Raw genomic sequence first — 144,179 nt, forward strand, 5'->3', positions numbered from 1 at the left:
GCGAAGCGAGGGGGGGTCGCTCCCCGCTTTCCCCCCCCCGTTTTCGAAGTGGCGTCGGGCTTTTCTCTGCCCGTTCTCCCGCCTCGCGCGATTTTCCCCGCCTTTTTTTTTTCCGCGAAGGGAGAGTGTCGAGGGTGACGAGGCTTTTTTTGCAGGCTGAGATTGAATTTTGCCGTCCGGCGATGCGACATCCCCTTGGAGGGATGTCGCTTAATGAAATTTGCAAATATGGTTGCCGAAGAACTCAAGCAAAATGTCTGGATCGGCTTTTTTTTTTTTTAATCTTTTGGAAACCCCCCCCCAAAAAAAATAAAATAAAATAAAAAGCAGGAAGGTTTTGTTTAGGAGCCAGCAGGTGCAACCCGAGCGAACAATGCCGAGCAAACGAGTTTTCAACATCCGCGGATGGTGACCGCAAGCGTCATTCCTGCGGACGTGCTAGGCGGGGGAGAGGCCCGCTCTAGATGGATTGACAAGACCTGGGGGAGCTTTTGGTGGCGCCGGGGGGGGGGGAGGGAGAGAAAGGGGAAGAGACGCGTTAACGAAGTTGTGGGGGGGGCGGCTTCGATCTCTGCAGCGGCGCAGGATTGCACCGAGCCTGCAAGGTTGCATGGGGGGCTGCTGCCTCCGTAGCTTTTGTGTGCTTCGCTGCGCTGATGTCAGTGCGGTGCTCGAGAGCCGGCGGCCCGTCCTCCCCTCACCCCTCCCGAGCTGCCATTGCGCCGTGGCTGCGGCACAAGACGAATAAGGAGCGGACGCTCGCCGGCTCCGCGGCTCCCGCCGCTGTTCAACCCCGTAGAGCAGGGGGTCTTCAAACTTGGCCCTTTGATGACTTGTGGACTTCAACTCCCAGAATTCCTCAGCCAGCTTTGCTGGCTGAGGAATTCTGGGAGTTGAAGTCCACAAGTCATCAAAGGGCCAAGTTTGAAGACCCCCTGCCGTAGAGCAAAGGTGGCGGAGACGCGACCGTGGCCGGCGCAATGGCGCCCCCTATTGCTTCAGGAGCGGAAGCCGCGCCTCCAGCGGCCGCTCGGGTCGAGGTGTCCGTAGTCCGCGACTTACGGCCACGCCCGAGGTCAGCGTTTCTGGTGCTAAGGGAAACGTTGTTAAGTGGAGTTGGGCCCCCATTTGGCGACTGGATGGAACGGATGGAAACTAGTCAAGGAGAGAAGCAACCTAGAACTAAGGAGAAACTTCCTGACAGTGAGAACAATTAACCAGTGGAACAACCTGCCTCCAGAGGCGGTGAATGCTCCAACACTGGAGGTTTTTCAGAAGAGACTGGACAGCCATTTGCCTGAAATGGTATAAGGTTTCCTGCCTGAGCAGGAAACTAGATGACCTCCAAGGTCATCTAGTTGGACTAGATGACCTCCAAGGTCCCTTCCAACTTTATATTATTATTATTATTATTATTATTATTATTATTATTATTATTATTATTATTATTATTATTATTATTATTTATTATTATTATTATTATTATTATTATTATTATTATTATTATTATTATTATTATTATTATTTGCTGCAGTTGTTAAGTGAATCACTGTGGTTGGTCAATTAGTAAAGTGAAGTGAAACTGGTTTCCCCATTGCAAAAGGGGGATTACCTGACCTTGGGATGTTGCAACCGTTTGATCATGTGACCATGGGAAATGCTGCAATGTGTGAAAAAAACGATCATCGGTCGCTTTTTTCCAGTGACATAATTTTGAATGCTCACTACACAGACTGCCTGTATTTCTCAAGGCCTCCCAACTGGGTACCAGAACTGCCTCTCATTGGCCTCCACAGCTTCCTTGCACGAGTTGGCGTTGCAAATAATTAATTTGAAGTTCTTAGGGCTTCCATGATTTGCATCAGCTTTTAAGTTACCAGTATACAGGGACAGGGTGGCTGGATCATTAACATAATAAGGAAAAAGCAGGATGGCCCGTTTTTCCTTTTCCAGCAAACAATAATCAATTGTGGGGTCTTTTTTTCAGTTAATGTAGAATGAAGAGCAGGGACGCGGTGGTTCAGTGGGTTAGGACGCTGAGCTTGTCGATCAGAAGGTCGGCAGTTTGGCGGGTCGAATCCCGAGTGCCGCGTAACAGAGTGAGCGCCTGTTACTCATCCCAGCTTCTGCCAACCTAGCAGTTCAAAAGCACGTAAAAATGCAAGTAGAAAAATAGGGACCACTACGGTGGGAAGGTAACAGCATTCCGTGCGCCTTTGGCGTCTAGTCATGCTGGCCACATGACCACAGAGACATCCTCGGACAAGCGCTGGCTCTTAGACTTTGAAACGGAGATGAGCACCGGCCCCTAGAGTCGGAAACGACTAGCACGCATGTGTGGGGGAACCTTCACCTTCACTGAATGAAGAGCAACAAAAAGGAATTCACTAACTTCTTGCAGTTCTCTCATGCCATAGTGCCCTGAAGACAATCTAGTTCTACCATCAAATGTATTGTTGCAAAGCTTCTTTACATGATGCATAATTACTTGGGTGAGTTTTATTTAGCTTCACTTCCTACACCACACTTCTCCGTTTAGCTTTCAGGAAAAAAAATGTTTTCGAGCAAGGACCATTGAAACACCAGAGAAAATGTACTTTTTCATTCCCCTTCCTAATTGTAGTAGGTTGAGTTCATACAACGCTAAGCTATGGTTTCACTCAACTAAAGTTTAATAAATTGCAGTATCTACATTAGCATATACTAAATTATAAACCATATTTAGAAACCCCAACGCAGAAGACTGCTTAAAAAACGTCAACCCCTTAAAAGAAAAATCAAGCAAACCTCAGTCTGACATCACGTGTCTGGAGCCACACAGACACTGATTATAATTTGGATCTCCACATGGCATCCCAGGGTGGCTGTATGCTTGGCAACAGTTCCTGGTACCCATCTGATTTTATTTAACTAAGTTCAATCCTTGGAGCTCAGGACTGAAGTGTGGAGTCCTTGGTGCTCTGAGATTTATTTTTGTAAATGTATTTATTTTAATTTGGTTGAAAGCTAGCATGCTCTGAAACAAAGTACAAACCTCATCCTTTCTAAGCTCAAAAATGCATTCTTAAAAATAATGGGGAATTAAAGTACAAAATATAAAAAATAAAAACAATAAAAATGGGTAACCTTGATATAATTATGTTATTACAATAATTGCTACTACGTTTTTGTAGCTAACTTGTTCATCTTAAATCGCTTTCAGAGGGGGTTAACAATCCTGCTGATGAGTTGTTTTTCATTAGTTTTGCCTTGTATTTTGGGCCAACATAGCTTGGCATGGTTTGTAGACTTAGCCAAGTATGACTTATTCCGCAAAACACAGTTAAAATCAATTTAAAGTTGACACAAATACCATAGGCATAAATTGCTTCTGAAACAATATTAGATTTGTCTCTTAGTTTAACTTCAAAGGTTTGCAAATAAAAATCTGGAGCTATTTTTAGAAGAAGTCCATGATCATAAGTTCCAGCAAGTTGCATTTAAATATATACAGTCATGGCTGAAATTGTTGGCACCCCAGAAATTTTTCCAGAAAATCAAGTATTTCTCACAGAAAAGTATTGCAGGAACACATGTTTTGCTATACACGGGTTTATTCCCTTTGTGTGTATTGGAACACAACAAAAAAGGGAGGAAAAAAAGCAAATTGGACATAATGTCAAACAAAACTCCAAAAATGGGCCGGACAAAATTATTGGCACCCTTAATATTTAGTTGCACATCCTTTGGAAAAAATAACTGAAATCAGTCGCTTCCTATAACCATCAATAAGCTTCTTACACCTCTCACCCAGAATTTTGGACCACTCTTCCTTTGCAAACTGCTCCAGGTCTCTCTTATTGGAAGGGCGCCTTTTCCCAACAGCAATTTTAAGATCTCTCCACAGGTGTTCAATGGGATTCAGATCTGGACTCATTGCTGGCCACTTCAGAACTCTCCAGCGCTTTCTTGCCATCCATTTCTGGGTGCTTTTTGACGTATGTTTGGGGTCATTGGCCTGCTGGAAGACCCAAGATCTTGGATGCAAACCCAGCTTTCTGACACTGGGCTCTACAGTGCGACCCAAAATCCTTTGGTAATCCTCAGATTTCATGATGCCTTGCACACATTCAAGGCACCCAGTGCCAGAGGCAGCAAAACAACCCCAAAACATCATTGAACCTCCACCATATTTCACTGTAGGTACTGTGTTCTTTTCTTTGTAGGTCTCATTTCGTTTTCAGTAAACAGTAAAATGATGTGCTTTACCAAAAAGCTCTATCTTGGTCTCATCTGTCCACAAGACGTTTTCCCAGAAGGATTTTGGCTTACTCAAGTACATTTTGGCAAACTGTAATCTTGCTTTTTTATGTCTCTGTGTCAGCAGTGGGGTCCTCCTGGGTCTCCTGCCATAGCGTTTCATGTCATTTAAATGTTGACGGATAGTTCGCACCGACACTGATGCTCCCTGAGCCTGCAGGACAGCTTGCATTCCTTTGGAACTTGTTTGGGGCTGCTTATCCACCATCCGGACTATCCTGCGTTGCAACCTTTCATCAATTTTTCTCTTCTGTCCACGACCAGGGAGATTCGCTACAGTGCCATGGGTTGCAAATTTCTTGATAATGTTGCGCACTGTGGACAAAGGCAAAGCTAGATCTCTGGAGATGGACTTGTAACCTTTAGATTGTTGATATTTGTCCACAATTTTGGTTCTCAAGTCCTCAGACAGTTCTCTTCTCCTCTTTCTGTTATCCATGCTTAGTGTGGCACACACAGACACACAATGGAAAGACTAAGTGAACCTCTGTCCTTTTTATCTGCTTTCAGGTGTGATTTTTATATTGCCCACACCTGTTACTTGCCCCAGGTGAGTTTAAAGGAGCATCACATGCTTGATACGATCTTGTTTACCCACAATTTTGAAAGGGTGCCAATAATTTTGTCCGGCCCATTTTTGGAGTTTTGTTTGACATTATGTCCAATTTGCTTTTTTTCCTCCCTTTTTTGTTGTGTTCCAATACACACAAAGGGAATAAACCTGTGTATAGCAAAACATGTGTTCCTGCAATACTTTTCTGTGAGAAAATACTTGATTTTCTGGAAAAATTTCTGGGGTGCCAACAATTTCGGCCATGACTGTATGTATCAAAAGAGAGACCATGTAGGGTAGTGGTTTTGGTATTGGATCTGCCAGGGCTTTTTTTTCCTCATAGAACGCTCAGAATGGAGTTCCGGCACCTTTTTTGGATGGAACCTTGTAGGGTAGGCAAGGCGGGTTGTCTGACATGTGTGAGTTCCGGCACCTTTTTCTTTTACAAAAAAAGCACTGGGATCTGCACTGGGGAAGATTCAGATTCAAATCCATCCTCTAAGTCCATTGAAGTTCAGTGGGTGCCTCTGGCCCATTCGCTATCAGCAAAACCTTCCTCACAGGAAAGAGGTGATGAAGAAAAATTGGAGACAATGCTGTTTGCTGCCTTGAACCCTTGACGGAAAAGTAAAACATAAATCATACAAATGTAAATCATGCAAAAGGAAAAAGAAATCCAGTTCTTATTGCTACATTGTGTGAAATTGCCATATCACCTATATTAATGGATGGAGAAGGCTTCATCTCCCTGCTTTTTAGAAACTATTTTATGCCCACATACTTGTGGTTTTTATAAGGCAATTTAGTTGTCTCTAGGGATGGATTGGTATGGTTCCATTTCCACTGTTTTCCAACATTCTCTTTATCTTCAAAAATTTCTCGTGAGGATTGTGCAATTGTTGGTTTATTGAGCTCATTGGTACCTGCTTTTAATTTAAAATGCTTCTGCATTTTCAAGGTTATTTCTTGTCAAGGAGACTCTAGAGACACATGAACTGCATAGTGAGAATTGAGCAAGAGTGGGAGGTGTTTGAAGAGAGAGAAAAGTGCAACTTTTTGCTATCTAAGGAGGTTTTACCTTTATATACATAGACACTATTTGTTTTTACATACACTTTAAACTAGAAGGAATAGATAAGGATATAGGCCTGGGGTAGGCAACCTTGGCTCTTTTATGACTCGTGGACTTCAACTCCCAGAATTCCTGAGCCAGCACGGCTGAGCTTGGAAACATCTCCCTTTCCCCTCAGCATGGCTGGCTCAGGAATTCTGGGAGTTGAATTCCACGAGTCATAAAAGAGCCAAGGTTCCCTGCCCCTGATATAGGCTAACAAGCTCTACTCCTATATTTCTGTCCATAAACATTTTCTAAATAGCAAAAATGTTTTGACAGCAGAACATTCAACAGTACTCCATGTTGATATTGTGAACTAGAGAAGGCAAGTACATACATTACCTATACATCAAATGTTATTGATTTCAGCTATAGGAAGCTTGTATTTTCAGTTCCTACACCAAATGTCAAAGTACTTGGTATCTCTCCAGTGATTGCTCCTTATGCTTTCTGAGGCTTGTACAGCAGGGCAATTTTTTGCATTTTCTATTAAAATCATGTATGAAGTGAACAATCTCCCAGTTTACATTTCAAATCAATCTTCGGTGAATGTCCATCAGCCCAAAGAAAATTGACAGTCTTTAAAAAATGATGATTAGCAAGAAATATATTCCAGTCTTATGACAAGCCATCTAGTTTTTCATTTGCTATTTGAAACATTCCTCAGTTCTTTCATCAAAAAACCAACTGCATTTTTTTAACATTCTAGATCCTCTTATTTCAGCTTAAATGTAACACTATCCAGAAGCTCAATCTATACTGAATGTTACCTGCAAACAGTGGAGCAAATATACCAGATGTGGCATAAAAATTATGACAAACAGTGCTGGGGGTGAAAAAGTGTTAAATTAACTTTGCTAGGTCTAAAATGGGCAATTAATATTCCCAACAGGCCATATAAGAAATTGGGACTGTTACGTGATGACCCAAATTAATAGGGGTGTGAAGGGTGCATAGGCACAAATGCTGCACATTAAGTAAATTGAAAAAAATACAGAAATCAACTTCAAAATAAAAGCAATATAGTTGTACTGCATGCATAGCGCAAACTTATTTACATTTGATTTCTGATTTCCAACTGACTTCATGCAGGCCAGATAGAGACAGTCAAAGAGCCAGATGTGGCCCAAGAGCCATAAAATATCCAGGTCTGGTCTAAAAGCTATCAGCCCAGGATTTTTTTACTTAACAGATTAACTTTTGCAACTTTTTACTATTTGAATAGTAACTTGTTTGGGGTGAAGAACAAAATTTAATTTGTATTTGCAATGTACAACCTAAATCTAAAATCCTGTAGAAGTGGAATGTTTGGGAATAATTAAAAAATATGTTTATATTGCAATTTGCAATATATTGCAATTTGCCTCTCAAATTAGATGAAATACAGTTCTGTAGGCCTGTTTGATTTGGTAACTGTTCTCTCTTATTTCCCCTATTATTGTTCAGAATGTAACAAGATAAATCATGCAGACCTGCTTTGTCTGATATCTTCATGGATAGGACCACTGGTATTTTGTTCACAAAACATCCAGTACTTATAGCTTAATATGTAGCATCTCACACACTTCTCTTCCATACCAAGTCTGTAAGTATTTCCAGCCATCTTTATAAAGATTATCTCCTTGATTTGACATATTTTTCAACTTTTTAACAATGATGTGAATCAGCAACATGCTGCTTTCCAAATGCGTTCAAGGGCATTTTGTTAAAAGCAGGGGAATCAAAATGCAGGTGGCCTACTTATAATATTACAGCTTCAGGTGACAGAGAAAGCAAGCACAGCTGAACAGTTAGGAAATACAGCATCTGGAACCATTTTATGCCTCATCTATCAATCTGCTTTATGGGACTAGAGAATTAACATTTCAAACCACACATCATTGCTTCATGACCGATAAATCCCAAAATTGTGGTTGTTACTTCACCCCAAAGCATTTCAGATGGACATCTGCAGAGGTCACATTGAATAACCACTTTCCAATGTCTTTACATTAAAAAGTTGTAATAAAATCTTCTATGTAATGAAGTTAGCAAAAACAGTAGGAGCTACTCCAGTATAAGCACCTATTATCAGGCCTCTGAAGTCTTTTAAATGCATTTTTCAGTGACAGCTCAGGTCGATGAGATGATAATGTGAAATGTGAAAGATAACTGCAGAAGAGGGTTGGTTGCTTTTGTTAGAGCATTTATATAAATCCACGGTGTTTTGTACCTTTTGTGCTTTTCAGTTAAAAAAAATTCAAAATTGCTAATGAAGTATCCCATAAATTCTTACCTTGTGATTCTGCAGTTAGCAGTTGAGAATTATTTGTCTAGGCACAGTGATCCAGTCAATACACAGTATCTTCACTGCTATTTAATGATAATTTTACACTAGGTGTTGGCATCTACATTTAATAAATAAATGCATTCTAGCAAACTTCATATTTCTCTGCCATACAGTATTTGGCTATTTAAGCTTTTAAAAAGGTATATGTATTAGCTAGTTTTGATGTCTATATGCTGCTCCCATGTGCTCTACATCATTATGTGTGCTGTCATCACAAGGACATTGTATTACCTATCTACAACTCATACAACCCTTGTCCTGTGTGGTTTCACAGATGTTTTTAAATCTCTCACATTATGTAATTTATGCCCTCAATTTAATTAACTATAATACAAAATGACTGTGTAAAAAAGTTCAATTTCGACATTAAAAATGGAATGGAATGAGGGGTGGAAAATGAAGAATGAAATTATAAGAAGGGATTCACTAGTTTTCAGCATTGCAATCTATTAGAGAGAAGTAAAAGTATGAATTGTTTCAATACGGTAAGAAATATTTGAATTACTCTTCTTAAAGTCTATTATATATGCACATCAGTACAGTTTTCAAATTTGGAAATTGTGCAAGTATGAGATTTGTAAAGTTATATGCTACCACATCCAATTCATTGAGAATCTGAAATTATTTCTGCAGTTAATGGCTACAAAAGTCTATAACATAAATCCCTGATCAAGAGGTAGTAGAAGTATGGAATTCTAAACAAAGAATTAGGTATCGAGTCAAGTTCAGATCTCAGTGGCATCATAGTCCAATGTTCGCTATTTTCCTAGCAACCAATGCTAAGGACATTCTTCTAATATCTAGTCCATCTACCATATCTGTGGCCTCTCCCTTCTACTTCCATTAACCTCGTCAAATATGTTTTCTAGTCTATCATTCTGGGTGCAGGCATAATTAATACCTTGTCTCCTAGCATTTAAATTGAAGAGTGAATGCAAGAAGCCAGATTCTGTTACTTATTTACAGTTTTTGTTACCCACTCACATCCATAGATTCTGGGTGGCATGAAATAGAAAAACAGTAATAAAAATATATAAAAAGACAAAAGCACATACACACACACACACACAGAGAGAGAGAGAGAGAGAGAGAGAGAGAGACCTGATCTGCTGATCCTCTGTTTAGTCTCACTACTTGCAGCTTGTAATTCCTTTGCTGGAAGGTAAACTCATTTTTTCCAATTGAAAAACACAGAGAGAATACAAGCCTCCAAATATGTCTTCCTCCCAAATGCAGGAACAACGTTTCTTAAGAGTAGCCAAGATTCTTGGCTGCCTGAACAAGCTGGTTCATCCAGTAGAGCAGCATCTTTATATCAGAAATTTGTGAAATGTGAAATGTTGGAAAGAAAATTCATCATTTACTTCCAAGAGTCCATGTATTCATGATATTATTCCTAAAAAAATGGTAATTTCTCCTCAAGCTTGCTAGATATCCTTGGATAACACATCAGCCTTGGTTTCCAATCTGAGTAAATAATAAAATGTATAAATGTTTTTCTTCCATTCAGTTGTGTCAGATTCTTGGAGACTGCATAGACAAGTCCCTCCATTTCCTTTACAAGGTTCTTCAGAAATGGTTTGCCACTGCCTCTTTCCTATGGCTAAGAGAAAGTAACTGGCCCAAGGTCAGCCAGCTGGCTTTGTGCTTAAGGGGGACTAGAACTCACAGTCTCCCAGTTTTTAGTCTGATGCCTTAACCACTATAACAAACCAGCTCCCAATATGCATATAATACTTGAGAATTTTGTGAGGACAGGCGTAATATCCTATGAGGAGTTCCAACATAGCTAGGAATAGATAATAGGATTACAAATCAAGAGTACTACTGAAGGTAAACATTGTGTAAAACTTAACATTTTTCCTGGAGTTGGCTTCTCCCTAGGTGTGCAGCACAAATTATTCATGTCTCATTGCAATGAAATCAAAGTCTCAGCTCGACATCAAACCTTTACTCCATTCTCTTCAAAATATTCTCAACTCTAACAAAGACTATTTTCCATTGTTTTGCCTCCTCTATGTATTTCTGCCATTGCTTTGCTTGTATTCTTAAGTTCACCATTCTTGAGCTTTTATTTGGATGCTGACCACGGAGCATACTCGGGCTGGATATCAATGTATTATATAACACATATTTAATAAACGGATTAAGAGACCTTTGGCCTCTTGTTTCCCCACCCTTACTCAAGCACAAGGTAACTTTATAAACCACAGTATCTGGAACACAGATAGCTCTCCACAACTTCTGAACGTAAGGTAAATTTGTCAAGTTTCTGAATTTCCGGTTCCCTAGAGCCGATCTAAAGGAAAACAGGATAGCAATGGTTGGTTAGACCAGACTGGGGAAGTTTATATCTAGCTCTATTGTGTGCAGGCTAAATTGGAGCCGTCCTGAGCTCAATATCTTAACTCTCAGAGGGCTCTTTCCGCAAGACGAAGAAAGCAAACGCTCGCTGCGAGACCCCCTCCCCCCCCACAACACCCGACCAGGGTTACGAGGAAAGCTTTCCCCCTTCCTCTTTAAGCGGAACCTTACGGTAGAGTCGCGGCGCCCGAGGGGAGGCCATTGAGCATCGGCCCAACCCCCGCGCGACGCCTGCCGGGAACAGCCGTTTCCTCCACTGGAGAATTTTCGCGCGCTGCTCCCCCTCCGGCGCACGCCTTTTACGCGCCTCGATCCTTTCCGTCGCCCCGGTGCGGAGAAGGCGGCGTCGTCCGAAGGACTGACACGGAAGGTCACCTCGTGGTTTTCTTTCGCTTTCCATTCAGTTCGGCGGCGGGGCTTTTCTGCAGAAGCGTTTGAGCCAGCCTGGGCTTTCCTGCTTCGCGCCCGCTGTTCACAGCCCTTGGGAGCAGCCCAGAAGCCCTGCAAGCTTTGGGGAAAAGCAAGGTGACTGCTCCGTTTCCCCTCGTGTTTTCGGGGCAGGGGGTGGGTGAAATAACGCTCTTTTCTTCCCCCGCCGTCTCTCCACGTGCCCCGCTTGGCTCTTGTTTTATTAAAGAGGGTTGCGCGGAGTCCCAGTTTTGCTGGTTAGTCGCCCTCCTAATCGTTAACTTGGTTTTTCCCGCCTACCCGTCCTGAAGTTGTCTGCAAAGACTGAATTAAAACTCTTAGTAGATTTTCTCTAAAGTCTAAGGCAGCGTTTCCCAACCTTAGGAACTTGAAGATGCGTGGACTTCAACTCCCAGAATTCCCCAGCCAGCATAGCTGGCTGGGGAATTCTGGGAGTTGAAGTCCACGCATCTTCAAGTTCCTAAGGTTGGGAAACGCTGGTCTAAGGTGCGCTGCGTTGTCTTACACCACACTTGTAACCCAGAAGCGAAGAGCCAGTCTTGACTCTTTCACTTTTTTCCAACAGCTCCCTCTTCGTGTTGATACTAGTTCCTCTGCAGCTGTAGCATTGAGGTCCGTTGCCAGACAAAATAGGCGCGATGCTCCTTTTCGGGTGCTTTATTCGTAAAATGGACAGGGTTTGCCCCCGTGAGTGAAAATGGAAACAATTCAGAGAAAGGAGAAGCAAATTAAGCCAACGTCTTTAGAAAATGGTTGGATAGCTGAGTAGAAGAGTTGCTTTCAGGAAATAAGAGAGATAACTTGACTTGATAGCATCACATGATAACGTTTTATGCAAGCACTTTAAGCTGACAATAGCACACGCCTACCTTTTTCAAGCTTCTAAGGAGAAAGTTGTGAAACAATAATGATGTATGGCAGATTGCATATGTTTGGCCTGCCAAACTTGCAGGATGTTAGAATGAGGTCTGCAGATAACTGGGTGAAGAATTTGCACTCTGAAGCAGGCTGAAAGAATAGTTAGATCATATGTCATAACATATAAATGAGATTATTATTATTATTATTATTATTATTATTATTATTATTATTATTATTATTATTATTATTTTATTACATTTATATACCGCCCTTTCCCGAAGGACTCATGGCGGTTTACAGGGTGATTAAAAAACCAAAATACAAAAGTGGTCTTTTGTATGGCAGTTTTGGTTAAAAAAATTAAGAACCTTCCCTTTAGCAAACATTGTGTATTTGATAGTTAACAGACAGACAGATTGATTTTCATTCATTCCGCCGGGACCTGAAGACCTGGCTCTTTGAGCTTTCCGGCCAGGACTTGATAATTTTTAATTTTTAACTTATTGTAATTGGGTTTTTAATCAGTTATAGGGGTTTTAGAATTTCAATCAAGGATAATTTAATCTATTTTAATTGTTATTAACTTTTGTATTGTAATATTGTTTTAATTGCCTTGTGAACCGCCCTGGGTCCTACGGGAGAAGGGCGGTATATAAGTTCAATAAATAAATAAATAAATAAATAAATAAATAAATAAATAAATAAATAATAAGGTGGTCCCACTCATAAATTGTGACTCTGGATAGTGCACATACAAAATAAAGACAAAATGGATAGAAAGAAGACCAAATAAACATATAGCTGAAACTGTATATGCTTTCACAACAGAACAGGTTCATCTAACCACTTAATCCTACGTATAACAAAAAGCCAGGTTTTTATGGCCCTGTGAAAGGTCAGGGACATTTACCTCAAAAGAAGCTTGTTCCAAACTTCATAACTCCTTCATACAGCCTTGGCCCATTGCTGATATGCTGCATACAGTGGAGGCCTTCCTTATAGTCTGCTGGTCATATTTGATAAACTGCTTCCCCGAATGTAGTTTTGAAACTCTTTTGAGGGAGAATAAGAAATTGGGAAACTAACTAAAATGATAAGAAATGGCACATTTTAGAGTACACATGGAAAGAAAAGGTATGCTTTTAATTGAAAATGCAACATACTGGACATTCTGTTATTTTGCATTCGCTGTAGTTTGGAAGAAATAAAACCAAAATGTTTTACTTGTTTTGGGATTGGCTGAAACTTGTTCCACAGTGCGACGAGTGATTTTATGGTGCAGAGTGAGGTTGGTGTACATCATACACAGCCAGATACCCATTTGACCTCTGTGCTAGTCTACTATGCCCCAAGCTTAGTTTTGATTTACTTAATTTGAATATGTGTGTACTACAGTGTTACAGAAATTCTAGGTAGTTTGCAATAGTAAGGATAAAATGCAATGAAAGTCAATGAATACAGATTAAAAAAGAACTTGTTCCAATATTTAGCCTGCTCCAAAAACCTTGTAAAACTGCCCATGTCTTGCTTTAGATCATCTCATACATGATAATGAAGCCCAGCATCTCATCAACCTTTTTCTCTGGTCCAACTTGTCAGATCAGCTAATAGCAATCTAATAGTATCTTCCTTCCTTCCCCCTGCCCCTCTGTATTCTTTACCCTTCAGCTGCAGGGGCCAGTGAATTGGCCTATGTGCCTATTCTAGGGGTCTTCAAACTCGGCCCTTTTATGACTCATGGACTTCAACTCCCAGAATTCCTCAGCCAGGCACACTGGCTGAGGAATTCTGGGAGTTGAAGTCCAAGAGTCATAAAAGGGCCGAGTTTGAAGACCCCTGGCCTATTCCTTAATACAGGTGTTTTAGCAATAAGGATTAGAGTTCCAGAGTGGCCAGTACCAATAGCCAATGTATTGCCCCAGTCTCCCATTGAAAAACCAGCTGTGCTGGAACATTCTGCACATTCATAGTATGTTTAAATCTAGTATTTTAAGTCAGATTGTAAAGCTGATCCTTACTGGTTTTGACTACTATCAAGTGAGTTGCTAATAACAAAGGCATGTATGATGCTTCCTCTGAATATTATTGTTTTTCCAGTTAATATGTTCCATTTAAAAAATGTTTCCCTTTTTGATTTGGTCATTGAGAAATATTGAGTGATAACAAATTATCCATTTCTTTATCTCTACAAGGAACGGAATTCACATCCATCTCGTGTACGAAATCTCTCATGTGTGAAGTCTCACTCTTCTTACATATGAAAAAAATCTTAACCATCTTGTGTATGAATTAGCAGCAGGTTGGTAATGTATCAAGTATACTAATATATACCATGTACCAAAAATTACAATACTTCAAAGCTTCCTTTCTAAGAATGCACATTGACTTTCCTCCATTATTAGGTATAGTGAAACGTGCACAATGGTACATGCTGAAACGTTTTCTCGTCCTCTAACTCGGAATGAAGTTGTTGGTTTAATTTTCCGCTTAACAATATTTGGTGCTGTGACCTATTTTACAATTAAATGGATGGTAGATGCAATTGATCCAACAAGGAAGCAAAAAGTAGAAGCTCAAAAACAGGTAATAAAATACTTTAAATATAAATGTTATATAAATAAGGAACAGAAAGCTAACATTATTATTGAGCCGCTGAGTTCAGAATGAGAAACCAATGGATTAAGTTTGCATTTCGAACAAGCCTATTCATTTATTTACTTGCCAGCTTGCTAACCTTGCTCAGTATCTTCACCTTATGACTCTGGGTGTTGTGCAACTGAATAAAAATAAATTTCACAAGGTATAAAAATAACCAAATAATTAATTAAAGATACAACAAATATATACATGCATAGAAGAAATTCGGTTCACACATTTTTAAAAAATTTGGCAAGTAGACGCTTGCCAAATAACGTAGTTCAAGTTCCAAGCCATGACTTTGTGAATAATGTATGGAAAATTTGGGCACCCAAAAATGCTTCTTAAAATCTCAACCCCTCAGCGCAGAAAATAGACACAATCACATGCATTTCTTTCAGCAAGAGTTAAATTACTGGGTTGCTGCTCTCTGCATTAGTCCTCAAGTTACTGCAGTGGGGGGGAATTAAATGTCATTCTTTAGCCCCTGAAAAGCTGTCCTTTCATGAAATAGAGAAATGTTATTGAACTCAGTGGTATTGACTTATGAGTAGACCTGTATAAAATTATGTTTTAAAGCAGGGGTGTCAAACTGCTGGCTCATGGGCCAGACGCATCATCCGGCAATGGCGGAAAAGCTCTGATACCGTTGCGCGACGTCACATGACGTTGCAAGTTTGACATGTCTGCTCTAAAGCTAACACAATCTTTTGTTCATAATTCATAGTTCTAAAATAATGGAACCAAGCTATTGTTTTAAACAGCATGTATGATCTACATTAGGGACGCAGTGGCTCAGTGGGTTAGGACGCTGAGCTTGTCGATCAGAAGGTTGGCAGTTTGGCGGGTCGAATCCCGAATGCCGCGTAACAGAGTGAGCGCCTGTTACTCATCCCAGCTTCTGCCAACCTAGCAGTTCGAAAGCACGTAAAAATGCAAGTAGAAAAATAGGGACCACTATGGTGGGAAGGTTCCATGCGCCTTTGGCGTCTAGTCATGCTGGCCACATGACCACGGAGACGTCCTCGGACAAGCACTGGCTCTTCAGCTTTGAAACAGAGATGAGCACTGGCCCCTAGAGTTGGAAACGACTAGCACACATGTGCGGGGGAACCTTTACCTTTATGATCTACATTAATAAACAAATTCAAAGACCATATGATCATTATATTGAGATAGGATGCCTTGAAAGACTATGACTACCTCTACTAGCTTTTTTTTTTTAAGGTATATGAAATTAATGGAGACGGGTCTGTTGTTTTACAAAGCCCACTTATAGAATGTTGCCTTTGTGGAAATGTTCTTTATTTGTTTTTTCATCACAGATTTTTATAGCTAAAGAATAATTTTCTCTTCCCCAGTAATGAGTATATCATTCTGAAAGTTGTTTGCGTATTTAGAAAGAATTTCTAAGATGCTGTCCACATGACTGCATCTCTTAGCAATGACAGCCCCCAATAACAACAACAAAGTGAAGACTTTACATTACAGTGCTTGCTGGCTTCTCTGTTGACTTTGCTTGTAGAAAGCCAGCAGGGAACATATGAAATCATGATTATGTGACATTAAGAATGTAAAGGACCAGAATGCTCATTCTGCACCACCATATCTTTGAACATTCGCTGAATGAACAAATGAAGGTAATCTAAGGACTACCCATAATGTTTATGAATTATTCTTCAAGTAGCTGTGCTCAAATGGAACATTGCTCTATTGTTGAAAAGGTATTAGGGCAAAGATTAAAATGCATTTGAATAACCTTTCATTATCCTGGAGAGACACCCTGAAGTATTGTTATTAACAACAGGCTGGCTTTATTTTCAGCAAAGAGATGGTACTTTCAGACAAATGAAAATGGGGACATTCTTTTTTCAGATTCCTAATTCACAATTAACAGAATATTCGCATTCCTTAATAGCAGCCTTCCCCTTTCTGATATTATTTGAAAAGATCAAATGAGGCCATATTGCTGAACTCTGGCATTTCTTTAACAGGCAGAAAAGTTGATGAAGCAAATAGGTGTGAAAAATGTTAAGCTTTCTGAATATGAGATGAGCATTGCTGCACATCTGGTGGATCCTCTTAGTATGCATGTAAGCGTTATTTGTCTTATTCTTATGTAAAAAAAATGTTATGTTTCAGGACAAAATGTTCACATGGATACACATGTATTCATAGTGGAACTGTATTTTAATTGAATTTTCTTACTTTCGGGAGTAGATGGACATTGTGGGACAGATGTGTTTCAGCTTTTTGTTCCAAGTAGTAAGTTATACAGGTCCAAACTTCCGGGACCGATTTCTTTTTTCCCATTCTCTCAATATAGACAGCATCTTAATAATTTAATGATAGTGCTAGTAATCCTACACACAATTCAAAAACCTGAAATATTTGATAGAATTAATATATAATGACTATTTTCAAATATTGGGTCAAAAAGAAAAACCTATGCATCTGCAGCTAAGCATGGTATGAGATAGGGAACAAAATTCTGTAATGTCTGTTTTTACATTCATTAAATATCAGAATTGATCATTCAGTTTTAACTTTTTCTTGACTAGTGTGCATGATTGTGGACTTTTTTAATGGGGTAACTTATTTATAACATTGCATCAAGAGTTTTACTTCAGTGAATTTATGCAGTTTTACATGAAGCTAAAAATTGGTGCTTGTTAAAAATAGTATTCAAAGTTCTCTTTGTACACTTAAAAGACTGAGTTATGGTAATTTCATCTTGTTCGTAGGTTAACTCATTGTATGTTGTATCATGCTATATCATGCTCATATAAGATTATTTCAAGCAGCGCTGGGTGTAAGCACCCAGCACTCAGGTATCTCCGGTCCTTTTGCCACGGCCTCAAAACACTCCTTTTCCATCAGGCTGACCTGGACTGACAGGGATTTTAATTATGTTTTTAATTGTTAACTTATTTTAATTTTAATTTTAATTTATTCTACAGGGGCCATTAATTTAATTTTCTTTTAACTTCTGTATTATTGTATTTTATTGTTAGCCGCCCTGAGTCCTTCGGGAGATAGGACGGCATATAAGTCCCAATAAATAAATAATAAATAAATAAATAAATAAATCTAAAAATTAGCACACTGAAAATATCAGTATGGTGTTTCTTTGGAGGAAAAAAAACACATATTGTTGTAATTAAGTATATTGCAAATTTATGTGCAATATAAATTTTTGTTTGTTTGTTTTTGCATGCCCATGTCAAGATTGAAATCTCATAGGCAAGATTGGAAAACAGCCATTCACTTAATATCTATCCAGTTTAACTCCAAGAATGCCTGGAGAGAGGAAGGGTCCACGATGCATTCTTTTTTTTTATTGAAAAGTTTTATAAAATACAATTTTCCTTTAAAAAAACCCCCCTTCCCCCTCCCTCCTCCCCTCCCTACCTCCCCCCTATCTCCCCCCCTCCCCCTCCTCCCTCCCCTACCTCCCCCCCTCCACTTCCCCTCCTCCCCCCTCCCCCCCCCGACTTCCCAGAGCAAAATACAAGGTATATATCTAAAAGGCAATCATAAACAATCATATACTAACAATTATAAACTCTAAAATCCATCACTCTCTAGCTTGTATATAGTAAACCAATCCTTAATAATACTAAATATATATAAAAAACTAAAATAAAAGAAAACTAGCATCATTCCCATCTATGTTCTTCCACAATTCACTATTACCTTAACATATTCTCATTTGCACATTAATAAATAGTTCTTACACAAATTAACCCACATTAACCCACAAAACTTTCTTCCTCTTCCTCTGTAGTAAGTTGTCCATTAATTCCAAATTAAGAAAAAAAAAAATCTATTACCATACATAGCATCCCAAAACTTTTTTTTTTAAAAAAAAACACAACTACCACTTAACTATAAATATTTTGTGGAAGTTCCATAGATTTCTACTGGTCTTATTTTTTTTTCTTTTTTGAGCGTTTTAAGGCAGCACGCGTCACCCTCTGTTCTCTAAGATCATCCAAAAGAGTTGCAGCTTGAACTCCTCCTGTACCCTTCTCGTCTATCTGTGCATCTTCATCCTCTTGATGTTCTCCTTCTCCAGATCCCTCTGCAGCTTCCAGAAGTGTTGATGGGGTTACTTTCAAAACATTATTATAAAAATCATGCGCTTGCTTCACATTACTCAAACAGTACCTTTTGCCATCATACATGAAGCTCAACCCAGCTGGGATCTCCCATCTGAACCTTATATCTCTTTGCTTGAGCTCTTGCACAAGAAATATAAAATCCTTCCTTCTCTTTAAAATCTTTGGAGGAATTTCTTTTAGAACCAAAACTTGTTGACCAGCAATCACAACTTTGGTATCGTAGGCAGCTTGTATAACTTCATCTCTAATTTCCCTTTTTACAAAATAAACCACCACATCTCTAGGCAACTTTCTCTGTTTAGCAATCCACGAATTCACACGAAACACTTTGTCCATACCTTGTTTTAATTCAGATGCTGGATGGTTCAATACTCCCTCAAAAGCCTCAGAAACCAGCTGCTTTAAATCTTCCTTAATATTCTCTTTTAGGCCTCTAATTCTCACAGCAAACTGCATCTGGTAAAATTGGGCCAAGCTCTGTTCACTGTCGATTTTGTCTTTTAAATCTTCAATTTCCAATACTTTTGCTTCTAATAAAGCATTCTTTTGAATCAAGTCTTGCACTTGATCATCCAGCACCTCCACACATTTAGCAACTTTTTGCACTGAGGACAAAATGTCTACCTTCATTTCTCTAAGTTTCTGTTCCATCCTTTCTTCCATTCTCTGCTCCAATTTCTCCTCCATCTGTAGAAATTTAACACCCATTGACTCCAAAATTAACTGGGTATGTTTTTCAAGATCCTTCGATGTCAATACATCAGGAGAATGCAACGTCTGCAGCAATGATTGTTGTTGCACCGGAGAATTTCCAGCACTCCGAAAAGTTCTAGGGGGAGGTTTAGCCGCCATCTTTTACTTACAATTGTGACGCACTTTCACTTTAAGTTTTAAGCAAAGTCCATCAAGCTTGAGAGTAAAATAAAATCTTCTTCATCTCTTCATCTTTCCCTCTTGTACTGCTCTGCCTGCTCTTTCCCTTTCATAGTCTCTCCTTCAAGCAGGGATGGTCGCAGACGCCTGGCTCTGCTCCATAAAGTCCGGAGCAGAGACGCTGGTCAGCTGGGAGCAGCCCAGGCTACGGGGGAGTTCAATCCTTCAGCCGCCCAAGCTCCAAGCTCAGGCGGCCCCGGAGAACTCAACCCCCACCTGGGGGCTCACCCCCTCCTCTTCTCCCGAGGAGGGGGCTTCAGATTCGCCCGAACAGCTGATCGGCGCTGTTTCGGGCGAAAAACACCAGCTGAGCCGCGGGCAGCCCGGGAAGGCTCCCTCCGTCGCCGCGGAGCCACCGGAAGTCCCGGTCCACGATGCATTCTTATGACCTGATCATTAGTGATCCCTCTACCAAACCACCTGGTTTTGACCTTCCTGGTTTTGTCTGGTCAAAATTGAATAGAATTAGGTGTGATATTGGAAGAAGTGGAAATGGAAAGATTCCCCTTGTTGCACCATAACTGACAGACAGACTGTAAAACATATTGTGCAAGTTATGAGGCCACTGCCATACCCCCATAGAAGTTTTCCTTATAATTACCTGGACTGTGTTTATGTTTACTTCCCTTCCGTCATGTTCTCGTATAAAGCATTTTACATTCTTGGATGTACTGTAGATATAGTATAAAAATGTCTCAAAGAGTTTTCATTTCTACGTGTAATACTTATCAATATTAAAAGAGCAGGTAGGATATTAAAACTAGGTTGTTTATTATTAATGGTAAATTTGTACTAGTAAGAAGACTTATTTATTAGTGCTCTCCTGCCATACTGGCATGGGTCCGGACTACCTACGGGAACACCTGCCAATGTCAACACCCCACCGCCCTGTGCGCTCCCACAGAGAGGGCCTCCTCAGGGTGCCACCGCTCAAGGAATGTCGGCTGGTGGCCCCCAGGGGGAGGGCATTCTCAGTGGGTGCGCCAGCCCTCTGGAACTGCTTACCAACTGAAATCCGGATGGCCCCCGACCTCCGCACCTTCCGGCGCGACTTGAAGACTTACCTATTCCAGCAGTCCGGCCTGGCCTGATAGCTCTAATTGGGGTCCCAGTTTGTTTTGTTTATTGTTTTTCAGTACTGTTTCATTATGTTTGCCTACCTTACTCTGTACACCGCCCCGAGTCCCTCGGGAGAAGGGCGGTTTATAAAAACAAACAAATAAATAAATAAATAAATACTGCTTAAGACCAACAATATCTCTATTTCTTAGATCAAGGATCAAAATACTTTTCAGAATCAGTAAAAAAGCAAAAATAATCACATGGTATACAGTGAGGGGGAAAATTATTTGATCCCCTGCTGATTTTGTACGTTTGCCCACTGACAAAGAAATGATCAGTCTATAATTTTAATGGTAGGTTTATTTTAACAGTGAGAGACGAATAATAACAAATGCATTTTTCTGGATATTTTTGTTGTTATTCTATCTCTCACTGTTAAAATTATAGACTAATCATTTCTTTGTCAGTTGGCAAATGTACAAAATCAGATATTTTCCCCCTCATTGTATTATATAAATGCATTCAGATCCTCTCAAGACTAGCCTAACTTAACCCAGCATCAAGAGAGTAAAGTCACATCCTCTGGGATATATTTTGTTTTATTTTTCTTGTTTGGTGAGATACATGGTTAATATACAAATAGCTTTAAGATTCAATATAACTTTCATCTTTATCCCTAATTTGAGATTATAGCTGTTTAACTGATGCCAGCTCAGTAATTTTTTTAATTTTATATTTGTGCCTTAGGTAACATGGAGTGATATCGCTGGCTTAGATGACGTTATTACAGACCTGAAGGACACAGTCATTTTGCCAATCAGAAAAAAACATCTATTTCAAAACTCAAGACTTTTGCAACCACCAAAAGGTAATATGAAGAAGTCCAAATTATCTTTTTAAAAGAAAACCTTACTGTAATAGAATTCAAGGACAAAAGCTCAAGTTGTGTTAAAAAAAATCCAGTTTTACAAAAAACTTAGAAAGATCATTGAACTTGTCCCATTTATAATAAACTTCCATGGAGAATTAATTTAGATGTGGAGAAAGTAGAGATTTTCTTCCAAATAATTCATTCCAGCTAAATTTATACATTTAAGTATATGTAATTTTGTAATGTTGCTTAATATTTCATTCTTCAATTTAGAATAAAATTTATAGGATGACTTAAAGGGCAGCAATATAAAATTAGCAAATGACGGTGCAGAACCTTAAAATAATTTCAGCATAAATAAAATATTTAATTTGGGTAAACAAGATCCTTCTCTGCGTATCCTTTGTCTTTATACAGGAGGAAATTCTACTAAGCTGTGCCTATCTCAAAATTCAGAATCGGTACATTTTCACCACATGAGTATTTTTGTGCCTATATAGCTTATTTCTGTCCCTCTGAGATTGTGCTCATTGTAATAAATTAGTGGGCAGATAAATGTCAGGATTTTATGGCATAGGAGAGCAGCTTGTAAACAATAATGCTGATGTGGAGACTTTGCAAAGAGTTTTATTAACCGCAGCATGTATAAAATACAGATACTATGTTTTCCCATGTAGAATGGCAATAAATTTATTAACAAATGAGTTTGGTTTTCAGGAGTGCTGCTATATGGCCCTCCAGGTTGTGGTAAAACCTTGATTGCGAAAGCTACAGCAAAGGAAGCTGGTTGCCGTTTTATTAATCTTCAGCCCTCAACATTGACAGATAAATGGTATGGCGAATCCCAGAAGCTGGCAGCGGCTGTTTTTTCTCTTGCTATAAAACTTCAACCCTCTATCATCTTTATTGACGAAATAGGTAAAGTGGAATTTTCTACGTGTTTGAAAATATTACCCTCACATTTTTTTTAAAACTTTGTATTCTTCTTTGTTAGTTTGCTCATGTGAGATCAATACTACTTAGAATTATCAATAGCAAAACAATAGGCATCTTTATAGGATTTGGAGGTGGGGTTAAGGGAGGCCGCCGTTTAATTTGAAACAGCAGTGTTATATTGCTATAATCATATAATGGGTAGAGCAGCATCATTTCTCATCCTGTCAGAATTAGCGTCTATCCAGTATGAAATTCAAAATCTTGGGTTAGATATATGGATATTTTTTTTTAAAAAAACCATAACATTCATTTCACCCCCTGTTTATTATTTTTATAAATAACTCAGGGCAGTGAACATACATGATGCTTCCCCCCTCCTATTTCCCACAACAACAACTGTGGGAGGTGGGTTGGGCTGAGAGAGTCTGGCCCAAAGTCACCCTGTGAGCTTTCATGCCTAAGATGGGGCTAGAATTCACGGACTCCTGGTTTCAAGGCTACCACCTTAACCACCACACCACACTGACTCTACATTTAGCATGGGACACGTTTAGTTCTTAGATAACATGTAAAGCTAGATGTGATACTTATTGCTTAAATCCCAGTAATATAATACTTAACCAAAAGGCATATCACTGGAAAAAGCCTAATTCTATAACAACAAAAAAAAAGAGAGAGAGGTTTCTTTCTCATTATAGTTAATATAAAACAACAGTCCCTAGCCTTTGCAGCTTGGCGGTCTGGGAGGGGGAGAGGACAACTGGGCTGTGGAGTGGCATGCAGGTGTGCATGAGTAGTGGGCCAGCGTGCACACACATGATTGCCCACTGGACCACCACTCGCGCAAGTTGAGCTTTGCGTGCACTCCGGCCAGCCATTCACGTGGCCCAGTTCCAAATAGGCCGTGGCTGTGCCCTAGAGGTTGGGGACCCCCGGTATAAAAAGTCTGTCCCCTTTCCTGTTACCTTTTAATTTTCCTCTTAAGTGTACATTAACAGCTAATATCTGTTCCTAGCTGGATTCTTTGGGTGAGTGATGAGATCAGATATAACCCAGTTGGAATACATGCATACATATCTTCAGATATGACAAATTGCTTCAATCAGACTGACTGTTCCTGGTCTTCACGAACACTAACAGGGATGGGGCCAGCCCTTACTTCAGGCTCAGGATGTCCCTGAGGAAGGAGACAAGAACTGCACCAAACCTTATCTTTTAGTTTTCATCAGATGAACAAATTCCACTTTGAGCGGACACTCCTGCATATACCCAATTTCTATGAAATAATATTGGATAGTGGTTTCAAAACAAGCCAGCTGTGAAGCTGTATTTTAAGGTGGACTTCCAGATGCTATGAACCCATCCTCTTTCATGTTATACCAATTTTACACAACTTTTGAGACTATACATTTGCATACTTTGTTTTAACAGTTAAAGGATTTTTATTGATTTATTTTTAATAAAAGAGATCAGCTATAACAAGGATATTATAATTTGAAAGGGGGGGGAAGTAGACATCATGCTCCTCAGTAGATATATGAAATTTATTACTTTAAATTGATCAGATTTTTATATTAAGGAAGATCTAAAAGCTGCAAATATTGTTATAAATCTTAAAAAAAACAATAACAGCAGTGCTCGGTGGGAATATTTTTGTGGCTTTGAATAGTTGTATTGGCCAATAATAGAATTAGTTATGTTACTATAGAGAGAGACTACAGCGTGCCCAATGTTTTAGACTTCTTGTCTAAATAATACCTATTAACAGATACCAAAAAAAATGTTTTTATCATAATGCCTCTAGTTGATTTGTGCTTTTTTAAATATATAAAACAGGTGGGGGTGTTAACCAATCCAATTAAGGTATTACTAATTTATGTCTAGGGATCTTGAATTGTACTGTTGTTTAAGAATTGAAATTACTTTATCCAAACCAGGTCTCCAAGTTCAGCATTTTTTTTATAAGACTCCTAGAAACTGATAGACAATAGACAACCAACTGAAAAAGGTGCATGGGGCATCCACCCTTCTTGGTTACATCATAATCTGATTCTAGAAATTTCTTTCCTTTACTAGAAGAGCCAAGAATTGTTGTTTCAGAAACTCAGCTAACCACATATGATGTTATCTTGCATATCTTCCTATGTGTCCCCTCTTTTCTCAGTTAATGCATGCACCTCAATTAATTCATTATGCAACACATACAGCTTCATACTTTAGAAATACAACTTCTACTCAATTTTTGTTGTTGTTAAATTCAGATTCTTTTCTACGAAGTCGTTCAAGTTCTGATCATGAGGCCACAGCTATGATGAAAGCCCAATTCATGAGTCTCTGGGATGGTCTAGACACTGATTTTAATTGCCAAGTAAGTAGCACATTATTATTTTTATTGATACATTCATGCAATGCTCATAAAAATGTACTTTTCATTGCTTCGATGCACAGTTGTGGGAATTTACTATCAAGCAGTGCAGCGAATAAAAAAATGTCAGCTTGAGAAATGGAAGCAGAAAAAAGATGGTTTATTCATTTATTCCTTTCCTTCAGGAAATCAATATACTGTACGTAGTATTTCTTCCTTTTTACTTTTTTCCACAAGAACAACCTTATGAAGTTAATGCTGAGAAGCCATGTTGTCCAAAATCACCCATGGCTAAGGGTTAGAACCTGGTCTCCTGAGATGCCAGCTTAACATTATAAGCCTACATCATACTGTGTAGCAGGAACTTGCAACTTTTTACAGGCTAGGCCAGGGCAAGGGTAGGCAGCCTTGGCTCTTTTATGACTCGTGGATTTCAACTCCCAGAATTCCTGAGCCAGCTATGCTGACACAGGAATTCTGGGAGTTGAAGTCCACGAGTCAAAAAGAGCCAAGGTTGCCTACCGCTGGGCTAGGGACTGCTGCCATATTTCATATTTTTAGTTTCATATTCTTGCTTGGATTAGTTGTGCCCATAAGAAAGTCTTGTCTCATTCTGGTTAAACCTAGCTGATTCAGTTGAGATCAATATTGCTGTAGTTGCTCCAGTTAAGCACCTTGGTCTAACCACAAAGCGGCGTAATTGGCTGAAAGTCACAGTGAAATGGAGAAAGAGACATCCAGCCAGCTTTTCAAAGATAAGACTGATTGCAAACTACTTTTTAAAAACTTTTTCCACCCAATCTAATCTAGTGATAGGAAGCCTTAAATGGCAGTATCTGTGTCAAAGTGAATTTATACATCTAGGACCCCTGTTTCTTTATTTCTAACCATTTCTTGAGAAGTGAAGGTGCACTAAATAATAATAAGTCCCTTTTCATTTGAGGAGGTTTTTTTCCATCCCTAGATGATGCCTCTGTATGTGCATACTCTCAAATAGCATGTAGAGCTGGGATGTCAAACTGCCGGCCTGCAAGCCGGTTGTATCATACGGAGGCTGCGCCCACCCCAGCTCCAACAATACAAAAAAGGTCACGATTCGTTATGACATGTCACGTGATGCGGCAAGTTTGACACCCGTGATGTAGAATAATATTAAGTAACATTTCTGGACTACTTTGAACATGATACATTTTATTTTATTTGTCCCATTTATTTTGTACATTGTCAATTACATACTGTACAGCAAACAAAATAAAGATGCCTTAAATGATGGTCAAAAACTGTAGAAAAATTTGAAAAAAATAGAATAAGAGTATTCTCTTTTTCTTGAATGAACAAGTTAACTTACATTTCAGTACTATGCAGATTTTGAATTGTCTTGGTTTGAGAAAGGAGTAGGATAATTTAAAAATAATAGTGACATTTTTAATATTAAGCAAAAGGAGGTCTTTATTTTGGTTTGGAACTGCTTTTGTATGTCTAAAACTCTTTAAATTTAATAATTTATTCTAATTGTTTGATGTTCAAACAAGCTTTAGGATGAATAAAAGTTCAATTTCTGTCACTATCAATTTGGAGGTGAAAATCTAGAGCTGTAAACAATTGATCAACAGTTTCTTTGATCAGTTTTATTTCCATATGAAGACAGTAGCAACATTACTAATTTTGTACTCCGACATATTTTATATGCAGTTGTAATCATGTACTTTGGAATCAGTATTTATAAACACAATTTTGTAATGCTTCTCAATTGAAAGTGGGCTTTTTTTGAGAAACTTAAAAATCCAGAGGTTTATTCAGATTCAGGTATATTATGTGCTGATTACATTAATGGGGGAAAAACATTCTTTAAAAACTAGGGCCACTTGTTTGTGAAATGTGATATGTCAACATTCATGTATTTCATCAAGAATAACTGTTCCTTGTCATACATTACATTTAGGTGATAGTGATGGGAGCTACCAATCGCCCTCAGGATCTTGACACTGCCATAATGAGAAGAATGCCTACAAGATTTCATATCAATCAACCTGTAAGTTGGTTAAAATGTTTGCCATTGCCTTCTTCCCAAAGCACAGGTTGGCAACCTGTGGCTCTGGAGCCGCATGCGGCTCTTTCAGCCTTCTCCTTAGGCTCACAGTCGTCCTCCGCCATTTTCAGAGAGAGAGACAGAGAGAACTACTTGCACTTCCCTTCTCTCCCTCCCTCCCTCCCTCCCTCCCTCCCTCCCTCCCTCTCTCTCTTTGTGTGTGTGTGTGTGTGTGTGTGTGTGTGTGTGTGTGTGTGAGAGTGAGTGAAAAAGAGAGTGGCCTTGTGCTGTGTTCTAAGAAGCTGACAAGCTTATTGGGCAGGGCTCCTGCCTTTGCTGCGTCTCCGCAGGAAGCAGCAGAAAGCAGGGCAGGAGAGCCAGCCCAATAAGAATAAGTGTCAGCTTGTTTGAGAACAGTGTGAAGCCAGCTTGCCAGGTGAGCAGAAGATCGGGGGGGGGGGAGAGAAAGAGAGAGAGAAGTCATGCATAGCAGCCTCTATTTCTTTTTAATTAAACTCTTCAGTCAAGCTCCCCTCCTAGCGGGCGGATGCGCGCAAGAATTTTATGGTTCCCAGTGTTGTTTTTTTCTCTGGGATATGGGTCCAAGTGGCTCTTGGAGTGTTTAAGGTTGCTGACTCCTGACCTAAAGAAAAAGTGACTGGCCCAAGATCATCCAACTTGTTTTGGTGCCTAAGAAAGGACTAGAACTCATGGTTTCCCAGTATCTTAATACTGTGTCATACTAAGTTTCCAAGGTAGTTTATCACAAAGAAAAACAAAACATTTAGCCAAATGCACAAACACAAGCTACTTACGATGAAATGCTGTTCCATGGAGAGAACAAACAGGATTTTTTGAAAATGGCATACCAAAATTTGGGCAATTTACCTAGAATGTTCCCCTCCTATTTCTGTGCTATCCATATTTTCTTAAGGTGATAAGAGGTATTGTGGGTTGTTCCTTGATGATTTCACAGGGAAGAGAGTAATAATCCTGCATCTGAGCTACGTGGGGGTTTAAAACTTAAGTCAATAAATTATGTTTTCCTTCAAAACCCACTATAGGTAGTCCTCGACTTACAACAGTTCATTTAGTGACCATGCAAAGCTACAACGACACTGAACAAAGTGACTTATGGTGGCTTTTCACACTTACGATCATTGCAGCATCCCCATGGTCATGTGATCAAAATTCAGATGCTTGGCAACTGATTCATATTTATGACGTTTGCAGCGTCCCGAGGTCATATAATCACCTTTTGTGACCTTTTGACAAAGTCAATGGGGAAGCCAGATTCACTTAACAATCGCGTTACTAACTTAACTGTATTGATTCACTTAACAATCGTAAAATGAGGCAAAACTCACTTAACAAATGTCTCAGCAACATAAACAGGCTCAATTAGGATCATAAGTCAAGGACTGCCTGTATTATGCAGTGAAGATTGGACCTAATAACTGCTATGTCTGAGATATGAATTCCTGTCACACCCATGGAGTTTTGCTTGAGTTGTAAGTTTCATGCACTTTCAAAAAACCATTTAGAGCAGCGGTCCTCAATCTATCTGGATCCACGAACCGGAAGTGGGAGGGGGGCATGCACAGCCTAGATTCTGAGCATGTGCAAATGAAGGTTTGCATGCCCGCTGCTTGTGCAGCCTGATTCCCAACAGGCTGAGGACTGATAACTGGTCCGCAGACTGGGGTTTGAGGACCCCTGTTTTAGAGGATGTGACGAGAAATCAGAAAGTTGTCATACCTGATTTCGCCAGAAAGCTGGAAGTGGAGTGTGTGTGTGTGGGAGGGGGGGATTTTCCAGATTGGATATATAAAAGGGAAATTTTGTAAAGCTTCAATTTTATTTTAGTAGCAGAACTTGTAACATTATTTACTGTATTTACCTCTTGATTAAATCAGTTTCTTGCTCATCAGAAATTCATCAGCCTTGTCCAAAATAAGTTTTAGGTTTTTTATTCAGTTTTCTGTTCTTTATAATCTGTATTAAAATTGCGTGGTGGTATCTTGCTGTTTATTTTAACTTTTCAATTTGTATTTTATTTGCCATTTATTTGAACTTAAGGAACTTCTGGAAAGATTGTGTCTGTGTATGCTGAGAAATTAGCTGTATTTGGTTGTGTTTTTCCGGAAGCAGTTCCTGCTGCTCCAGACTCAATTTCTGACTGACTTCTCCCAAATAACCTTCAACTATCTTCCATGAATCCCTGTTATCAAAGGATTTATTGTCTCACAAGTGCTTCTTTCAGAAGCAAGGAGGAGAGAATATAGATCCTGGGTGCTGTTGATGTGGGAGAATAATAACATTTGCTTGAGAAGCGCTTGCATTTGACGATTGAAACTACTTTTGATCATCAGCCCCTTCTCTGGAAGATCCAGTGGTACGCCAAGGAATCTATAGCAGAGTAGTATCAAGTTTTCAAAAGGCATCATAATAATTGTAAGATTATCACTTTAAAAAAGGTTGGATCATTATTATTATTTTATACCAATATGATATCACCTTTCTTTTCTTTTCATTTAAAGGCACTAAAACAGAGGGAAGCCATCTTGAAACTTATTTTGAAAAATGAAAATGTAAGTTGGTCATTTTTGCACTATGAAGTAAATTAATATGTATTCCTACAACATGGTTGTAGACAAGTAGTTTGTGCCAGCTCTCATATGGAGAATTTTGTCCTCTGTAATAACTCAGTTAAGATAAAATTCTGGCTCATAACTGTTTTACCCAAACCTGGATTTTAACAAAATTTCGCCAAATAATAATATATTTTAGAAACCTATTGCATATTGGTAAACTCCTAATTTATTCCAGTTTATTTTTTTTTATTGAAAAGTTTTAAAATACATTTTATCTTTAACAATCCCCCCTCCCCCCCTACCTATCCCTCCCTTCCCCTCCCCCCCCCTTTCCCCCCTCCCCCCCTGACTTCCCAGAGCTAAGTACAGGGTATAAAAACAAAGAACAATCATAAACATCCATATGCTACCAACAATAGATTCTTAAATCTATCACTCTCTAGCTCATATAAGATAACTACAAACAATACTAATATTACATATAAAGGAAAAAAAAGAAATAAAAAGGAAGACTTATTCAAATGCTAAATGAAACTTTTTAGTCCCATATTTGTTCTAGATATATTCAATCCATTTTCTCCACTCCATAATATAACGTTCTTGCGAATGATCTTTCAAATAAGCCGAGATCTTTGCCATCTCTGCCAGGTCAGAAACCTTTAAAGTCCATTCTTCTATAGTCGGCAATTCCTCCTTCTTCCAATAATGACCTATTAAAAGTCTTGCTGCTGTAATTAAATTCAACATCAACTTAGTGTCCACAACTGTAGCATCTGTAATTATACCCAACAAAAAGAGTTGCGGACAAAACTTTATCCTTTGCTTGAAAATCATCTGCATATTCCACCAAATTTTTATCCAAAAAGCCTTAACCTTTTTACAAGTCCACCATATGTGAAAATATGTTGCATCTTCGCCACCACACCTCCAGCATTTTGGCTGATAATTCGGATACATACTTGCAAGCTTTTTAGGATCTAAATGCCATCTATAAAACATTTTATAAAAGTTCTCTCTTAAGTTTTGAGCTTGTGTAAATTTTACGTTCCTCACCCAGATCTTTTCCCACGTGTCCATTGTAATAACTTCTTGGATGTTCTGGGCCCATTTTATCATACAATCTTTAACAAGTTCTGTTTCTGAGTCAATTTCTATCAATGCAAGATATATCCTTTTGATATTGTTGTGACTCAGGGCCAGCCTGTGGGTCCGACAGCCGGCTCCGATGTATCGGAGGACTCAGATGTGGGGGAGGAGGGAAACGAACCGGCTGATGATGATTTGGAGACTTTGCAGAGTCCTCAGCCGGGAACCTCTGCTCAGCTGTGTGAGCCCGAGAGTGCAGAGGATGATGACCCACAGCTGGCCCTGTTCAAGGACGCCCGACGCAGGAGGCAGTCGAGCAGGGACAAACAAAGAAAGGCTATGGGACTCCTCGGGAGGAGGCACAGGGAGACCACGCCCTGAGCTCTCTATAAAAGGAGTGTTTGGGGAGGGGCTGGTTGCTGAAAGCAACTCTTTTGCTTGAGAAGATAAGCTCTTGTGTGTTTACTATTAAATCTTGGCAGAAGCCTTTTAGCCTTGGACGCTTTCCAGTCTCTTCTTTTGAATTAGGGGTTGCGAGAAGAGGGCTGGTTCAGAACAGATATGTGCTGGACCCTGATTTCTAATTTGCTTTATCAAATTTTCATCAGTCATTGCAAAACCAGTTTTCTGATCTTCTTTCCACCTGGCCCGTAACTGAGTATATTGAAACCAAGTTTGAACAATCTTCTCATCTCGCAAGAGGTTATACGGCTTCAAACACCAGACATTTCTTTCCAAACTTAAAATCTCCTTATACGTAATCACATCATGTTTGAAACCAACATTTATGTTTTCTATTGCGTGTTTTGGAATTGCCCACAATGGCATCTTACAGTCTAACTTATGTCTATACTTCTTCCAAACTCTCAACAATGCCTGTCTTAAAATATGCACTTTAAACACATTATCTACCTTCTTATCATACAACAAATATGCATGCCAGCCAAATAACAAGTCGTGGCCCTCAAGATTTAATAATCTCTCTTGCGTCAAATTAATCCAATCACTTATTCCTGCTAACGCAGCAGCTTCATAATATAATTTAAGATTGGGCATTTTGAGACCACCTCTTTCACGAGTATCCTGCATAATCTTAAGTTTAACTCGTGGCCTTTTCCCTGCCCAAACAAATTTATTGATACCCCGCTGCCATTCTTCCAGATTAGAATCTTTCTTAAGAACCGGTATCATTTGAAATAAGAATAAAAATTTAGGCAGGACATTCATTTTCACTGCTGCGATTCTTCCCAACAAAGACAATTGCAATTTTTCCCAACTCTCCATTTCTTTTTGAATTTTTCCCCATAATTTTTCATAGTTATTTTTATATAACTTTGTATTAGAGGGTGACAAAAACACCCCCAAATATTTGACCCTTTTAGCAATCTCAAATCCAGTTAATCCTTCTAAAAGAGTCTTTTGCGATACTGTCATATTTTTGGCCAGAATTTTAGTTTTTTGTGCATTAACTTTAAATCCAGAAACCTTCCCATATTGCATTATTATCTCCATCAGGTCCACAACAGAGTTCTCCGGCTGGGTCACCGTAACAACCAGATCATCTGCGAACGCTCTCAATCTATAATCCTGATCTCTAATTTGTATACCCTTAATTCTTTCCGAATTCCGTATTTTTACCAGTAATATCTCCAATGTTAACACAAATAACAAAGGCGATAACGGACACCCCTGCCTTGTGCCCTTCTCAATATTACATGCTTCAGTCAAGCTATTGTTAACTATTATTCGGGCAGTTTGTTTTTGATATAATGCCCTAATTGGTTGCAAAAATTTATCCCCAAAATTCATTTTATCTAAAACTTTCATCAAAAATTGCCAGTTCAATTGATCAAAGGCTTTTTCAGCATCTAAAAAAATTAGCGCCGCAGGGATCTGGTTGTTCCTTTCCAAAAACTCTAACACATCAACTATATGCCTCACATTATTTTTCATTTGCCTACCACTAATAAACCCAGTTTGATCCCCATGAATCACCTGTTGCAGAACCCTCATCAATCTGTTAGCCAACACCTTAAGCAAATATCTTGTAATCTGTATTTAAAAGTGATATCGGTCTATAGTTTTTTACTTGAGTAGCATCTTGATCTTCCTTCGGAATCAAAGAGATAAAAGCAGTTCTCCAAGACGGAGGCACCTTTCCCCCTCTCTGAATTGTCTGGAACAGTTCCTTTAACGGTTTTATCAACTCTAATTGTAAATTTTTGTAGTAAGCTGCAGTCAAACCATCTGTACCTGGCGCTTTATCCACCTTCAATTCCTTAATTGCTATAAGAATTTCTTCTTCTGTTATCAATTGATTAATCTCCTCTTTTTGTGCTTGCGTAAGAACCGGGATGCTAGCGTTCTCCAAATATACATCAATGTCTTTTTCATTAATCTTCTTAGCATATAATTTAGAATAAAAGTCCACAAAGTCTTCCTTAATAAGATCCTGTTGAAACACAACCTTTCCCTTATGTTCAATTTTATCTATATTAGAAGCCCTTTGCTTTTTCCTTAGTCTGTAAGCTAGCCATCTACCTGGCTTATTAGCATTGCAAAAAGTATTATGCCTGGCAAACCGCAAATAGGTTGCCACTTGATCAGCCATCAATTTATCAAATTGTCCTCTTAATAGCTTAATAACCTCCTTAGTCTTCACATCCAATGGATTCAAAATTAAGGCCTTTTCTTTTGCCCTAATTTCATTCTCCAATTCTTTCCTACTGGCTTCCAAAATACGTCTGCATTTATTATTTATATATATCAACACTCCTCTCATGTAGGCCTTGCTAGCATCCCAAACCATATCCATAGAGGTATCCTTGTTCATATTAATTTCAAAAAAATCCTTCATCTGCTGTTTACATTCTTCCACATTTCTCTGATTTCTAAACAAATTCTCATTTACACGCCACGAGCGCCTATCCCTATTGTCCTTATTGATCTCTAACCAAACTGAACTATGGTCAGAAATAGTTCTTGCACAGATCTTTACCTTCTTAATCCTAGGAAAAAAATCATTAGTCAACAAAATAAAATCAATCCTGGAAAAAGTTTGATGTCTGTCAGAAAAAAAAGTATAATCCTTTTCATGTAAGTGTGGGTCACGCCAGATATCTCGCAGTTCCAAATCGTCCTTCATTTCAAAAAAAGATTTAGGCAATCTGGCATGACTCGGAACACGCTTAAAAGAACCAGCCTTATCCATCTGTACGTCCAAAACACCATTCCAGTCCCCCATAAAAATAAACGATTTATAATCCAATTGAGTAAGCTTTGTATGAAGTAAACTAAAAAAATCAGCTTGTTGATTAGGAGCATACAGTCCAACTAGAAGCGTTTTTTTACCTTCTAACAGCAAATCTATCATAACATATCTTCCTTGCTTATCTGCTTCAATTAATCCCGCTGTTAAAGTACTTTTAACGTAGACAACCACTCCATTTTTCTTATTCATCGCAGAGGCAACAAATTGCGTGCCCAACCTTGAATTCGATAAATACTTTTGGTCCATAACCCTAATATGCGTTTCTTGCAAGCATATAACATCAATCTTAAATTGTTTTAAATATTGAAAAACTTTCTTTCTCTTCTGTGGTGAATTTAATCCATTAACATTCCAAGTTAGAAATTTAGTCGCCGTGCTTGGCACCCCGAAGCTTTTGGAGCACATTCTCAATAGCCCCTGTATCTTCTTTGGGCCGTGCTCCTCCCACAGCTTCACTGTAAGTACGCTTTGAGAGTTCCATAAACTTCTGCTGGTCTTGCTCTTGTACTTGTCTTGCTCGTCTTAAAGCGGCACGTGTCAACCTCTGCTCTCCAGCAGCAGCCGATGAAGCTATAATTTGATCCCCTCCAGCACCATTCTCCTCTGTCTGTCCACCTTCAGCCTCTTGAGGTTTTCCCTCTCCAGATCCCTTTGCAGCTTCCAGGAGTGATAGAGGGGTTGCTTTTAAAACATTGCTATAGAAATCACGCGCCTGAGTCACAGTAACCAGACAATATCTTTTACCTTCGTGCATCACCACCAATCCGACTGGAATCTCCCATCTGAACTTAATATCACGTTGCTTAAGTTCCTGTACAAGAAGTGCAAAATCTTTCCTTCTCCTTAAAATCTTTGGAGGAATCTCTTTTAGAACCAGGACTTCTTGCTCAGCAACCACAACTTTAGTATCATAAGCAGCTTGAATAACTTCATCTCTAGTTGCTCTCTTTGTGAAATAGGCCACCACATCTCTAGGTAGCTTCCTCTGCCTTGCAATCCATGAATTTACACGAAAAATTTTATCCATACATCCCTCTATTTCAGATGCTGGCTGGCCCAATACTGCTTCCAAAGCCTCAGAAATCAGCTGCTTTAAGTCTTCTTTAGGATTCTCTTTTAAGCCCCTGATTCTAATAGCATACTGCATCTGATGGTACTGGACAAGACTCAATTCTCCGTCCATTTTATCCCTTAAATTTTCATTCTCCAGTACCTTTATTTCTAGTATAGAGTTCTTTTGACTAAGATCCTCCACTTTTTCATCCAAACGTTGCACACATTCAGCCACGCTTTCAACTGTAGACAAAATGTCTACCCTCATTGCACTAAACTTCTCTTCCATCCTCTCCTCCATTACATTAAACTTCTATTTCATCCTCTCCTCCAGTTTCTCCAGTTTCTCCTCCAGCTTTGCCATCTTATCATCCATCATTTCTGACATTACCTGGGATTGCTTTGCAAAGGCATCTTGTAAGTCCTTAAGCGTCAATGCCACAGGAGGTGCAGGAGGAAGCAAAGCTTGCAACGATGTCTGTTGCACCGGGGAATTTCCCGCACTCCGAAGAACTTTAGAGGAAGATTTAGCCGCCATCTTTCCCCACTTTCACTTGTTGCGTACTTTCACTTTAAAGCTATAAAGTCCATTGAGCTAGGGAGTAAAAATAAAAATCCACTCCACCTTGACCTCCTGTACCGCTCTGCCTGCTCCTTATTACTCCAAAGTCTTTCCTTCTGGCAGGGGTGGTCGCTAACGCCTGGCTCTGCTCCAAAAATCCCGGAGCAGAGACGCTGGGCAGCTCGGAGCAACCCAGGCTTCGGGGGGGCTCAATCCTTCAGCCGCCCAAGCTTTCAGCTCAGGCGGCCCCGGAGAGCTCAACCCCTACCTGGGGCCTCACCCCCTCCTCTTCTCCCGAGGAGGGGGCTTCAAATCCACCTAAACAGCTGATCGGCGCTGTTTTCGGTGGAAAAACGCAGCTGCGAAGCGGACAGCCCGAAACGGCTGTCTCCGGCGCCGCGCCGCCACCGGAAGTCCCATTTATTCCAGTTTATTGTGCATCCATAATACTTAACCATATTGCTAGACAACATTCAGAATTATCAGTAGAGACCTTTCAGGTTATCCACATATTATAGCAACTTTGATTCAGTTTTTTACGATTTGCTTACTGTAAATTTTTGTATGGAATTACTCATTTTATGTGGTCATCCATTCAACAAAGTGATTAACGATATGAAAAATAATACAGGTAGTTCCCCACCTTACGACTGTTCATTTAAGAATGGCTCAAAGTTACAATAGCCTTGGACAAAGAAACTTAAAACTTGCATTTGCTGTTACGGCCATTGTACCAATCCCCCAGTCAAAATTTGGGCAATTGGCAACCGCTAGCATTTACAACCATGGCAACCCCTAGCATTTACAACCAGTTGCAGCATCCTGCAGTCACATGATCACAAAAGCTCATGTGCTCCACAATTGTAAAGGTGAGCTGGTTGCCAAGTGCCTGAAATAATGGTCATGTGACCAGGGCAGGTGGGGGCATTGTACAGCCATTGAAACTCTGGAACTGCATTGTAAGTAGCTTTTGGAAAGGAGTCCGTCGTATTTTGGAACAATCACTAAGTTACCAATCATTAAGGATTACATGTATCATCTCTTGTAAATAAAAACAACTTGCAGAACAATTATGCAAAATATCTAGTTTATCGCCAGTTAGGACATAAAAATTTATCACAGCCATTTGACTCGTTATTAGTAATTGCCAAAATTATAAGATGCCCATCAATAACCAAAATGTCATGTTCGGATATAATATATGGAGATTTCTTGATTAATATAACCATTCTGGTCGTTTTTGAATTTCCATAAATAACTATCTGATAAATCAAATTCCAAACCAAAGTATTTTTTTAACAAAATTATTTGATTCTATTTCAGTCTATTATTGTTTCTAAGTTAATTATATGGCCCTTATATGTGCTTTTTTTTTCTTTGCTTACAGGTGGACAGGCGTGTGGATCTCCTTGAGGTTGCTAAAGAAACTGATGGGTTTTCAGGAAGTGACTTGAAAGAAATGTGCCGCGATGCTGCACTGCTGTGTGTCAGGGAATATGTAAATACCGCATGTGAAGACAGGTACTTCTTAATGCCCCAGAAGATTTGATATCTAGGAGCCAATTTTGCTGGTGTTTTTTTTGTTGTTTTGTTTTAACAGGAATGGATTCTCATAGCCTAAACATTGGCTGAACTGTTTGGAAGATTCGGGAGGGGATTCCTTCCTATTTTCTTAGTTTGCGTAGCAAGATGGATGTGCTCTTAATTCATGACTAATTTCTATGTCTTATTGCATCTGGAGAAGTGAAACTTAAATTAATGCCACATAAGATGTTGCAGAGAATTTTAAATATGCAAATAACCGCTTTAAATTATTTTTAAATACCTCAAAACAATTCTGAAAACAGGGCCGCAGTGGCACTGCGAGTGGGGGGAAAATGCACTGACCAAGTCCCGGGCTGCGGACCACAGGTTGGGGACCTCTGCTCTAGATTATTCCCAAATAGTGCATGATACATAGTACTCTTGTCTCTTATTTTATTAACTCTGCTTTTTCGCTTTTTCCTGTTCTTCTCTCCCAGCAACGACGATGATGAAATTCGCCCAGTGCAACAAAGGGATTTGTATCGAGCAATCGAGAAAATGAGGAAATCAAAAGATGTAACGAATCAAAATGTTCTGATGCATGTTAGTTTAGATTAATGTTATCCATAGCTTCTTTTAGTGACTGGTAATTTAAATAGTAGAAGTCAATTGAAAACAAAAGAAAACAAATCCTTTTAATGATTATTTCTGGAATTGCTTTTATATGCTGATACCTAAGTTATTGAAACCTAGTAATTTTGCAGAATTGGATTCAGTCGGTGTGACAGATCATGACATGGAGGTATATGGTCTTGCTTAAACCAATGTCCTTGTTGCAGCCTTAAATATTTGTTGGTAGGTTTTCGCATGGCACATGGTTGCTCTGAGAAGGAGAGCGGAGCCTGTGTATATGTATATGAAACGATGTGTGTGTGTATATGATATGTATGTATATCAACAGGTTTTTACATAAGAGACATAATACGTAGAAAACTTGAATGTGAAATCCGTTCATTCTTTTTCTTTTTACTTACTATCTGGATTGAATTAGACCATGGGGTTAAAATAATAATTGCACAATTCCCTAATGCACACGCATTTTGCTTTTTTGGAGAGTCGGGAGGGGTGTATTTGTAACGTAGGGAAAGTCTCATTTCTCCTTTGCATCATAACTGACAGTATGCGCTGGTGCCAATAACCTAAACATAAAAAGTGCTCAAATCTCATGAATCTTCATTTTGTATGATCCTACAAATTGTATTTTTAATACCTTTTTGTATAATTGAAATCTACCATTGTAGGCAGAACACTGGAAACGACAGGTTGTTAATGTTTTCTTTTATTTCTGAATTGTGAATAATGTCCTTTATTTAATTACTGGCCATAAATGTTGCCATTGCTCAATTTCCTTCTTTGCTGTTCTAAACGTTCTAGGTCATACATGTCAAACTCGTGATGTCATGTGACGTTGCGCAACGTATCGCAGCTTTTTCACCATTGCTGGCAATGGGGCGGGGGTGGTTTCCCGGTGATGCGTCTGGCCTGTGGGCCAGCAGTTTGACACCCCTGTTCTAAGTGGAAATAACAAAAATGATAACATAAGAGTGGCTTTCAATTTTAGTTAAATTTCTTTCTGTGAGACAGGGATCTTGCAAAGAGTGGGAAATAATAATCATAACTGGGAAGATTGGAATAATAAGATTTATTTTCTTAAATTCATGTACTGTTGTTTTTTTTCCTCCCTGAATTCATATCCTAATTCTAGATGTACTCATAAGTTTAGTTTCTTTGGGTATAGAATCAAAATGTCTTTTACAGATTATATGCTAACTAGAATGGTTTAGGGTTCAGTTACTCTTACATAAAGCAGTTTTTGTCAAATGAAATAATTCTTTTAAAAATCCAACCAAGTCAGCCCATCTTAGAATTTTAGTCCCATTTAAATGGCTGATCAGAATTTGGGATTAAGAACTGAGTGGGTAAATGTATATGTGATGATCAAATGCTTTTACATTATGGACAACTTTAAATCATAATGGGGATGGGGTGTCATTCCCCAATTAATTTTCCTTTTATTGCTAAATTAGTCCTATCGAAACCCCTTGTACATATCAGAGGTATGTACATATCTGAGGTATATATCTGAAAAGAAGAAAAATACTTAAAAAATATGCTTCCGGATACGCTGCTCTCATCTTCAGCCATTCATATACAGCTTGAGATACCAGTAAGTTGACCTTTTAAAGTCATTTACACACATCTCTTTTGCAATATTAAATCCTAGGACAAATTCCTTTGGTAGATTGTAATAAAATATTTGATTTAATTCTTCAATTAAGCCTTTCATATTAATGACCTTTATTGTATTCTGATAGTAATTCTTTGGTCACGTCTCAAATTTTATTCTACTTAATTTCAGCCAAACCTCAAAAGTGTAAAATTAATAATTTTATCTTATCACTTCATAAAACTGTATCTTTCCAGTGTTTTCTATGGCCTATAAATAAATATCACACAGTGAGTCTCTGTTATACCTCATGTTCTAAACCTTTATGAGTGGCGATGAATAATCTTTTGCCACATCAGCAAAGCTGGATATTGGCTCTTGTGACCAAAATATATTCATTTTAAGATGTATCATTTCACTTCATAATTTTCATAGCTCAGAATAACCCCATTTAAATTTATAGTAGCATAAATCATACTTCATTTCTCTCTGAGTGAAACAGTTTTATCTTTTTTTCCATTCCTTTAAGTGCTTTGGTTTATTTGCAAGAGGGAAAATTGAATGTTGCTGATTCCAGGTTTATTTTAAGGACAATGGTTAGGATCCAGAGATCGTAGCAGCTCAGGAAATTTCAGCAGATGCTGTTTATGTATGAGTTCTCTCAAGAGTTTTTAAACCTTGGTCAATACTTCTGATGTCCTTTGCCATTGTATTTAAAACATGACTTAAAATCTTAAGCTTGTTTGCCTTCTGATCCCCTCATTCCAGCAGTATTATTTTAATAGGCATAATTTAAACATAGGAAGTAAGAAGCACTTGAAAATGTTGAATTAATTTTGCCTCAACTTGTTTAAGAGAAAATAAATGTGAACAATCTATTTAATTTCTAGAACTATTCTTTAGGTATTTATTCCACCGGATCTATTGCTATATAGTAGTAACACTTAGATTTTTATCTCTCTCCTTGGTCACTAAGCTCTATTAGCTTAGAACATAGCTATATAATTTTATAATAAAATATTTATCAGCATTTTACAGACTAAAGAGCAGTTTTTCCAATATCCAGAGGTCCTAATTATCAAGAATGGAAATTATCTTTCTATTCTTGATAGTTATGGTCGGATTGTGGTGATGGGAATTCCCACTGAAAGTTCCTTCAAAGGAACAATTTTATTTATGATTTCAGGAGAAATAGCTTTGTTAGTCTGTAGCACCAAAAATAGCAGTCTTTTGGCATCTTCATAGTTCCGTGACATAAATTTGCATATTCAACAGCCCAGCATTTGCCTTATAAAATTGATTTCCAGATGAAAATATTGGTATATTATTTTTGAAAAAAAGGGGGGGCTTGTTTATAGGATAAAATTCATGGAAAGTTTCTTGTCTCCTTTGCTCCACCTACAAAATTTCTCCAAGGGTTGAGGATGTTTCTAAAGTAAGATCGAATGGATGCAGAAGGTTTTTGGAAGAATTGTACCAAATAAAACAGAAGGTTCCCAGTATTGACTTACTTCCTTTTTTTTAAAGAGCTGTGATTTCAGCAGAGCGCCTTACTTTATAATGGAGCCATGTTAATGCCTTTATGGTACTTTCTTTGTAATTATTCATTATACTTTTAGTTCTTCTGACATTCAGATAAGCATTTACTGAATGTCAATTCTTTGCGCAGTCAAGATGGCTCTTGAATAGTTACAAACAATTCATAATATACCGTTGAGATTGTCTTTCCTGTTGTGTACTATTCTAAAATTAAATTCAAGTCTCATCATTGGCTTGACCAGCACTCTTTTCCTATTGTGAAAGAAGAGTTGCCTACCATTTTCCTCCTTCCATCTTGCAATTAATACGCTATGTTAGAGCTGCACGTGAAGGCCCAATGCGTGCCACTACTTTGAAAGATGGAGATAATTGATCTGCTAATATTAAGCATACAGTACATGATCTCTCTGTGGGGGCTCCAGTTTCTTGTGATTTTGGAGTGGGAATGGGCTGTTCCCTGTTCTGTCATGGGCACAAGGTCTGTCATGGGCACAAGATCTGTAGTTGTGGTCTGTACAGTGTTATGGTTGTGTCAGGTTTATATGTCATCCTTTTTTACTCATGAAAGTAAAATAGTCCACCAAGAGTTTTGAGACTGAAATCTAAGCCACAAGCTTTGTCATTAGGTATGCTTGTTCTTTATTGTCATTACCAGAATCCGGAGCTCCACTAACATAAAAGAGCACAACTGCTGTGTAAAATAATACAGGAATGGGCATAGGGATATATAAGTTTCTTTCTTAAACTTGAAAACCCATTGACAAGGCTGAGCTTGATTAACTTAGGGAATGAAGCAATAAATGTGACACGATCACGGCAAATCATTTCAAACATGTTTTTTTCTGTTTTTCCATATGGTTTTAATAAGGATCAAGTATATACATGTATTCTCACTGCAGTGGCTAAATGTAAATGAATAAAAAAATTACCCTATTTATGATTCACTTTCGGTGTTCCTTTATTTTCTGAGAAGATGCTTTGCTGAAGACAGTATGTTTGTTTTTTTTCTTCTATCTAGGAGAGAAATAAGGATGCTGCTGGCTTTCAGGTACTGGATTTCAACTCCAGTCCTCTCATTTTAGCTACCCTGGCTAAGATTAGAATTAGTTTAATTCAAGATTATGAGAGCTAAATTGTTCTAAGACATCTTTCCCTAACTTGGTATCTCCTAGACCAGGGGTAGGCAACCTTGGCTCTTTTATGCTGGCTCAGGAATTCTGGGAGTTAAAGTCTAAGAGTCATAATAGAGCCAAAGTTGCCTACCCCTGTACCTAGACTTTTAACACCCACAATAACTAGATCACAGACACACACACTCCGTCCCTTTCCTAATGACTACTTGGACAAGTCCCTGCAGTTCTGGAAGTGGTTTGCCCTTGCAAAACGAGCTGAGAGTGAGTGACTGGTCCAAGGTGCCCTCTGCTGGCCTTGTCCCACAGGCAGGTCTAGAGCAGGGGTAGGCAGCCTTGGCTCTTTTATGACTCGTGGACTTCAACTCCCAGTATTCCTGAGCCACCATGGCTCAGCTTGGAAACCTCTCCCTTTTCCCTCAGTGTGGCTGGCTCAGGAATTCTGGGAGTTGAAGTCCACGAGTCTTAATAAAGAGCCAAGGTTGCTTACCCCTGGAGATTATGGTCTCCTGGTTACTGGCCCAATACCTTTAACCACTAAATCAAACTGGCTCTCAAGTTCCGGCATTCCTAGGCTTAACGACCACAACTGAGGGCAAAATGTATGTTGCTACGTGAGTTTTGCCTTATTTTACGGCCTTTCTCATCGCAGTTAAGTGAATCGTTGCAGTGGTTAAATTATTGTTACGTGAGTCTGTCTTCGTTGACTTTGCTGGTCAGAAGGTTGCAAAAGCTGATCATGTGACCCCAGGAAACTGCGACTGTCATAAATATGAACCAGTTGCTGAGAGTCCGTATTTTGGTTGCGTGACAGTGGGGAATGCTGCAATGGTTGTGTGGGAAATGGGCCCAATTCACTTTTTCCAGAGCCGTTGTAACTTTGGTCACTAAGTGAACTGTTGTAGGTTGAGGACTACCTGTACATATTTGCTCAATTTGTAAAGAATCACAGTTTTTTTCTCCTGCTTTTCTAGCAAAAGCATCTGAATCTCTTGCTCTTTATACAAAGTGACTATTCATTTTCCTGATAGACATACTGGCGACATTTTTTTGGATAAAACTTTACTAAATGTATGTAGAACTATTGCAGACTTTTCTGTAGCATCATAGCACTTGCAATTTGAGGACATTATTACAGATGACAAGCAGATGTCAGTTTTGGGCTTTACCACATGCACACAAGTGAAAGGCAGAAACATTCAAACAGCGAAATATTTATTGTCACCAAAATGAATTTTAGTAATAGAAGGCCAAAGTGAGAAGATATTTTTATCAAGAGATGCAACAGTTAAGGCACATGTCGGTTTTGGGGTTTGTAATAAATATGCTATAAAATATAGGCTGTATTTTTGTAGAAAGAGGTAAAGGCACATACAACATATTTATTTGGACTCTATAGTTCTATAAGGTTAAAAACTTGGAAAAATATTGGCACTATAAACATTTAGATTACAATGGCAAGAAAACATTTACCTTCAAGCTCCCTTCCAAAACTTCAGTTTAGAAGGTCTTGTGGCTAATGTAGATTAGCCAGCAATGCTGGAACCTTCTATCATTGATACTGGCTATCTGTCTTCTGTTCAATGCAATTTGCAAGATGGTTACTGCTTACCTACTGCATTCAACTGACAGAAGAATAAAAATAAAGGAAACCCGTTTTATTCTCTTGGTCCCAAAGATTCAAAAAGCATTAAAAGCATTAAAAGCATTTTCAAATATTTGTATTTGGACTATGAAAATGACTTTGTTGCATAATTGCACCATGAAAATGAGAAAAGCAACTTAGCTATTCCTGGACACGAATAGTGAAAAATCCAAATCATAAAAGAAAAAAAAACTTAGCATACCTATAGCTAATATAAATGCCCAAATGATGACCACAATCCATTTTAGGCTCTATAATCCATGATTGGAATCAGTTTTTCATCTTGTGGGGGTCACGATAGGAAGAAATTGTAACGATATGAATAGTTATACCCAAAAGAAGGATGGATGAACAGGCAGATAAAAGTTTCAGAGTATTTGGATTTCCAATTAACATATTTTAAATTCCATCATTTTTTTCTCTGGTTCTATGTTTGGCCTGATGTTGTACTGATTTGAAATTTTAGAGTGCCTTGAATTGTGTTTTCAAATAAAGATGTCCTTTATAAAACTTACAAAAATAAATAATACACTGAAGACATTTAATGCAACAATTCTCCAGTTGTGAAAGTACAGGTAGCAGCTGGACTTGCCTGGTATATCATACAGAGCAGAGGGCAGCTGTTTTATGCTAAGTTTTAAATAAGCCTTGATTTTGGATGTGGATTTCAGAACCAAACTTCTGTTTAAACATAGCAGCAGCTAACTGTGTGTCCAATGGTAGAACAGCACTAGGCGTATGCTCAAAAGCACGGCCATCTCAGACTAAGGTGATGGGAAAATAATAGTGTATGTAAAGCTCCTGAGACCGTCTCTTCTCAGTGATTTTCATGATGGAGCTATTCTGATTTGTACAGTATTCACTCTCCTTGCCAGTGAACAGCACACTAAGTATTGCAGCACAATAGCAAAAGGAGCTGGTATTTTTTTTTAAAAAAAGCAATAAAATATCAGAAGGGTATACTGTGTTAAACTGCATTTAGCATCCATGACTGAAGTATTAAGATGCAAAAGGAATGTACCAGTTAATTCTGACTGAACCAATTATATGGGGTGGGAGGGTGGGGAATACAACTAAAACATGTTTTCTACTCCTATGAGTAGATTCTGGAACAGAGCCCCATAATTTGGGATTCATCAACCATGATAATGTTTGTGCTTATTTGCTCCTTACCAAGAAGGAAAGAATTAAAAATACAGGAATCGTGATGATTCAATATATAAAATTCAAAAACCTTTCCTAAGGGAAAAGGGGTTGTGTCCTGCACATGCATTCACCTTTCCCTTCAGTATTTACTCCAAGATTCAAGTTGCCTTATGGTGACCCTGGAATTTTTTCCCTAGTTTTAAATGCCTCTTTTAGATGATGATAAGACAGGATGTTACAAAAACATGCAAAACTATCAGCTACTGTGTACATGAATCAGTCCTTGAAACCAGTTGTTAACAATTTCTTTCTCTAAGACACCTTCACGGGATCTGCTCAACTAAGAGAATTCAGAGTTTATCGTTGGATAAATGGAATCAGTAAAAAGGGGGTGGGACAGCATTGTAGCTGTCATGAGTTTTTTGACACCCCTTCCTACACACACCCTATAAGATGGTTAGGAATGAGTCCATGTCTCTCAGAAAATCTCCAACGTCAGCTGTTCCATTGGATAAGCTAAGGCGATCATGGTGGATGCCGATTTGGGCAACTGTAGTGTGCAAAGGAAATGGCCTTGGCGGAGAGATGGAGAAGCCACTACCAAGGCAATATAGTCAAATAAAAGAACTGGGCTGAAATGTAACCTGAAAAAAATTTCAGGCAAGACCCTCTCTGGTTCTCCCAAGGATAAAGAGAGGGAGGGAGGAAATGTATTCAGACTTGTAAGATTCTATTACTATATCTTTAAAATAAAGTAGTAGTGGCCTACATGACTTTGGTTTCCTAGTCTGGTCTACCTTGGAAGGTATGACCAGAGCTGTGAAAAGGCAATCAATTTAGCCTGTAATGATGTTATTAGCACCCAGTTGAGGGGGAAATGCTTGCAAATGTCCTCTATGAAAGAATTTGGTTAAGGCTAAAAAGAAAATCGATGTCAAGGGTGAGAAAGGTGCATTTCTTGGTTCAAGTTGACCAAAAGGCAATTTGTAAAGAATTTTTCGGAACCAGCACAGCTTTGTGACCTATTATCAAGAGAAAACTGCCATGGAATTCTCTGTTAGGAAGCGCTGATTATACCAACTCCTTTTCATCTTCATTATCATCACCATCTAAAAAATGTCATGCCATGAAATCCTCCCTCTTCATCCCAACAGTATATGAAGGGTTTTGGTGGAAGCCAAAAAAGCCTCAGTGGGAAAGTACTAGTTTATCCCCTGCTTCTTTCTAGGGGGTCAATTTATAACATTAAGAAAGACTCGCATGCTCTAATGTGATAATTTGCAAAGTTGCATAGTGTCAATATATTTTTTTGGCAAAGGCTGTCACAGCTGGATCCCAATGGCTTTGAACTCATTTTGATCTTACTTGTTGATGTGTACGGTAAAAATATGTTTGATGGCATTCCTTGGAAATTAAGAAGAAATTACCTATTTAAGCTCTAAAAATGACAAAAGCTGGTCCAGAACCATTGTATGGCCCAGAAAGAAAATGCCCAGCAACCAAAAGATTAGAAACTAGATCGGGGGTAGGCTCTTTTATGACTCATGGACTTCAACTCCCAGAATTCCTGAGCCAGCTGGCTCAGGAATTCTGGGAGTTGAAGTCCCATGAGTCATAAAAGAGCCAAGGTTGCCTACCCCTGAACTAGATGAATCATCATAGCATATTCATCAATTAACAGAGCTCGTATTTAAAATAAAGGCACTTTGACAGAGACAGCGTAATTAATTGTTTTTTCCCATCGATGTGTAGTATTCCGTCAACACCTTCCATGCTTTCGGCGCCATGAATCCATCAGGGGGATTTTCACCTTCACGAGCCAACTTCCTCATGCGGGTGCCAGAAATGAAGTCAAATTCACTGTGCCTGGTGAAGAATAGAATAGAATAGAATAGAATAGAATAGAATAGAATAGAATAGAATAGAATAGAATAGAATAGAATAGAATAGAATAGAATAGAATAGAATAGAATAGAATAGAATAGAATAGAATAACAGAATGTTAACCATCAGTTATAGACTTCTAAAGCAGGGGTCCTCAACCTTAGCAGCTTTGCTGGCTGAGGAATTCTGGGAGTTGAAGTCCACAAGTTTTAAAGTTGCCAAGGTTGAGGACCCCTGATCTACAGAATAGAAGGCAAGGACTGAATCTTAGCATTCATAGTGTGTTTTTCTGAGTCCTTTATTTGTTTCAGGAAAAAAGGCAACAAAAGAAACAGGGAGGGGCAGAGATACTCTTGGGAGTATTACAAGCATCCTTTTACATCCCTATGCTGTAGATCTTGACTTGCCTTAAAATTAACGTTCAACCTCTCAACCTACTACATTCAATGCCAGACAAAAGATACGGTGCTTTCACTGTAATTTAATGTAATAGATTTCATGACGTCTGCTTCTGTAGATATAAATGTGATGATGTCTTCTAGTATAGAGGTCCCCTGTTGTGATCCCTCACCAGCCAGTGGATCCGGCAGCTGAGCCTGAGGACTCAGATGAGGAGGAGGAGCCTGGAGTGACATTGGAGTCAGAGGAAGACTGAGGAGCACCAAGGCTCACAGTCAGACGAGGAGCCCCGCCCCTCTACTCACGCTTGGGTGGAGATACAGCAGTTTTGGGAGCCCGAGTTGGGTGACGATGTGGAACAGCTGGGGCCAATTGCGGATGTGCAGAGAGGAGAGGCGAGCAAGACAGAGGAAAACAATGGGGCGGCTCCAGAGGCAAAAGAAATGTCATTAGGAAGCCACGCCCTGGCTGGACTATAAAGGGGAGAGGTGTGGGAGGTGCTGGTTGCCGAAGGCAACTGTTCACACTGAGGACTTGTGTTTTTGTTGATTGTGTTGCTTGCCTCTGAAGTCTTGGACATTGAGTCAGGGGTTTGTTTTTCTTGCAGGTCCTGCCTGGTTCCATGAAGAGGGGTTTCTCCTCATGAGTAAAGTGGTTAAGTAAGTACTCTCGTAGGCTGGGACAGAACATCCCCAATCCCCAGGCCGCAACCCATTATTATGTTCAGAGCCAAGCCATGCAATCAGCGGGTGAGTGCACATAGCTCCACTTGAACAAGTGGCAGGTGCTTGCACTTGCACGAGAAGGTCCAGTCACACAAATGCAGCTGTACACGCTCACGTACCTGTTACTCACACAAAACCATCCCCTTTCCCCACCACACACCCTCAGGCCAGGCCACCAAGCCAGAAATATAGGGGGCCGCTGTTCTAGTAGTATTTTGTACCTTAAGTGCAACTCCCTTTTTCACCCTTAGAGTTCTCTATGATTTGAAAGTGCTCTGGATTCACCATACTGCCTCATGCAAAATACACCTAGTTATGCTAGCCTACGGGTGCCTGAAAAATTGATCCCATCTGTCTCTTGAGAGGGTGGGAATGGTCAAGAACAACCCTGGTGTCCCTCAAACAAATATGAACACATAGGAAGCATGAAGGTAGGGCAAGCATATTGCAAGAGTGAAAACAGTACCCAGAACGCTGCATTTTTCTAATCCTAGTTCACTTTCTGTACATTCAAATTGATCTGACACAGATGCTATTTTTTACATATTACTGAAGAGTAATCATTCACAGGTACAAATAGCAATTCATGTTGGTGCTTCGTCTGAACAACACCTAACATTTCACTGCTCTGCAATGATCATCCCAGAGATCAAATTTTCAAAGACTATTCAGAAGCAAATGTCTATGGAGGTTCTCAATCATCCAGGTTATGGCTGACCCAAATGTGTTTTTTTCCGCCCCCCAAAAAGGAACTGGACTCTCGGTATTTTCTTTGAAAATGTTTTGCTTCTCATCCAAGAAGCTTCTTCAGTTCTTCAACTTCTTGTTTAAGAAGTGAAACATTTTCAAAGAAAACACCAAAAAAGTCCAGTTCCTTTTTGGAAAAGAACACATTTGGAATATTCAGAAGCAAAAAAGGCATCCCAAGTCAGTATATTGCATTTGCCACATTTTTCTGTATAACAGAAGTGGGATACTTATCCTTCAGATGTTGTAAAATACAATCTCTGGAGAGTCACAGGTTCCTGTGCTTGTCTAGTCACATTTCATATATATCATCTCATATCTTTTTCTTTTTAAAAAATAAAATAAAATTCATTTTCTAATTTTCCAAATTGAATCCTAAATAGGACGTTGAATATGTACACTGTGAACCACAGTTCAAATTAGGATTAAGTCAAGATAGGAAAGCAACTTTCACCATTATTGTCATGCATTAAGATGACAGTCTTGATTAATTTCCTATTTTCCCCCATTTGATCAGAGGAAAAAATCTGGAAACTTTTAATTAAACCTGGTTTAGTGCCTCATGTATAGGGACACACAAGAATTAATGCAAACTTTGAACAATTTGATGACGACGATGATATTGGTTCAGTCAAGTCCAATTCTTGGTGATTCTATGGGCCAGGTGGCTCCGTATCTATTTCTTTGAGTTTTTCTATGCTCTGGTTGGTGTCAGCTTTGATAGTATCCAGTCATTGTATTCTTTGAAGGCCTGGTTTCTTTTACCCCTAATTCTTCCAAACATAATTGCTTTCTCCAGTGAATTCCCCCATATGACATGGCCAAAGTACGTGAGATGAATAATTTTAATGAAGCCAATGTCGAACTACAGTTTTTAAAAATTGTGCATTTAGTTAATATTGGGTCCCTGTTCACTTCACACAAGAAACAGTGGTCCATTAAAAGTAGATACACCTAAAATTGGCCCTAATTCTCCCGTACTGTAATGTCTATTGTGTCCATCATGATCTGGGAATGTGGCCAATATGAAATGACTCTTTGTATTCAGCAAATAGCAAGTAGAACACAATAAATTATGATGTTCACAATTATAATTCTTGTTATTCCCATGCTGGAGATAATAGGAGTTGAAATAGAAAACATCTGGAAGGCACCAGTTTATTCCTGACTGTCGTAATGTAAAGAATTTTATTTGCCTAAGAAAGTTGTTAAATATCCACCAAGAAAATTTACCCAATGGAAAAATATTGTGCTGGGTGTACATTCTTGAGTTGGCAGATAGCTATATGAGATGGCTAAATTTCTGCCCTTATTCCTATGTATTGCATCTGGTCTCAGTCACTCACCATATCTCTTTGACCACTTTTTTGAAGTAAAGGATAATAAAGCTTAACAAATTTTACATATCTCGAAGTTGCTCTAGTCTGAGTATTGAGGACAATACTAGTTTAAAACTAAGGATACTGAAGCCAGTCCTATGCTGGGGATGAAATGAAGTCAAATTAATGTAAACACAGAAGAAAAAAAGAGAGAGGATATAATGGCATCTTGAATCCAATGGTTAGACACCAATGAGGACATAGCTAATATGAGAAAATGCTAACTGTGGAGTTGTAATTGACTATTATTACTTACCTCTCTGGATCATAGAAAACCATCGCTTTTTGTACTTTGTTGTATGCAGCTACTCGGAAGGGAATTATTTCCACTGAGGTTAGTCCTGGAGCCATACTAAGCACCTTTCCACCTTGTGTGGGTTCATACAGATCTTTCTTGGTCTCTGGATGAGGCATACCTGCGGGATCTCGACCCACAATGTAGAAATTGGCACCAGCAATCATTCTAGACCTACAATGCCACTGGACCTGCCACAAGAATGAACATCAGAATGCTATGAAAACGTGGGTAGCTTGGTGTTTCAAGGTATCAGGCTACAGTTTTATACTTGGAGGCCTCAACAAACATAATGAGATTTACTCTCAAGCAGACTCATTCACATTCATACTATTTTCATGTATTAAAAACATTTCAACACTGTAATAAGAGAGGGAGATCCGATATCAGAAATCCCCCTTTTTAATCTCTTTAGAAGCCTCCATCATGTCATCAAACTCAAGATATTAGAAAGGAATGTACCAAGATGGGGTGGCACAGCCCTGGCTTTCTGTTATTTCCCCAACAATGTCTGTTCTGAAGTTGTCATAAATCAGGGGTCTTCAAACTTGGCCCTTTTATGACTTGTGGACTTCAACTCCCAGAATTCCTCAGCCAGGCACGCTGGCTGAGGAATTCTGGGAGTTGAAGTCCACAAGTCATAAAAGGGCCAAGTTTGAAGACCCCTGTCATAGATTAATGACTCCTAATTGATAGTCTGAAATGAAAGAAAATTCCTATAACTACATTTAAAAATATTAACTGGGAAAGAGAATAAAATGTGACTGTGGTTTCTCCCTTATTTCCTTCCCACTTGGGTGGCTCTTTTCATTCTTTTTCTACTACTTCTGTTAAAAAAAAACAACCAGAAGAATATTTAAAAAAAAATAATGTTCAGGGAACTAAACTCCATACCTCTGTTGGACCAGCATACAACATGGGAGAAGGGAAAATTGCAACAACAGTGGATTTGGGATCCAAGATGTTTTCTTCTAGCACTGCAGCATGCTGCTTCATGCGCCAGTCCAAGGGCACATCATCATCCTTGGTCCATCCACCAAGAGGATGCAGGAGTAACACTGGATGCTTATAGCCCCTTTCCAGCAGCCGTCGTTTAGTATCCTGCATTAGCAGAGCATGTCCGTTGTGCACTGGATTACGTAGTTGGAAAGCAAAAACTGCATCTGAAATATAAGAAATGTGGCACTGGGAGAATCAGGAACACATTAACTGGAAACGGCTGTGTCAAGCAAAGCTTTACTTATACAACGAATTACCTGCATTCATCTCTCTAAACTTCTCCCTCAGCTCCAATGGAGTCAAGCGATATTGGTCTAGTCCATCATTCCATTTTATTCTCTCTAGTACAAGGAGATCACCACCAGCAAGCCAGTCTCCACTCTCCATCACCATCTATCAAAAGATATTACCAGGAATTAGGAAGAACTGATATTCAAATATAATAATTCAGCCTCTGTGTAAAGCCTATAACATTCCAGCGGTTACAGGACTTCAGTTCCCATAATTGTATCCCAGGCTATGTTAATTTGGAAGTAGAAGATAGGATCATACAACATCTGGATTCCCCTAGATTCCTCTACCTCAGATCTAAAGTAAGGAGAAATAACCATTTTGTAGATATTACTATTTAAAATGCCTAAAAAAAGAAAGTGATCAAACCATGGTTAAGATTCTACATGCTGCTACTGTAGATAAAGTATGCGAGCTGACAGACCACTTTCATCAATACAGACATAGCTGATTTCATAGACATAGCACACAAAACATCCCATTCTGCCAGAGAGAAATTCCCTGAGGATGAGCTCCAGCACAAATCTAAAAGCTCGGAAGACTAAACCTCAGATTGGATCCTGCAATATAGAGATGGATGATTTCTGAAACCATCTTTGTATGTGTCCCAAAAACTGAAGGGAGCTATTCTGGGATTGCATACAAAATTTTGTCCTTTTCCATGGTGGAGTTTATTGTTTGTGAATGCTCTCTTTGAATTTGTGAGGCACCTATTATTACAACTTTTAGTAGCAGTTGAAAACTTTTGTCTTTATCTAAGCACTCCTTGTAGAAATACTGCATGAATGGATCTATGGTATTTGTTTTCTCCCACACATCTTTTAAATGAATATCCTTTTATACGGTTGTAATATATTGTTTACATTATTGCATATTAATTTTTGTAAACCTTGTGAAGGTCCATTGGCACAGGAAATGAAATAATATACTAACAACAAGTAATCAGAGGTAGCCAATTGGCAAATAAAAATATAAGGTCACAAGGTATACAAATACTGGTTTTCCCTCTTTTTTAGCTGTAACAAGTTGGGTAAGTGGAAAATCTGTACTTAAAGTTAATAAATCAAATTGAGCGACAGGTGATAGGATGAAAAACATCAGAAATGTGCACAAATAAAGGTAGTCCTTGACTTACAATCATTTGAGTAGTGATGGTTGGAAGTTTTGACACTGAAAAAAGTGACATGACATTTTTCACACACATGACCATTGAAGCATCCCCAGAATTTGAACACTTGGCAACTGGATCATATTTATGACAGTTGTAGTGCCCCGGGGTCATGTGATCCCCTTTTGCGACCTTCTTACAAGCAAAGGGGAAGTGAGATTCACTTAACAACCGTGTTGCTAACTTAACAACTGCAGTGATTCACTTAACAACTATGGAAAGAAAATTCATAAAATGAGGCAAAATTCACGCAACTGTCTTGCTTAGCAACAGAAATTTTGGGGTTGTGGTCATACAGCGAGGACTACCTGTGTAGGAGAAGGATTTAGTATGAATCATAGTTCTTGATGATATTAAATATTCTACACATTCTTAGATTGGAAACTGAAGCTAACAACAGCTTGCTGTTATCTACTAGAACAGGGGTCTTCAAACTTGGCCCTTTTACAACTTGTGGACTTCAACTCCCAGAATTCCTCAGCCAGCGTGGGGAAGGGATGGGCCTTCAATCAGATGGTTGAGGCTGCCATCTTGATCCAGTCCCAGATGCCTCTGAATGAGATAATTTATTCATATTTCTGGAGGCAAAAATAGAATTGATTTGTGCTTACTTTTACATGTGGATGCTTCGCGCAGGTGGTTCCCCAAACACGAGCACAACGCTCCTCCTTCCTGTGTTCAAAAAACTCTGGATTTTTAAGGATTGCCACTCTCCGCCCATTGTACTCCAGGGTGAATGCACTGCACCCTTCCAGACGTTTCTTGTCTTCAGTAGAGATTGGAAGTACAATCGGTATGCTCAGGTTAATAACACCATCTGTGTGGAAAAAAATTAAATTCAATAAATTATTTTAAAATTAATTTTAAAAATGGAGGAAAATTGGCTGTATTTCATTTGAGATCCCTAGAAAAGGAGATTTTCAACAGTAGGCTCTCTGAACAGTTAAACACTTGATTTTTGTGCTTATCTCCTTATTTTCTCACAACATAATTACAAACTGCCTGTAGTATTCTTAGAATTTAGTAGCATATATTTTTCTCTTTTCTATGAGAAATTAAGGATCTCAAGATGTATGTAAGACAAACTAGAGCAAAACTTCAAACTAGAAAATGTATCTTCCTCTTTCACAAACTATCCTTTGTTTAAATACTTTGAATGAAGACCATTCAATTTTAATACAATAATTTCACTTGAAGGGCATTATTCACTCAGTACTCCTTGTAAAGTTAAATATCTAGTAGTTATGAGTCTCAGACTGAAGATCACATCATTCAGATTTCGTTTTAATAGTTGGCTATTCTCATTTAATTTTATATATTATATTTCTTTCTGACCTGCTTGTCTTTAATACTAGGAATTGCTCTTTCTTCTCCTTTTTGAACAGTCCTCTGTTGAATCATTTCCTTAATTTTAGTTGGCTGTAACGGTCAATTCTCAATACAATATTTTTCTTCTAAATCACTGTTTGAATCAAACAATTAATGTCCTACAGTCCAATTCATGAACTTCCCTAGGAGAGCCTACAATATAAATCTAATAAAATGGACAAAACCAAATGTGTACAGGAATGCTGACTCAGTTATAAAGAGAGGGCAAAAGCATTTCCACAGTTCTTACTTAGAGCTCCAACAAGTCACTCATTTTTGATATCAGAGTCCTAATGTTTGTTGCTACTTTCTTCACCCTTTCCACGGCTCTCATTTAATACTATATAGCACAAAATCCTTCTAGGCTTAGGGCTTCACAAGCTCATTTCTTCCAGAATACCGCAGATTACTCCTCCTCAGACATAAATTACTAACACAGTTGTGCAACAACAGGTTGTGCAATAATGTCTTGACATCATTTCTTGTCCTTTGTGGCTTATCCTGTCTATTTTTTTGCATCAGAATATCAGCAATTGCTGATATACTTTTTATATACTTTTCAACTGCTTTGTTGAAATTATATCTAGGGCATCCCACATCTGGTTCTATTGAAATAACCTTTTTTGAAGTCCAAATTACACATTCAGCTTCAGCTTCACTTACAATCAAGAACTTTGCCATTACATGAATGCTATTTAAAGGGGTGGGTGGGGGGTGGAAGGGGAGAAGGCCCTTTGAATTACAAATATAATTCACTGCATTTCAAGTTCTCAGTTCATGAAACAGAATCAATTAACAAATTAGAAGTGAAATTTGTTTAGCCATTGAGTTTGATTTCAAAGTTAATGGATGCTGTGACCATTCTCACTATTCTTACCTTCTGTGAAATAATTCTGATTATCCTGAGCATGGGTTGGATCCAAAGATGTGCAAGTGAATTGCTTTTACCTCTCCGTGTTGTCCTCCCAAGCTTAGGGTTACATGTGACAAAGCAAGCATTAAAGACTAAAACGGCATCGTTGTGGGCAAAATAATTTTTCATTTATGTCGTGCCCATGGGGTGGGTGGGTGTATATTTCCATACGGAAAAACATGGTCCAAAATAATTGGAACAGAAAAAAAAATCCAGGTAGACCTTGACTTACAATAGTTTACTTAGTGACTTATGATTGCTATAGCATCCCTGCGATCATGTGATCAAAACACAGATGCTTGGCAACTGACTCATCTTTATGACACTCACAGTGTCCCAGAGTCATGTGATCCTCTTTGCCAACCTTCTGACAAGCAAAGTCAATAGGAAAGCCAAATTCACTTAACAACCATGTTACTAACTTAACAACTGCAGTGATTCATGTAACAGCTGTGGCAAGAAAGGTCATCACACGGGGCACAATTCACTTAACAACTGTCTCACTTAGCAACATAAATGTTGGGCTCAATTGTGGTCGTAAGCCGAAGACTACCTGTATTGAAACCTCTCCCTTGCAGCTTTTCAATCTCAGCTTCAAACAGGAGCTGGCAATGTGAAACCAGGCCCCTGTGATGCCACTAGGTGGCATCCACAGAACACTATTCCCCAATTCAATTTTTTTTAAAAAGACCACTTACATAGGATGATGTGAGACTTTTGTCTTCTCTCACGATGTCTTGAAGTATCATACTACATGTGGGACGCTTTTTAAAATGGAGAAGGCCTCCACACATGGGATCATTCAGTGGTGCAAAGTGACTGAAATATTGCTCTTTACAGGCCAGTGCAAAAAGAAAAAAATAACGTTGTGAGCTTTGAAATGTAAATAGGGCTTCTGAAACTAGTAAACTGCAAGCGTTCGCTGCTGGGAAGCTCTCCATTCTAGTAGAGGGCTCCCAATTAATTCAGATGCAGCTTGGATGCTTTGTAAAATGGGCTTGCTCTGCACATGTACAAGGGAAATTAAAATAGTTAACACCCAGAACAAAAAAATCATAAATGGAAGAATGTCCCTGGATGATGGCTTAATTTTCTTGTTTCTGAAAAACAATGGAAAAATTCCATGAACAGAAGCGACTTTCTGCTTCATGAAGGACACCTTTGAATCCAAACCACTACTCGGTGGCCCTTGGGTTAAATTTCACAACTACCAAATCTACAGATCATACTGCATCCATGCACAATCAGACACTTTTCAGAAGTGGTTATATATATATTTATACTATGATTCAACCAGATGCACTTTTCTTTGCTTAACTTAATGGCATACTCTTATAAATTTACAAGCAAACTTTGGAGAGAAATTCACAAAGACTGTGTCACCAGGTTTTAAAAGATGAGTAATATATTTATAATTAATAATTTACTAAGTTATCTTACTGTTGTCAGATGTGATATTCAGCAAGTCTTTCAAATGTGTAACCCTCAGGCCTAATACACCCTTCTGAGTCAGCTATGGCAGTTTTTTGAGACTACCCATTCTTGCTATCGCTCTAGTAATCCTCTCCTAATAACTGTTCCCCTAGAACAGGGGTGTCAAACTGCCGGCCCACGGGCCGGACGTGTCATCAGGAAACCGCGCCCACCCCATTGCCGGCAATGGAGAAAAAGCTCCAATATGTTGCGTGACGTCGCGAGTTTGACGTGTCTGCCCTAGAATATCACAATGGGCAACACTGTGTTAGGATGAAAAATTCTAGAAAAGATGGTGATGATCACAAGATGCTATGGAATGGAATGGAAATAACAGTAATAGAAACAGAAATAGAAATAGACTAGACTAGACTACACTAGACTAAAATATTCTTTATTGGCCAAGTGTGATTGAACACTCAGGCTATAGCTGGTAAGCTCCTTTGGGTCAGTGGTTGATAAGTTGTGTGTACCCAATCTGTTGAAGAAGAGGGAAAGAAGCAGGAGAAGAAAGAGAATGCATAATATTGAACGTACACCCAGATCCATCAAAGTTAAGAAGCATTTTGCCATGATCTCCAATCAGGTATGAAACCAATTAAGAGTTGCCCTTTCCAAATCAATTAAATGTTGGGAAAGCACAGTGTAACTGGTTGGATCATAAGAATACTCATTATGATTCTGGATTTCTATATCAAAATTTCATTTCAGAAAGATGCACAATCTGCCAATTAATCTTTTCAAATTATTTTCGTAACATAGCAAAAACAACTGAATACATACCAAGTTTGAATATATGAATTTTACACATTCCTGGCAAAATATAAAGATAATTAATAACCATATTTTAACTGTTTTCCTTCTCAATCATAAATAGCTTCCAAAATATCAAGATGACACTTAAATGGTTTTCCACCATGATTGCATGATGAGGACCAATCTAGAAAGATGGATCTACAGGCAGATCGGCTCATGGGTATCAACGTTGTCTCATGCATATGAGAATATGGGCTGCATATTCTACACTTGAATGAGGCCTCTGGGATTTTTCATTTAATTTCCCTAAGAACCATCAAAAGACAAGTAAAGTTGAAACATTATGCATCTTCTCGGCTGAATAAAATTGGATCTTACCTACATCCTACCAAAACTAGGATGTAGTCAAGATCTGACTTAGAGCAGATGCAAGTTTTCACAGAATTAAAGATGGTATAAATAAGAAATCTCTGGTCCTTATATTGGCACATCATTCCATTTTCACCTATGGTAGACAGGAGAAACATGATAGTGGGAAACAAAGTTCCAGCAATGTGCTTGCTCAGTAAAATATTTCACATGCCTATTAAACTGTTTTCAACGCTCTGCTTAAAACTATTTTTACTGCTTTATTAGTTTCTGACAACTGTTGATTATGCAAACTAAGCAGTCCACGATCATTCAAGGAGATTCACACAAAAGGAGTAATCTGAATCTAAATAGCCTTGCAGCCAACAAAATTACTCTGTGGTCTTTAGGACCAGAGTGAATCCAGGATTTATTGACTTTGGCGTGCTCATGATCTAGGATTTGACTTGAGCTGATCTGGCAATTTACCTGTCTAAGATCAGCATATTTCTCTATTTACTATGATTACAGGAAGTCCTCGACTTATAACAGTTCATTTAGTGACCATTCAAAATTACAAAGGCAGTGGAAAAAAGTGACATTTTTCACATGACCTCTGTAGCAGCCCCATGGTCATGTGACCAAAATTCAGATACTTATGACCATTGCTGTATCCCAAGGTCATGTGATCACCTTTTGCGACCTTTCAACAAGCAAAATAAACGAGGAAGCCAGATTCATTTAACAACCGTTACTAACTTTTCAACTCGTGATCACTTAACAACTGTGCCAAGAAAGATCGTAAACTGAGGCAAAATTCACTTAACAAATGTCTCACTTAACAACATAAATTCTGGGCTCAAGTGTGGTCATTAAGTCGAGGACTACCTGTACTGGCCTCAAAAGAAAAAAAGGTACTAATTTCATTACACACTAATCAAAGATTAATGAGAATTTGGTTCTTTCAGATAATTTTCCAAAAAGAATGTCTAACACATATGAATTAGTATATCATACCATCAAGCAAAGTGCCAAAATGGATAACTTGCAAATATTCTTTCTCCCGCATAAACCCTTTCAGTGGAGTGGCCCAACCTTCACTTAGGACTTGAACCCACTGTAGATCCAACTGGAAAATAAAGAGAGTATAGCATATGGCATCTGCACATAAAAATAAGGAGTACCTGTTTTCAGCATTTCAGTACAACAGTTTGAAAATAATTTTCTAGTTTAGCTATCAGAGTATTCCCAATTAGGGTCACTTAGATCGGGAGTCCCCAACCCTCAGGCCATGGACCCACACCAGGCAGCGGCATGCCAGAAACCAGGCCACGCAAACAAGCAAAGCCCCATCTGCAGAATGCAGGCAGCACACAAAACCAAGACCCCACAGGTCCTGGGGAAAAACCTCTCTCCACGGAACCAGTCCTGATGCCCAAAAGGTTGGGGGCCGCTGACTTAGATAAAATCAACAGTATTTCTTCCCAAAAAGAGCATGGATATAATGTACCTACCACTTCTGAAAGTTATTCCTTATTCACAAGAAAATATTTGAAGACTCAGTCTTAATGTATTGGGGCATTACTGTACTGGTTCAGTTGCTGAAATCCTTATTGGGTTAGCCTAGAAAACAAGCTAGCCTAGAAACCAGGAAATTATGAGTTCTAAGGTAAAGGTAAAGGTTCCCCCGCACATGCGTGCTAGTCGTTTCCAACTCTAGGGGTCGGGGCTCATCTCCGTTTCAAAGCCGAAGAGCCAGCGCTTGTCCGAGGACGTCTCTGTGGTCATGTGGCCGGCATGACTAGACGCCTAAGGTGCATGGAGCGCTGTTACCTTCCCACCGTAGTGGTCCCTATTTTTCTACTTGCATTTTTACGTGCTTTCGAACTGCTAGGTTGGCAGAAGCTGGGACGAGTAACAGGCACTCACTCTGCTATGCAGCCCTCGGGATTCGACCCGCCAAACTGCCGACCTTCTGATTGACAAGCTTAGCGTCCTAACCCACTGAGCCACCACATGCCATAATCATGAAAGCTACCCAAGTAACCTTGGGGCAGTCACTCTCTCTCAGTCCAACTCACCTGACAGGGTAATTGTTGTGAGAAAAGTAGGAGGAAGAAGTATTATATATCTTTGCCACCTCAAGTAATTTATAATAATAATAAAGGCAGGATGTAAATAAGTAAACATTCTTCTGCTTTTAATCTCAGTAACACAGTGAGAATTTTGCTTAGAAAAATTCATTCTCTTTGTTTGAAGCAGCTGTCAAGAGCCTGACAAAGGTTATAAAAGAATTCTGCAAAACCTTGGCATTTTATTTCCAGTAGATCCATAGTGATTTGAAGGCCAGCAGGACCAAAGAATATCTTTCTCTTAAATATACTATGTATATGTGTATAGATATTTCTCACTTACAGACAAAAAGATACATTTCGCTTTTAAGTTGTGCACGGGGAAACAAACCTTGTATATTTATTTTCTTCTAACCATGTCTTTTATCCTCATATTACATTGCTTTGACCCAAAAATCAACCGTCAGCCCTTCCTTCCATCATTCAGACCATTTTATCTGAATTTTTAAAACAGAAAAAGTTTTCTCAAAAAAATGAAATTTGAAACAGAAAGCTGATTCCCCACTAGAAACGGCCAACAAAACAGTAGTTTTTTTCTTATTCTGCTCATCCTTAGTACTTTGAAGGTGGCAAATATGGCAAACGGGTTGGCTTAAATCTAAGAACACCCAGGACAAGGTTTTTCTCACCTTTTAGACAGTTAAGCAGATGGTTTACCTATATCAGGATCACACCGTACTTTTTTCTTACCTTGGTAATGTTTATAGATGGCAAAGTACCAGCTTTAGCCCAGGTTTGTTCCACTTTATTTTCAGGTACAAACAGCTCAAGCACATCTTTAATTGCAGTGGAAGGAACAATGCTCTAGTAGAGGAATAAAAAGATAAAAGTCCTCTTGAAAAACATGGATTGGTTAGCACAAACCTGGAAAAAGTGAAGATGCTAGATTAGGGTTTGTTATTGAAAACCCTCACATGATGATACCTGTTCTTGCAAGAGCTCCACAATAGCCTGGATGCATTCAGTCACTGAAAAAATGTTGGTTTTCAGCACAAGTTCAGGGATTTCTGGTTTATCATACTCCGAATCAATTCCAGTGAATCCTAGAATAGTTGGATATTCATATATGTAAGACAATAAGATTATGTTCAGACTTCAAATCAAAGATCAAATAGGACATCCATAAGAGCAGTGGCTTTTGTGTCTTCTGTATTGACTGCTTTCAAAATCTCATCAGGTACTTCGCCATAATTTTTTTCCCTAGCTCAGGGGCAGGCAACCTTGGCTCTTTTAAGACTTGTGGACTTCAACTCCCAGATTCCTGAGTCAGCCCTGCTGACTCAGGAATTCTGGGAGTTGAAGTCCACAAGTCACAAAAGAGCTAAGGTTGCCTGCCCCTGCCCTAGCTAATATGGCTTTACAGCTACCTGTTGGAGCCTCACTTGCCAGCCGAATCACAAACTTGTTCAGCTTCATAGCTATTACCCAACCGTGTCATTCAAGTCAAATGACACGACAAATGCAAGAGTTCACCGAGTTTTGATGCCCTAAGACAGGGGTAGGCAACCTCGGCTCTTTTCTGACTCATGGACTTCAACTCCCAGAATTCCTGAGCCTGCTTGGCTGGCTCAGGAATTCTGGGAGTTGAAGTCCATGAGTCATAAAAGAGCCGAGGTTGCCTACCCCTGCCCTAGGATATTTGCAGATAAAAGCTAGTATCTAGGAGGAGGAATGTAAAGAAGGGAGATTATGTAGACAGTACATCCTGCAGCCAGGGTAAAATGATCAAACCTTTGATTTCTCCAGCTCGTGCTTTTTTGTACAGGCCTTTCACATCCCTACTTTCACAGATATTGAGAGGTGCATCCACAAAAACCTCAAAGAAAGGAAGTCCGGCTGTCTCGTGAATCTTCCGTGCATTCTCACGGTCCTGTAAAAAGGAGCAAAGTAACAATCAGTAATGTAAGTATCTTGCTATTCTCCTCCTCCTTTCTTCCATCTATTGCGCAGACATGAAGATATCTAAACAAACAGAGAAAGAAATATGTAACAGGACTGCTCAAGATGTTCTGGTTTTCCTCTCTCTCTCTCTCTGACAGATATACAGTTTTACCCATGTTTATTGGCCAAATAGATAAAAGGTTGGGTTACAGGGCCTGGAGTCTTCTTTTCACACGAACCTTCCAATTTTACTAATGCATTTTTTTTAAAAAAAAAACCTGGCTTGAGCCAGAGAGAAAGAAATGCCGGTACTGAGCAGAAGGACAGTAAAACGGCATCAAATTCCCACAAGTAAAATTTTGATTTATTGACTAGTGTCAAGCTAAATGAAACAGATGAAGTCCAGTGTTTCGGGAAAGTTTCCTGCTGGAGAAAGCTGGATTGGAAGATATTAGAAAGAAGTACGCGTAAGGATGTTACATTCCCAAAGAGAAAAATTTGTACGAGGAGACGGAATAAAAAAAGTATTTTTTTTAAAAGGACAGAATAACTTTCCAGACAGAGTTACCTTTGCAAAAGGAGAAATGAAACTAGTAATGCAAACTAAGCCAGCATCTGCAAATAGTTTGGCAACTTCAGCAATACGGCGGATATTTTCTTCTCGGTCATCAGCAGAGAAACCTAGATTCTTGTTGAGACCATGACGAATGTTGTCACCATCAAGAGAGTAGCAAGGGATGCCATGTACCACAAGGTATTCCTCAAGGGCAAACCCAATAGTTGTCTTACCAGCACCAGAAAGACCTGTTAATCATAGGTAAAATTAAAAAAATAAAAATAAAAATAAAAGCCGTGGTGGTCACTAGACCTATTAAAGCAGGGGTGTCAAACTGCCGGCCTGAAAGCCACGCCCATCCCATTGCCGGCAATTGCAAAACCGTCCCGATACGTTGCAGGACGTCACATGACGTCGCGAGTTTGACATGTTTGTTTCTTTAATGTAATGCAATAGAAATAAAAGCTTTTCTTGGATGGTAATTTCCTGAGCTAGGAGGGAACACAATACCTGTGAGCCATACTGTGCAGCCACGAAATCCACCTTTTGTGCCCAGAACTTGTCCTCTCTTGTTTCTGCTAACATGATGGGCTTGGTACACCACATTGGTAGACCTTTGGAGGTTCTGTGTATATAAACAACATAAAAAAATGTTGGCTTAGATTGTAAGCCGCCCTGAGTCTTTGGAGAAGGGCGGGATATAAATGGAATTAAAATAAAAAATAAATAAATAAAATAAAAATGCAGTAAAAGAGTGAACTCCAGTATTACGTTACAAAGCAGCACCCCAGGAAAAGTACATTATTCAAGCCTCAGAGAAAGGTACACCTGCATTCTAATATGCATACATGCATCTGCCTGTTCCTCATGTCTTTGTCTTCAAAAGTGTTGGCCTAAGGAAACTTTTCTTTAGGGTAAGGATTTCACTTGTCCTGAGTTAGTAATAAAGGGACAGAGGAACAAAACATTTCATAGAAGACTCTGAAGCTCATTATCACAATTTGGCCCATTAGCTTTAAGTGTAGTTTACAGTTCTCCATGCCCGCAATGTCAACAATCGGGGGGGGGGGGGAGGATTTAGCCAATTACTCGTCCCAGCTTCTGCCAACCTAGCAGTTCGAAAACACGTAAAAATGCAAGTAGAAAAACAGGGACCACTATGGTGGGAAGGTAACAGCGTTCCATGCGCCTTTGGCATCCAGTCATGCCGGCCACATGACCACGGAGACATCCTTGGACAAGCGCTGGCTCTTCGGCTTTGAAACGGAGATGAGCACCGGCCCCTAGAGTTGGAAACGACTAGCATGCATGTGTGGGGGAACCTTTACCTTTTTAAGGACATTGAACAGGTTGCAGATATGTAGCAATGGAAGGAAGTATCTTTTAAAAAAAAAGCCAAAAGTAGCTGGTGGAAACAGAAAAGTTTCTCATTCTTACTGCAGAGGTCCCCAACCTTTCTGGCTCAATGGACCCCTGGCAGGGCTGGCAGTGGGAGGGGGGCCGCAATGGTTTCATGCACACAGTCTAGATCCCATGCATGGGCAAATGAAACTTTGCACACTCACCCACCGCTTGTGCGGCCTGGTTCCCAACAGGCCATTGACTGATACTGGTCCAGGACTGGGAAATGGGGACCCCTGTCCTTATTAATTTAATTTTTAAAATTTTTTAATCCCATTTATATCCCGCCCTTCTCCGAAGACTCAGGGCGGCTTACAATCTAAGCACAAATCAAATGTGCTTAACAATAGCCTTCATTCTATGTATATGCCTGCTTATTAGGGCTTTTGCCCCGCCCCGCCCCAAGCGGCATTATTACAAAGTCAGCTTAATTGCCCCCAACAATCTGGGTCCTCATTTTACCTCCCTCGGAAGGATGGAAGGCTGAGTCAACCTTGAGCCTGGTGGGACTCGAACCTGCACTAATTGCAGGCAGCTGGTGTTACTTAAGGAGGCATTAGCCCACTGCTCCACCAAGGCTCTTATTGTATTTACACTTTGACTTCAAGCTTTTAAAACACTTGGATAGAACATTAAGATCGTTCTTTTTCTCACAGGATAGCAAACCATACTTGATATAGTTGAACTGACATTGATCTAATTTTGCATAGGATTATACTGTCAAATGCATCATTCTTACTAAATAAAAAAATCCGGGACTTAACAACTGTCGATAAAAAAGACAAAAAAGTCTGGATAGAGGATGTTACAGAACCTGTAGGCATCAGCACAGAAGAAGAAAAAAATGGAGAAAATTACAAAGTACAAAGAGCTGCAAATAGAAATAGAATGACTGTGGCGGAAGAAAGCAAAGGTGGTAACAATAGTGCCCTTTCTTAACTTCTCTTTTTATTAGTTTATAGTATAAAACATAAAAACAAATAATAGGAAAAATAGGGGAGGAAAAAGGGAAAGGAGAGTGTAGAAAAGAAGAGAAAAAAGAAAGAAAAGGCATTGACTTGCGACTCCCTTTGGTGCAATAAAATAAAATAGTAACATCAAACCACAACTTTTTACTTTTACATAATAGTATAAACTAGCCATATATCAACAAATCTAATTGGTAAAACCCAAAATCAAAGTTCCATTTTTTGTCCACCTGAAGCACAAACTCCAAGAAGAAACAAAAGTAGTTATGTTTTTTTCTTTCTTTCATCAAAGCAGTCAATTTAGCCATCTCCGCTAACTCCATCGACTTTTGCAGCCATTTGTCTATTGTGGGGATCAAAGTCCTTCCATTTTTGTGCACAAAGTAATCTTAAATCAAATTCTTAAAGTGACTATAAAAATAAAACCTGAAAATTTTCTTTTTGGTTTAATGGAAAAAGACTTGGAAAAGATTTGGAACTTTAATGGTAGTAGCAATAGTAATTTTTGCATGCAATCCCAAAACATCTGAAGCACCATATGAACACCACTGCATCGACAAAATAACTGTCATTCAATTGCAAAGGGCAGCTTTACCGTATTTTCCGGCGTATAAGATGACTTTTTAACCCATGAAAATCTTCTCAAAAGTTGGGGGGTCGTCTTATACGCCCAGTTGTCTTATACGCCGGAAAATAGTACATAAATCAATCGAGCGTCCCCGTTCTTGCAAAGCAACTTCAAGCCTCCTTAGTCCAGTCCCCCCTCCCTGATTCTCCCTTCCCACCCCCAAGACCCTCTAAGCCCCTTCCCCTCCCCCTTGCAAACACCAGACCCTGGGAGCGGCAGGAAGCCCCTCCTCCTCACCCAAGCGGCATCTGAGCATAAGCAGAGCGTGCCCTGCTACCCGCTATCTCTCCCGGCAGTCTGGACAGCGGTACTTGGCAGCCTGGCACCCCTCTTGCCCGCAGACCACGCAGTGGCCCTCGCCAGCCGGCCTCAGCATGGCTGCCCCAAGCCCGGCTCTCCAGCGCGTCTTCCGGGCCTGCCTGGCTGACCGCCTCCTGGGCGGAGCTTGGCTCCAGACGCACGGCTGCTCCGTCTGCAAATGTGCTCTCAAAGCCAGATTGCACTCAGCTGTGCAGGCTGCCGAAAGGCGGGGACTCGGAGTTCCTGCAGTGGTTGCGGCTTCTGGCGTGCCGTTTGCAGAGTCTGGCCTGGAAGAGCATGTCATGTGAACACAGCTCTTGCGTTTATTCCAAAGGGTGGGTGGAAGGAAAATCCCCTTTGGGCTTCAAAAGGGAGGCTTTGCACCATCTGCATCAGACGGGGCTGAATCGGGCTTGTGTCGGACACTTGGCAACTGGCATGTAAGTATTTTCCGGCGTATAAGACGAAAAATCTTGAAAATCTTTTCAAAAGTCGGGGGTCGACTTATACGCCGAGTCGTCTTATACGCCGGAAAATACGGTACTTGGAACAGCTAAAATCTTGCAACAATACCTTTAAAACCATCAAACAACATCTGCTTGTCCCAGGCCCCTGCAAAGGACCCAAAAGGGGTAAAAACATCAAATCCAGTCTAAACATCTCCCTGACTTTGCAACCAACTTAAATAAATATTATTCTAAATACAATCCTCATTAACTCCTACAGCTATGCTAGAAAGTAGGTCAATATTTTGATTCCCATACTGAAGGGTGCAAAGAGAAAATATGGCTTTTCTAGATGACCTAAAGAGATTTATCCGGGAAGAAAAAAACTGAACAGAGGTTTTCCACCTCACATGTTCTGCTTCCCCAGTACCACAAATCTTCTTGGTTTGGAACCCAAATCCAGTTCTTATCCTCTTCCAATTGCTCAAGCAGTTTGCCCAGGAGATTGCAGTATTGCTCAAGATAGGAGTGGACTCTGTATGTTATTGGAACCCCTTGGCTTGCAGAAATTCCATCTGAGTCCAGAATCCCTTTTTGACCTCTTCCCCCCCCCCCCCGTTTAGCTGAATCATTCTTAAAGAGACAGAACTCCTTAATGACTGCATTTTAAGCACTGTGACTCCATAGCCCTAATTTATTCCTCTCCTCCCCCCTAATGTCTTGGAATCAATTGCCATCAATAAAGCCAAGAATCAGAATGCTGTTTAGGTTTTTTCATGTTTGTTTTTCATGGATAGATTAACATTTTTATGTGGCTTTAGATTTTCTAAATATTCCTGGGAAGTCTGATTTGAAACAACAGCTAGAGCACGCCAACTTTATTTCTGAGTAAGAATTTTATAATAGAATTTTAAGTATGAATCTTATTATGATTGTACTATAACCTTAAAACAACAACAATTCTACCGGTGGAGAAATGCTTCTGAAAACTGACAGAAGAAAAAACTATTTTAGCAATTTATAATCAAAACCTCGCTTTATATTTTTTAAAATAATTTTATTAAGCTTATCAAAATATAAAGTGCAAATGAAAATTAAAGTAGTGGGGAAATGGGGGAAAGAAATGTAGGGCAAAGAGGAAAAAAGAAAAGAAAAGCTTTGACTCTCAAGTCTTTTTAGCATAGTAGAATAAAATAAAATTACAACAACTTTTTACTTTTACATACTTAATATGGATTAGCCACTTGTATAACAACAAACGTATCAGCAAAACCCAAAGTTGAAGTTTCATTCATTTCCTCTGTCAAGCATAAAATCCAGAAGTGGTTTCCAAGCAGAAACAATGTTGGATCTAGTCTTTTTTTATTAGAACAATTAATTTAGCCATCTCTGTAAGCAATGGCACTTTTCCCATCCATTGTGGGAATTAAAGTATCTTTCCATTTTTGTGCATAAATCATTCTTGCTGCTGTCAGCATATTATATAACAAAAAGGTTCCAGATTTTTATAAAGTTCTTTGTCCTTTAAATCTAAAAGCTTCTGATTTAATTTTTATATTCACTTTAAGAATCTTCTGCATTAAAATATGAATCTTACCATAGTAGTTCTTTGCTAAAACCTAGCTATATGTCATTCCTAAAACTAAAAGTTGTTACGCAAGCATTAAGATTGTGAAATAGCGGGATGTGTATTGTGGCCTTGAGGCTTTTTAATGGCACATCTGTATCCCAGATGAAAGTGTTTGGATGAAACATAGACGGGGGCTACAAATCTCAGATTTCTCAATTAATATAACCAAAGGTTAACTGGGAGTTGGGGAATTACAGTCCCAACACATCTGGAGACAACGAGATTGGGGAAACCCGATAGGACGTTCTGTGTCAGAACGGAACATGGAACAAGATGTTCTGCTTGAACTTTCCCAAGCGGGCAGCAGCACTATCATTCAATACAAACATCAAAAAAATGTTTGCCCTGTTCACCGCCCTGAGTCCTTCGGGAGAAGTGCGGTATACAAATAAAAATAATAAATAAATAAATAAATAAATAAATAAATACTGTAGAATTGCTAGGTTATTCTGTCTTCTCTCTGGTTGCACAGGGCCTCTTTGTCATCTACAGAAAGTGAACAGCTTCGGCAGAAACCTCACAGTTTCAGCTAAGATTCCACATCACTGCCAAATCAGACGGGATTTCATTCAATACAGTTTGAGGAAACAGTAGGGAAACTATTTTACCCACGGGTATGAATCTTAGCACTTTCCTCTTATTAATGTTGGCACGGTTATACCAGATTTTCCTTCTACAAACATGGAACATGTGATGTCTCATAAGAAAGTCAACCCAACCGTCATCCTCAAACAAGCAGTGATTCAGACTAGACTAGACTGATCCCTCATTTTGCATCTGCAAGCTGAGCAAAATTGTACTTTTTAGTGCACTTATTTTTCGGCCAATCGGGATGTGAAATCAAGGAAAGTTTACCTCTTTCATCTGTGAAACTAGTAAACTAAAAATTACAACCAAGCATTTAAATATTTATCAAAGCTGCATTCAGAATAATTACATAATTTTTTAAAAATTATATTAGGGTCATTTCTGCTCTTATAACAGCTTTATAATAACACCAGGCCACAATTAAAATGACATAAGGGCTTCCTGCATTATTATTACCTTGGTACAATGTTAGTTGGAAGACTCTAGAAGACATGACAAAGAGCTAGTCTAGTGCAAGACAACTATAAGGAAAAAGGTTACCACAAAGGACAAAGAAGCAGATCTGTGACAAAGCAGATATTGATTTCTTAATGGAAGCAGAGGTTTGATAACAGAATCAGCTACCAAAAAAAGGTAGATGATTTCTTCTTTGCTAGATGCATTAAATGCCATTCCTGAACTCAGTAAAAGTTGGATACCCATTTTGGCAGGGGAATTCTGGGAACTGAAGTCCATATATCTAAAAGTTGCTAGGTTTGAGAAACTGAGAACAATCTGCTCTGGTTTCCAAATAATTTGTGAGAACAAAGCAAGCTGGGAATTCAGTCCCAATTCACAGAATTCCATGTTGGGAAAGGGCTGGATTAGAGGAAACAATAAGATAAAAAAATCGTGATCTCAGTAATGTTACATGGTGTGCTAAATATGAATTACCCTGCCCATTTTTATAATTGGCCTGCAATTATGAATCGGCATTTTATGGCAGCAATAATTTTTTTTGCCAATAACGCAAAACATTATGCTTTGGCAAGACATTTTTATAGCATAATGATGACTTTGGATTTTCTTCAAGAGATGACAAATGGTTTATATCAGTATGATTTTACTGGCTTTCAGAAAAATAAAAATAGCACGGCCTTTATCATTTTTTAAACAAAACCATAGGCTCAATTAAATGCTATTTTCTCTTATTGCAAATAAATTGATTTTTTAAATCATTTCTGCAAAATGATGGTGTGTGGAAACCTGTAAATAGAATATGTCTGAAACCTTGAATCAATGGTACCTAAATTGAACGAGTTCTAGGGAAGCAGTCATAGGCTATAAAAGCTCATAAAAGCATTGATCTATACTTTTTATTTTACAACATTACAAAACTAAAATTGAAATATTGGAAATGATTATTTCTCCTATGGCAGCTTTATGAAACTGTGACCTGCTTCAATTAAAATAACTGAAATGCACTGAAAGAGAACTATATAAAGTCTATATTTCATCAATGTAGAATAAATCTCTATTAATAGTGGAAGCTACAAGTAATTTAAAATATTTATTAAATTTATATGGCCTCCTGACGCCAATAGTTGTCATTCTGTGCAGTGTACAATCAATAAACAAGAAGAAAATAATAGTTAAAAATAACAACAAACATTAATGGGTGACCAGAACCCAAATTTCTATTATAGTCCTCTAGAAAAGAACTCAAGTCAACTTGGGTCAAACTCTGGGTTAATAACCAGGTTATTTAACAGAATAACAAAATAATACAGCTGGAAGGGACCTTGGAGGTCTTCTAGTCTTCTAATCCCATGCTGAAGCAGGAGATTAGCATTTCAGACAAATGGTTGTCCAATCTCTTCTTTACAACCTCCAATTGTTTTTCTCCAACCTAGAACTACGAGAACCTTAGTTATAGCCTTTCCAAAGGCCAGGAGGGTGAAGTCAACTATATTTTCAGGGAGAAGGGTGCAGATTCATTCCAGAGGCCTTGAATTTGTTTGTTAGTAAAATTTATTAGCTACCCACCTTGTCATAGAGGGCCTCTGAGTGGTTTACAACAAGGGTCCCCAACCTATGGGCTGCAGCCCACTACCAGGCTGTGGTCTACTGGCCACTGGGCCACAGGACAGGATGGCCAGTGCGCGCACTCACCCGTTTGCGCATGTGCGAGGGGCTAGCGGCAGCTGCTAGTGGCTACTGCCTGTGCAAATGGGGCCGCTAGCACACCCGGGGGTTGCACAGCCCATTTGCGCATGCACGTTGGGGGTGGCTGATTGATTGATTCACAACAGATCCAACCCTTTCCCCCCTCATCATATTTCCTCCTCCCATCTTTTTAGCTAGGTTGATTTTATAATATTTATAGTATTGTATTTATAGTATTATAATTTTAATATTGTAAACCAGAGGTCACTAACATTTTCATGCTGGTGGCCCAGAGGGAAAGGGAGCAGCTGGTAAATTTGTCTGTGCGCGTGGGGTGGCACAGCATGCGCCCCCAGGATGAACAGGTTTATGACCCCTGGTTTACAATATTAAAAGATAAAACTGTATAATTTATAATAATATAAATACAATACTATAAATATTATAAAAATCAACCTAGCTAGCTAAAAAGATGGGAGGAGGGAATATGATGAGGGGGGAAAGGGTTGGATCTGTTGTGAATCACTCAGCCACCCCCAACATGAAGACCCTTCGTTGGCGCTCCAAGCCAACTGGCAAAACCAGTTCCTTAAGCTCTTACATAAAGTCAAGCAGCATTGAAGCTGACCTCATTTCGGGTCCCAGCTTTATCAGTTATGAGGCCAAGTCCATGCTCGCATCTTCCCACGTTTTGTAGAAAACAAACCAACAGATACAAAAGGTCAATAGCAAAATAATGTTTGAGAACTCTGCAAATTATGAAAACGTCACGTTATGACTAATCAAGAAGATACAACTAAGTATATCATGGTATGCTGAATTCTGCACAGTGCACAGGGTTGGAGTTGATGGGCTCTTAGATCCCTTCCAACTCTATGGTTTTGTTTTATTTTTAAGGAGGACCATATTGACAGTAAGGGACGCGGTGGCTCAGTGGGTTAGGATGCTGAGCTTGTCGATCAGAAGGTCGGCAGTTTGGCGGGTCGAATCCTGAGTGCTGCGTAACAGACTGAGCGCCTGTTACTCGTCCCAGCTTCTGGCAACCTAGCAGTTTGAAAGCACGTAAAAATGCAAGTAGAAAAATAGGGACCACTACGGTGGGAAGGTAACAGTGTTCCGTGTGCCTTTGGCGTCTTGTCATGCCAGCCACATGACCATGGAGACGTCCTTGGACAAGCGCTGGCTCTTCAGCTTTGAAACGGAGACGAGCACCGGCCCCTAGAGTCGGAAACGACTAGGACGCATGTGCGGGGGAACCTTTACCTTTACCTTATATTGACAGTATTCATCTAGAAAGATAAGAACCCTTCTATGTAAGAAGTTGGTGCTAGTTGAAAGGCAGCAGCTTTGGAGCTTAATGAATTTTGGCTCGGCTCCTAATGGCCTTGATATTGATTTGTTTCTCCATCAAGGGAACTCTTGCATCATTGATTCTCCTAACTCCCAAGTTTCAGCCACACTAAGCAATCCTTTAGTATCTGTTTAGCAAGAGTAAAATAAATCAGTACTATTTCTATCTGATGGGTCCTATTCTTAAGCAGTCATAGAGACTGGGGAAGAACAAAGAGCAAGTTTTACTTGTTCTTTATGTTTTTCTTTTCTTTTTTGCCAAAAGTGGGGGCGTGAAGGATATTACTGATTTGTGTGTGTGTGTGAATGAGTGATATGGAAACACTGATGTTACAGAAGCCCTTTCCCCAGAAGACCATGTTTAGAATTTAGTCCCTGTTGTACCTCACAACCTTGGTTGGAGACACTGTGAATTTGCCTGGTTTCAAAACAGATAGCTTGATTTCATATTACTTTTGGGGCACCTGCTAGGATTTTTAATACAGGAAGAATGGCAGCTTGATAGCCAGGCTGCTTCATCTCATTAGAAATTCTCCTTCCCCTTCAACTCAAGAGACCAACTGAACATAACGTGTACTAAAAGACAAACGGAGCCGAGGGATTTATTGCCTTCCTTTTGTACGTGGACTTTTTTGTTACTCTTAAGTCATTAAATTTCAAATTTGGCAAATTTAAGATGTGCGAACTTCAGCTCCCAGAATTCCCCAGCCAGCATGAATTGAAGTCCACACATGGTAAAGTTGTCAAGTTTGAAAAGCATTGCTATAGGGTTTGGGAAGATTAAATGAATTTTGGAGGTCAGCTACAGCGAGATATATATGTGGTATCAGAGTTTAGCAGTCAGCAGGAATGAATATAATCAACAGGTTTGTTTCAAAGTATTTTTGGAGATGGTGCTGTCTGAATGACAACATAATGTTCAGGGTTGATATCAGCTGCAATCTATTGTCATTAAATCTGTTGGCAGGAAGTCATCAAATTATCTACTTTCATAATGCAATCTTTTTCAACTTCATGCCACTCCATGAGTGTATTGGGAATACAAATTCTGAGATTTTATTTTTTAAAATAAATCTGATTCGCCTTTGGAATATCTGCAGGACTTGGAAGAACCAGTTCAAACCTGCCATGGTACCCAAAAATGTCCAGCTAAGGCCTTGAGTAAGACACAACAACAGTCATTGGCAGCTGGTAGCCTTTGATCATGACAATTCCCAAAGCAGGGGCATCCTCAAGGATTCTCTGGCACTGTGGGAATTCTAATTCTAATTTATATGGATGAAAGCAACAAATTTGAGAAGGCTGATATAATACACGAGCACCCAACATTTGTTCAGAAATACAGCATTGGGGTAGTTCTGAGGGAGAATAAGTTAATTTACTGGTGTCCTCTTGACAAAACACTGTCAGAAGTATGTTCAATCATCCTTCAAGCACATAGGGAATCAACCGTTGCCACTTTTGTTTGCACATAAATCCCTACTTTCCTAGTTGTAGGAGAAGCCATAGACCTGGGCTGCCCTCCTCCTGGCCTTTCTAATCATTCTCTGCTCCTACTGTAGCTCAGAAAACCTTTTTGTCTCCCAGCTCCTAAATTGTTCCAATAAACCATTTGGTTTGCTATCCAAAGGTGCTTTATCTAAAGTACCTTTGGACAGCAAACCAAATGGTTTTTATTTATCCAAAGCACCTTTGGGGCAGCCATAAACTGACTGAGAATCTGCCTATACATTTGGTAGAATTTCTTTCACAGCCCCCTTTTAATTACTATTATTTTTAAATGATTTTTTAAAAAATGATTTGTATGATATTTATAGAGGATCCACCCAAAGCTTATGCTGTTGGGTGGAGTATAAATTGAAGAAAAATAAATAAATAGGCAGGCAAAAAATATTAAGAGGGAGAAAGATACACCCACTTATATCCCACCAAAAGGAAGAATCTGCATAGCCTCCCTTTAGGCCAAAACAAAGTAACACAAGCTTCTATAATAGGATCACTGTTTCTAGGAGATTATTATAGGAAAAGGAGAAGTGGATTGAATGTGGCATTTCTTCCATGACCAGTCAGAGCCTGAGTATGAGTTGAAGGAGTCTTTTTAAGCGCAGGCAAATAAACAGGAGAAACCACTTAAATCAGTCAGTCCATTGATTGCGCTTGTTCAGGACTGCCATGTTATTCAGTACTGAGGCATTCACCACTTCTATCTGGAAATGCCAAGCACCAAGTGTGCTTACAAAGCATGCCCTGTATTGCTAAGGAACCATGAACCTTTCCCTCTTTTCCTCACTACCTTAAACAAGCCTGAGATTCAACTCGATTCGCCTTTGTCCAACAGTGACCCATCACAGGATATTATCTTTGTTATCTCTATGTTAACTCAAAGTAGACAAAACAGTCTTTATGATTATCCATCTGTTTGGAAGACATTATGTTAAGTATCTTCTCCTGGTACGATACTCTTGCAAACCAGTAAAAATAAACTTCCTGCTTTTAGGCTGCGGACGTTTAAGTGCAGTGTTCAGGCAAAATCAGCCTTAAATAAGCTTCACAGTTAGATATACTGCAGTCACATATAAAGAATAAGCCAAGATGTTTAAATCATGCTATTGAACAAGTCACAACGTCTTGGTTCATACATAATACTAAACCATCATGTGTGGAAGGTCACGCACCAAGCTTTGGGAAAATTTAGAAGATAGTGTTACTTGTTAAGTCAGGCAGAGTGTACACACAACATTATTATAATTTTCAATGGACATCAGTGATGAACTGGAGAGCTTCTGTCTGTGGTCTCACTGTAGCTGGGGTCTGTTGCGAGATGACTAGAAATATGGCCTTCCTTCGTAGGTTTGGCATCAAAAATTCCATCATGTGAAATTGCAATGTACAGTTGTGATGTAATAATTTCAATCTTCTAAGCATTTCTATTATACAAATAAAAACCAATGCAATTATAAAAAAGTGCAAAAAAGAGAATTTAAAAATAAAGCATGAGAACATAGCAAAGAAAAATATATAAATAACTTACCCTTCATTATAATATGCTTTGCTGTTTATTACAAAAATGAATGTTCTAACTGCTTAATTAATTCAATGTTAATTAAAAGTTTGATTTAGCTAATTCAAATTAAGTGTCTGAATTAGCAAAGACTTCTTAGGAATAATCCCGTTCAAAGAAAACATTTTTTTCCCTCAAGGAATTCAGCTGGCCTTGAAAGAGTAATGCCATTTGTCTCATATCTGCAATAACTTGAGAACAGTGTGTGCATGTTTAATTATGTGTTTATTGTTTTATCCATAACAAGGCAGAGATTTCAGATGCAGCCAGTTTCTCTCTTACTTCCCTGTCTCACACACTGGCAATATTTAGGACAAATTTCTGGATGCTTGATGCCGACTTTATCAATGACTAATTCTTATTAAAGAATCAGTTTGATGTATTAATTAAAGCACTAGCTAGAAACCAGCAGACTATGGTTTTAGTTCTGCCTTTAGTACAAAGCCAGCTAGGTGGCCTTCAACTGTCCACTCTTTCTCAATCCTGGGAAGAACACAAGGGTAAGCCACTTCTGAAATCTTGCCAAGAAAACTGCAGGGATGTGTCATTGGAGTTGCCAGGAGTTAATATTGACTTGAAGGCAAATGTGTATGCGTATGTACCGACAGAAGAGAATATTTGTGGCTTAGGATTAAACTGTGAGGTCCTTGGTTCTCTCTGAACTTGGTTGTTTTCTTGAAGACATTTCATTGCCAAACTAGGCAACATCATCAGTGCTAGTAATCAAGTGGGGTTTGCTTTTATTATATATATTAGACGCTTGCCCTTTCAGTCTTGATGAGAGAAGTCTCCTTGGTTCCTTGATCAAGCTGTTATTGACTGTTAGCTTGTTTGTCTGCATTGGAAGCTTCTTGATCGGGATATTGTCTACTTCTCGATTGTTGGTCTAGTGCTAATGTTGGTGTTAGTCTCTGCTCATACAAGTATTGATTACGTAAGGAGCGTTTTTGGGGGGCTTTTTGAATGTCTTTTTTGAGTTGTATATAGATAGCATAGAGATAAACAACAGCTATACAAACTCAACAGAACACTAAGGATCTTCCTCAAGAACTATATGGGATTATGGAAGACAACAATAGAAGCAACTCAAGACCGCTCAAACAACTGGCCCTCAAATGGGTCATATACTAGCTGATGCACTGTCCTCACTGCTCTTCTGCATAGGCTTGAATGCCCTCCGCCATATAACCGACAAGAAGTGGATACAGATATATTTTCAAGAGTGTAACTATATATCAGCCACCTCCTCTATATCTGGGATCCCCAATCCCCGGTCCGTGGACCAGTACCAAGCCGTGGCATGCCAGTAACTGGGCCACACAAAGAAGCAAAGCCCCATCTGTGGGATGCAGGCAGCACACAAAAACACCACCCCCTACGGTCCGTGAAAAAACTTCTCGCCACAGAACCGGTCCCTGGTACCCCTGGTTGGGGACCTCTGCTCTAAATGGATGTCAGTAAGCTATATGCTAAGAGTGACTAAAACACTGACTCACTGATCCTATTAGCACAAAGCTACAGTGAGAACATTAGAATGTCATTTGGACTGAAGAAATATGGCCAGATGGTAATCAAGAGAGGATGGAGTGGAACTATCAGTGGCCCACATAGCAGACATACAGACCAGTTATAAGCATCTTGATATCCCACACATGGGATTCACAATGAGAAGGTAAGAAAGACAGCAACATCCAAGTACCACCAAAGTACAAGACAACTGAAGAGCCAACTAAGTGGGAAGAACCAGCCCATAACAATTTATGCCCTCTCAGTCAGTCAGATACCTGCTGGTATAGTGAGCTAACCAAAGAAGGACACGGAAGCTGATGATGTGAAGACCCAGAAACTCCTCACAACAAGTCCAACACCCAGAAAACGTACACCAGCCAGAAAGAGGATGAGTGGGGTCTAGTGAGTGTCAAAGCCACTGTCCTGGATAAAACCCAGAGCATGCAGGAGTACATCAGTTAGATGGCAGTTGAAGATGAGCTGCTCAGAAAAAGCATGAAGCATCAGCAGACATGGGAGGAAAATCAAGTGAAGGACGTGCCATGCAAAACAAGAGTCTGCACGGAAAGTATCATCAACAGATAACTAAGGTGGTAGACATCATGAAATCTTACAAGTGGCTGGACTAAAAGACGGCACTGAGGCACTGATCCTAGAAGCACAAGAACAGGCATTAGGCACCAGATCCAAAGGAGCAGGGGTTTACTAAACTAGACAGGACCCAAGATGCAGACTATTCAGAAAGGCCTCAGAGACAATCCAACACATAGAGGCATGGTGTAAGATGCAGGCAGGAAGAACATATGCCCTGAATGACGCATCCAAGAAGCTGGCATTTTGTATAGGAACATCTGCACAGTGTACAGAGGCTAGACCCGCTCAAGTCAAGATGGGGCATTCCATAGAAGGTTGTGGAGAATAACAAAGCAACAATCCTGTGGGACTTCCAGATGCAGACAGGCAGGCAGGTACTGGCCAATCAACCAGACATCATGATAAGAGACAATGACCAGAAGACAGTAGTGATGATAAATGTAGCAGTGCCAAGTGTCAGCAATATAAGGAAGGAGTATAAGAAGGTGAGGAAGTACCAGGGCCTGAAGGAGGAACTAGAGCAGAGCTCCCCAACCTTTCCGGCTTGGCGGCCAGGAAGGAAAGGGAGGGGCAGGGAAATGAGTGCACATGTGCAAATCGGCACACAAACGATGGTGGCGGTAGCGTGCATGCATGCACAAGCAGGCTGCCGCACCCTCTGGCACCCATGCACATTTTCAAGCAGGCCACTGGCACCTGGGCACATGCGCAAATGGGCCGCTAGAGCCCACGTGATGCTGGCAGCGGTGCTAGCATCCACACTCATGCACAAATGCGCACTGGGCCACAGCCCATAGGTTGGAGACCCCTGAACTAGAGAATAGGTGGAAAGTAAAGGCCAAAGTAGTCTCAATGGTAAGAGGAGCAATCAGGGCTGTGACTTCTAAACTGGAGGAGTGACTCCAACAGATCCCAGGAACAACATCAGAGCTCTCTGTCAAAAAGTGTGCAGTGCTAGGAACAGCTAAGATGCGGCAGAGAACCCTCAAACTCCCAGACCTCTGATAGAGGACTTGAGATTGAGGAAGACACAGAACACCCATAATGGTGAGAAGGGGGATTTTTATTCATTCATTCTGTGGCTGAAGTTAACTACAACCTGAATCTCCTTTTTACTAATCCAAGGGTCTTCAAACTTGGCCCTTTTATGACTTGTGGACTTCAAATCCCAGAATTCCTCAGCCAGGCACACTGGCTGAGGAATTCTGGGAGTTGAAAAGTCGAGAAGTCATAAAAGGGCCACGTTTGAAGACCCCTGTACTAGTCTAACCTCTTAAACACAATCCCACACTGCGAGGGAACCAACAATCTCCATTGTCTGACAATTTAAACTGCAATTTATAATCTTGAGTGGAGTTTCTGGACCATGTTTAAAAACATTTGTAGTCATTTTTTTCCTAGCCACCTTTTTGTACCAATGAAGAGAATTTTCAAAGACTCATTCTCTTCGGTGGTTTTTTTGATGGATCCCAGGGAAAACATTGTCCAATAATTTCCCCCCCCTCAGCTCTACTTTTTATAATGTTGTTCCTTCAAACTGCACCCTAAATATTTTATTATTTGCAGCTAGCTTCAAAACCCTGATTAATCAAGGAATCCTAGTCAGACTCAAGTTAGTTTGTTAGATTTTCTTCCCACTTTTATTTTTGGTTCAGCAGAGAGTAAATGCTCCTGCCTCTTATTTTTCCCACAACCTTATAAAATGGTTGGCCTGCAAAAGAGTAACTGGCTCAAAACACCCAGCCGACTTTCATGGTTAAGAAAGGATTAATTTTCTGTCTAGTCCAGCACTTTAGCTGCTACTGAAATACTGCTGAATCATATTAAAGGGAAAGGCTAAGATTTCCATGAACTATGATGCAAAAAGGGATCAGACTAAACGGAGTGAGATCACAATCTTGAGGCCCATTTCCCCTTTAGATAGAGATAGGTTTCTATAAGCACAAGTATATAAAACATTGATACTTTTGCAGATTCCATGAGTTAACTCCTGAACATATAAGCAATCTGCTTCTATATCTACTATGACTTTGTCAATTACTGTTAATTCCTCATGCTGGCTGAGGAATTCTGGGAGTTGGAGTCCATTAGTCATAAAGTGGCAAGTAGACCCTTGCTCTACGGGACTGATCACCAGAGGGAGATGTCTATGGAGATTCTCAGTCATCCAGGTCATGGTTGTCATACACATTGCACTGGAGTGTTCCTCAAATCAACATTGCAATATGTAAAAGGCCATTGTTTCTCAAGGTTGTGTCATTTGGGTCCTTACAACACTTATACTTTCAGTGCTACTGTATGTTTCATAACATAGCTTATTCACCTGAGCTACTCATTCTTCTGAGTACTGAGCATTTTCATTATTTTCAGAATTGTTCATTCCTCCAAAAGTAGCCTAACTCATGCCTTGCAAGGCTTTGTAACCTAAAAAAAATACTGTTGCAGATAGCTGCCACCTATCTTTTCTTGTGAACACTATGCATTTGAGTAACTGTCTACTTTTAAGATACCAATTCCAAAAAATACATTTTAAAAGGCATTTCTGGATGCTCGCTAGTTAACTCTGCAACTACAATCCTCCCTTCAATATACTCCCAAGACGTATCAAAAAAGAATTAAAGAGGAGGCTCCCAACATAGAAATTCGAGTGGAAAAAGGAAGGTATGAATGCCTGAATTGTGCAAACCATAAAACGGTAACGAAGGGACAGTTTCTAGTTACATATATGGTTTACCACAGTTATTTCAAAACTTCTCTCTGGCTGGTGAAAGTGTCTATCCAGAAGATCAGACATACTTCTTTTGATGATACACAGAATCCTAAATTTAACACCTAGCTCTAGTTTTGAAAGCTCCTCTGAAATATGGATCTTTATTTTCAAGGTGGGTCTTTCTTTCTTTCTTTCTTTCTTTCTTTCTTTCTTTCTTTCTTTCTTTCTTTCTTTCTCTTTCTTTCTTTCTTTTTCCTTCTTTCCTTTCTTTCTTTTCTTTCTTTCTTTCTTTCTTCACTTTCCTTTCCTTTCCTCTCTCTCTCTTTTTTCTTTCTTTCTTTTACCTTTGTGTTAGTGCTGACTCTTCGAGACTTCTTTTCTTGTCAAGATTTTGGAAGTGGTTTGTCCTTACCGACTTCTTTCTAGGGCTGAGGAAAAAAAAATGGCTCACCTAAAGTCACTCCGACGGGCTTCGTGCCCAGGGAAGGACTAGAATTCACAATTTTCTAGATTCTACTCTGATGCTTTAACCACTGCATCAAACGGCCTCTCAAAGGTGGACCATTGGAAATTTACAAAGAGACCAATGGTTAATAAAAAAATCGTTCATAATTTTACGATTAGAATTCCATGTGGGTGGAAAAAGAGAAAATTCATATGGGTTGGACCCAAATTTCTATAAAATATTTTGTTAGCCCGAACTTGGACAGAGCATTACATAATTAGGTGAAATATGTATTTAATTGAGTCTGTTATTCTATGTATACCTCTCTGATATAAAACAAAAAATATTCTACAATGAACATGAATGTTCCAAAAGTATTTAGGAATCTAGGTTTACATTCCCAAGACTATGATTCTTATTTTTGTGCAGTCACGTAGCTCAGTGAGCAAAGCACTTTCAGCCTAGTTTGGCTCACCAGCTGTTATGAGAAAAACACAGGAAATGAAATGTGACACACTCCGTGTACCGAAAATGTGACACTACAATTAAAAAATGCTCACATTCTCTTTTGAATTTAAGGCACAGCTTACGGTATGTCGTGGCAATACTACATGGTGTAGTTTCTCAACCCTCCCTTCATATTGTTGATTATTGGGCAATGCTCAATGCCATAGATATGGTGTTGCTAAATGTTACAAAGGACAGAAATCTTGAGATGTTTCCCAAATAGCCTTGTCTGACTTTGCTTTTGAAATGTATTGTATTTTAATTTCCAAATACCCAAAGTTACCAAGAAATTTGAAATCATCTTCAGAAAACATCACACTGGGGAAGGTTTCTCCAAAATGACCATCTTAATTGAAACCAAACCTGCTCTTCTTGGCAACATTAAAATAATAAATAGACGAATTTAATTTATTTCCAGCTTAGGCAATTGAAAGGAAGGAAAATTGATTTGTTTTCCATATCACATGCGGGCCGGTGCTCATCTCCGTTTCAAACCCGAAGAGCCAGCGCTTGTCCAAGGATGACTCCGTGGTCATGTGGCCGGCATGACTAGATGCCAAAGGTGCACGGAATGCTGTTACCTTCCCACCGTAGTGGTCCCTATTTTTCTACTTGCATTTTTACGTGCTTTCGAACTGCTAGGTTGGCAGAAGCTGGGACGAGTAACAGGCGCTCAGTCTGTTACGCGGCACTCGGGATTCGACCTGCCAAACTGCTGACCTTCTGATCGACAAGCTCAGCGTCCTAACCCACTGAGCCACCACATCCCTTTCAGAGATTATTATAGTAGCATAATAAAACCTGGCCAACTTTAGACACATTTCTTTACAAGCAGGTCTAGAATGTATTTGTTAATCCCATTTTAAACAACAAAGTTGTTAATCCCATTTTAAACAACAGAGCTTCCTGGTCAATGACCATCAATATACCCAAGAGAAAAAATGTTGATTAGAAACCAACCCAAATTTAAATTGTTTTAAATTGCATTGTTTTCATAGCACTTAAACATACTGATTTATGTTTACCTGAGTAAGGTCCTTATCCAAGAAGCACTTAAAAAAATTGTTGGCTAAGTGACGCAGGTCACCAGGAAAGATGGAGTGTATTTTTCAAACTATGTGTTTGTTCTATGGAGGGATTAGATTAAAAACAACAAAACATTACTGATGGAACTTAATTTTTATTATGTTACACCCAAAATAATGTTTTCAGTAATTTTCATGCCTAATGTTTGGAACTCTGTTTAAAAAATTGCATAGGGCATGTATAATCTAAGGTCAATTTTGTTTAAAAAACATGTACCACATGAAACAATGATTGTTTAATTATATTATTTACCGGTATTTATAAGAAAATGCTATTTAACTATAAGAAAATGCATCACTTTCTGACCATCCCACATAGTGAATATGGCATCCAGAATAAAGATAAATATGGTTCATAAATCTTTTTTTATTTTAGTTTCATAATTTCAAATAATTACTGAAATCTGAAAGTGTATGTTCATGAATCTTCACAATAGGGCCATCAAAACCATACACAGTTTCCTAAGAAAAAGTAGCTTTTCTTCATGTTTTCTAAAAGCTCCAATCTGGTTTAATTATTTCAATTGTATTTCCAACCCTCCTAATAGAAATCAGATAAATAAAAATAAACATTATCTAGTTTGGTGGCTATCCTGCACATAGTAAATTTATTTGTATGAGCCTTCAAAAGTAAGAAGGCTCAGACAAATACGTAACACATTAACCCTACAATATCAATCAATGAAACAATGAAGCTGAATATGAATAGGGAAGCTAATACAATTAGCGGATTTCTTAGGCTAGAGCAGGAGTAGGCAACCTTGGCTCTTTTCTGACTCGTGGACTTCAACTCCCAGAATTCAGGAATTCTGGGAATTGAAGTCCACGAGTCATAAAAGAGCCAAGGTTGCCTACCCCTGGGCTAGAGCAAGCTCACTCTAAACAAAACCATGATAATGCTGAAAGAAAAGAGGACTATGCAATAACTATATAATGCATTGTACCAAAGATAAAGACATGCAAGTCAATGAACTGAAGTGATGTCATTTAAGGAATGAATGCAACAGGGCATTCTGGATAATGATGATTGGGATGCAATAACAACAGCACTTCGACTTATATACCGTTGTTTCATGGTACTGTATAGCCCTCTCTAAGTGGTTTTCAGAGTCAGCACATTGCCCTCATCAATCTGGGTCCTCATTTTACCAACCTTGGAAGGATGGAAGGTTGAGTCAACCTTGAGCCTGCCAGGATCGAAGGAATCGAACTCCTGGCAGTGAGCAGAGTTAGACTGCAACACTGCATTCTAACCACTGTGCCACCATGGTTCACAATGATGATGATGATGTTAATGATACTGGATCTTGGATCCTTACAGTATTACAATTCTCTCCCTCCAGTTCCTAAGATATACATTTTGATAAGTGGATTACTTACAGCTTCTGGTTTAAACTTTTGTTAGCTATGACACAGATTACAGGGAGGCAGAACTTAAGCACTTCTCAAAGATGAGTGCTGGCAGAGTTGCGACAGTACTTTACTTCACTGTATGCAACTTTACTTCACTGGGAAATGTAACTTTTCCTCCACACTTTGCCATGTTGAGGCAGAGTGATATCCTGAACTAAGCAAACATCCTGGCAGAGTGAATCAATCATAAGGTGATCTATGATAGACAGACAGATCTAGTGGTCAAGGTATCAGGTTAGAAAGCAGAAGACCATGACTTCAAGTCCCGCTTTAGACATAAAAGCCAACTGGGTGACCCTGAGCCGGTTACTGTCTCTCAACCCAAGCTACCTCATGGGGTTGTTGTGAGGAAAATAAGAGGAGGAAGATGTGTTGGATATGTTCCCCACATTTTATTTAAGGGTCTTTCGTAAGGCCTATGCCTCTTAGCAAAAATTGTTAGTAGAAGATGCTACTAGATTCTTGGAGATTTTTGCAACAATTTCTATGCCATGGTTCATTTCTAATTAGATTTCCCTGTTAGGGATAACAGTTATTCTGGCTACGATTACTCAATGTTCTGTAGATGCTAATGAGAATACCATATCTCCCTGTACACTGTTTTTTTGTAACTGAACCATTGCCAAACCATTTTTTAAAAAACAACAACAAAAAACTACTAATAACACAGTTGTTCTTGAAATCTGGACATCCAATTTTGCTGGCAATTAGAAAACCAAAGACCAAACCAGGGGTCTTCAAACTTGGCCCTTTTATGACTTGTGGACTTCAACTCCCAGAATTCCTCAGCCAGGCACGCTGGCTGAGGAATTCTGGGAGTTGAAGTCCACAAGTCATAAAAGGGCCACGTTTGAAGACCCCTAGACCAAACCATTAATGAGTGAATGTTAGCATAACACAAAGTAGTAAAATCATGTACACAGAATAATTATCCCTCCATAATAAGGAATAATTATGAAGATTTGGATGGAGCTTGTATTTTCTTCCTCACCCTCAAGCACTTTTTTTCTCTATTCCCCACATAAATGCAAAATTATATTTTTAACTAATGCTCAGAAGACTTGAATTTCTCAGCCAAGAAATTTCTCAGCCAAGAAATTCACTAGGGTAATATTGAGACCGGGCACCGTTACTCAGTATAGCTCAGGCATGTCAAACTGCCGGCCCGTGAGCAGGATGCATCATCCTGAAAGTGTGCCCACCCCATTGCCGGCAATGGGGAAAAACTCACGATACATCGCACGACGTCACATGACATTGCAAGTTTGACATGCCTGGTATAGCTGATCTCAAAGAATTATTGGGGAGATAAATTTGGAGGTTGGGTTACTCAGCTATACCATCTTGAGTAACTGGACAAAAAGCAGAATCTGAACTCTGCTTATTTTATCGAATGTGTATAGAAGTTTGATCTAAAAAAAATAAACAAACTAAGAGAATATCATACAAAAAGCAATAGTTGTTTTTTGGTTTCTTTAGAAAACTCTTTGCTTTAAAATTTTCTCTTACTTCTAGCTCAGCACTTTTGTTATGTCTTATTTTACAGGGCTTAAAGGGGAAGCAGAGGTTAAACTCCAAGTGCAATGCAAAGAAATTGCTCCTTAGTCCTGAAAGAACATGAATCAACAAGTGCTGTGCAGTCGTGTGTAAATATAATGACTGAATACATCCGGAGTACTTTTAATTTAAGTAACCACAGAACTACAAAATAGACGTCCCACAACTGAGGGGAGCTTTCCACAGGCCATGCCTCTGGGACTGAATGCATTACTTATGTATCCTCTGAATTCCAGAAAGAATGCAGATGAAAACAAATCTGTAAATCAGCTGCTAAAGTCCCTGTTGGAGACCTCAAGGAGAGGGGATCACTGAGAGACATGAAAACTGCTTTATTCTAGCATAGTTATAGTTAGTTATAGTTTATTTGATTTATATACCGCCCTTCTCCTTGGTAGGGACTCAGGGCGGTTCACAGGGCATATATAAAAAGAAAGACAATACAAAAATTAAAAAAGGATGGATGGGGGCTTCCTGATTGGCCAACTGCTATTTATTTATTTATTCCAGCACTTTTGTTCCTTGTTCTTTAAAAAACAACAACTGTGAGCTCAGAGATGGAGGACAAAACAGAAATGTAATAAACCAAATACATGTTAAAGACAAAGGAAACTCAGAGGCATCTACTACTGTTTGCTTAAAAGTGTAGGCCAATGTGAATGGATGAGAAAATGGATGGATGCATTAATATTACTGGTGATTTCCATTTTAGGGGATATAGCTTCACTGGACAAAGTTAATCCAAACCAGTAGCTCTGTTCTCCCTCTCCCTCTTACACACACACACACACACACACACACACACACACGTCTGTGTGAGAGATTTGGAAAAGAAATATATCTGAATTCAATGGCATAAGAGGAATCTAAAACATTGTACATGCTGCAGTAATATTTCTTATAGCAATCACTTCATGAGAAATCAGAACCGAAATAAAATGCACTATCCTCTAAGCACGAGGACAGGGATCCTACTGATGTAAGCAAGCTGGAAAACACACACTTCCAAAAGTAACTGCTTGAGAGGAAGCTGATAAAGAGAATTTTTTCAGAAACCTTTACCCCTTGAGGTAAAACTTGCTGTTCAGGTCCTTCTCATATCTCTAGGAAGAAGCAGAGTAAGGAACAGGAAGTTCAATCTTCCAGATGCTCACAATTTCCACCTACATAGGGACTTTTAGGCATGTGTACCTCCAACATATCTGGAATCACCAGGGAGACTGCCTTAGCATAAATCCTAGTGAGCTATGAAAGGGCCAGTGCAGTGTTTCCTTTTACTGGCACCTATCCAAAGGAGTGGATCCAAGGGATGGGCTGAAGGCTTTTATCCGCGTCAAAGCCTTTGCCCTAAAAAAAAAAAAACAACCCAGAATTATTCTGGAATGATCACTGGGTAGGCTCAATGCAAGGCTGTTTAGAAGCGTGGAGCAATCCACAGCAGATCTGAGACTGCTTTGCATCCCTATGAAACCTGCAGAAGGTCACATCCCTCTTCCTCCATCCCTGGCATCGTCTCTCGCTTCAAACCCCACCAGCAAATCCGACCCCTTTCCCGGACTCCCGCGGGCCCCAAGTGCCATTTTTTTTTTCCTCGCGGCAAAAGTCCCACCGAGAAGCCGGCAGAGAAAGCCGGTTGCTCGAGCGGCGCGCCCAGGTTGGCATCTACCAACCTGCTGCCGCCGCCGCTGCAGCTGCTCTGCTGCTGCTGCCCGGGCTGGAGATGGGGGAGAGAGACAGCCGAGGGCAGCAACCAATCAGGCAGGAGCTGGAGAAGCGAGGATGATGCGCGCGCGTAAAAGCGGAGGGGTCTGCGTGGGGTGAGCGCGCGGGAGGGTTGCGCGGCTAGAACGCCGGGGCGCCCGCTCGGCGCGGAGAGCGCTCCGGTGAGCCGGCGAGCGCGGAGGCAAAACCTGGCGAGGCGGTACCTACCACCCTTTGCTTTTTGATCTCGGACATGGTGGCGGCGGCGAGCGCGTGCCGGCGGCGGCGGCGGTTCCCTTGGCTACGGACACGAGCAGCGTGGAAAGAGGGAGCGAAGGCAGAAGCCAACGGCAACAAGGGAGGGACGGAGGGAGGAAAAACGGTGCCCGGCGGCTGTCTTCCCGCTGAGCTGAGCGGCTGCCGAGGGAAAGGGGGGGTAGTAGGTATTAAGGGCTGAGTAGACACGTAGCACTTCCCAGCCCACGGCCGCACTCCTCCCCTCGGCTCCTCCTCCTCTCGAGGCGACAGTTTACGGAGCGGGGAGAGCAGCTGGCCGAGGGAAGTGGAGTTGGGGGGGGAGCGGAGAGCCTTTGTCCCTCGCGCGCCTGCGCCCTTCCCTCTTCGCTGGACGCCCAGGTGGCGGCGGCCAGATTTTGAGAGAACTTTTTTGTGCGTGTGTCTGTGTGGTACCGTTGGGTGGTAGAAACGGGTTGCGGCACGCACACAGGCTCGCCCACACCTTTCTCTCTCTCTCTCCCTCTCTCCCTCTCTCTCTCTTTGTTTTCAAGGGTTAAAGCAGAATTAAAGGCTGTGCTTGACCGAGTAATTCACGTTACCTTTCGGAAAACTCCAGAAGCGCGAGGTCTGCTGCGCGAGAGGCTCGCGTGAGAGAGAAAGGGAGGCACGGAGTTTGCCTTTGCGCAACAGTCCTGGTTCTCTCGACCTTTCCACTCGTTACCTTTTGGCTTGCTTTTCTGGAAGCTTCGCCTCTCTTCCCGCCCTCACGCCGCTTCCAAGTTAGGTGGATGCTTCTCTGGCCTTGAACTTGGCGTGTCCTGAGGGGGCTGCGGATTGCTTTGGAGGCTGACAGAAAAAGCTACTTTCTTTTTTTTTATTGAAAAGTTTTACAAAGTTTAAGAAACATCTAAATTGAACCCCCCCTCCCCATCATCCCTCCCCCCCCACTTCCCAAAGGAGCATCCTCCCCGCCCCCCCCCCCTTACGGAATTGCACAAGAATCCAGATGACAGATTCTCTTGCTTCTTACCTTTTCCAAGTTTCTCTTTCCAAATGGGAAGAAAGCCGCTAAGAAGCCAAAGATGGCAAAGCTGAATAGCTGACAATTGCAGGCACAGCCATTTGCAGTTCACAGCTGGTAGTTATGCACCTGGCCAACTTTGCCTTCTTAAGTAGCCTGCTTAGTAATGGGAAGGGAAACCACAAGAGCTTTCCAGAAAGTTCAGAAAACTTTCCATGCTAACTTGAAAGAAGATGATTGTAAACCTTGGTTAAGCCTATCTCAAAAGTGGTTTTTTTTCCCCAAAAAGCAATCCGACTCAAGGAAGAACGAAATGTTTCATTTCTCACCTAATATCAGTTATAATGGGGAGGGGGGAGAGATGGAAGGATAGGTACCGACAGTTGAGATTGGTTGGTGGTGGGATGGAAGGATAGGTTCCTACTGGAGGGAGGGGGGGGTATCCTAACTGGGCCTTCATCAAATCCAGAAGGATCCAGAAGATCCAGCAGGAGCTCCTCCGTTACAGACAAAGAAGAGAACAACAAACAGAGCAATGTGATATATGTAGTACAATGCACTGAGACGTGCAGATCTGTACATTGGTACAACAAAACTTCACAAGTGCATGGCATAACAGGAAATCAAACCCATCAGGACAACATTCAGTGGTTCATCTGCATTTGAAAGACAACAGCAAAGTCCACATTCTGGACAGAGAGGATCATTGGTTTGAAAGAAGTGTAAAAGGGGCCATTTATGTTAACACTGAGCAACCCTCTCTCAACAGAAGGGGAGAGATAAGATACTACCTAACTCCAGTCTTCAGCGCAACTCTTGCAGTAGTGCCAAAAAGATTCCACAACCAATTGCACTCTTGAGGGCAAAGATAAACACCCAAGTGGCCTCAAGAGCTCCCACAGAGAGTGCTAATGGACCAGATGACTGCAAAGTAATGCAATCCTTCCGTTACCCACCACACACACTATCCAATCGGAATCTATTTTTCCATGCCCCCACCATCCAGTCTCAACTGTCAGTACCTATCCTTCCATTTCTCCCCCCCCCATTACAACGGATGACATTTCTTGGATGAGAAACGAAACATTTTGTTCTTTAAAAAACAGTCCGGTTGCCTTTTGAAAAAGCACTTTAGAGACGACTGCCGGTATGGCCTGGATGACTGAGAATCTCCACAGACTCTTAGTTAGCCTATCTGAAAAAGTAGACATAGAATTTGGTAGCATCGTCCAAACTGAGCAACTTTATTGGGACACCAAATTTCATTTGTTCATGAAAACTACTGCCCTAATAATATTGATGTGTCTTGAAGCAACTAACAGATTGGTTCATTTCTACTTTGTTGCAAAGAAAATTGCACAAACTTGACTATGTAGTCCCTAGGAGTTGCTTGAATTTTAATTGCAATTTACCCTTTTATATTAGCACCCAGGGATCACGATGGTGATACCTAGCTTGCATTGATTACAGAGATCATTTCCATCATGGGTGGTATCAATTCATTGAAATTAATAAATCTTAAATCAGCTACACCTTTTTTAAGTTCAGAAGCCTAAGGATAGAAAAGGGGCTGCTTTAATGAACAGCAAAGAGGCACAAGGAACAAGGCCTCAAGTTCGAAATGTGCAATTTTAATTTGCAGATGGATTCTACATGGCAGAAGAAAGCCGCTGAATTCTTTCTGTAGTGATGTTTGTGAAATGTGATCTAATGGGGTCAACTTTACTCACCGGGTACAATATTACCTAACTAGTACAATATTATCTAACTAATTATATACTCAAGAAGCCAGGGGTAGAACTGTGTTCTGAACCTGAAGAGTTGCTGTAGGAGATTCAGAAGCTTTGAATACAAAGAGGTTACCATTCTAGGTGTCCAAAAAATTGGCTGTCATGATGGTATGTCCCACTGCTATGACGAACAAACATCTTACTTGCATTTATTGTTTGAGTCATAAAGCTGAAAGTTAAGACTACCAATCATTAATTCCATCTATTGTAGGTAAGTTCAACAATGTCTACAAGTTTTCATCAGAATGATTAACTGAGTCATAATGTCATGATGCAAATTCTATTTGGTATGCACATTCACCTTCACCATATAATTGCAAAAGGGTGAAGCTTACATCTTAACACCTATTTCATTACTCGCCCCTCTCCCAGACACACACAGATAAGTTGCAAGAAAACAGATTGGTGGGAAGGAAAGATTTTTTAACACCAATGAACCCCTTTTCAAGTGCAAGTATCAAAAAGCCCACACTAAATCAAGACTTAAAACAGTCTCATAATAGACTAAGCACCAACAAGCTAGAACCCTGAAAATTAAGATAAGTGACTTAAAAATCTACGCTGTGATCAATAATGTTGCTATGCAGTGCCCTATATCACATTTACATACCATAAGTCTTCTAGGCGTCCACATTTTTCTTTTGCTTTTCAAGGCCCGCTATTGATAGCAAGGAAGGATAGGGCAAAAATGCCCTTAGTGTCCAGGTCCTCCATCCACTTATGAAGCATTTAAACATGATATGTGATACTGCATAACTTTCCTGACTATAGGCCACGCCTCTGATTTCCTGTTTCCTACTTTTGTGTAGTTTCAGCCAAGTATAATTTAAAAAAATGGTCATAATTGGAAGTATTTGTTCAATTGCTGAATAATCATTGTTTGTGGCTGAGCTCCCAGTATATTTCTATACATCTTATACATATCTGCTCAAAAGTAAATTTCACTTAATTCAAAGGAGCTTGCTAATTAATTAACTTGCTAATTAACACACTTGGCCAGTTCCCTGAGGATAGGCTCCAACACCAGTCCTAAAGCTCTTGATCCCAGTGACCGACCAAGATTGGAGCACGCTAATTAACATTTATGATGGCAGCTTAATATAATATATTGCATATATTGCATTCGCAAGCCACAATACATTGAAATTAATATTTTAACATCTGTAAACCTATAAAAAACATAAATGACAATAATCATCATTTTAAAGGTCACATTTAGCTAAATCACATGACTCAATCATTACAATATTGGTAACAATATCTCAATATCAAAACATTACAATTTAAATTAATAGTATATTTCTAAATGCCCGCTTTTCAATTACAGTCTATTAAATGTGCAATGTATTATGGGTACTTAGTAACCCATATTTATAAAAATTTATAAACTGAGATTTATAAAAATTTTCTTGTGGTGGTTTGGCAATGCCATACTTCAATTCCCCCCCCCCTGAAAGTAGACAAGATATTTTTATTAACTACCGGTATGTGGCAAATATGCAGACATGAAAAACTAGACATTCTATTTTCTGTTGAAGCCTAACTGTACATACTGTATATATAATAAATCACATCTTGACATATGCATACACAAGGTTACATCTCTTCTTAATGCCTTAATTTTTTTTCTGAACAAAACAGCTACTATTTTCTTTTGTTCCAGCTGCAGCCAATGCTGGAAGATGCCCATAAACTGAGACTTACTTCCTTTATGCAGATCAACAGCCAGGAGTTATATAGCTCTGTTGCAGATATAATTCAAAACGCAAGAAATGTTTGTGGGAAAGATAGAAATTGGTGGGACCCTGCCATACAACTTTGAAAAGCAATACTGTAGAGAAGGGGTTTTCAAACTTGGCCCTTTTATGACTTTTGGACTTCAACTCCCAGAATTCTTCAGCCAGCATGCCTGGCTGAGGAATGCTGGGAGTTGAAGTCAACAAATCATAAAAGGGCCAAGTTTGAAGACCCGTTGCTGTAGAGCTTGACTTGGCCTTAATCAGGGAGGAAGCAGAGCTCATGTGAGCTCAAGGCCGTTGTGTTCTACTGATGGCTTGGTTGGATAACATCGCAAGTAGGAATCCCAAAAAGCTTTTGAGAATGCGTGAAAGTTGAAGATTTCATTAGTGTATACTTATGTATATTTTGGAAAAATATTACAACATCTTGCACTTCTTATCTATTAGTCATGCTTGCACATTGCAGTAAATCAAGAGACAATTGCCAATTGCATAAACTGAATTGTATCAGATCAGTGAATCTAGCGTATGTCATAAAGTTCGTTATATTAAAATGAACTCCTTGAACAGATCAGGTAATTATATCAAATGCATTTTTTTTAAATCTTAGTCAAGAGAACACGTGTTGTTTGAGTATCCTATGGCCTAGATATGATCAGGTAAAAACTTGCTATATAAAATGAGTAGCTAACATTTTTTGTCACTACCAGTTCTCACAGTTATTTAATGGAATTTCAATTTTGTATTCTTTTTCAATATAGACTGGCAAATAATTCTGATTTTGTAGATTACTGAGAACATTTTGGGGGGGACCCCAGAGGTCCTTAGACCAGAGTTTGAGAAACATTGAATTACAGAAATCTAGATTTATGTATCAAAAGAAAACTAAAGGATGTTCCTCTGGATACCTACGATTTAATAAAATAGCCTTTCATTAAAATGAGTTATTTGATTTTCTACTTTGTATATGGCACTATCTATTAATGTCCCATTAAGGTTACATATGTGTATGCATATATGTATATGTGTATGTGTGAGAACTGTAACACTTTTATGAATACTTACTGATTTAAAATATTTCAAAGGAGCCTTGGTGGAGCAGTGGGCTAATGCCTCCTTAAGTAACACCAGCTGCCTGCAATTAGTGCAGGTTCGAGTCCCACCAGGCTCAAGGTTGACTCAGCCTTCCATCCTTCCGAGGTAGGTAAAATGAGGACCCAGATTGTTGGGGGCAATAAGCTAACTTTGTAATAATGCCGCTTCGGGGGTGGTGAAAGCCCTAATAAGCAGGCATATACATAGAATGAAGGCTACTGCTAAGCTTGTAAGCCGCCCTGAGTCTTCGGAGAAGGGCGGGATATAAATGGAATTAAAATAAAATAAAAATAAATAAAAAATAAATGTTTCTGATTTTTGAATGTGAATTCAAATTTCAAATGTTCTTAAATTGTTGCTAATAATTGTTCCTTGACTGGATGAATGACAAAAAATTCAAGATGGCAGCTATGACCTTTAATTCTTCCCCATTGCTGAAGCCCAGCTATCAATCATTTTGGGCAATATAGTTCTAATTTATTTTTATTACCATATAGTTTGATGCCTTTGCATAGCACTGTATGAATACATTGGCTGAATGACACATAACATTATAAATTACTTATTGAATAATATCTGAATATGGATGATATGCTGGCCTGAGAAAATCTAACTTCTTTGGCAGTATAGCAAAGTCTGTTTTTGAATTAATGCATTTTAACAGTGCTAAAGAGTCAAGCAAGTCTGTAAGCATTTACTTTTTTTGTTTTATCTTTTTTTTACTGTAAATTTATATAAAAGTCATTACAGGAAGGGATGCGGTGGCTCAGTGGGTTAGGACGCTGAGCTTGTCAATCAGAAGGTTGGCAGTTTGGTGGGTTGAATCCCAAGTGCCGTGTAACAGAGTGAGCGCCTGTTTATTTATTTATTTTTGGGATTTATATGCCACCCTATCTCCCAAAGGACTCAGGGCGGCTAACAACAATAAAAGACAATAATACAAATGTTAAAAAAAATAAACTAAAGCCCTAATGGTAAAATATTAAAAACATTTTTAAAAAACCCCTATACTTAGTCCAGGTCAGCCTGATGAAAAAGAAATGTTTTAAGGCCGCGACGAAAGGACTGGAGGTCTGGTTACTCGTCCCAGTTTCTGCCAACCTAGCAGTTCAAAAGCACGTAAAAATGCAAGTAGAAAAATAGGGACCACTACGGTGGGAAGGTAACAGCGTTCCGTGCACCTTTGGCATCTAGTCATGCCGGCCACATGACCACGGAGACGTCCTCGAACAAGCTCTGGCTCTTCGGCTTTGAAACGGAGATGAGCACCAGCCCCTAGAGTTGGAAATGACTAGCACGCATGTGCGGGGGAACCTTTACCTTTACATTATTATAGGACTTCTTGTAGCTGAGGAAAAATAATCTTTATTACGCATAGATTTTCAAATGTGTGACAAGCTTATCTGAGGCCAAACATGCTATTCAAACATATTCTAGGGCTCTCCAATTTTCAAACAGAGGAATTAGGAGAAATGGTGATAACAATGAAGTACAATCATATATATCCTAATCTACTATTTCTCCATAAAGAGAATTAAAGAAGTTGGCCCATTGGGACCCCACCCTGTTGGTGTGGTTCATATATATTGGTTTTAGCTGCCCAGGCCCCCATAGGTACCTTTGACGTGAAAGATGTAGAGCTGGCCATGCTCACCCAGTAGGCCACGTGCACTCCAGGCACGCCCACCCAGTAGGCCCCTCCCAGGACAACTGCAATGCTGATGCGGCCCTCAAGGAAATTGAGTTTGACACCTCTGCATTAGTTAATTAGGTAAGCATATCAAACTACTGTGTACCTTACGTATTACAAGTTTGAACTTGGCCATTATAGAAACTAGACTCACTTGAGCGTGAAAGTATGAGTTGTAGTTAAAATGAGTAGGGAAATTGGTTAAATATGCAGTTAGCATAAAATGAATAACATTTAAGTCGTACCTCTGAATGGAATAGAACTGAATGTATCTCCCCTCTATAACTATTGATGGATATATCAATAAAGTTACCAAGTTGAAGATTTTCTTTTCATATACAAAAGTTCTTCTGTTCTTCTTCTTCAAATTAGAGCATTCATTTCATCTTTAATCCTGTTATGCCTTTAACTGTTTCTCTAAATCCCTCTTTGCAAATCATCTTTCCATTACAGGATTATTGATATATTAAGATATATTTAGAAAATGCTCACCTGAACAATAATGAGATGCATTGCTAAAAAAATAGTTTATAAGAAGATAACATTTTTTTAAAAAAAATGTAAGTGAGGTGATTTAAGCAATGTTAACACTTGCAAACATTCTGCATGCTGATACAGCACTGGGATTTACCAATTGGACTGGTTCTTTACATAAGATTTTAATCTGAAAAGTTGGCACAACTATAATTAAATCAATAATTCTAACTTACATGTACTTGCCCAGAGGCAGCATTGATTTCACATTTCTTTGAGATCTAGTTTCTTATTATGTAAGTGAATTCTTCCATTGCATTCCTGTTTGAATTAAGCCAACTTGGAGACAAAGAGGACTGGTATTCTTAATTGGATGATTATGCAATTTGACCTCTATACAGCAATATGCATTTAAATTTTAAATCTTTTGACAAAATTGTGTTACTTCAATGGGTTTGATTTGTATGAAATACAGCTGAGCTGGCTATTTCCACAATTCTGTTTAGTGTCCTAGCAAAATAATGAGCAAATAAAAATGTACCTTGATCAGGTTGTGAACTTTGTGTGAAGTTAGATAACCAGCTAATAACGACTACAAACAAGTTTTCTTATCCCTTCCTTCAAACTAAAGACTTACTGTAGCTGCAAAGAGAACGAATCTGTTTATATTGCATTTGAAGGGAAGATGTTTTCAAGGATTAGGTTGGTGGTTTGAATGCACTCGGATGTTTGCCAAGATTCTCACAGTTAGGATAAGTGGCCTAATCCAAAGAATGAATTACCAGAGGGTTGTTGCATAATATCTCTCAACTTACAAGATTGTGTACTTTATTCTTCCAGAACTTTTCTCAACATGTGAATGTTTGTTCTTTTGGTGCAATTAGAACTGGCCATTTTAAAGAAAACTGAAAAGCAGAACTGCAGTGGGATCCTATATTGCATTTAGTGATTGTGCAATTATCATTTACTTAATAAGCCATAAGCAGCTAAGTTCACTCAGTATACCAAGCTAAAACCAAAGTATCAGATAAACTATTGTGTTTTTTAAACCGTAAGTTTAATGTGATTGATTCCATCTGTAGAAGGCATTCACATGCACACCACACACACACACACACACACACACACACACACACGGACAGAGACACAGAGAAATAACCTTTATTTCACACTCATGAGATTTGTTATAGAATTGTTCCATTTGGTTAAATGGAATAGGTTTCACTAATTTACACCAAGCAAAATAAATACACATTTTCTAGCGTAGCTAGTGATTTTTAAGGCAAGATTTATTTTATTTATTTTATTTTATTTTATTTTATTTATTTTATTTTTATTTTATTTTATTTTATTTTATTTATTTTATTTTATTTTATTTTATTTTATTTTATTTTATTTTATTTTATTTTATTTATTTTATTTTATTTATTTTATTTTATTTTATTTTATTTTATTTTATTTTATTTTATTTTATTATTTTATTTATTTTATTTTATTTTATTTTATTTTATTTATTTGCTGGTTTTATTAGGCTTTACTACTTAAAAGTGTTGTGATTTTGGATGGTGTACAATAGAAAAACAAACAATAAAACTAAAGAATCAAATGAAATAAAACATATGCAATATATAAAAATGATAGCCAGCCTTTTCAGCAAGGCCAGGAAATAGTTATTTTATGGAAAACAGATATTATCTAATAGGTAATATCTAATGTAAGCAGTCCTCAACTTATGACCATAAGTGAGTCCAAATTTCTATTGTTAAGCGAGGCAATTAAGTGAATTTTACCCCATTTTATGACCTTTCCTGGCACAGTTATTAAGCAAATCACTATAGCTGTTAAATTAATAAACAATTGTTAAGTGAACTGCTTGTCAGAAGGTCGCACAAGGTGATCACATGACCCCAGGACACTGCAACCATCATAAATATGAGTCAGTTGCCAAGCATCTGAATTTTGATCACCTGACCATGGGGATGTGTGTAAAAACTGTGTGCGAAATGTGTGTAAAAACGTATGAAAAACAGCCATAAGTCACTTTTTCCAGTACTGTTGTAACTTCAAATGGTCACTAAATGAACTGTTGTAATTAAGGACTACCTGTAGATATTAGAACTGTTATTATAGGATATAATAACAGAATTCTGAAATCTTGGCAGTGTTTTTCCCTTCCTTTGCTCTTATACCAAAGAGAATCAAGGGAGTTAACCTTAATTTTTCTTTTTTACATTGTCTCATTTTTGGGACAGCTCATGTTTTGCTAACAGTCTCAGCATATCTTCTCCAAGTTGTCTCTATATTCCTCTACATTCCTCACTTTAACCTAATGTTTCTGCTCACCCCACCAGATCTTGGAGAGGAGACATGTTCTATTGAAAAACATCATCTTGCCGGACCTCAGATGCATGCCTTCTCAGTGACAGCACCTGTCCTATGGGCCAGCATCCCCTTGAAGATTTGGATGGTTTAGCATTGTTAAAGGTAATGAAAACCTATTTTTCTCCTCATGTATTTGAATCCTGAAACTAGATGAGGTCTCCTGTTGTAGATGAGCTTTTGTATGTAAGTGTGAGTGGTGTCATTGGTTCTCCTTCGGCACCATGGATTGTGTGTTGTGGATTTATTAGAGGGTGGGATTAATCCTTTCATGCCAATCACAGTCACTTTTTTGAGATGGGCATCCATATAAATAATAAGGTAAGGGTATAAGTGTTCCTGGGGTGGGGATGTACTCGACTAGTTGTCACTAACTGTAGAGGGCAGTATTCATCTCCCTTTCATAAGCCTAGGAGCCAGTGTTGCCTGTCGATGTTTCTCCAGCCAGCATGACATCACACCACAGCATATAGCATACTGCATGGAAATACGGAACCTCTACCCACATGGAACTCTGTTACCTTCCCACATCTTATGGTACCTATTCATCTACTTGCATTTGCATGCTTTCGTGCTGCTAGATTGGCTGGAATAATTGACTCATGTCTTAAACCATTAAGCCACTGCGTTCCTAAATATATATAATACGTGTAAATAAATAAACCCAAAGCCTGTTGGAAAGCTTGGCTCTTCAAGGCCTTCCAAATGACTAACAGGCTCTGGAATTTCTGAATTTTAGAAGTGGGAGGAGCTATTCCAGAGGACAGGTGCTATGACGGGGAAGGCAAAGTGTCTGAATGGCACAGTGAGTGTGTTTTTATGTGTCCGTTATAAAACACTCACTGGGTCCTATCCTAATCTATGAAATATAAGAGATCTGCTTGCATTAAACCAAGGCATATCTTGCTGATTTTTCCATAATGGCCTGCAGATGCTGTCAAAATCCAAGTGACTTTTATCCAGGCAAGATGTTCAGGTTTTCTTTAGCAAGATTTATTGAGATAAAAGGGATAAGGTTACAGGAATTTTAGAAACTAAAGTGTTTTCAGGTCAATGTTTGGGAATAATTATGACCAGATTATGAAAGTGAAAACCCAAAAATATATGCCTGTGGGTTTTAGGGTTGGTTGTCATTGTTGCTACTGTATTAAATGTTTTATGTTTATATAAGGTAGGGCAATATTTGAAAGATCGAAGCTGCCAACTTCCTAAATCAGTGCCCTAGAGGCCATTTGCTACAGTTATAAAGGTAAAGGTAAAAGTTTCTTAACTGAGGGAACCAGTGTTATCTGAAGACATTTCCATGGTCATGTGGCCAGCATGAATAAACATGGAGGCACAGGGAATGCTGTTACCTTTCCACCAGAGTGGTAACTATCTCCTCGCATTTGCATGTTTTTGAACGACTAGGTGGGCAGGACCTGGGACAAGTGACGGGAGCTCACCCTGTTGCTCAGTGCTCAGATCTCAAACTCAGGCTGTCAGCTTTCCAGCTGACAAACTCAGTGTTTTTAACCACTGACCATCTTGCCTCTTCTATTTTTTCCCCCTCTGCAGCTATAATGTTACCAAAAGGGGAAGGTCTGAGAGGGGAGGGGCGAATCCCTCTCATACCAATCCTTAACTCTCCCAAACTGAAAAAAAGGATTCTAACTTCACACCATTCTAAACCATGGGTGTTGGAAGGGCACAAATGGGGTGCTGGGTCTGCATGCAGCCCACATAGATTACCCATTGCAGGGCTTTTTTTCTCATAGAACGCTCAGAACGGAGTTCCGGCACCTTTTTGAGATGGAACCTTGTAGGGTAGGCAAGGCGGGTTGTATGACATGTGTGAGTTCCGGCACCTTTTTCTTTTACAAAAAAGCACTGCCCATTGCTAAGATAAAATATCAGAAACTGATAAAAGCTGAATAATCAATCTGGAAATTTGATTGTAAAGGTAAGTATGTCTTTGCAATCATGTTTCCAGATTGATTAACTTTTACCTGTAAAAACATACCTACATACATACATATTTCCATTTACAGCACTGAAGTAGAACAGTGAATATTTGGAACAAATACTGTAAGAAATACATGTGACAGTCTCTCAGAAATCCCTGATAGATAAGGTCTGTACAACCTGATTATTTGCTAACTTACACTTAACGTTGTGAAATTTTGTGTAATCATATTGCCCTAGGATTCACCACCTTTGTTCCTGTAATTTTCAGAATACCATATAGATGTGGTTTAATATACTCATATGGTTTGAGCCAGTGTGGTGTAGCGGTTAAGATGTTGAACTGGCATTGGGGAACCTAAATTGATATCCACAACTGAATAACTTCAGGTAGGTCATTCTTTCTCCACTCAATCTACTTCACTGGCTTTTTGGTGTTGGGAAAAATGGAAGGAGGGAATGCTATGTATGCTGCCTTTTGCTCCTGGAAAAAAACCCCAGGATATACAATGTCTATTAAACAATAGATAAATTAAAACCAATACATGTGTCAGATTAGCAGAGAAATTGATGTGTATCCTGCCCAACGGTGTATCTGGTACACATTTTAAGAAGGCAGCAGTAGAACCAGTAACAGAATTTGGCCATGATCACCCAGTCTTCATTTCATCAAGATTAAATTTTTGCAAAATTCAACTTGTTTGAATTTGCCAACACACAATATAGTTGCAAAGCTTAGGATGATTTACCAAGGTTCGGGATGAAACAGTTTTCAAGCCCAGTGAAGTCCTGGTGGCAGTCTGCAAGGCCAGAAGTCAAAAGAGCTGAAAAACTGCCCTGCTTGTTCAACCTACCTACTTCCCTGTTATCCTCCTGTTCTTAGGGGACTTAGTTTAATGTAAAAACAATATAAAACAGGGCATCTCTGCATCTTCACACTCAAGTCCTTCAATCCACGGCTGCAGGTTGGAGACTTTATTCTTGGAATATGGTCCTCTGTGGTGATGACTCTATCTCCTTGGCATGCATTTTAGGTTTTAAATTAGTGTGTGAGAGTGAGTGTGTGTGTGCACCTTTCACTTGATTATGCTTTTTAAAATAGCAATTGTGACTTCTTATGAGCAGCTTTTAGCTAGAACAGTAGAACAGGCTTGTACCAAATAACTTCTCAAAGACGTTGATAAGCTGTCAGTAACTGACTTGAAGGCAGTTGCTGTTGTATTTTCTTCTTATTCATTTGGAACTCTTAATAAGATGGTTCTAAAAACAGGAAGAGCAAAACGGTGTAGATAGGATCTGACAGTATGGCCTTGCAGCTCAAGGCTAAACTTATCAGTTTTTAGTACAAGTTCTAATAATTACAAAGTAGTGGAAAGCTTGGGTCAGTATTTCTCAATCTCAGCAACTTTTAAGGATTCTGGATCTCAGTTCCCAGACTTCTCTACCTAGAATTCCAGAACTTGAAGTCCCCACTTCTTAAAATTGCCCAGATTAAAAAAAACACTGGTCTAAATCATTCTACCACTTTCTAGACAAGGAACCCTAGCTCTAAATAATTGGGTGCTATCACTTGTTGAAGAAACTCTCGGTGCAACAAAGAGGTAGAACACAAATCATAATATGTCCATGTATTGTATGCAGATAACTGAATGTGTTTGGAAATGCAAATCAGAGGATTGGTGATAAATTGCCCCATTTATTTTTGGACCTATCACTCCTTTAGACCACATTCATTCTCTTAAAGTTTCAAGCAGGGAGTGGATTTCATGATTGGGGGGGTAGGTATTTGAGGCCATAGCTTCTTCAGTGTTGCTGAAGATAATCAAGGCACTAGAAAACAGAAACATTACATATCAGTAACCAAATGAGTATGAAATAGGGAAAGTTTTAAGTATGAAAAAATAGAAAATTAATTGGCTTAAAAAAAAGAGTGGGCCTTGAAATGGGAACATCTTTATTGTTAATTTATTGTTAATTGTTAATTTATTAACAATTCCAGTGCTAGAGACTCTGTATACAAAATATACATTCATAAAAGTAATATTAAGATATATTACTGTTTAAAAATGCTTTCTAGCAGTGATTGCATGTATAGATAGGCTTGGTCTGTTAGTAGCCGTGATTATGTTCTATTCCAATGCTACCGGTATTAACCAGGTACATGTTCTATAAGTATATTGTGAGATAAAGAATTGAGACAATTAGATATGTTTTGTATCATAGCTGATTTCACACAGTCTAATGGCAGTATAGGCCCAAACTAGCTCCACTAAAATTCCTGAGAACAAAGTATGCAGAAAGTAGGATGATGTTGTGCTTTAAGTTATTGGTTGTTTTTTCAGCTCCCTGGCTGCACAATGGAGACTCCCAGCCTAAGGAGGGAGGAAAGAATTGGGAATAAATCTTCTTCTGAATTAGACATTGGCATCTTTAACCCAGTCAGGATAAAAATCTTGAAAACTCTATGAATAAATTACCAGCGAGATAATTTAGGGAGTCAATTAAGACATATTATTCTGGAAAAGCTTTCTTCCCATGGCCTCCATATCTGACTTGAGTTGCCTTTTTTCACATAAATTGAATTTATCCTCTCCTGCCTCCTTCCCACAAACTCTCAGAAGAGCCTTAATGAGTCCTGGAAGATGTAATACATGCCTGGATGGATATGTTGACCTTAATAGATTCAGACTTTGCAGTCTACCCAGTTTTTATTAGGCCAATACAGCTTGTTGGCTGATGAAGCCAAATTCAGTTATTCAAATAAGCAGGACTGATTTAGTATCAGACTGGTGAACTTCTGAGAATTGCTGTAATATTCTGAAACACTGTTATTTACCCTGAAGAAAGTAATACAGGTAGTCCTTGACTTACAACATTTTGTTCAGTAACCAATCAAAGTTACAGTGGCACTGAAACAAGTGACTCATTGCCTTTTTTCACACTTACGGCCATTGTAGCATCTCCATGGCCATGTGATCAAAATTCAGATGCTTCACAACTGATTCATATTTATGACGGTTGCAGTGTCTTGGGGTCAGGTGATCACTGTTTGAGACCTTCTGACAAGCAAAGTCAATGGGCAAGCCAGATTCACTTTACAACTTAACAAGTGTAGTGATTCACTTAACTGTGGCAAGCAAGGCATAAAATGGAGCAAAACTCACTTAAAAATGGTCTTGCTTAGCAACGGAAATTTTGGGCTAAATTGTGGTTGTAAGTTGAAGACTATCTGTAAAATTCAAGATGATCTTCCCCAAAGGGAAAACAGGCAATACGTGTATATATGTTTGTATATATGAGTACGCATACATAAGGAAAAGTCCTGTGTAAAGGCCACCTTCCTCAAATTGTCACCTTGAGTTATTACCTGCAATTGAAACCAATCCCAAGTATCCTTTCTATCACTATGAAACTCATGCATGCAATATACTTGTATATTTGTCTGAATAAATGTATGGGAATGTGTCTGCTGCATGTCTATCCACAAACACAGAGCTATCAGAAGTCAAAATCCTGAAAAGGACAATGATTGTCTGGAATAAGGTTAGTCAGTGATCAGTTGCTACAAAAAATTAGGATTTCTGCCCTGTCAAATAGCACTAGCACTTAAGACTTATATACCGCTTCACAGTAAAGCCCTCTCTAAGCAGTTTACAAGGTCAGCATATTGCCCCTAACAATCTGGAACTTCATTTTACCGACCTCGGAAGGATGGAAGGTTGAGTCAACCTTGAGCCCATCAAAACTGAATTCCTGAAGTGAGCAGTGAGTTAGCCTGTAGTACTGCATTCTAACCACTGCACCACCATGGCTCAAATAGCAGAGAACAAATAGTTGTCCAGACATTTTTAAGAGTGCTATTTAAAAAAGGAATCAAGCACTTCAGGCCACCTCCATTTGCTTTCATGATTGTTAGTGTGATTTTTTTATTTTGACATTTTTAATAATTTGATGTAAATTTTCAATTTCTAAAAATGGACCCACAGAGTTATACGAACAATATTATATAGAAGTAAACAATCTCTGTACTAATCACTCTTAGCAGAACCAAAATCTTGCAGTTTTTTCAAAATAGTAGTATAGACCCTTATAGTTGGCTAAGCAAATCTTTTGTTTGCATGTGTGAATGTGTAATTTGGGGGATTTGGGGTCATTTCCCTGCTGTGTAAGGGCAGGTTCAAGTCACATGAGTATGTTTTCTGTCCCATCAAAGGCAGGTAGCAAATGCTCTGAAGGTTTCATGCCATGACATTGTGAGAAAATAACATTTAAATCAAGTGCAGGGAACAAAATAGGAGCAGGACATGCAATCAATAATGGGGTTGCCAGGCATTTAAATGCAACTATAACTCTTAGGTGAGATTAGGCCGCAACAACGCTGACACACATTGATTTCGCAATGCATGTATGATTTGTGAACCAGGAACTGGTAGCAAGATGAGCTACATAATTTCCCCTGCTACAGATTGGCTTAGCTCCAAAGGTAGGAGCTGAAATATTGCTAACTGAAAATCTGTTTATATTTATTTTGGGAGATTATGTTCAGGGCACTAAGTATAATCTTGAAAAAATATTCATTTGGAAACTTTGGAGAGATACACATAACAAATTCAAGTTAAGGCTGTTCAGGCCTGTTGTCCTTGACAGAATATTGCATCATTAACCAGCAGGAAATTTGCAAAGGGAGTTGTCAGTTTGGCAAACGAATTACCGGCACTGAGATAGTGGGCTAGAGGCAAACTAGCGCTTAAAAACTATTTGCGGTCCTCTGAAACTGAAATGTTATTGCTGCAACATGAATTCTTTAGGCAATATCGTCCCAACATTCATATGAAAATATTTATTTCAGGTTATTTTCAAGCATGGGCATAAATACTGCAACCTAAATCCTGTGCTGTAGATTATCACAGCTGCGCACCATCCCAAGTTCATCATTTAAACACACCCAAAGACTTCTATGAACTTAATGAATTTATCTCCTTGCTTCAAATACCTACCAACTAAATTGCGACTTACCTTTGAAACTCCCGTGTTAAAAATACCATTGAGATGAAGGGCCCTCTTCCCAAACCAAGAACCATGAATGTCTAGAGCAGACATGTCAAACACAAGGCCCGGGGGCCGGATCCGGCCCGCGAAGTGGTTTCATGTGGCCCGTGAAGCCATCCTGGAAACAGTGAGGGAACGGCCCACACTGCCTTGGCCCTGGCCCAGAGACCTTTCTTCTGCCAGAGACCCTCAGATCTGTCCCACTCCTGCCCAGCCTCCCATAGGCACCCTTGATGCGAATGATGTAGAGCTGGCCACGCCCACCCAGTAGGCTATACGCACTCTAGCCACGCCCACCCAGTAGGCCACGCCCACCCTGGCCATACCCACCCAGCCCCCTGAGGGCAACTGCAATGCTGATGCGGCCCTCAATGAAATTGAGTTTGACACCCCTGGTCTAGAGACAAAAATGTCTACTTGCCATGGCAGTAACAAATGTTTTGCCAGCTGGACCTTCTGAGATATGGATTTAAAATAAAATAGGAAATTGAGAACCCTGAAGAAATCAATTGCTAGCTAAGCAGGATCCATTTTTTAATGGATTCCCATCGCCAGTTTCCAGATTTCATAATATTGCCATTTCATTTATTTTACAGGCTTCCTTGTTTCTCTTATCCTAAAAAGGTTCCCCCGCACATGCATGCTAGTCGTTTCCGACTCTAGGGGCCGGTGCTCATCTCCGTTTCAAAGCCGAAGAGCCAGCGCTTGTCCGAGGACATCTCCGTGGTCATGTGGCCGGCATGACTAGACGCCAAAGGCGCACGGAACGCTGTTACCTTCCCACCATAGTGGTCCCTATTTTTCTACTTGCATTTTTACGTGCTTTTGAACTGCTAGGTTGGCAGAAGCTGGGATGAGTAACAGGCGCTCACTCTGTTATGCGGCACTTGGGATTCAACCCGCCAAACTGCCGACCTTCTGATCGACAAGCTCAGTGTCCTAACCCACTGAGCCACCGCGTCCCTTCTCTTATCCTACTAAAAGATAAAAGGATCAGTTTAGCTTCTCAAGCATAATGTAATGTAATGTAATGCTGGCTGGGGAATTCTGGAACTTGAAGTCCACATGTTTTTAAGTTGCCACAGTTGAGAAGCCCTGGTCTAGATTGCAGAAATATTTGGACAGTTAACTTTTGACTGCAACTGCTTTTTTTGATGGGATGAAAAATTAAATGCACCCTTGTTAGATCTATTATATGATAGAGGTGGGGGAAGGGGAAAGTTAACAGGGAAAAAATGAATGCAAAACCTATATTTTCATGCTTGGGAAGGTAAACAAATACCTTTTATTTTTTAATAGAATAAGAGAAGCAAGGAAGCCTGTAAAATAAATGAAATGGCATTCTCAAAGAATCTGGAACTGATGGTGGGAATCCATTAAAAAAAGGATCCTCCTTAGCCATCAATGAATTTATTCAGTGTTCTCAATTTCCTATTTTATTTTAATCCAGATCTCAGAAGGTCCAGCTGACAGATCATTTGTTACTGCAAAGTGACGCTTTTTTGTCATGCATTTTTCCTGTTATCTGGAGCATAGCTGGAAAATACATGATGTGGCAATTTCTATAATGCACTGCTGTAAGAGCACTGAGACATGTTTACTTCAATGGCTCATTTAAGCTGTACTGGAATAATAGCACACCTGATATCCAACAGTGATTTCTGGGACCAGGTTTATCTTGGTATATTTTGCAACTAGTTGGAATGGCAAGAGAAAGGAAAAGGACCCATAAACATTTCCCCCTAGTCTGAAAAAAAGTCTGTAATGATAGGAATTAATAACACATTATTAACAGGAGGGCACTTGGTTTGAGAAAGCTGCTATAAAACAAGAGGTATTCTAATGTCTGGCTTATCTAGATAGCCAGAGAGGATCAAAACAACACGTGAGTGAATGTCTCTAAGCTTTTTTTATTTTGTGAAGATCGAAAGATGTGTAGGAGCTCTGCAGTAAGTGATGCATTCATGTTGCACAAGCATTTCTTTTTCCGTTTGGCAATGATTTGCAAAATTCTACCTATTTTAAGAAAGCCAGTTTGGTGTAGTAGATTCGGCATCAGGTTAGAAATCAGGAGACTGTGAGGTCTGGTCCTGCCTTAGGCACAAAGTCAGTTGGGCGACCTTGGGTCAGTCACTTTCTCTCAGCCCTAAGAAGGAAGCAATGGCAAACGTCTTGTGAAACACCTTGCCAAGAAAACTGGAGGGACTTGCCCCAGCAGTTTCTGAGATTAAGACATGACTGAATAGAAGGGGAAAAAAAACAACTCCTACAGTTTAAGGACCTGTGGTTGAAGGAACTACAGAAGAAATATCATAGGGATATTGTTATTAATAAGAATCAAAATATCCGTTGTATTCTGGAGCGTATCCCTGATAAATCATTTCAGCAAAGCTGGTTAAGATGTCTTTATCTCTTCCGGTTCAATTGAAGTTAAAGTCAATGGAAAGAAAAAATAGAATATGTATGCATACAGATAGTCCTCTACTTACAACCATTCATTTAGTGACTGAAGTTACAATGGCAGTGAAAAACGGGACTTATGATCTCTGTTCACACTTATGACTGTTGCAGCATCCCCATGGTCACGTGATCAAAATTCAGACACTTGGCAACTGGCATACATTTATGACACTTGCAATGTCCTGGGTTCATGTGATCACATTTTGCAACCCTGTAACAGGCAAAGTCAACAGAGAAGCCAGATTCATTTAACAACTGCGTTACTAACAACTGCATGATTCACTTAACAACTGTGGCAGGAAAGGTCATAGAATGGGACAAAATTCACCTAACAACTATCTTGTTTACCAATGAGCTGAATTGTGGTCATCAAGAACCACCTATATAATTATTATTTATTTATTTATTTATTTATTTATTTGTTTGTTTTATATACCGCCCTTCTCCCGGAGGACTCAGGGCGGTGTACAGAGCAATAAAGTAAGAATACAATAAAGCAATAAAGTGAGAAAATTTTAAAATTACATACCTGGGAGCACAAATCCCAGAACGTTGGCCACCCATTCTTTTCTACTTTCCTGATAAGAAATCTTACCACATTGCAAAGCAGCTATTGTTTCAAATACTCAGAAGTTGGAGAATAATCAGGGCTTTTTTTCTCATAGAACGCTCAGAACGGAGTTCCGGCACCTTTTTTGGATAGAACCTTGTAGGGTAGGCAATGCGGGTTGTATGACATGTGTGAGTTCCAGCACCTTTTTCTTTTACAAAAAAAGCACTGAGTATAATAATAAATGTCCTTATGTTTAAAGCAAACAATTAGTCATCTTCATATAAAGCAGCTGGAAGATTTTTCAGAAATATGTACAGAAGGCACAAGGGTGTGTTCTTTGGTGTAAATATAGTGACAGGTATAAAAAACATGTCCTGTCACTAAAACCTTTACAATACTTTACCAGAAGTAGACCACACCTATTATATTGCTTTTGGAGAAACTTTTAATGTTCCAAGAAACTTAACAGACAATAAGTCAAAGCTGGGTAACTTGGGGTCCTTGAGATGTTACTAAACCAGAACTCCAGTCAAGCTTGACAAATTAATTTTATCTAGTCATTTTATTGGAAGCAAGTATTTTTTTAAGTTTTAATTTTAAAAAATCTGAGTAGTTTGCACTAGTTATAAAAGTGTTAGGACAGTCACAGGAATGGTGGTTCACTAACATAGTGGCCATTAGTCCCTCACTCCTGCCATAGGTGAGAACTGACTCAATACTTACAGATAAACCTGCGTTGCTGTCATGATTACTGCACACTAAATTCCCATGTCATGTGGGTTAGTTAGATATGCAGTAAACATTATTTATCCAATGAATGCAGGTCCCAGAGTATATTAGTAGCAGTAAGTTGCTAACTGAAGCTTCTGTATTCGGTAGCTGTAGATATGGTTTCCTTCCATTTCATGCTTCTATTTGTCAATCTCTATTTTGTTTGTGGTGTTTAATGTAATAATTTCTTTTCTAATCAAATCAGTTGAGAAAATTGTGTTCCTTTTTAAGGCCAAATCAAATTAGCAAGGAAAGAGCAGGAGGCAGATAAAAAAGAATGGAATGACTGAAGATGTTCTATTAAGGGGAAAAAAAACCTGTTAATTTTCTGCTTAGCACCTAAAGGTGGTGGTCAGAGAACACCACAAATCTGGGTTAACTGTCTTCAGTGCCTTTCCAACATCGGCACTTCCAGAAGAGAGGAACTTGTGAAGCTTTAAAGATGCTCAAATTGCAGTTCTCACTAGTTGCCAGGAGGGAAATTAATGGCCAAAGATAAACAAAACTGCCTAACATTTAAAGGATTCAGATCTCCAAGCTAGAGAGGTCATTTCTATTTCTTTGTTCTTGCTGGTTGGGGAACTCCAGGAATTGAACTCTATACATTTTAAAGTTGCCAAGTTTGAAAAATAATATTTTTCGGGAGAAGGGCGGTATACAAATTTAAATAAATAAATAAATAAATAAATAAATAAATAAATAAATAAATAAATAAATAAATAAATAAATAAATATTTTTACGGCCAGATTTTTTTCATTATTGCATCTGGTCCATCAGTTGACCCACCTCAATACTCAGCTTGCTAGCCTAAGGCTCAAGTGCTGCTGCATGTAGGAGCAAGCTCCTATCATTAACTCCAGGTCCTGCTGAGTTAGCAGTTCAAAACTGACTAATCATGAGTAAATAGATATGTACCACTTTGATAGGCATTAACAGGGACATGAAAGGAGCTTCCAAATGGGAGTCCTCTGGCTAATCTTTTCATCCTGGAAGCACCTCAGTACTTCTGATATGAAAGCAACAGCAGCCTAGCATATACAAAAGTGCAGGTCCCGATGAGTAAATGAAATGTATAGAATGCGACAGAATGCTGCATTCTAAATACAATCTGAAAAAAATAATCTTGTCCTATTATTCAAGGAGGGAAGAAGCCTTCCCAAAGATTAAGCAGAACATTTACTAGGCAATGTATATTAGAAGCACAAGAAAAATAACAGTGAGAAAGAAATGAGACTCATGATGACTATATGAATAGAAGAAAATGGGGAAAAAGGCAGCAGAAAAGATTTCTGTGAGCACTTTGGTACCTTCTCCTAAAAGCAATAGAACTTCCATATCTTTGAGCCTCTTGCTTTTTTCCTCAGCTGAGTAGAGCTTGACAGCCCTGAGATATTATCTATTACCTTTCAGCATGTGAAAAATTGTTGTTGTTAACTGCGAAGTCATGTTCAACCCATCGCAACCCCATAGACAACGTTCCTCCAGGCCTTCCTGTCCTCTACCATCTTCTGGAGTCCATTTAAGCTCACGCCTACTGCTTCAATGACTCCATCCAGCCACCTCATTCTCTGTCATCCCCTTCTTCTCTTGCCCTCAATCTTTCCCAGCATTAGGCTCTCCAGTGAGTCCTCCCTTCTCATTAGGTGGCCAAAGTATTAGAGTTTCAACTTCAGGATCTGACTTTCCAAAGAGCACTCAGGGTTGATCTCCTCTAGGATTGACCAGTTTGATCGCCTTGCAGTCCGAAGGACTCTTCTCCAGCACCACAGTTCAAAGGCCTCAATTCTTTGGCGCTCAGCCTTTTTTATGGTCCAGCTTTCACTGCCATACATTGCAACTGGGAAGACCATAGCCTTGACTATATGCATTTTTGTTGACAGGGTGATGTCTCTGCTTTTTAGTGTGCTGTCTAGATTTGCCATGGCTCTCCTCCCCAGGAGCAAGCGTCTTTTAATTTCTTGGCTACAGTCCCCATCTGCGGTGATCTTGGAGCCCAGGAAAATAAAATCTGTCACTACCTCCATTTCTTCCCCATCTATTTGCCAGGAATTGAGAGGGCCGGATGCCATGATCTTGGTTTTCTTAATGTTAAGTTTCAATGTAAAAAATTATGACTGTTAATATGAATTCTCCTAATGCTCTGTCAGGTTCAATCCAGGTCTGCTAGTTTGTAGTTCAAGATGAGAAGTATTGACCCCACAGTGCAAAATCTGGATCTACATTAAATTACATTGTCTCACTTTTTATACATGCATTAACTAAGCATGTGTCATGTACGTAAAAGTTTATCTTGAATACCTGAAAGCAATATTACTTTTAATAAGTGATTAGATTGGAGAAAGACGCAGCAATGTGAACATACAAGCATTGGTCAAAGTTCATATTCATTTCTTCAAATTGTTAACTTGATAGTTCAGATACATAATTTGGCCCTAGTATCTCCCCTCTATGTTGGGAATATTACTCTGAAAGTTAAGTGGGACTTACTCATAGCTCCATTAGCTATTTTCTCATTCAAATAGGTTTTTATTGCTTTTAAGTCCCTACTTTGCATTTCCATGGAGCATAAAAGGACCAAAATGTTTTTACTGCTTCAGAAATGCTTCTCGTGCTCAAGGAGATTCTCCAGCCATTCTTTGTTAGTTATCATTTGAATCAGATCTCCAGAGCTCTTCCTTGTTTTAAACACGTAATCCATTTTTATAAAGAGGTTAATTCCCATGACCAACATTTGTTTATGTGTCAACAAATCAGTGTTGGTTCTTAGTATCCACACAGATAATTTAGACCTTTTCCAGGTTTGATCTGTCTCCAACCTGACTCTTCAGGTCTTCCAACAGACTCTACAGCAATCTGTCTTAATTAAACATTGCCATTATGATGAAAAGGGACTGTTACATAACATGTTGTCATGACTGTTAAATGCTTATGATGATCTCAAGATTTTGTTTTTAAGTGAAACTGATGAAATATGCTTTCAGAACAATTCCATCTGTACCAATGGGGTTTACATTTGACAAGAGCAAGCTGTTTTTAGTTATGAGGAAAGAATTTCAAAAACACTTTAAAAAGCTTGAAAACAATCTGTGTCCATCTAAACCTGCTCAAAGCAATGCTAAAATGTTCTTCATTTAGAGAATGAATAGAGAAGCACTTCATACACCAGGTGGAGTCCTTTTTTTCAGGACTGTAACTGATTTAAACAAATGCAAGGTTAGGTGGTAAACATTTTAGGTTTAGTTTCTCCTTAGTTCTAGGTTGCTTCTCTCCTTGACTAGTTTCCATCCGTTGCTTCTTGTCCTGCTTTCAGGTGCTTTGGAGAGTAGCTTGGCTCCCTCTTCTTTGTGGTAGCCCCCGAGATATTGGAACACTGCTATCATGTCACCCCTCACCCTTCTCTTCGTTAAACTACACATACCCAATTCCAGCAACCGTTCCTTACATGTGTTAGCCTCCAGTCCCCCAATCATCTTTGTTGCTCTTCTCTGTACTCTTTCTAGAGTCTCGACATCTTTTTTACAATGTGGTGACCAAAACTGGATGCAGTATTCCAGGTGTGGCCTTACCAAGGCATTGTAAAGTGGTATTAGTACTTCACATGATCTTGATTCTATCCCTGTTAATGCAGCCTAGCACTGTGTTGGCTTTTCTGGCAGCTGCAGCACACTGCTGGCTCATATTTAAGTGATTGTCCACTAGGACTCCAAGATCTCTCTCACAGTTACTACTATTGAGCAAAGTACCACCTATACTATACCTGTACATTTGGTTTTTCTTGCCTAAATGTAGAACCTTACTTTTTTCACCATTGAATTTCATTTTGTTAGATAGTGCCCAGTGTTCGAGTCTGTCCAGATCCTCCTGTATCTTAAGCCTGTCTTCTGGAGTATTGGCTATTCCTGCCAGCTTGGTGTTGTCTGCAAATTTAATGAGTCCCCCATCTATCCCCTCATCCAAATCGTTGATGAAGATGTTGAAGAGCACTGGGCCCAGAACAGAGCCCAGAACACCCCACTACCCACTTCCTTCCATGTAGATGCAGTTCCATTGAGGACCACAAGCTGAGTACGGCCTGTCAGCCAGCTATGAATCCATCTGGTGGTGATGCTATCTAACCCACTTCAAGCACAAAAGGAAGTCCTTTCTCTCTTACCAATAATTATCCTCAACTGAGTTTATTTTTCATGAGTGAATGGGAATAGGAGCGATCTTGCAGAAATCTGCTGTCTTCCCACACTCTACCTTTTTTATTGCCAATGTGTGTCCTGGCATCCATCTTCACCTTTAATCTGCATCAAATTCCCACACAAAGCAGATCAAGCAGAAAGTAGTAATTAAACCTGTTTGAATTTAGCTTGCATAATCTTAGCTATATTTGAACTTTTTGATCCATCATAACATTTCCCTCACATGGTTAAACCTTAATGTAAGTCTTTAATATACTGCCAATATAATATACTGTCAATAGACAATGAACTTAAGTCATATGATAAGTTATCTTGTTTAACAAGGATTTGCAAAAGAAAAACCTGAATTGCAAGAAGAGAATTACACACTTCTTGAAGTCTTATCCAGTTTACATTCAGTAACATATTTAACACACATGCTGTATTCCATTTAATGGAAGACCATAGTCTATCCACCTTGCTGTGTCATCTTCTTCTCTTTCTTTCCATCTTGATCAATAGAGCCATCATTGCAGAGTCATTTCCTTTAATTATTTTCATTAAAAACCTTACATCTAAAAGCAAGTTTAAAATCCCTTTCTTCAAAGTCTATTGTAAGGCATTTTCTAATTTAATCCATTTAATTCAATTGCTTTTCTTAAGATGTATAAGCTGATTTAAAATTAACTCTAATCTGATTTCTGCTTAAACATGAACCCCTTGCTTTGGATGTCTGATTTTTATATATATATATATATATAAGGTAGCATCTGTTGTTCGCATATGATTCTTTAAAAGAAAGAATCTAAAAATATCTTCTTGATAAAATGAATCCAGCATGCTAGCTGGGGAAATCTGGGAGTTGAAATCCACGCATTTTAAAGTTGTCAAGTTTGAAAAATACTGATTTACACAGTCAGAAGATATATCTTTTAAAGATTAATGAGAAATTTCACAAAAGCACCATATACAAGTTATACAAATCTTTGTAACTTGTAATATAACCCACCCCATAAATAGCAGTTGGCAGCTAACGGCCCTTGAACTGCAGGCAGTCTTAATAATTTGTATTTGTCCCCCTAAAATTATGAGACTGAACTGCAGAGATACAGAAGCAAAATGGCCTTCATTTCAAAAGTGTGAGATTGGATTTGGGGTTTGAACTGATGTTTCAGAGTTAGAATGGTAGACATTTATTTCCCAAAGGTCTCCACACTCCCATTCCCACTGTTTAAGCCCTCTCTTTCACACCCAAAACAGATTAAATTTCAGGCAATTTTTCAGGTTTTGAAAAGATCACCTGCTGTACAGAATGACTAAATCTTTTTTGGATCCTGAAAAGAATTCCACTAATTCTTCATCTTCAATATGAATACAGAAGAAGGCAATTGGAATAGTTAAATACCGAAACTGGAATGACCTAGTCCAAATGCCAAGTTCACAAGCCTTCTTTTTCTGGTCCTAGAAGATGAACATTATTACTGGACAGAGTCTACCATTAAAAATAAATGACTGAATCATGGAATGGTCAGTTACCATTTTGCTGTCCAAATGTATGCTAAACCTCTGAAATGGGATACAGAGAAATAAATATGTAGACAATTCACATGGCTGCAAAATTCCCCTGAGATTGACAGGAATATGTAAAAGAACCTTGGAACTGAAAGTAAGAAATACTTGTTGAAATCCACCTTTTTTACAAGTTAGCATTCCAGCAACCATTTTTCATCATCATTAATCACAGCCAGTGCAATGGAGCAAGCTGAGTGCTGAACACCATGTCATTACTTTTCAATCATTCCTGATTTAGGAAAGGAAAGAGTGAGTTATTTTTCATGAAAAGAGCAGTTTGTTTCAAGATTTGGAAATATTCAGCATGCCTTTCTTCAGGCTCCAGGTCTGTTGCTATTTTTAGAAATTGCAAATATACATTTAAGGACTTTTTAAAACACTGCAGCATCTGCAACACACCAGTCTTAATAGCAAAAAACATTACCATTTGCCAAAAATATGCACACGCTGAAACACTGGTGATCTTTTTTTTTTACGATGTCTCTTTATAATGGATTAATGATAGTGCCATTTTTCTTGATACTGCACACTTTGGCAAACTCACAATTCTGAAGAAAACATTTGTAATGGTTTTTCAGTTTGGTGTACAAAGAAACGGTTTTCCCCGAGTACGTAAAGGGCAGGAGCTTCTCGTTCAGAAGAATCTGAACCTTATACTCATCTTTAGGAGATCTAGCTTGATCACAATGATAAAGCACAAATAACAAGTTGGCAGCATAAGGGACGATACGGCCACTACGGAACTTGCGTTTTGATTGACTGTGATAGTTGCTGGCATTAAGAGGCACTTTGTCTTTAAAATAGCCCATGAGTGCAAGAAGAGGCTGAAGAGTCTCTGCGTGTCCAAATTGGATGATGACTGGCGAAGAAATGGGTTTTGACCTAGAAAGTTGAAAAGTCAAGAAAGAAAGGATTAACTCAAACTTATCCAAGTTCGGATGAATAGGAAACTACTGTTTTGTTACTGGGTGCTGTAGTCAAATCTGCTAGTAGAAAAACTAGATTTAATTATAGTGATTCAAAGCTAGGATAATCAATTTAGTTGGAAAAAGTCATGCTTTGATCAAATAATACATTTAAATAATGGTCACTTCCTCAAAATAGGGCTGATTTTTAAAACCCTACCCAAAATACCTAAAAAAACAAATGACAAAATCTCTAGTAGACTACAGAGGCCAGTTTCCTGAGCTGTTTGCAGAGTACCTGACCATTTCATTGGAGACACTGCCACAATCAAGGCAGTAACCAGCACACATTATTATTCTTCCTCCACCCCCATGCTATCCCAGTATTCATAGTTGCTAAGTCATGCTCTGCTTCTAATACTATATCAGAAAAATTCATGTGACTTGGTTAAAAGTCTGCTATGTATTTTCATAATCCTTATTTTCCCCAAAGAGATCCACTTACCTCTGCCCAGAAATCTATAGTGAGAATTATTCCCAATTCCCTTTTCTCTGACTATGGGATGCCCATGTTTTTTCCCCTATTATTATAGTTAGTGACACAGTCAGCCAGATATTTAGATGGCATCTGACATTTTTATCCACTTGTCAAGTAATTCCCAAGGACCTGGAATAGGCAGATGTTTTTGTTTAATAACATTAAAGATAATGTCACAGAATGGAAGTTCTTCCATGTAAACCTGTCTCTTGCAATTGACTGGTGGTGATTTTGCCAATGCCAATAGTGTTCAAGTGGCCCTCCAGATGTTTTGGAATTCCATAGGGCATCTTCATTCCCCCAGTTTTCACTATTTATCCCCTATTGTTTGTAAGGGTGACACATTTGTCCAGTCCAAACTCCACTGCAGTATCTTGGCTGCATATATGGGAAGTGTTGAGCAGCAATTCTATTTCAGATAGTCTTTTTCACATAGCTTCAGTTCATATTGTTGTTATTATTTTAGCCTGCCTTTATAAAAGTATATTTTGGCCAGCTCAAGGTGGTGAATGAGTGGGCTAGGCTGAGAAGGAGTGACTGGCCCAAGTCACCCAACCTGCTTTCATGCTTAAAAGAAGCCCAGAACTCAGTGTCCTGTTTTCTTGCCCAGCATCTCAACCACTACACCAAACTGACTCTTTACATATTTATATCTCTAAAGGCTTGATAATATCTGCAGATAGAGCTTGTCCTTACTTTAAGAAATGCCTTAAGTCCTAGTTACATTCTTTTTATCCATATATTTATAGGACTTATGTGGTTGCCTATCTCACATACAATGACTAGGCTGCTCACAGTCATTGCTAAGAACATTGGTTTGTGCTTAAATTGTAAGCCACCCTGAGTCTTCGGAGAAGGGCGGGATATAAATGGGATTTTAAAAAAAAATCCATAAAAACAAAGGTACCCTCCCAGCTAGGGTATCTTACGATATTCTTGTCTATGACTTCCTTTTATGTACTTCTATTTTTTTTGTTCCATTAAATTATTGCATCCATTGTCCCTTGCTTCACCGCAAAATGCCTCTTTGAACATGCACATGAGAGCAAACATCGTTTTCCTTTAAATGCTTTTCAATATGCACTTTTTCTAGGGGTCTGCCACATTTAGCTAAGCTGAAAATTCATTCGTTAGTCCTTCCGTTAGATTATAAATAAGCTGCTCATGCAATCTTTTGAGTTTTGTGAGTCACTAAGATAAGGATGCAGTACAAAACAGATGATACAAAGCCTGTATGCTGCAAAGCACTACAGTGACAGTACAATATAAAATATTGTAAATACATACTTAAGTGAAATCTCACATTATTACGGCGAGCATATTTTCCAATCTGTAGTTCACTGCTATGACTAAAAGCCTATATGCTGAGCCCATTTTTTACATTCTGGGGGGTTTCCAAGTATATGGATAAGCCACAACCAAAGTGATTTTTTTTAAACAGCCTAATGTGATGTGTGCGCTAGTACTTCGTTTAAAGTTTCTGAATACTCTGACAATATAGATTAGTGCACAGATTACTGAGATTTGTAGTGGATACAAATCAGAAACCGGCCTTAATCCTTCCTGTCCTGGTACTCTTTAAATGTGGTAGACTATGATTCTCTTTATCCAACCAAGCATTCAAATCCCATCCAGACTGTTAGACGATGAGATCTGAAGGGCAGGGAAGTATGGCTAGCACTAGATGTACTACCAAGGCTAGAGTTCGTAGCTTACTGTTCCCAAGCAAATCAGATAGTAAACTAGGAAGGCCTTGTTATGTTAGATTGATCCAATGTACTATCCAATTCAGATGATATATTAAAACAAATTATTTCTGGTCCGTGGAGTCCTTGCTGCTCTCTGACTTGGATTGTTTGCTTAGGGTCGTTTCATTACTGACTAGGTGACATCATCAGTGCTAGAAAGCAAACCCCACAGTCAGTGGATGTTACCTAACTGAGTAATGAAACATCTGCAAGCAAACAACCAAGCTTCGAGAGCAGCAAGGACTCCACAGCCCAACCCTATATACAGTACTTCATATATTTCTGGTTTGCTTAGCTGCTCATATTAGTGGGAAAATTCAAATGGGAGCAAAGAGGATGTGTTCACAAGTCACAATATTCTGCAGAATTTCCATACTGAGCTAGCAAGTCCATAGTTTAATATTATAAGAGGAATGCTTTTAGTTATATGGTTTAATCTATATCATGTAAAAGGCAACAAAGTTCAGTTAATTGTTTGATTGCCACATTTGTAGTATATTGCTTTACAAACTCATTACACAGCATTACTAATATATTGATTTTGATATAAAATCAGGCTAGCACATTAGTCAAGTGATATATATCTGAAAGGGAAGGAAGGGTGAAGAACTTAGCATGACTCCACTAAGCCATAATAAAGTTTATTAGTGTTTGCTTAACACGCTATATGAATGAGCTAACTACTTTATGTAATAATCAATGACTAAACAAATATAGCGTGGCACAATTTTGTACTCAGCCAAATTCATTTGCAAGTTTTTGTAATTAAACCAATATTAGAGTATTAGTCTTCAGTCGGAATGAACTTAGTCCTGCCTTATTTCCTTCACTGAAAATGTAATTCCTCACAACTTTAATATTAAATTCTCACAATAATGATGACTAAGAGGATTTAGGATTTACTAAAATATTGATCAGTCTTATGCAGCAGAGGTACAATTAAGTAGTTTCCTGAAGTAATATAAATTAGCATGGATTCTTGAACAAATTATTAGAAACAGATACAATTTATTCTAGAAAAATAGAGTTCTCTAATAGCTTTCTGCGTACTAAGCTGTCAATACAAATACATTTGTTCATTTTATGAAGGCAAAGGGTGATGTTTGATAATCCTGTTTGACCATAACAACGTAAGGGTCCCACCCACATAGGTCAACAAACTTTGATTGCTGTTCAAAAAAGATGTCTTTCTCAAAACCCCATGAACTCTTGACAAGATCTTTCCTTGGATCTATTATCTTGTTGTGTAACAGAACACGTTCACTTGCCCAAAAGGACATTAAGCAAAAGATATCTAATCAACCAATACAAAGTTTTTAGTTTAACTCCAACCTTTTCTTTGACGTGCACTTAAGGACAACTGGCAACTCATGGATAATGGGAGTTGCTTCCAGGGAACCAGAGAATGAGTGCCTGGATAGAGATATCCAATTTGAGCTAACAAACTGATTTTTTCTAATGATTAGGTTTGGCCCTTTTTCGTGTGTGAACCTGCAGAGCTACTGGAAATAAGAACTGACTTGAACTGTTAATTTTTTTACTCTGTTCCATCTCTTTTTTTAGGCAATTTTGGTATTTTTAGATCACTCTATGTACATAAATGGTAACTGAGCAACAAGAATGAGTTATAAATGAGTTATAAATCAGAAGATCATAAGCTTTCCCAACCGTCTGCCAAAGCCTTGGGTGTAATCCCTAGAAGCTCTCCAATAAGTACTGTTGCACTGTAAGGATTAATGTGACAGATAATGGAATTTAATTATTCAATACATGAAACCTAACTTTTATCTGAATACTGTCTTTATTATTTTTTTTAGAAATAACCCAAGGCGGCAAACCTGTTCAACACATGCCTCCTATTGTCCCCACAAAACCACCCTGCGAGGTGAGTTGGGCTGAAAGTGTGTTACTGGCTCAATGTGAGTTAGTTGGTTTTCATGGCCAAGGTGGGATTAAAATGCACTGTCTCCAGCTTTCTGGCTTGGTGCCTTAATCACTGTATAATTATATTTATCAGCTAAACTAAATCCAACTTAATTTTTGTCTGATTCTGCCTTCCTTTTGATGTCTGGCCCTCATCAAGGAAAAATTGCACAGAATCCAAAGCACAAATAGGAACGCTACTGAAATCCGCTGTTCTTGTCATTATTAATATTTTGGGACAATATTTTCTGCATTCCATTGGGGACAAAAGAAAGGTAACAATGTTGTAAGGGTAAAGAAGAATCCAATTGTATACCTAGCCATATCTGAGATTTTAATGCCGCCCTGGTGTTTAGAAATGCCTCTGTACAAACTCCCATTGTTTGTTACCAAATTTCATGCGCATAAGACTATTTTACAGGTAGCTCTCAGTTAAAGACCACTCATTCAACAATTGTTCAAAATGTGATGGCACCGAATGAGTGGGACTTATGGCCAGTCCTAAGCGTGGGGCTCTTGGCAACCAGCCTGGTCTTATTTTTTTATTTTTATTTTAATTCCATTTATATCCCGCCCTTCTCCGAAGACCCAGGGCGGCTTACAAGCTTAGCAGTAGCCTTCATTCTATGTATATGCCTGCTTATTAGGGCTTTCACACACCCCCAAGCGGCATTATTACAAAGTCAGCTTAATTGCCCCCAACAATCTGGGTCCTCATTTTACCTACCTCGGAAGGATGGAAGGCTGAGTCAACCTTGAGCCTGGTGGAATGCGAACCTGCACTAATTGCAGGCAGCTGGTGTTACTGGTGTTACTTAAGGAGGCATTAGCCCACTGCTCCACCAAGGCTCTTATGATGGTCCAACACTCATGTGATCAATATTCACAACCCATCTGCTCACTTCCCACCAAGAAAGTCAAGGGAGAGAAGTTGGCAAGGAAGGCTGCACATCATTGTTGGTGGAGGTGTAGTTTTCTCCTAGCTGGAACACTAGCAGGGTAACTGAAGGTCGTGTGAAGTTATCTAAAGGTTAAATCATTGCAACTGGAGTTAAATTTGAAATAAAATTTTTAAATTTTATTATTTATATCATTATTAAAATCTAGTCCAGTTGCAACGATTCAACCTTCAGGCATCTCTGCCTGGATGATTGAGAATCTTCACTGATACTAGCAGGGTAAGCTACAACCGCATTTTCCGGCGTATAAGATGACTGGGCGTATAAGACGATCCCCAACTTTTGAGATGATTTTCATGGGTTAAAGTCTTATACAACGGAAAATACAGGTAAGTAGGAAGTCAGGGCTGCTTCTCAATTAGGTGAAGGTGTCGCGGCCCACGGGCGCGACATTCAGGGGCCCCTCTTCGCAGCACGACGCACGGGCCTCGCCCGTCTCCCCACGGACGCGCCTTCCTCGCTACAGGAGCCACCCCCACCATCCCCGCACGCCACTGACGCAGGCCGACCTCGACTTGTCGTGAGCCAGCCTTCTCCCGCGCGTCGGCTGCATCTCCCGACCGTCCGACGCTGCCTTAGAGATTGCCCGGCAGCTGGCCAGCGCGTGCATGCGCAGGACGCCTCTGCCGGGACTCACCCGATGCTGGCGGGCTCCGCGGCGTCCTTGCCCAGGACCACGCCCGTCCAGGTTGCAGCGAGCCTGGAAGCAACGTGGGAGGGGTCATTTGGCGGCAACAGTCTGGCTGAGTGGCGGCTTCAGAATGTGGTGAGAGGCTGCGCCCGTTACACCTACTAGCCTGGCTGGGAACACGGCGTCGTCAGAGCCCGTGAAGGCTGAAGAGGGGTCCATGGACTGGAGCTGGGAGGGGGCCATGCACGGGTGGGTGATGGGCGTGGTGGGAGGAATGGCGGGCTGCGAGGTGGTGGTCCCGGGGTACAATGGAAGTTTACCTGGCGAGCGGAAGACGCTGGGAGGCAGGGGTGAGGCATTGTCAGGGAAGGGTGGGGTGGAAAAAGGGAGTGGGCGGGTGTAGGCGTGTATGGGTGGGGTGGGCGGTTTATTTATGAGTAGGACGTCTTTCGCCATTCTCGAGCGCTGGATTTGTCCGTTTCCACTAACGTCTCTGCTCCCGAGGATTTACTATTTTCCGGCGTATAAGGCGACTGGGCGTATAAGACGACCCCCAACTTTTGAGAAGATTTTCATGTGTTAAAAAGTTGTCTTATACGCCGGAAAATACGGTAAGTATAAACAGGGAGCAAAGCACACAGACTAGCACTGATGACGTTACCTATTCAGGCAAAGAAATGTCTGTAAGCAAAGACCCAAGCTGAGAGAGTGTCAAGAACTCCATAGTTCAACTCTGAGCTACATGTATTGTTTTCTACCGAGACAGAATGTTGCTTGCTACTAAACATTGTAAATAACATTTTTAATGAAGGGTTTTTACCAGGGAAGGAGATGTATGTTCCTAACATCCACATATCTGAAAACATACCTGTTCGAACAAGCCGGCCTGGCCTGAGGGTGGGATTGCTGGGGTTTTTATTATCATTTTATTGGGGGTTTTATTAATGTATTTATTGTTTTTTATGGGCATGTATTTAATAACTTTTTAATTTTTGTAACTTTATGTTTTATTCTTGCCCTGTACACCGCCCTGAGTCCTTCGGGAGAAGGGCGGTATAGAAATATTAATAAATTAAATTAAATTAAATATGCCTGCCAGATTTCTTTCAAACACCTCCCAATCTGTCTCTCTTTTGTGTTTCAAGCTGTCTGGTAGGAGACGCCATTCCCCAGTGAGACAGTCCCCCCCACCCCCGGCAGATGGCTACACAGCTACCCTTATCCTTGAAAGGGGAAGTGTCCCCTCTCACTTGGAATCCAGAGGGAATAGAAGAGGAAGTCTTACATAAAAGACTCTGTTCCCCCCCCCCCCATTTTATCCACATTTACCAAGCTTAGGTGGTCTTGGAGTGTAAGAATAAAAGCATTTATTCTTATATTTCAAGAAGAGCAATGAAGGAAACATGTTAAGATACAGGTTAAGTGCACAAAGTACATCAGGTTGAAAACTGCATACGAAAGCTAGAAATCATTAAGCTGTAAACAGGCTGAGCAAAGAAATAAAAGGTTTACAAGGGCAGGAAAGGGAGCAAAAGCTACTGAAGCATCCAGTCAAACTTTCCTTAGCAGGTTTATCTTAACTCGTTCTGGTTCTAATAAAGGAGAATATTTATAGCTCAGGGTTGAACTGAAGGCTTCTTGGTGCTTCCTGAGCTTGGTTGTTTTCTTGTAGACCTTTCATTACCCACACTAGGTAACTTCATCAGTGCTAGATACTGCTGGTTCTAGTTATCCCATCCTCAATTTCAGATCTAATGGATAAAAATATGCTCCCACAATCTTCTGTGTTCACCAGCTGATTATTGGAGACAACAAAACTTCTAACTTCTCCACATTAGTCTCTTGTTAGAAGAGGATGATGGTTTTAATAGTAGAATACTACAGAACACCCAGTGCCCCATGATCTGCTATAGTTTTAGTGACAGTCCTCAACTTACAAGCATAATTAAGCCCAAATTTTCTGATGCTAAGCGAGATAATTGAGTTCTGCCCCATTTTATGACCTTTCTTGCTACAGTTGTAAAATGAATCATTGCCGTTGTTCAGCCAGTAACAGGGCTGTAAAGTGAATCTGGCTTCCCCACTGATTTTGCTTGTCTCAAAAGGGGATCACATGACCCTGGGGCACTGCAACTGTCATAAATAGCCAGTTGCCAAGCATCCAGAGTTTGCTTAGGTGACGAGGGGATGCTGCAAGTCGTAAGTCTGAAAAATGGTTATATGTCACTTTTTTCCCAGTGTCATTGTAACTTCCAATGTTCACTAAATGAATGACTGTAGGTCGAGAACTACCTGTACTTGTTTATGTAATTGTTTTATGTCAGTAAGTACAATAAATAAAACCTCTTCCCTCTCTGCAAACACTACTAACTCTATTGATTTAAAGATCTCTTGGGTTATAGCAGGGGTCCTCAAACTTGGCCACTTTAAGACTTGTGGACTTCAACTCCCAGAATTCCCCAGCCAGCCTAAATTATACTTCATTCATCTGGGCCAGTTTCCATTCTGTGTAAGTGCAGTTCATTTGGGCACCAAAATCCTCCATGTCATTCCTGCCAAAAACTATAAAAGGGGGGATTCCAATCCAGTATAATCATGCCTCAATAGTTCTGCAGGTAAATGTGACTACGCTTCAACAATTATAACATATTATATTTTGCTTATTTGTTAGATATATATCTTGCCTTTTCTCCAAGAACTCAAAGCGTCTTACATGGGGATCTCCCTTCATTTTATCCCCACAACAGGAAGCTGACATGGTGAGGAAAATTAGGCAGCATGACTAATTAATGACTAAGGTGGACATCTTGGTAGCATCTTCCTAATATAGTAAGTTAATTCCGAGTGCGTTGGCGATGTCTATTTTGCTCTCCGAGTTCATGGTGACCTAACACTAACCATAAGTGGAATTTCCCTCCAATTGGATTTTCCCATGTTTTTCAGCAGGAAACATACAAACGGCATACTAGAAAAGTCAGTGCCCTCCTAACCATACCTAAGCACTCCAAATTTGTTGGCGATGTCCATTTTGCTCTACAAGTTCACTGTGACCTAGCCCTAACCGGAATTTTCCTCTAACGGGATTTTCCCATGTATTTTATCAAGAAAAATAGATAGGGCAGCCTTGAAAAGTCACTGCCCTCCTAACCATACCCAAGAACTCCTCCCTTTGAAGGAAAATTCCACTTAGGGTTAGGTCACCATGAACTCATAGAGCAAAATGGACATCGCCAACAAACCTGGAGTGCTTGGGTATGATTAGAAGGGCACTGACTTTTCTAGGCTACCCTATCTATGTTTCCTGGTAAAATACATGAGAAAATCCCATTGGAGGAAAGTTCCACTTAGGGTTAGGGTTAGGTCATCATGAAGTCTTAGAGCAAAATGGACGTCGCCAATAAACCTGGAGTGCTTGGGTATGGTTAGGAGTACACTGACCTTTCTAGGCTGCCCTATCTATGTTTCCTGGTAAAATACATGGGAGGAGTTATGGTTAGGTCATCATGAAGTCTTAGAGCAAAATGGACATCGCCAACAAACCTGGAGTGCTTGGGTATGGTTAGGAGGATACTGACTTCTCTAGGCTGCCCTATCTATGTTTCCTGATAAAATATACAGAAAAATCCTATCGGAGGAAACTTCCACTTAGGGTTAGGGTTAGGTCACCATGAACTCGTAGAGCAAAATGGACATCACTAATAAACCCGGGATTCTTGAGTAGGGTTAGGAGGGCACTGACTTTTCTAGCCTGCCCTATCTATGTTTTCTGGTAAAATACATGGGAAATATAGGAGATGCCGGGACGCGGTGACTCAGTGGGTTAGGACGCTGAACTTGTCGATCAGAAGGTCAGCAGTTTGGCGGGTTGAATCCAGAGTGCCGTGTAACAGAGTGAGTGCCTGTTACTCGTCCCAGCTTCTGCCAACCTAGCAGTTCGAATGCACGTAAAAATTCAAGTAGAAAAATAGGGACCACTACGGTGGGAACAGTGTTCCGTGCGCCTTTGGCATCTAGTCATGCCGGCCACATGACCATGGAGACGTCCTCGGACAAGTCTTCGGCTTTGAAACGGAGATGAGCACCGGCCCCTAGAGTTGGAAACGACTAGCACGCATGTTTGGGGGAACCTTTACCTTTACCTTATAGAAGATGACTATATGGAAACTAAGGGAGGGGTCAAATGTGCTATAAGTCATGAGTCCCTGTGCACCTACAAGAGATCTAAGTCCAGTCCACCTCAAATGCCTATCTTATCTCCCACTCATTTCCCTTAATGGCCAGTTGGTCAGATTCTTGTAGAGAGCTTAAGCTTGCAATAAATCTTTATACTCATTTGAACTGCCTGAATCTCCTGATTTCTTAGGTGCTTGAAAAGAAAATCCCATTGGGGGCAAAGGCACTTAGAATTGGGGAATGAATTCATTCCCTAATGATTTAGAGTTCAAAATGGACATCACCAATGATTTCATTTATTCATTTATTCAATCAATCAATCAATCAGAACAGAGCTGGAAGGGACCTTGAAGGTCTTCTAGTCCAGCCCCCTGCTCAAGCAGGACAGCTTATACTATTTCAGACAAGTGACTGTCCAGTTTTTTCTTAAAAACACTCAGTCATGAACACTGGGTAAGAGTGACTATGTCACATTGAAATTCAATATAATGCAAACATAAGCAATAGAACATAATCCAGCCACTGTCTTTAAGCTTTAAAAGAGCCAATTTTTAAAAAACTCAGAAAGAGCCTAAGAAAAATTCCATGGGTGAAAATCCTAAAGGGGAAAACAAGAGGCATGGGAAACTCTGAAAAATATGATCACAAAAGCCCAGTGGCGTAGCGTGGGGGGTGCAGGGGGGGCCGGCCGCACCGGGCGCAACATCTGGGGGGGCGCACTCGCAGCTCTCTGCCCGTGCCTGGCTCACTCACTCTCACTGCAGTGCTGGCTGTGCGAATCCGAGCCGAGCCGCCGGGTCGCCACCCACTGTGGGGGGGTGTGCCAGGCGTGCGGTGCGGTGCGGAGAGAGAGCGAGGGACTATCTGGGGGAGGGACAGTGCAGCGGCCGGGTGCTTGCCCCGGGTGCTGACAACCCACGCTACGCCACTGCAAAAGCCCAGTCCAGCACAATATAACTGAAAAAGAAAAACAAGAAATCCAAGAAGAAACCAGCATGGTTGTAGAAAGATCCCTCTGATAAACTGAAAGGCAAAAAGGACAAGTACAAAAAAATGGAAAGAAGGACACATAACTAAAGCAGAGTATCAGCAGATAGCCCAAATCTGCAAAGATAACGTCAGGAAAGCAAAGGCTCAAAATGAACAAGACTTGCAACAAAAGTCAAAGGTAATTAAAAAAAGTTTCTTTCAACATATAAATAACATGAAAAAAGTCAAGGAAACCGTAGGTCCACTTAAGAGATAAGATGGCAAGGAAGTAACAGGCCGTGGAGAGAAAAGAGCCTCATGTCAATACCTGGGAAGATACTGAAAAAGATACTGAAAAACAGATCTGCGAACATCTAGAAACAAACAAAGTTATAACTAGAAGCCTACATGGGTTTGCTAAAAATAGATCATGCCAAGCCAATCTTATTTCATTCTTTGACAAAGTGACTAAATTAGTAGACCAGCAAAATGCTGTGGACATAGTATACTTAAACTTCAGCATGGCATTCAACAAAGTATACCACAACCTACTTCTTGGTAAGCTAGAAAAAGATGGATTTGTAACTAGCTAACAAACCATACTGAATGTGTCATCCTCAATGGTACTACATCTACATGGAGGAAAGTAAGCAGTGAGGTACCAAAAGGTTCTGTCTTAGGCCCAATACTCTTCAATATCTTCATAAATGGTTTAGGTGAGGGGATTGAAGGGGAACTCATCAAATTTGCAGATGACACTAAGCTGGCAGGAATAGCCAACACCCCAGAAGACAAGCTCAGGATCCAAAAAGATCTTGACAAACTTGAACAATGGGCCTTATACAACAATATGAAATTTAATGTAAAGAAAAGCAAGGTTTTACACTTAGGTAGGAAAAACAAAGGTTTAAGTATAGGTTAGGGGAAATCTGACTTAAAAACAATAACTGTGAGAGGGATCTTGGAACCCTAGTGGACAATCACAATATGAGCCAGCAGTGTGAAGCAGCAGCCAAAGAAGGTAATGCAAATCCTTGGTTGTATAAAGAGAGGCATAGAATCAAAATCATGTAAAGTATTAGTACCACTTTATAAAGCTTTAGTAAGGCCACACCCAGAACACTGCATCCAGTTTTGGTCACCACATTATAAAAAAGATGTTGAGACTTTGGAAAAAGTGCAGAGAAGAGCAATAAGATGATTAAAGGCCTGGAAGCTAAAACCTATGACAAACGGTTGCAGAATTTGGGCTTGGCTAGTCTAGAGAAAAGAAGAACTAGGGTGACCTGATAGCAATGTTCCAATATCTAAAAGGCTGCCACAAAGAGGAGGGGGTCAAATTATTTTCCAAAGCACCAGAGGGCAGGACAAGAAACAATGGATGGAAACTAATCAAGGAGAGAAGCAAATTGGAATTAAGGAGAAACTTCCTAACATTGAGGACAATTAACCAGTGGGACAACTTGCTGACAGAAGTTGTGGGTTTTTAAGAAAAGACTGGACAGCCACTTATCTAAAATGGTATAAAGGTAAAGGTTCCCCCGCACGTGTGTGCTAGTTGTTTCCGACTCTAGGGGCCGGTGCTCATCTCTGTTTCAAAGCTGAAGAGCCAGCGCTTGTCCGAGGACGTCTCCGTGGTCATGTGGCCGGCATGACTAGACGCCAAAGGCGCACGGAATGTTGTTACCTTCCCACCGTAGCGGTCCCTATTTTTCTACTTGCATTTTTACGTGCTTTCGAACTGCTAGGTTGGCAGAAGCTGGGACAAGTAACAGGCGCTCACTCTGTTATGCAGCACTCGGGATTCGACCCACCAAACTGCCAACCATCTGATCGACAAGCTCAGCGTCCTAACCCACTGAGCCACCGCGTCCCTTTTAAAATGGTATAGGGCAGTGCTTTTCAACCTGTGGTAAGCGTACCACTGATGGTACTTTGGCACCTGGTAGGTGGTGTGCGTATAACGGGTTGAAAAACACTGTAAAAAAAGTGTAAAAAAGTGTAAAAGTGTAGCAGGGGGATGAGCTGAAGAGGCAGCAGCGCTGCACAGGCCTGGGAGACAGTCAGCTGGAGCTGCCGTGTTGCTGGGGCTCTGCTGAGTGACCAGGATTGGCACGGGGCTCTAGCTGTTTGGCGTTTCCAGGAGCAGCGTGCAGCTTGGGAGAGGAGTTAGCTGGAGTTGCACCAAAGAGAAAAAGAGGAGGGGGAAGAGAGGAGAGGATATAAAAGGAGGAGATTTTGATAGGAAAGGGAGAGAAAAAAAGGATGAAGAGGATGGAGAAAGAGAGACGTAGGAGAGGCTTCCTTGAGCCAAGCAGAGGGAGAGAGGGGATAGAGCAGTGCAAAGATTAATGTCAGAGAAACAGGCACAAGTTTCCCATTAAGTGTGTGGTAAGTGGGTGTACAGATAGTCCTCAACGTACGACCACAATTGAGCCCAAAATTTATGTTGCTAAGTGAGAAATATGTTTTGAGTTTTGTCCCATTTTATATCTTTTCTTGCCACATTTGTTAAGTGAATCACTGCAGTTGTTAAATTAGTAACACTGTTGTTAAGTGAATCTGGCTTCCCCATTGACTTTTCTTGTCAGAAGGTTGCAAAAGGGGATCACATGATCCTGAAACATTGCAACCATCATAAATATGAATCAGTTGCCAAGCATCCAAATGTAAGTCACGTGACCCTGGGGATGCTGCAATGGTCATAAGTGTGAAAAATGGTCATAAGTCACTTTTTTCAGTGCCATTGTAAGAGTCACTAAGCCAGGGGTGTCAAACTTGCAACGTCACGTGATGTGTTGCGACTTTTTTGCCATTGCCGACAATTGGGTGGGCGCGGTTTCGCTATGATGCGTCCGGCCCTCGGGCCAGCAGTTTGACACCCCTGCACTAAGCAAACTGTTGTAAGTTGAGGACTACATGTACTTTATCATTTTTTTTCCTTTTTTCCCTCATCATCAAGTTTTTGACACCTTGCTAGGCAACTGGTGGTACTTGAATATTGCCATCTCCTAAAGATAGTGCAATCTGTGAAAAGGTTGAACAGCACTGCTCTACACTCTTACAAAATACTTTTTCAGCAAAATCAAAGTTTACCATAAATCTCTTATTTATTTATTTATTTATTTATTTATTTATTTATTTATTTATTTATTTATTTATTTATTTATTTATGGGATTTATATCCCGCCCTATCTCCCGAGGGACTCAGGGCGGCTAACAACAACAAAACTTAAAGGTCTCTGTACAGTAAATTAAAAATAAAAATTTGAAATAAATTAAAATAAATTAAAGAATAGAGTTAGAATTGTAAACATAATTAAAATCCCTGTCAGTCTAGGTCAGCCAGGTGGAAAAGGAGTGTTTTGAGGCCGCGGAGAAAGGACTGGAGATCTTGGGCCATCCGAAGCTCAGGGGGGAGCTGGCGCTCCCACAGAGAAGGCTCTTCCTTCTATTTACTATCATACCTTACAAGAAGTTTATCTTCTAGGATACCATACTTCCGTGCCACAGTATTTTTGTGGTGAAAGGATCAACCGATGGCAACACTGTTGCCCAGGGGACGTCCATGTTGGGGGTTCCTTTCATGTCCCTGTTAAGTTGCCCACCCAACTTCTATCTACTTGTGGTCGCCCACTTTTGAACTGCTGGGTCGGCAGGAGCTGGAGCATGTGACGGGAGCTCACCCTGCCATGCAGTACAACCTTGTCTTGAACACGAGCTGGGCGATGGTCACCCCAGTGTCCTAATCACGTGAGCCACCAGGCTCCCTCATCTGCTAGGACAGGGGTGTCAAAATGCTGGCCCGCGGGCTGGATGCGTCATGCAAAAGCTGCGCCCACCCCATTGCCGGCAATGGAAAAACTGTCCCAATACGTTGCGCGACGTCATGTGACGTCGGGAGTTTGACATGTCTGCGCCAGGATGATCAAATACAATAGGACACAGGGGATCTAGACCCTAAATCAATGCTTAAGTGATTTTTTGTAGGTAAAGCTCCCTTTATCTCCTAAAATACATTTGAAATAGTCTATCTGGTTAGGGGAAACATCAGTCTCCTTGGGAGTGAACATGTTCACCGGGGAATAAGAATTCACTCACTTCTGCTTAGGCGGAAAAGTGTCCTTAGGAAAGCTCATCAATGAAGGAAAAACAAAAGGATGTGGCATTTTACTCTTAGTTTCATCTGTGTAGTTGAAATATTGCTTGATTTTTAATTGAATAGGATTGGGGTTAAAGTCATATTCCTTTGTATGTTCTCTGTATCTGCCAACTAGCTGGCTGCTTCCTGCCTCTCTGCTGGGGGAATATCCCTGCTATAGTGTCAGCAAAGCAGATTTTGAGCATTTTCTCAGTGGGATGCCATTGAAACAACAGAAAATTAGCATTAGACTTGATCCATTAGTTCTTTCTTAAGTGTGGCGCTATCACCATCTTGACTTTGTAAGTTACACATTCTAAGTCACTCAACCCAATTGTGCTTTATCCTACTTTATGGAAAAGGCCCTAATTACCTAATCCTTTCCTAACTCAGACTTTTATTTGTTCAGAAATATAAAGAAATGGACACACTGAAATACATAACCTAAGGCAGTACTATGAAAATATATGCTAAAATCTTGTATTTACACTGCCATCAAGTGTTAGGAAATATAACATCATGTGTTGAAAGTCTTATTAAAAACAAAATAGCTGTGGAACAGTGAGTACACAACTCTTGTCTGTAACTCCAGCCTTGAATGGTTTTAATATAAACTGAGGCCAACACAAATACAGCATTCCTAATCATAATTAGAAGGCTGGGAGTATATTGGTTTCCTATTATTATTATTTTTTAGATCATAACATTCATTTCAAAGACTTCTGCTCTGGTAATATACATTAAATAAAAAATAATAGGAAACTTTAAAAACCTCCATTCTAAAAATGTAATTAATTGTAAATACTTGTAAATTATATCCACTATGTTTTATACTGTCCTATGATTCAAGGTCCTGCTTTTATTGATCTTCTCTGTTTATTTAGCATCAAGTGCCTACTGAAGAGATGGCTAGCACAAAGATTGATCCATCGATCCATCCACCCGCTGTTGACCATAACATGTAGTATTAGTTTTAGACCACTAGCAGCATTATTTCCAGAGGGTGTTCATGTAAGAATACATGAATTTTAAATATACCAAATAATATTTGAAGTAGGCATAACAGCTATTGTTCAATGGCACAATGTTATGTCCTGGTTAATTACACAGCAAAGTATTTTAGGCAAATCTTAGGAACCCAAAGTATTTTTTTTTTGCGACCAACATATTATTATTTGTGCCTGAAAATAAGAAGATATTCTGTAATAAGGAAGCCATCCAGTGGCAGTATTTACAATTGGGGTATTTACTGATATCTTGATTTGGATCCATGGCATTTTTACCTTCGAAGAAACAAATTACGAGTGATGAGTAAATACCATGAGGCAAAAACACCCATGAGTAGTCCTTATAAGTACCTATTATTGATCAATTGATCTGTTATGTACATTTTGAAAAGTGAACAGAGTAAGGAATTGGAGCCCCCCTATTTGCCTAGGGAAATTGTTATAATACTTTTTAAAAAACTATATCTTAGATTATGGCTTATTCAGCAAAAAACATTTCATACTTTTATTTTTAAAAGCTCTAAAATGCTTTAAAACATTGGCTAGAAATACTAGATACAAACATATTCAAGTGGTCAGAGCCAATTTATTACTATCAAATATCAATCAGCCAATCTATTATTGCCAATTATCAGTCCCAAAATAGTGTCCCCTCCCCTTCAAAAATACCTTTTACTCTCTGAAACTGCCTTGTCCAAATTTTCGAAGATATCCTGGAAAAGTACACAGCTGGACTGACTGTTGATATTATACCCATAGGCTCTCTTCCAGTACTGTTTGAGATCATTCAGATACTCAAGTACCTAGAAATAAATATTAAACATTCTGTTGTAGTAAAAAATGCCAGTTTAGATGCGGTATTCTGGTATTTCACATTAAATGGCTTAGAAATAATACAGGTAGTCCTCAACTTACAACAGTTCATTTAGTGACCATTTGAAGTTACAACATCACTGAAAAAAGTGACTTATGACCAATTTGTCAAGGTAAAAATCACCTTTGTAGAGGGCGACGGACCGTGCTTCGGAGAATGCATGATACACTTGCAGGAAGGCAAGAAAAACACGACGCATAATCTTACTAAATACCTTTTACTTACAAAATATAAAAACTAAATATATATTATACAGAGCTAGCTAGCTTCATCCTAACGTAACAGACAGTAACAGCAAAGTGAAAAAAAACAATACAGATAATAACTCTGGGAACTTCTTCTAGACATGCGCACTAAACAGACTGAAACCATAACATAGCTAGTCATATGGGATTCACTATGGTTACCAGATAAGTTATCACAACAGGTGCAGAGAACAGGGGAAAATGTACAGTTAGAAATGAACTTTTCTGACGAACAAAAAAAACGTGCAGTGACATTCCCCTTCTTTCGTCAGCAAAGTGAAGACTCAGGTAAGGCACATCTTCTCACGCAGATACTCATGCTGGGCTGTAGGAAGTGGTTTGTTCAGCATGTCAGCAATTTGATCACGTGTAGGCACATACTGTAATGTCACAAAACCTTGTTTAACCAGTTGCCTTATGTTTTGATATCGGATGTCAATGTGTCTGGACCTTGAACCTGTAAAACGTGTTTCAGAAATATAAACCACAGATTCATTATCTTCCATCACTGTGATTGGTCGAATCGGATGTGTCCAGATATCTGTGACTAAAGCATCAAACCAGGTTAAAGAATTGCATGCATCAGACACACAAGCATACTCAGCTTCTGTAGAGGAACAAGAAACAAAATTCTGTTTACGCACATGCCAGTAAACAGGACATCCATTTAAAAACATCATGTAACCTGATGTACTTTTCCGTGACTTCTTATCACTCGCCCAATCTGAATCTGCAAAACAACATAACTCTGCATAGTCAGTATGTGTGGGTTCCAACAACAACTTCATGTCTTTTGTGTGTTTTAGATACCTCAATAACTTTTTAACACATGTCCAATGAAACTGTTTTGCCTTGCCTACGTGTCGTGATAAAAGATTAACACTAAGTGCAATGTCGGGTCTAGTCCAACTACTAATATATAGAAGCGACCCAATGACTGAGCGATATAGTGTTTGATCTTCGAACTCAGGACTTGGTTCATGTGCCAAAATGTGAAAATCAGTTTGCATGGGTATACTCACAGGTTTAGCGTCCTCCATGTTACAGTGATGTAACAGTTGTTCAATCTTCTCTTCTTGTGTGAGACTAAACCCCTTCTGAGTTTTGGCAATTTGAACACCTAAATAAGTGTTAATACACCCTAAAGACTTCAACGTGAAAAACTTTTGTAAAGCTTTAGCAAAAACCTCACTCATCTGCTTATTTGGACCAATATAAACAATATCATCGACATAAACAAGAATTATCTCATACCTATTACCGGATCTTTTGGTAAACACGCATTCATCTGTTTCGGACTTAATAAAGCCCATTGAATTTAGTTTGTCAGAAAGACATAAGTACCACATTAAACCAGACTGTTTCAGACCATAAAGACTTTTGTGTAGAAACCAGGTATCCCCTTCTTGCTGTCTGAAACCTGGAGGACCTTTGACGTAGATGTCTTCATCAAGATCAGCGTGAAGATAAGCCGTTTCAACATCGAACTGAAAAACCTCTAGGCCAAGGATAGTTGCAGTCGCTAATGCAATTTTCACACTTTCTGTCCGCACTGTGGGTGAGTATGTATTTGTATAGTCCTCAGGATAACGTTGAGCAAAACCCTGGGCTACGAGTCTGGCCTTGTACAACGACTCACCATTCGGCTTCTTTTTGATCCTGTAGACCCATTGAGTACCAATAACTTTCTTGTTTGCTGGAGGGCTTGCAGGTGTAAACACTTGGAGCTTTTTTAGACTGTCCATTTCAGCCTGCATTGCCTCAAACCATTTATCTTGTTCTGATTCAGGAAGATGTTTGATCTGTGTGAACTTCTCAGGTGGAAGTGTTACATTACAAATCAAAGGTACAGGTGTTTTTGTTACTTGCCACGAATACCGTTTTGGAGGGATTCCCTTTGTGGACCTCTTGGAACGTCTCGGGCCAACCGTCCATTCTTCTTCTGTGTCGTCCTCGTCTTCATCGTCGCCAGCAGCAACATCAGCGGCTTGCGAAGACGGAACAGTAGGTTGGGAAGAACTCGTGGAAGGAACATTCTCCTGTGCATCTTGATCAGGTTGCGTGGCATCAGCAACATCATCTCTAGGAAAATAAACTCCAGGATCGTTAGAATGAATCCTGGACCAGTCAGCATCTTCCTCAAAAGTAGCAGATTGTGAAACCACAATAACATGATGAGAGTCAATGTATTTGCTCCATTTTGAATTATCATCAATGCCCATAAATCTCATCCTTTTTGCTGCAGGACCCCCTTTCTTTCTTTGGGCTAAAGGAATATTCACCATAGCATAGGAACCAAAAATATGGAGATGTGAGAGATCAGGCTTGTGTCCATACAACATGAAATAAGGGGTCTGATTTATCACACTACTCCAAGTACGGTTGACGATATGGTTAGCATATTTGATAGCTTCACCCCAGTATGGAAGACTGAGGTTAGCATCTTCAAGGAGGCAACGCATCATGGTTTGCAGAACTCCATTTCTGCGTTCTGCCACCCCATTTTCAGCTGGAGTATAAGGAGCAGATGTCTGATGTACTATCCCATTCTTACGCATCCAGTCCTGGAAACGTTGAGACATGAATTCAGCACCGCGATCACTCTGGATTCTGGCAATGTTGACCTCGAATTGGGTATAGACAAGACTAGCAAAGTCTTTAAAGATCTGAAAGGTCTCAGATTTTTCTTTCATAGGATATACATATCCATATCTAGAATAATTGTCAACGATTGTCAAGAAATATCTTTTACCACCAAGTGTTGGTGCAAAAGGACCAACTATGTCAGTGTGTACCAAATCAAAAATGCGTGTTGACAGGCGTGTAGCGCGTTTTGGAATTGCTGCTGCCTTGGATTTGGCTTTCTTGCAGACAGCACAGTCCAAGAACACCTTACACCCCTTTAGATCCAAACCTCTTGCGAACTCTGGCATCTTCTTCAGAACACGGAAACTGGCATGACCCAATCTTCTGTGCCACTTATGGATACACCTGGAATGCAAAGGTTTACCTGTTAGTGAATTCTCAACTTTAGCATTTTTATTAGGAACTCCAGGCTTGCTGTGAGCAACCTGTGTCTTTTTTGTATTTTTATCATTATTAGGAACCTTTGGAGTAGCAACAGGATCTCTCTCTGGGACGTCTCTCTCTGGGCCTGTGCTTTTCCTTTTTGGAGCTTGTATACTTGCCTGCTCTTGCTGCTTAGGCTTTGGTTTTAAGTAATAAACACCACCAATCAACATGGTTTCAGCAACAATATCTCCGTCTTTGACTATATAACTTGCTTTTTCAAGATGGTGGACCTGAAAATGAGAAAACCTAGACAAATGACTCTGACTAAGCAAATTACTACTGGCAGATGGAACATAGTAAACATTTGGAATGAGAGCATCAAGCTCTTCAATATAGACAGTTCCTTTTCCCATGACCTGAACAGGATGATTGGAAAAAGAGTAAAGTTCACGAAGTTCAGGTTCAGGCTCGTGCATCTCAGTGTAAAGCTCTTTTCTGTAGGTTACATGTAATGCTGCTCCACTGTCCAAAGTCCAAAGAAGTCGTCTGTCGTACTCTGGTTGAGGCTGTGGATCGTTGGTCACAACCAATGTGGCAAGTGGAGCTTGTGGATCACGCTTGGAACCACGACCATGACTTTGTCGTCCGCCTCTACCTCTGCCTCCTCTGGAATCTGTTCCTCTGGGCTGGTATGTGACGGGCGCTGGAACTCGTTGGGGACAATCCCGGGTGGCATGTCCCACACGATTGCAGATGTAGCATCTTGGCATCCTTGGAACGTAGGTCCTTCCACGGAAGGCACGCCTCGCTGAAGCTTTTGATGCAGGTGGTTCCCTTAAATGTGGCGCAGCTTGCATAAGTGCCTCTTCTTCAGCTAAAATCCTGCATACATGATCCACTGTGCGTTGAGCAATAGGCACTTGATTGATCTTGGAAATAGCATCTTTCCACTCATGATTCAAAGAATTGATGATAATGCTGATCATTTGAAAATTATCAATAGGATAGCCTTTTTCACCCAGTTCTTTTCTAATACCTTTCATTTTAGTCAAATGTGCTCCAATATGTTCACCAGGTTTTAATCTGGAACCATGGAACTCAGACAAAAGCAAACATGTAGACTCAATTGATGTAGGTCGATAACATGCCTCTAACTGAGTCCAAATTTGTTGGGCAGTTGCATCTTGTGAAAACGTGAGCTGCAATTCAATGTCCATTGACATCAATAATGTTGTGCATGCTCTATTATCCAAGTCCCATATGTCAGGAGTCCATGGCTGGGCAGGAGGATTAAACACCATCATGTGAGTACCTTCTCTGCGTAACAAAAGTCCAACCTCACTGACCCATGCCCTGTAATTCTGTCCTGACTTCTTTAATTTTGAGTCACCAGCCAGTGGTACAATGGAAGGTGTTTGATGAGGAAAATACAATTGAGGTACTGGCTGTGCAGGTTGTGCAATCCGACCATAACCTGCAGGGGGCACCAGTGGCGTCTGTGCCTGGACATGCGGCAGTTGCATTGAAGCTGCCGGTAGTATTGGTGCTGGCTGTGACTGTCTTTGAGCTGCTATTCCACCCTGGCCAGCAGGAGGCACTGGCGCTGGGGCTGGTGCATTAGCATAATCTGCAGATGACACTGGCCTTCGCATATAAGAACCCGGTGGCAATTGCATGTGGGCTACATATGGCTGTGCTCTGCCAGGTAGAAGGGCTTGCATAGAAGCAATATTAACAGGAGAAGCAATAGTAACAGGAATCCTAGCACCATCAGGGACTGGAGCCTCAGATGATGGCAGAAATCTTGTATCTCTGAGCAAAGACTCCTCCATAGACAATTGCGAGAGTGAGAGCTCCAATTCATGTCTTAATGCAGCTTCACCAGTAGATGGTGCTATAACATTTGCTTCAGGCATCACTGTGGCTCTGTATGTCCTTTGGGACAGCCCATAATCATGTGACACAGGAGCCTCCGGTTCCCATTCGTCTTGCATGACACTCAATGATGGGCGTGACTTTAGCTTTGGGGAAGAAGGAGGCAATATGGCTTCTCCTTGTGGGTGTGGCAATATGGCCGGTTCATGCTCATAATTCCTTTCATATTGCTGAACCATTGACACATATTTCTTTGCCTGCTGCAAACGCCTTTCAAAAAACCCAATTTGTTCACAGTAGCCTTGCATAGCCCTATCTCGCATAGTTTGCTTGGGGCTTGAAGGAGCAAAAGGAATTTTCTTCGGCTGAACTTTAAGTTTCACTCCAAGCCTTTGAAATTCATCTTGAGCCCCTGGAGTGCGAACATTTTCAAAAACAGCTGCCAGGGAGCTTGGAAAAGTAGAAAAAGGAGTGACTGACCTTGCATCGTGGACAGGAGCAGGCGCGTCTTCTCCAAGACGTGTGGCCGAAGCTATAGGAGTTCTTAAAGTCAAAGGGAGCTGCCCCACAGAAAGACTCCTTTCCAGCCGTGGCTTCCTTCCTGACATGTTTCAGCAGTTAATCACCGCTGCCCCACTAGCACTAACTAACTGATAACAGCCGCAGAAACATGCTTCTCCAAAAACATAAATCAAACCATCCTCTGCTACCAAAATGTCAAGGTAAAAATCACCTTTGTAGAGGGCGACGGACCGTGCTTCGGAGAATGCATGATACACTTGCAGGAAGGCAAGAAAAACACGACGCATAATCTTACTAAATACCTTTTACTTACAAAATATAAAAACTAAATATATATTATACAGAGCTAGCTAGCTTCATCCTAACGTAACAGACAGTAACAGCAAAGTGAAAAAAAACAATACAGATAATAACTCTGGGAACTTCTTCTAGACATGCGCACTAAACAGACTGAAACCATAACATAGCTAGTCATATGGGATTCACTATGGTTACCAGATAAGTTATCACAACAGGTGCAGAGAACAGGGGAAAATGTACAGTTAGAAATGAACTTTTCTGACGAACAAAAAAAAACGTGCAGTGACACAATTTTCACACAACCATTGCAGCATCCCTATGGTTACATGATCAAAATTCAGACACTTGGCAACTGTCACACGTTTACGACGGTTGCAGTGTCCCGGGGTCATGTGATCACCTTTTGCAACCTTCTGACAAGCAAAATAAATGGGGAAGCCGGATTCACTTAATAACCTTGTTACTAACTTAACAACCGCAGTCATTCACTTAACAACTGTGATAAGAAAGGTCGTAAAATGGGGCAAAAGTCACTTAACAAATGTCTCACTTAGCAGAAATTTTGGGCTCAATTGTGGCCGTAAGTCAAGGACTACCTGTAGTGGACACTTACCTTGGCATCTTCTTTGTTGAACAGTGAACACCAGGGGGAGCTAATGTTTTTTATACTTAGTCCAAAGGAGCATGTAAAAAATGCCACTTGTAACAAATCTGCAGGGGGGAAAAAAAAGGAACAATAGGATAGCAATAGTATCTCTGTTTTTAAGATACTTATTAAAAAATGGCAAGACGAAAAAAACCACTTCAAAAAAGGGGAAAACATTTCTTTACAATCGTACCATATTATTGAAGAAAAATGGAAACTGAAACAATAATCCAGGAATAGAGCTCTATGTACAGAGAAACAACGTGGTGGAACACAAAAGAACCACAAGTTGTCACTTCTTTTCCCAGACAACTTGAAATTCCACTGAATATATAGTGCCATATAAAATGTATTGGTATAAAATATAAAGGACAAATTGGCAGTTGTTTACTATAAATTTATCTATATTATTCATAAATGATATGCAGATGCGTGTTAAGGATTTGCAGTGAACTTGATTAGTATAAGCAAAAACAGAATTTTTATTAATACATATTTTCTGGAGATGCTTGCAAACTTGGTTCAAATGCTTGTCCATTTAAGCTGCAAAGTGAAACTTAAATACATTATGTTTTCTACATTCTCATACATAGGCAGATACTAACATACTATACAAAATAAGGGTGCCTACTATACAGGACAACATAATTATTTACCTACTTTTGTACTTACTGTATTCTGTATCATTCACGATATTCTAATTAAAAAGCCCTCTGCTTATGTAACTCCATGCTGTTACTCTGATGAGTTTTAATATTTTTCTTCTGTTCGGGTTTTTGAAAAGTCAGTGATCGTAATATCTGTAGTGTGCATTTACACAAACCTTACCACAAGAAAATATAAACAATGATTGATGGCAAGGATACTATTAGTTAGTAGCTACTCAGCCTACTAGCGGTAGATGTTCTACAGCAGTTACATGTTGGGGATTGTATTACCTGAGCTTTGCATGAAAATTGCTGATAGTTTACTTCCTTTCTGTCCTCCACACATGATCATACAAAGCCTTTCCAGTAGTAAACAGTGGGACTCAGTGGTAAACATCTGTCTCCTCTCTCCAGGCTACCACATAAACATGAATCAAGTTTCAGTTTTTACTATTGGTGGCAAATGTACAGGTAGTCCTTGATTTATGTCCATTCATTTAACAGCCATTCGAAGTTACGACAGTGTTGAAAAAAGCAATTTACAGGCAGTCCTCATAGTTACAACAACTGTAGCCAGTGCTTTTTTTGTAAAAGAAAAAGGTGCCGGAACTCACACGTCATACAACCTGCCTTGCCTAACCTACAAAGTTCCATCCAAAAAAAGGTGCCGGAACTCCGTTCTGAGCGTTCTATGAGAAAAAAAGCCCTGACTGTAGCCGTCCCTATGGTCACATGATCAAAATTTGGGGGCTTGGCAACTGGTGTGCATTTACAATGGTTGCTGCATCCTAGGATCACATGATCATCTCTTGTGACCTGTCTAGGAGGCTTCTGACAAGCAAAGTCAATCAGAAAAGCTGTACACATTTCATGACCATGGTGATTTGCTTAACAATGGTGGCAGAAAAGGTCGTAAAATTGGGTATAACTCAATGACCGCATCGTTAGTGATGGAAGTTCTGTATCAATTGTGGTCTAAGTAAAGGACTACCTTTGTGCACCTGAGACGAAATGCCCACAACCAGTGCCAGGACACTTTGGCACTGAAGAGGTTCAAATTCAAGTGATATTTTAACATGTTTAACATTTCACGTCCATCTGATCTTTATAATAACTGAAGACAGGTAGCAAACACAATAAGCTTCAAGAGTTCAAAGACTGAGTATTACCTGCATTTAGGTCTTCCGCTGGTAGACACAAAGTATGTGTGGTTTTATTCACTATCTTCATCATCTCAGGGCTTTCCTTAAAAGCATCAACCTCATATAATGCTGTATCGTTGTCTTCAACGTCTCTTACAAATTTTTCACAATGATCAAAAAATCTCATCAATTTGTCATTGATTTCAAATGTTTCTGTCAAGGTAACTGAAAAATAAATGAAGTAATGTTAGCAATTCCTTTATTTCACGTACTATCATTAAGTTATCACATTGCTGTTATAGCTACTAGTGTACACTTAAAATAATTAATTACATTAAATCACTTATTTAAATGATGAAGATTTCACTAAAATTGAAAGCTTTGTCAGCATCACTGGGTATCGCACAAATAGTATATGTCCACTTACATGCAATGGTATCATGTCAATTTAATATGCGATATTAACAGATGCACATGGACCTCAATAGGCATCTGGTGAAAACAAAGAAGCCATAACTCAATTCAAGATTTTAATTTTCCATGCAAGATCAGGGGAACTGAAAGCTAGTAATGATTTGTTGCAACTATTGTAAGTGGCATCTTAGTCTGCCCATTGGTATTAACTGACGGATCACTGTAAGTGGTTGACTATTCCATAATACTTTGATGCTAAATGATACTTAACAGTTGCCTATTGAATATGACTGTTATTGAAGACACCCTACTTACTATTACTTGGTTTAAATAAGACCTTCAATGAGTCTTAACCTCCAAAACAATCCTTCCTCCATATTATCTTATGAAATTGTTTGTTCGAGAAAAACAATAAAGTACTTGAAAGGATGGGGATCAGATATTTTATATTGGGGGTATAATAAATTTGAGGGGTTCACTCACCTATCTTATGTCATTGTGTGATCATTTAGTACAGGTAGCCCTAAAGTTATGACCACTTATTCAATGGCTGTTCAGAGTTACAACAGCACTGAACGAAGGGGACCAGTCCTCAAGAGTTGTAGCCATCATTGTGTCCTTGCAGACCTGTGATCATGATCTGGGTGCTCAATCCTGGCTTACAATTATGTTGTGGTGAGCCATGATCACATGATTGTAATTTCAGACATTCTCAGCCAACGGAGTCAATGGGGAAGCCAGCAAAAAGTTGGAAGTTCCAGGCCCAAAGACCGGATGATAGGTCTTTTATGGCTTGGAAAGGGAGAGCAACAGGCAGCTGCTTGAAACTACTGGCCAAAAGGAATGTGACCAGAAGTGGCAACAGCAGTAGGTCCAGCTGACCAAGCACCAGGCTGACTCCACTGAAGAACTGATTGGATGGAACAATGCCCTAACATGGTAATTAGACCTTGGATGTGATGGTGCTGGCCCCTCCTCTATCCAGAAGTCCAGATAGCTTGGTACTGTCCAATTTGAGCCAAGTGCCAGATCAAAAAAGGACCATTTCAGACTGTGATCTTGGATTGGACAACCTTGTAATTGCATGGTAAATATGGCCACGGAGCTAGCTGCTTGTACTATTTGCAGTGGTGGGCTCCGGGAACTACAACTGATACTTTTCAGTAGGCTTTCTATAGACATTCTGCGACCTTCAGACCTGCAGGGCTTCAGACAGGGCTAGGTAACTACAATCATCAATTCCACACTTTGTGACAACTTTACAGGACATTTTGCAAAGGTGCAAAAGATGTTTTTTAATCTCAATACAGCAGCCAGTTATATAACTTCAAGTTGCAATGCTTTATGGAGATGAAGGTAAGTGTTATGATTTCCTTGCTTGTAATGTCTTTAGAGCACGGGTCTCCAAACTTGGCTGCTTTAAGACTTGTGGACTTCAACTCCCAGAATTCCTCAGCCAGCATGGCTGGCTGAGGAATTCTGGGAATTGAAGTCCACAAGTCTTAAAGCAGCCAAGTTTGGAGACCCCTGTCTTAGAGTACCGTTTCTGATTATTTGCATTGCCATGGTGAGTGAATGGGTACACAAAGTTGAACTATTCTTAGACACATTCATAACTCAATCTGTAAGTTTTAGGCAAAACAGTGGTATCCTGTGGAACATATTTAAGGAACACTAGTTGTTAATACATTAGCCACTTTCACTTTTAATTAGGCAGTCCTTGATTTAGGAGCATTCATTTAGCTACTGTTCTGAAGTTATCATGGTGCTGAAAAAAGGCACTTATAACTGGTCTTCACACATATGACTACTGCAGCATCTCCCACAGTCATGTGATAAAAATCCAGGTGCTTGACAAATGGCTTGTATTTACAATGATTGTAGCATCCCAGAGTCAGGTAATTGCCATTTATGACCTTCCCAGCTGGTTTCTGACAAGCAAACTCAATAGGGGAAGATTAAGATTTCTTTAATGATTCAGTAATGACCATGGTGATTTGCATAACAACCAAGGCAAAAAGGCTGCAAGATCAGGCGTGAGTCAGTAAATGATGGCCTTGCTCAGTGATGGAAATTCCAATCCCAATATTGTGGTCATAAGTCAAGGACTATCTGTAATTTTGAATTAATTTTAATTACTGCTTGGTGAAGCTACTGTTGCTGGGGAAAAGGGACTATTGTTAGTCATCTCTCAATCTGGCCTGTTTTATCCCCAGCTTTTGCCATGTGCAAATACATGAGGAACAACGCAGAGATTATAATCTTTTTGCTGATGTTTCTGATACTTTCAAAGCACAGCAGAAAATGAGAGATTGGCCTAAAATACAGTAACCTGCCAAATTGGTGAAGAAATAACAATATACCATTCAGATATAGACGGTCACATTTTGTAGCTAGGGAATCCCACTCTCAAAATGCTGACATTGCCATTGTTTCCCAAAATGGGTAGCTGTTTGCTATTTTCTTTTCCAAATACGCCAAAGTAAATAGATCAAAGACATGCCACCACAAGTGAAGATGCTGGAACAGAGTTTATATCTCTTCTAGTTCCATCCCAACCCAAAACACAGAATCATAAAGATGGAAAGGATAATTTAGTCCAATGTTTTTCAAACTTGGCATGTTGGCTGGGGAATTCTAGGAATTGAAGTACACACATTTTAAAGTTGCCAAGTTTGAAAAACTTGATTACAGCCAACAATAGGCAGTAACTTTAAAATAGATGTGACAGATGATTAGTCTGCCCTTGTTTGAACAAATTAATGAAAGGGAACCCATTATCTCCCTTGAAAATTGGTTTTACTGTTGAATGCTTTGAGATGTTTCTTAATATTTAGCTGAAATCTGCCTTCTCGTAACTTAAGACCATTACTAGGCTCCAGAACAACAGAAAACAAATCTTAACCTTCTAAGTCAGGGGTGTTCAAACTTGGCCCTTTTATGACTTGTGGGCTTCAACTCCCAGAATTCCTCAGCCAGGCACCCGCTGGCTGAGGAATTTTGGGAGTTGAAGTCCACAAGTCATAAAAGGGTCAAGTCTGAAGACCCCTGTTCTAAGTGATAACACTTCATGACTTGACTAAAAATGTTACGGTACCTCGCTACACTTGTCTTTTTTAAAGGGTAAATATATTTGTATTCTCTCTTCAGAGAACTTCTTTTCAAGTCACCCAATCATTCTTCCCCACTGCTCTAAGAATAGGTCACAGTACTATCAGGTTGAGGTCTAACTAGCGCAGATTATATTGGAATTACTGTTTCCTGAGACTTACTTCAAGTCGGGAAGTTTGGACTAGCCAGTTAGTTTTAGCATTTAAGGCATCAGGCTAGAAGCTAGGAGACTGTGAGTTCTAATCCTGCCTTTGGCATGAAAGTTGCCAGAGTGACTTTGGGCCAGTTGCTTTCTCTCTCAGTCCAACCCACCTCACAGGGTTGCTGTAGTGGAGAAAACAGGAGGAAAAAAGAATACTAGGTATGGTTGCCATCTTGAATTATTTATAAAAATATGATAAAAGTGATTAAAAAATCCATATAAATACTTCAATTGATGCCATCTCACACTGCTCACTCATATTTGTGTGACCATCTACAATTCTGAGATCATAACTATTAGGAATGCTTGATAGGTTGTATGGTATTTACAATTTCCACATAATAAAACTAAATCACATTTAAGCCAAGGTGAATCAGGCTACTTTTTCCATTTGCTGGCTACAGCTTTCAATATGAAATAATACTATGAGCAGTTTAGAAAATTAGATACTTGCGCAAATGCATTTTTTCCAATCTACACCTGAATATTATTTCAACACCTACTCAGTAATACCTTTCATGACTATAATTATTACTTGCATAAAATTTAATAAGAATATATGAAAATATACACAAGCCTCATATAATCCTCTCCTCTCTAGGTCTTGTTAACAGGACAAAATAAACAGAAAGTGAATATATATAAAAATACTTTAGTTTTCTTTTGTTTTCTGTTCCCAAATAGCCAGATAATTCCCTTCATGGACAATTTCATTTTGAAACTGTAATGCAAACTGCAAAAACTCTTTAAGTTTTCTGTGCTCTTCTTTTATAATTTTGAGCATTCTTTCTCTTGGTTTTTCTATTTAGTTCATTAAAAAAGATTTTTTTAAAAAAATATGTGATTAATTTACTCAAATAAATTAGGAAGTACTTTATGATTCAAAAATTGTTCTTGAGTAAGCAAGCAAGCAATTAAATAAAATAGAATTTGGTTTTGCTATTTGGGCTTCTCTATTTTGATTTATATATTGGATTTATAGCCCCCAGCACAACATTTCTCCATAAAATAACCTTGTGAGGTATATAGTCCGACTGATGACAGTCAATGATAATTTGAAGTTACAAAGGACTTCCCCATATCTATTTATGACCCAGTTCCAAACTTCCAATGGTCATACAATCATATCTCAGGGTTTGACAACCAGCTTGTGTTTACAACCTTTTGTAACATCCTCCGGTCATGTGACTGCAATTCTTGGCTTTTTTTTTTTTTGCCA

The 144,179-nt window shown here is 39.5% G+C and overlaps 3 protein-coding genes across 6 annotated transcripts; 1 reads left to right on the forward strand and 2 right to left on the reverse strand.

Annotated features, from left to right (window-relative positions):
* The first annotated feature begins 10,923 nt into the window (after window positions 1-10,923).
* On the forward strand, window positions 10,924-38,838 carry ATAD1 (ATPase family AAA domain containing 1). The gene is made up of 11 exons (XM_083365028.1): window positions 10,924-11,184; window positions 14,142-14,248; window positions 14,352-14,532; window positions 16,581-16,679; window positions 21,453-21,573; window positions 22,294-22,494; window positions 24,774-24,880; window positions 26,820-26,909; window positions 29,447-29,497; window positions 36,860-36,993; window positions 37,494-38,838. The coding sequence occupies exons 3-11, from the start codon at window positions 14,371-14,373 to the stop codon at window positions 37,612-37,614; spliced, it is 1,086 nt and encodes a 361-aa protein (XP_083221154.1). The 5' UTR covers window positions 10,924-11,184; window positions 14,142-14,248; window positions 14,352-14,370; the 3' UTR covers window positions 37,615-38,838.
* Window positions 38,839-46,294: 7,456 nt separating this feature from the next.
* Window positions 46,295-86,470, reverse strand: PAPSS2 (3'-phosphoadenosine 5'-phosphosulfate synthase 2). The gene is made up of 12 exons (XM_083365015.1): window positions 86,264-86,470; window positions 62,508-62,622; window positions 62,010-62,245; window positions 61,292-61,430; window positions 60,485-60,603; window positions 60,251-60,364; window positions 58,446-58,557; window positions 53,182-53,387; window positions 51,369-51,504; window positions 51,007-51,275; window positions 50,074-50,303; window positions 46,295-46,549 (listed from the first exon to the last, which is right to left on the reverse strand). Exons 1-12 carry the CDS (start codon window positions 86,288-86,290, stop codon window positions 46,408-46,410), a joined length of 1,845 nt encoding a protein of 614 aa, XP_083221141.1. The 5' UTR covers window positions 86,291-86,470; the 3' UTR covers window positions 46,295-46,407.
* Window positions 86,471-111,437: 24,967 nt separating this feature from the next.
* Window positions 111,438-143,047, reverse strand: MINPP1 (multiple inositol-polyphosphate phosphatase 1). Of its 4 annotated transcripts, none has more exons than XM_083365018.1 (5): window positions 142,920-143,047; window positions 139,261-139,458; window positions 137,412-137,509; window positions 130,640-130,773; window positions 111,438-113,858 (listed from the first exon to the last, which is right to left on the reverse strand). In XM_083365018.1, the coding sequence occupies exons 2-5, from the start codon at window positions 139,418-139,420 to the stop codon at window positions 113,462-113,464; spliced, it is 789 nt and encodes a 262-aa protein (XP_083221144.1). In that variant the 5' UTR covers window positions 139,421-139,458; window positions 142,920-143,047; the 3' UTR covers window positions 111,438-113,461. The 4 variants fall into 4 exon arrangements, with proteins under 4 accessions (XP_083221144.1, XP_083221145.1, XP_083221143.1 ...); XM_083365019.1 differs by lacking the exon at window positions 142,920-143,047 and adding an exon at window positions 138,383-138,506 and having other exon boundaries at window positions 139,261-139,281; XM_083365017.1 differs by lacking the exons at window positions 139,261-139,458; window positions 142,920-143,047 and having other exon boundaries at window positions 137,412-138,361.
* Between the last annotated feature and the right edge of the window lie 1,132 nt (window positions 143,048-144,179).

This window comes from Vipera ursinii (assembly GCF_947247035.1).
Source record: "Vipera ursinii genome assembly, chromosome: 5".
NCBI lineage: Eukaryota > Metazoa > Chordata > Lepidosauria > Squamata > Viperidae > Vipera > Vipera ursinii.

Bases quoted from the DNA above. Each gene is read 5' to 3' on its own strand.
- PAPSS2 (XM_083365015.1), bottom strand. From the start codon at position 86,290: ATGTCCGAGATCAAAAAGCAAAGGGTG. The intron at 60,604-61,291 runs GTTTGATCATTT...CAACTATTCTAG, and splicing joins ACGAGCTGGAGAAATCAAAG to GATTCACTGGAATTGATTCG. The intron at 60,365-60,484 runs GTATCATCATGT...TTCCTCTACTAG, and splicing joins TGGAGCTCTTGCAAGAACAG to AGCATTGTTCCTTCCACTGC.
- MINPP1 (XM_083365016.1), bottom strand. From the start codon at position 132,846: ATGCAGGCTGAAATGGACAGTCTAAAAAAGCTCCAAGTGTTTACACCT. The intron at 130,774-131,733 runs GTGCGTAAACAG...ATTTATTTCTAG, and splicing joins GATGTCCTGTTTACTGGCAT to GTACTTGAGTATCTGAATGA. The intron at 113,859-130,639 runs GTATTTTTGAAG...TCAACTTTCTAG, and splicing joins GCAGTTTCAGAGAGTAAAAG to GTCAAAACCCATTTCTTCGC.
- ATAD1 (XM_083365028.1), top strand. From the start codon at position 14,371: ATGGTACATGCTGAAACGTTTTCTCGTCCTCTAACTCGGAATGAAGTT. The intron at 29,498-36,859 runs GTAAGTTGGTCA...CTTTGCTTACAG, and splicing joins TTATTTTGAAAAATGAAAAT to GTGGACAGGCGTGTGGATCT. The intron at 36,994-37,493 runs GTACTTCTTAAT...CTTCTCTCCCAG, and splicing joins AATACCGCATGTGAAGACAG to CAACGACGATGATGAAATTC.